The sequence below is a fragment of the Panthera leo genome, chromosome C2 (genome assembly GCF_018350215.1).
Source record: "Panthera leo isolate Ple1 chromosome C2, P.leo_Ple1_pat1.1, whole genome shotgun sequence".
NCBI classification, from domain to species: domain Eukaryota; kingdom Metazoa; phylum Chordata; class Mammalia; order Carnivora; family Felidae; genus Panthera; species Panthera leo.
In genome coordinates, this window is record NC_056687.1 from 134,498,817 (window position 1) to 134,642,995 (window position 144,179).

The 144,179-nt window shown below is 39.3% G+C and overlaps 1 long non-coding RNA gene across 1 annotated transcript; it reads right to left on the bottom strand.

Annotated features, from left to right (window-relative positions):
* Positions 1-499: 499 nt before the first annotated feature.
* LOC122198730 lies at positions 500-7,141 on the bottom strand. Its single transcript, XR_006193124.1, has 4 exons — positions 7,084-7,141; positions 5,451-5,600; positions 1,841-1,882; positions 500-578 (listed from the first exon to the last, which is right to left on the bottom strand). It is a non-coding gene; the product is annotated as an uncharacterized LOC122198730 (long non-coding RNA).
* Positions 7,142-144,179: the final 137,038 nt, after the last annotated feature.

Genomic DNA, 144,179 nt, shown 5'->3' on the forward strand with positions numbered 1-144,179 from the left:
TCACTCCGCCTAATCTTGTTCTTGTTTGACTTTAATGGGGCTGTATCTGAAGCCGGAGTCAGGGAACCCTGTGAGGCAGTGTTTTCCCATGCCTTAAAATTGCATTTGGAAAAATCCCCTCTGGTCTTCATTTCCTTCAACTCTCAAACACGCCATTTCCAGAAGAGATCATCTTCTTCCTCTTGGGTTTCTCCCTTTGTATGAGAAGCAGCAAGTATTGGGCTTTTCATTTCCCATATATAATATCCTCATTACCTAGGGCATCCTCTTTTCCCATGGCCTTGGCCAAATGTGGAAGGATACTTGTCTTCACTATGGAAAACACTCTGAGACTTTATACAGAGTCAGCTTCTCTCTTGATAAGTTAAAAGGGGAGAGATAAGGGAACTTAGAAATTCCTATTCTGTTGACAAGGCCTAACTTTTAAGTCTAGCTGCATATTTAAAATTCTATTATCCAAGTTACTTATAGCTGAAAGCTATAGCTTTCTTTTTCTTTGCATTCCTGTTTAACAATCCTAATCCCCTCCAACGCAGATAGATGCCCCAGGCTGCCTCAAGAGCTGTCTTAAGCAGAAACTGTAGAGAAAAACACGTTTATGTTGTTATTAGAGCAGTACAGTTCTGACCCAATATTCTGACTTACAACTTAAAGGTTGGTAACACGTTTTAGGTTCCATCTAAACAGACACCAACTCAAATAGTCCTCTATTGATTTTTCCTGTGGCCTCAGACTCCAATATGGCTTTGCATGGTACTGCTACCAACCCAGTCTTTCTTTAATATTTCAGCATTTTGTTCATTATAGATATTTTTGCATTGATTTTGACTTTTAAAAATTATACATGAAACTATTAAATATCTTGATTGCTGAGTTTTTAGTACTTTGCACCTGGTCCCAGCTCTCTTGTTCTCAGATCCAACTCCACAAAACCTTATCTCTTGTCACTAAATACATTCAATATATTTTTTAAAATTTATATCTCACTTTTCTTTACCATTCTCATGACCTCACCATTAGAATAATCTATGTACAGGTCTTAGTATCCACTCTCTTTCCTTCAATTGTAAGCCACTTGAGGTTGGACTCTCCTGTGATTCACCTTTGCCTCCTTTTAACATCTACTAGAGTAACTTGTACAATAAAGGTTTAAGGAGTAAAGCACATTCTGTTTCATAAGGAAGGAAAATGTAAAATATGCTTTAGAAAAATTTATATCAGAGGGGCACCTGGGTGGCTAAGTTGGTTGAGCGACCAGCTTTGGCTCAGGTCATGATCTCGTGGTTTGTGAGTTCAACCCCCACGTCAGGCTCTGTGCTGACAGGTCAGAGCCTGGAACCTGCTTCAGATTGTGTGTCTCCCTTGCTTTACCCCTCCCCCACTCATGCTCTGTCTCTGTCTCCCTTTCTCACAGAACTGAATAAACATTAAAAAAATAAAAAGAAAAAAAGAAAAATTTATATCAGAATGGTTAAAGGTTTTTAATTTTTTTTAACATTTTTTTTTTTATTTTTGAGAGACAGAGCATGGCTGGGGGAGGGGTAGAGAGATAGAGGGAGACACAGAATCCAAAGTAGGCTCCAGGCTCTGAGCTGTCAGCACAGAGCCTAACGCGGGGCTTGAACTCATGAGCCAGGAGATCATGACCTGAGCTGAAGTCGGATGCTTAGCCAACCTAGCCACACAGGTGCCCCAGAATGGTTACAGGTTTTTAAAAAACAAGGGTACTTGGATAACTTTTAGGCTATCTTGGAAATTTACTTATATTGAACACCTTGTTCTTGTAGAATGCAATATAAGTGAATTATCATTATATTTCACTAAACTTCTGTCCCCTTACCTTGCTATGACTGATGGTATTCAGAAATGTGTAGAGAATACACTGAGGAGAAGAGGGATAAAAACCTGAAATTAAATGTTTGCCCTTGATAATCTACAAAAAAAGATAATCCACATGCAGACACCCAGGAGTTGATGGTACAATTTATCTTTAAGCAATTTGATACAATGTTGCCACAGGACATGACACAGTAATTTATTTCTAAAATGTTAGATTCTGTTAGTATTTTCAGATCAAACTTTGTTTTCTTCTCAACATAATTGATTACTGCTTTCATTGGGATTTATTTTAAAGTAATTCTGAACCGAAAAACTGCAAGGAAAGTAGAAACTGCACATTTCTCTATTAGGGCAGCTGTGTCTAGAACAGCACAGCAGAATTCTTTTTTTTGCTATTTGATTTCTCTATCTCTTTATTGCTCTATTCATTGTAGAAAGAACTGCAGGTCACACATCAGTCTTTTGAATGAAGATTACTTAGACACACAGACTGAAAACATCCCATCATCAGCAGTAGTGATTTCTTATATGAAACACAGAAATTTGAGGGTACTGTGAATGAATTATGCCTTTTTAGGATACTTTACTTCCACTACACAGCCAAGTCCTTTGTATGTTGCCTTTCCCCACATACATCAGTTAGCTATTGCTGTATAACAAACAACTTCAAATTTTAGTAGCTTAAAATGACAGTCCTGTGCTATTTCTTATGAGTTTATGGATTGACAGGGAAGTTCTGCTAATCTGGAACAGGCTTGGCTAGTTTTGAGTAACTCACTCATAGGTCTATGGTCAGTTGGTAGCTCAGCTAGGGGCCAGCTGGTCTAGGACTCACCAAGATGGGAGCTTATCTTTGCTCCACAGCTTATGTGATTCTTTAGCAGGCAGTTCTGGGCTTGTTACCATGGCAATAGTGTGGTTTCAAGACAGAACAAATACATGCAGTTACTCTTCAAGTTTAGGCTCCATATTCTCATACTGTTACTTTAGCTGCATTCTGTTGGCCAAAGCAAGACACGACAGTCTCAAAATCTCTGGGATGAGCTTCAGTGTCACATTGCATCAGGTATGGGTACAGGGAAGGGAACAATTGAGTTGGGCCATTTTTATTTTTCTCAACGTTTTTTTTTTTTTTTTTTTTTTTTTTTTATTTATTTTTGGGACAGAGAGAGACAGAGCATGAATGGGGGAGGGGCAGTGAGAGAGGGAGACAAAGAATCGGAAACAGGCTCCAGGCTCCGAGCCATCAGCCCAGAGCCCGACGCGGGGCTCGAACTCACGGACCGCGAGATCGTGACCTGGCTGAAGTCGGACGCTCAACCGACTGCGCCACCCAGGCGCCCCAAGTTGGGCCATTTTTAGAATCAATCGACCATACAATGTGAGATGTTCTCTTAAGATTCTATATAACTTGCTTCCCCCCAATTTTTAGATACATTTCAGAATAACATAGAGTTATGCAAAAAAAAAAAAATTCTTACATAATAAATAAAAATTTAAGATTAGATGTGGCTTGCCAAATTCTAAATGGCCCATCAGATTCTTGCCCCTTGGAGTACATTCCCATTATATTGAGTATGAGTAGGATCTGTGGCTATAATGGGATAGTTATTCCCTTGATTATGTTATTTTATATGGCAGAAGTGATAGCATAGCCATTTCCATGGTTATGGGACATTTTCTAAGACTGTCTTTGCAGACTGGGGAAGCTCTCTTTTGGCTTTTAAAGAAATAAGCGGCCATGGGGTAAGAGGGTCTGAGAGGACCATGTGGCAAGGAATTAAGAGGAACCTCCATGGAGCTGAGATGGCCCCTGATTGACAGCCAGCAATACAGTGGCAACCTCAGTCCTGCATCTGCACAAAACTAAATTCTGCCAACAACTATGTGATCTTGAGCTCCGTAAAGGAATACAGTCCAGTCATAACCTATCTTGCAGCTTTGTGAGACCCTGAACAGAACTAGCTAAGCTCTGCCCAACTCTTGACCTACAGAAGTAGAGATGATAAATATATGTTGTTTTAAGCTACTAAATTTGTGGTAATTTGGTATGCAGCAATAGAAAACTAACATATCAGGGAGAAAATCCAAATAAGACTTTAAGATCAAGACATAAATTGAAAGTAAGGACAAAGTTTTGTAGATACCACAGAAAGGGATTTTGGATGCCTATGGAGTTAAAACACAGATTTAATTTTGAAATTCTTGGTGGTCAAAATCAAAGGAAAAATATGAACTTTTATTTATTTTCGAATTTACTTTTCTGTGTAGCATATGATTCCTCTTGCAGACTTAAAAGACATGAGCATTGAGGGGTACATGACTGGCTCAGTGGGTAGAGCATGTGACTCTTAATCTCAGGGTTGTGAGTTCAAGCTCCACGTTGAGCATGGAGCCTAATTAATGTTTAACAACTGTAGTATCAATTGTTGTCAATCAATATCAATCTGGGGGTAGTGGTTTCAGAAAGTTGCAGCTGATGTGCAGGGCTTAGGGCTTAGAAGTGAGCGAGAGATCAAGACTAAAGGATGATTCAACATATGCAGTGTTCCACACTTGTTGCTGGGTTAGAAAGTCAGATGGGCTTGTTTAAAAGTCCTGGTATTCAAGCACAACTGTGGTGAGATTTTTCCAAGAGAGATATAGCAGTTCCCCAGTGGAAAAACCTCACACGTGTTCAAGGCAGAGCAGGGGGGAGGGAGGGTACCAGCTTTAACAACTCCTATCTCTTCTGCTAATCTTGACATCCATCAGGCCCAACTGATGAGGAGTCACTGATAGATTTTAAACTGGGCAATGACCTGATAAAAGAGAGAATACCCTGGCTATGGTCTAGAGAATAGATTTGGGCTGGAGAGTGAGGTGGGGCGGAGGAGGCCAGTAGAAGAATCACCTAGTGACCTTGGTTTGAGATGATGGTACTGGCCATGAGGATGGAAGTACGTGGAGAGACATTTAAGAGGTGTCTGATTAGTAGCAACACAGGGGGTGATCAGAGATGTAGAATGAAAACTGCAAGACATTAATGAATGAATTAATGAATGAAGACTGCAAGACAGTAATGTCACAGACATTTAGGAAGAAATAGTTTCAGAAGCGGTCAACCACAGCAGGTGCTGCCAGGAGGTGAATTACAATGACAGTTGAGATGTTTTCATCACATGTGTCAGTTCAGGGGCGATTTGAGACCTTTAGTAATGAAGGCAGGGGGTGGTGGGATCCAGAGTCCTGGTGAAAGATTAGCTGCAGATAGAAGGGACACATTTTCCTGGAAATGAGTGAGAGAAAGAAGCAAGGGAGACTTTTTCTTCTCTCTCTCTCTCTCTTTTTTTTAAGGCAGGGGAGGAGCATGGGAAAGGAATTTAATGACATTCCTCCGAGATTTTCCCCACTTCATCTGTCAAGCAGAAAAAGATGCACTGAGGGTGAGTGAGGACATTCCTTGGGCTGGCCACAGAAATGAGAGGCAAAGATGACCATCACAAGTAGGTCATCTGGTCAATGGTAAGGATCAGCTGTGGCTGCCAAACATGGTGTTTCTGTATCTCCTCACCCACCATTAGTTGAGAGTTGCTTCCAGAGTCATTAACTCTTTAGCACTTCTGACTTACCCTGTATACTCTGGCTGAGTCTCTCCATAGCCAGGAAAAAGTCTTCAGAGATGGAGGTGCAGGTATTCATTGTAGGCAATCTTTGGGGAGATACAGGTGAATGCTGAGGAGGGTGAGTGGGGCACCAATAGATGTGGAAAATGTCCAAGTCTGGGGACAAAAAAGGAAAGGTTACATGGCAGAAAAGGCGTTTATGTGATAGACTATGGGATCTAACCTGGGTAAAGAAGGGAATAAAATTAGGAAGGGGTTGATAGATTGGGAAGGAACAGGAGAGCTCCTTGGACCTGGATCTCTTAAGGAGGTCAGAGCAGGTCTAAGAGTAGAGAAATAACCAAGAGAGGAAAACTAGTCATTGTGGGAAAAAAAAAAGTTGTATATTAGAGTTAAACTTTTTACAGTTGGTCCGGATATAGGTGAAGACAAGATCACAGCATGATCACAGGAGTGGAGTTGCTGAAATAGAGAAGATGCAGATTATAGGGTCTGAAGAGGTTCAGGAGCTGTGAGGCAGGGGTATTGAATGATACTCCCCGTAGATATTTATTGGAAAATGTAAGATTTAGTCTGGAATAGTAGACAGTGCTCAGGTGCCAATGTTTTGATGATTGTGAAGGAAAGACTAGGGCATAAGTAGTCTGTAAGTTTCTTGAGGGCAAGAGATACCGTCTCTCATCTTGACCACTGGGGTAGTGCCTACCTCAGTGTCATGTTGCATAGTGAATTACCTCAATTAGTGGCTTAAAACACTAAACATGTGTCATAGAGATATTGCCTACCAAGGTAGTAGGGAAAGCCAGATGAATTGGGGGAAGAAGAACAGGGCCATAGAAGCATATAAGGGTATGAGAGAGAATTTCTGAGAGTGACAAAAGAGGAGAGAAATGGATGAAAGTATTCACAGGGTATAGAATTTGTGTTAACAGTTTTTCTGCATTGTCCCTTCTTAGAAAGTCAGGGTTGGCTTCCTATAGAGGTTGGCCCTGTAGTAGGCAGCTGTCCTGGGGTTTTTAGGACACAGGGCCGACCAAGCTAAAAAATACAAGAAATGGAAGACCATGATTGATTTTCAAAGTTTGGCACTGTTGGTGTTATCGCTGACAGGAGTGGGGTCTACCCCTTATCAGATTCTTTACCTGATCCCAGATGCCTGTACCTGGAGGCATGGACTTTGCATAAGAAGCCACAATAACACCTGAATCTAGGATCTGAATTCTTCCCCCCCTTGTCTTACTTCCATTATCTTGGTATCTCAGCACAGGTAAGCTCACTCTTGTTACCAGCTTGCTAAAATCCACCTTCTCAGGCCTTGTTTTGCCTTGGAAATCTTGCCCAGATGATTGGGGCCAAGACAGTCCCTTGAAGACTCTCAGTCTTTGATAGAATTACAACCATGATGGCTTGGAGGCCTGAACTATCTCCTAGTGAAACTATCAGCCAGATCCCTTAGAGCTAGACCTGGGTTGAGGTGCTGTGCATGAGATAAAGCCTGCAGAGATCAAGCATAAGAGGCAAATTCAGAGGACAGAGACTGGAGACAGACCAGGGTCCATGCATTTGCTTCTATAGATACAGGATCACAATGAGAACAGATTAGAAACAAGAATTAGTAATAACCATAATCAATGTTTACCGAGTGTTTACCATGTGCCAGAAGTTGTTCCAAGCTTCCCTGCATATCTAGGTTTGTTTTCACAGGGACATTATGAGGTAGTCCTGTTGTCATACTCACTGATAGATAAGCTTAGCAAGCTTCAGTAATGGCTCATGATTGCATAGCCAGCAAGTAGCAGGGCCAGATTTAAACCAGTGCATTCTCACCCAGAGCATACTTTTCCATCCATTATGCTACCTCCTGAGCTACAGTGGAGAATACTGTTGGTGTTTGGGGGTCTTCTTCACTATCTAGCAGCTTTGATGCAGATCTTGTCTAAAGCTCCAGGCATCTGTAAGAGGCTTCATGGCATCCATTCTATTTCCATGCCATGGTTTATGGATCCAAATAGAACTTCAGGGATAGTCTCTGTGAAAATCACCTTTGTATTTCAGGTGAGCGCTCCCTCTCTTTCTCTCCATCTCTCTCTTTATGACTCTTTCTCTCTCTCTATCTCTCTAGACAGATTCCCCCCACCCCCAGCCTCTTTAGTTGTATGATGAGAGGCATGATCTTAAACCCTCATAGTTCTGGAACTTTACATCAATTTCAAAGTATTGTCTCCAGACCAGGAACATTAGCCTCACCTGGGAACTCACTAAAACTCTGAAATTTCAGGCCCCTCTCCAGACCTACAGAATCAGAATCTGGGGTGGGGCCCAGCATTCTGGTTTACAGGATTCTATTGTATGCCAAATTTGAGAATCCCTGGTTTCTATCTCACTGCTTCAGCCATCTGGAGAAAGAATGCCCAATTTGCAATCCCAAGGTTAAAAATTTCAGCAAAGGCCTATGGGCACACCTGGTGTCAGGCCCTCCCCTGCCCTGATTAGCTGTGTCCTGAGAGCTGGGTCGTACTATAACCTTACTCATCCCGCTACAAAACAACTGGACAGAGGTGGAGTTGAGAGCAGTTTCGGGAAACAGATAGTTAGAAAATAAGTGGAGTGTAGGGGTAATGCTACATGGATAAAACAAAAGAAAAATGAGGGCCATATCTCCATACTATGAATCTGAGAGCCATTACTGTCTAGGTAAAACCTTGACGGGAGTAGTCAGGGAAGTTAATGAGACCCAGGGGCAGCCTGCAGAATCAAGGTCCCTAGTTTCCTAGGGACTGGCCTGGCTAGGGTCACGGTTTAGAGCATTAAACTTCACACTGACTCATTTCTTGTTGCTCTATGTCCCTTTTCCTGGAGCAACCCCCATCCAATCTATTGCCTGCTTTAGAGCCTGGAAGTTGTATTAGTTAGAACGATTCTCAAAGTCAGGTTCCTTTGTCCTCGTGGGCCCCAGACTCTTTCAGGCATTCCACAGGTTAGACTATTTTCATAATAACACTAAGATTTTATGTGGGCTTTTCACCGGCTTGTATTGACAATCCCACCGATGGTGCAAAAGCGAAGACAGGCAAAATTGCTGGCGTCTCAGCACAAATCAAAGCTGTGATACCAAAATATCAGCAGTGATGGTATTCTTCACGGCCATACACTTGCATCACATATATAAAAAAAGTTTCATTTGAGAATTTCCTTGATAAGGAAGTAGAAGTTTTATTAGATTTATTAACAACGTTAAATCAAATTTTATCAGATTTTGACCCATGGGTATGTTTTTGCAACACTCTGGGTGACGGAATGAGAAGTGTACATAAGGCACGGCTGCTGCGTGTGGTTGTCTCAAGGAAAAGGGCGTGTGTGGTTGTTTGAGCCGTGAGATGAATTAGCCCCTTTTTCGCAGAAAACCATTTTTACTTGAGAGAACGACTGATAGACAAGCTATGGTGTTTGGCAGACATTTCCTCAAAAATGAAGAAAGTAAGCCTGTCACTTCAAGGAAAACAACTGACAGTATGTGTTGCCAATGATGACATTTGAGCTTTCAAGTGAAAATTATAATTTTGGAAGACTTGTATCCACCACCACGAGCTCGACAGCTTCTCAATTCTTAAAAACTTTTTTTTTGATGAGATCCATGGTAATGTTAACCAATGTGATTTTTTGATATTGTATAATGAAACGTGTCAACATTTAGAAGAGCTGCAGAACTCAGCAAACCAATGTATTCAAAATGACCAATTCGTGATGTTACAAAATCTCTAAATTTGAAGTTTACTTATATTGAGAGAGACAGAGTGAGTGGGGGGTGGGGTGGGGAGAGAGAGAAGGAGACAGACCATCCCAAGCAGACTCCATGCTGCCAGTGCAGAGCCTGATGTGGGGCTTGAACTCACGAAACCGTGAGATCATTACCTGAGCCGAAACCAGGAGTCGGATGCTTAACCAGCTGAGCCACTCAGGTGCTCCCATGGTGTTACAAAATCTTGCGAGGGTAAGAGAGCCATATAAACTATAGACTAAAGGATTTTAATGTGACAGTGTAAAAGTTCAGTGATGTGGTTTCAGATTCCACGTTAGTGCAACAAACGTAAGCACTACTTGTCAAGTTTTTGAATAATATCAAAAAAGGAGACCCACAGTTATCTGAAATGGCTATTTAAAATACTCCCTTTTCCATATCTATGTGAGGATTGATTTTCTTCATTTACTTCAACCAAAGTAACAAAACAAAACATAGTGAATGCAGAAGAGGATATGAAAACCCAGATGTCTTCCATTAAGCCAAACACTAAAGAGATTTTCACAAATGTAAAACAATGCCTATTCTTTTCCCTAATTTTTGTTTGGGGGGGAAATACAATTAGTTTTCATAAAAGTGTTATTTATGTTAACACGTAATGGGTTTATTATTGTTATTTTTTAATGAATAAAAATAAAAAGTTCTCAGTTTTAATTTCTAATGTGGTAAATATTGATATATATAATCCATATAAAAGATGTTTGAGGTTGTCAATAATTTTCAAGATTGTAATGGGGTCTAAAGATTAAAAAGGTTGAGAACCGCTGAGTTGGAGTACAGCTTAACTATTGTAACTAGGAGACTTAGATAGGAAAGGCATGACAAAGTGGTTCAAACAATAGAGAAATTTCTCTCTTTTTGAGTAATAGTCCGGAGGTCAATAAGGAGGGAGTCTAGGGGAAACAGGTGGTTCTCAGATTTTTTCTATCTTGTTGCTCCAATATTCTCTATTCTGAGGACTATGGATGGGATTCAGGATGTTTATGAACTTGAGTAGGAAAACCTCTAATAGAAATGTAGCATATCTAACAATTATAGGCAATAAACCATAGTACTGTTAGCAGGCCTAGTGACTCTGTCACCAATAGAAGTCACAGGTATTTTCATATCACCTTATAGTTACTACAGTTCTCTCAAACTACCATTTATATTTACCACTTGGAAACTAGGTTAGTCATTAGACCCCTTGTTAAATATTTTTATGTAATATGTCAATAAAGAAGTACATAGAGTAATATATCATACATTTATTTAAAAATATTTTACAGGGGCGCCTGGGTGGCGCAGTCAGTTAAGCGTCCGACATCAGCCAGGTCACGATCTTGCGGTCCGTGAGTTCGAGCCCCGCGTCGGGCTCTGGGCTGATGGCTCGGAGCCTGGAGCCTGTTTCCGATTCTGTGTCTCCCTCTCTCTCTGCCCCTCCCCCGTTCATGCTCTGTCTCTCTCTGTCCCAAAAATAAATAAAAAACGTTGAAAAAAAAATTAAAAAAAAAATATTTTACAGGGGCACCTGGGTGGCTCAGTTGGTTGAGCGTCTGACTCTTGATTTCAGCTCAGGTCATGATCCCAGGGTTGTGGGATCGAGCCCTGCATCAGGCTCCGTGCTGATCATGGAGCCTGCTTAAGGTTCTCTCTCTCTCCCTCGGTCCCTCTCCCCCTCTTGCATGTGCTCTCTCTCCAAAATTAAAAAAAAATAACGAAACAGTAAAAATATTTTACAACTGTATTTCATTATGATTGGTTTCCTTTATAACCCTTTGTATCTTTATGCATTTAAAACATCATTCTATTAAGGTCTCAGGGGATTCACCAGCATGCCAAACTGGTCTGTGATACAAAATGAGCAGGAGGTCCTGTTCTAGGGTCATAGAAGGAGGAAAGAAGGCAAGAAATGTCTTAGATGATGTGCATCTAGCACCTTTCGGCTCACATGGCATTGTTGAGAACTTAGTCCCAGGGCCACATCTAGCTGGAAAATATAGTGTCAAGCTGGAAGACCACTAGTCTTCCTAAAACTTGAGCATGAGTGGAGATTAAATTACTACTGAATAAGGGGATATTGAAAAATGGGGTGCAAGACAATTTGTAGTCTCTCCTTAGGGTTTTCTAGGGCTTTATTTTTCTCCGTTAACCATTCTCACTTTGCCTCTCTACTCCTCATCCAGGCCCCTAGAGGCTGTTTTCCTTCTCAGTAATGAGTAGGTTGTGCTCTTATCATCCACCCAGCCTTCTTCTTCTCAACAGTCACATAAAAGAGTGACTCTGAAGTCAGTGTCATAAATGCCAAAATTAACAAGCAACCTATCATGTCGACATTAAAAAGCCTGGCAGGATGATCTCAAAACATTTCCCCCCAAATAAATATTTATTAATTGCATAGTGAAAAAATAGTAACTTTACAGTAGAGACACCTGATAGATAACACCTTAATGGAGTGATAAAGATTAATAACACTAATAATAAGACCTACGGACCACATGCATCCTCTGACACAATACACTGGGAAGGGCATATAACCCCTGTGGTGTTCTTCCTCCAAATCCATAACTTTAAGTTAATCATGACAAAACATCCAGCAAATCTAAATGGAGGGATATTCTATAGGATAACTGACAATATTCTTCAAAAATGTCAAGGTTATAAAAGACTAAGAAAGACTGATGGAGTGTCATAGGTTGAGAGAGACTAAGGAGAGAGAAAAACTAAATGCAAGGATCTGGGACAGGAAACATGGCACTGATGGGAAAGCTTCCAAAATTCAAATGAGGTCTGTAGCTTAATTAAGACTACCATAACAATATTAATTTCCTGATTTTATTATTTTATTTTATATTTATTTTGAGAGAGAGAGAGAGAGAGAGAGAGAGCATGTATGAGTTGGGGAGGAGTAGAGAGAGAGGGAGAGAGAGAATCCCAAGCAGGCTTTGCACTGTCAGTGCAAGAAATCAAGAGTTGGAGGCTCAACCAACTGAGCCACCCAGGTGCCCCAATTTCCTGACTTATTAATGGTACTTTGGTTATGTAAGATGTTAGCATTAGGGGAAATGGATAAAGGACATATAGGAATCCTCAGTACTGCTTTTGAAACTTTTTAATCAGTGTACAGTTATTACAAAATAAAAAGTTAAAAGAAAGACTGTCAGTTTCACAGATAGGGCTGCCCTGGATGGTGGTACCTTGTTAGGGTTTTTACTACTTAGTGAGGGTCAAGGACTAGCATATCTCCCTCCCTTTCAAAGCTGATAAAACAACTCCATCCAGGCAGTCTACAGCCTCTGGGTCACCACTGAAGCTGATGATCCAGGCAGAGTGTAGCTAGAAGGCTAGAAGGATAGGCTTTGGCATCAGGGAGATATGGTTTCAACTTGGCCTCCGCTCTTAACAACTGTATACCTTTCATAAGGTACTTACCGCTCTGAACCTCAATTTTCTCATCTTTAAAATGAGAGAATATAATACTTATCTTACAGGGTTATTGGGGTATATTTATTTATTTATTTATTTATTTTTTTAAATTTTTTTTTTCCAACGTTTTTTATTTATTTTTTTTGGGACAGAGAGAGACAGAGCATGAACGGGGGAGGGTCAGAGAGAGAGGGAGACACAGAATCGGAAACAGGCTCCAGGCTCCAAGCCATCAGCCCAGAGCCTGACGCGGGGCTCGAACTCACAGACGGCGAGATCGTGACCTGGCTGAAGTCGGACGCTTAACCGACTGCGCCACCCAGGCGCCCCTATTGGGGTATATTTAAAGAGATAATGTCTCTGAAGCATAACCATGTTCAATAAATAACTATTATTATTACACTATAAAGAGAAGTCTGAGAAGAGTCTTATTACCACTTAAGCTGAAGCAAAGCATCCACATAAGTATTTATAAAGTGGTTCAAATATACCACATACGCTCTAAGTCAAGTTGCCATTAGTGATGTTAAGGTCATTGTAGTGCTATGGGCTTTAACTAAACTTACAGCACTGTTGGGGAATCTAATTTAATTGAGACGCACTCTAATTTGGATTACATTTTTTTCTAATTGAATTCCTCATGCCTTATATTTTCACATAGTTGTTAGTGTATAAATTATTAATTTAGTCACTTTGTTTGATTATATTTTTTCTGGCATTGCTCATCAGCGCTAACATGTTTAAATATTGGCCTCAGTGGTTGCTTAAAGCAAAGTTGAGTAGGAGGGAAACACCCCCAACGACCCAAATCTAATAAAAATGCTACTTTGTTTAAATTGTTTCATGATACAAATGTGGACTTTGTGTCTGACCACTTCTGTCTGATAGTTTTAGTGCTCTCATTATTCAGTCTCTTCAGGGAGGTTAAACAAGAGGGGGTCTGTGATGCTCTTGGAGGTTATCAATTTTCCTGTGCTTCCATACCTCTTGCTATGCCCATCTGGACCAGGGCTACTTATAGCGTGGTCTGTGGACTTGTGCCAGTCTGCAAACTCCTACTGGTCTGTGGCAGAAACTGGGAGTAAACGTTTAGAAACTCTGATAGCAACTTGACAGAATTATTTTATGTTTGTTCAATATAATTAGAAAAAGGGCTTGCATTTTGTGTTCTTTGCTTTTTCATTTCATTTTCCTAGTAATTTCCCATTATCGTATTTGACAAAAGTGTCAGTCTGCAACAAATTGGAAAAAGAAAACACAAAACCTGGTCCTTTCCCACAGATAGTGAAGTGCTGATCTAAATCATAAAGCATATCTGGCAAAGGACTATCACAGGTAATGTGTAATTGAGAGTAATCAATAAAAAGGAAAGCATTCTCATCTAGCTCTACGCATTTCATAAATACAACTTGAGCTAACATTACTGCCTGGAAGCATCTATGTACAGATTAGGAGCATTTGTCTGTGTGAAATTTCCTGTTGCTTGTGAACCTGCCTAAGGGTTGGGGTGTGTGTGTGGGGGGGGGGGGGTGGTGATTTCTGGCTAGGAAGTTTGTCATAGTGTGTGTGCTAAACTGGCATTGTAATAACTACCACAATTGTCTCCTGACTGGCTCCCTATTTCCATTCTGGCCCATAATTTATCCTCCACACTGTTGCCAAAATAACAATCTTGGTAAAATGAAAAATTTTATCATATTACTGATGCTTAAAACCTTCAAGGGGGGGGGGGGATTTTCCATTATCTACAGGATGGAGTTCAAACTTTTTAGCCTCCTGTACCTGGTCCTTCATGATCTGGTCCTGGTTTATTTCTCTAGCCTATGCATCTCCTTGTCTATCTCCTTGCCCCTCATGTCTTTAAAGAGCCTTCTCAAGTGCTATTTTATCTATAAAACCTTTTCTAAACCTTCCTCCCTTGATCCTCTACCCAGGTAGAGTTGACTCTTCCCTCTTTCATGATGCCTACCAGTTTCTGGGACTGCATCAAGTGTCTTTAGCGAGTTTGGAAATCAAATTAAGCCAAAGCCCAATGAGAAAGAATGAAATCTGGCCATTTGTAGCAACATGGATGGAACTGGAGGGCATTTATGTGAAATAAGTCAGGCAGAGAAAGACAGATACCATATGTTTTCACTCATATGTGGATCCTGAAAAACTTAACAGAAGCCCAGGGAGGAGTGGAAGTGAGAAAAAAAGTTATAGAGAGGGAAGGAGGCAAACCATAAGAGACTTTTAAATACTGAGAACAAACTGAGGGTTGATGGGGTGTGGGAGAGAGGGGAAAGTGAGTAATGGGCATTGAGGAGGGCACCTGTTGGAAGGAGCACTAGGTGTTGTATGGAAACCAATTTGACAATAAATTATATTTAATATAAAAACAAAACAAAAAAAAAAAACCCAAATTAAGCCAAAGCCAAAGATTTGCTATTTGGTTTTCAAGCAGAGAGTTAGATGTTGAGTGATACTTTTTGAAGCTACTTGTAGGGAAGGCACAATGAATATTGAACTCTGATGAAGTTCTCAGAAGACCATGGAGAAGTGAGTTGGACAGGTCCTCAACCTTGGACTTTTCCAAGGGAGAAAGGGTGGAAAGGGCATACATTCCTGCTGCAGGAGCAACCTGGCCCAGGGCACTGCTTAAGGAAGGCAGAGTTACCCAACTGGGTAACTAGATTATGATTTTTAGTTCACTAAGCTAGGCATTTTGTTGTTTACTAAATGACGTTCTAACTGGCCCAAAAAATACCCAGTGGGGGAAGACTGGTATTTACTAAAAAAAAAATGTTTTTAATGTTTATTTGTGTGTGTGTGTGTGTGTGTGTGTGTGAGAGAGAGAGAGAGAGAGAGAGAGAGAGAGAGAGAGAGAGAGAGAGAGAGATTGATTGAGTGCGGGAGGGGCAGAGAGAGAGGGAGACAGAACCTGAAGCTGGTTCCAGGCTCTGAGCTGTCAGCACAGAGCCCAACATGGGGCTCAAACTCACTAGCCATGAGATCATGGCCTGAGCCAAAGTTGGATGCTTAACCAAGTGAGCCATCCAGGCACCCCTGGTATTTACTTTTATAACACATTTTTATTAATTTCATGTATTCTCTTTTTAGATAATTAGGTTAAGAAGTTGTGCAGGAAGTTTCACGTGATTTATTTAAATGTAATGTCATAGTTGTAAAGAGGTAAAGACCTATGTAGACTCTACTTATTTTATAGCAGTAAGTTAGGCCTTTGGTTAAATGCAGTCTGATATATGAAAAGAATAGCCTCCACCATAGGCAATTAAAACATTTTTTTAATGTTTATTTATTTTTGAGAGATAGAGACAGAGCACAAGTGGGGGAGGGGCAGAGAGAGAGGGAGACACAGAATCTAAGTTGTCAGCACAGAGCCTGATGCAGGGCTCGAACTCATGAACCACGAGATCATGACCTAAGCTGAAGTCAGACACTTAACCGACTGAGCCACCCAGTCACCCCATCATAGGAAATTTTTAGATTTAACAAACCATTACTTGTTCAAAATCCAGTCAATGGATGTATTTATTACAATAGCTTCATTTATCATTGATGCTAGAATATATTAAGTTAAAATATGTTCAAGTTGAATTAGCTTTATAGTGCCACTCAGATTGCAGAGTTTTTCACTTAGATCTTGATTGGATATAAATGACCATTTGGTTCAATCCCTTGATTTGTTTTTTAGGGAAGAATCTGAGAGCATAGAGGTAAAGAGGATTGTCTGAAGTTACACAGCTATTTATTGGCTGAGCTACACCCATAACCCAGGTGATAATCATATTTCCTGAATAAACCTCAGGATATATGGCTCGACAAAGGCAATTTTGTGATTTGTAAATTTATTGACAAGAGGAATCTTTCAGAGGTATCGTATTTTGTAACACATTAAACAAAGAACCTCCACTGATGAGAAGAAAATGAGACTGGATCTGTCCTGGAATATCTAGTTTATTTGGTTCTCATGGACTCAACAACCTAGAAGGAAGGTGTCCATTCATGATCTACTTGTCTTTTCAGCATTTGGTGTGATTTCCTGGTTCTGTTCAACTACCTTTTCCCAGCAGTTCTTCTCTGTCAGCACCCCAGTCTGACAAGCAGCAAGCTATGTTGCCAAACTGCCACTCTATGTTTGAGTGTTTTTCTTTGCATAGACAATAGAGACTGTGGAAAAAGGAAACACAAAGAATGGAAAGGCATGAACCTGTAGCAGGCAGGGAAAGCTGCCCGCAAAAATTTATGTGCTCCCTTTTCATTGTATAGAGTCATTACTGGAAAGTGACCATGTAGCCCTGAACTTTCCTAGTCCTAATTCCCTAACTTCCCCCCACCTTGCACCTTCCCTTGCTTTATATCTAGATGTGGTTACCTGACCAGTCTTCACCAATGGAATAGGAGTAAGAGTGAGACACAGGCCAATGCTTTATGCTCTCTTTCTTTTTTGCTAGCTGGATGCCCTAGGGGATGGCCAAGCCAAAGATGGAGGGAGTCCAGGTCCCTAAAGCTCTACGTAGAGATCTGCCTGCTAACTAGGAAAAACTCCCTCAGTCTCTTAGAGGAGCAAAAAATAAACTTCAAATGTGTTTTAGTTTTTACACATTTTGGGTTTTTTAGAGCAGCAAATACTCCCCTAAATAAAACAGAGCCTCTCATTCTAAAGGGTTTTGTTTTCACTTTAAAGGTAGACACTCATGGGGAGCCTGGGTAGTTCAGTTGGTTAAGCATCCAACTCTTGATTTTGGCTCAGGTCATGATCCCATGGTTTGTGAGACCAAGCCCTGAGTTGGGCTCCTGCTTGGGATTCTCTGTCCCTCCCTCTCTCTGCCTGTCCCCTGATCATTCTCCTCTCAAAATAAGTAAATAAACTTGAAAAAAAAAATAAAGGTAGACACTCACTTAAAAATTAGTTGTACGTATTTTTACAAAATATTTAATTGAGCACTCTATGTGTTGAGAGGTCTCAATTTTCCCCAAGAGATTAATAAAGCAAAATGGATTGAAACACTTGACAAACATCTAATAAACAAATTACTTACTTGTCTAAATTTTGCTGATATCATGCAGTTCACTTCCAAATAAGTTCACTTTTAATTTTAATATCCTTGTATGGAGGTGAAAGATGTTGTTCTTTGGATGTAGACTATAATTTTTATATGTTATGCTCATTTTACATTTATATTTATTTATACTTCACCTCTTTCCAAGAGTTTGCAATAAAAAATGACTTAGCAACAAGGCTAATAAAATAGAAAAGCAGGATATAGAAAAAAGGACAAGGGAAATATGGTAACTATAACTTAGCTGTGGTTGCTGTGATTGAGTTTCAACCCTTATACCTAAGCTTCTTGGCAGGCTGAGAAGAGGGAGGCATGATAAATTACAAATCAGCCACTAGAAAGGAAGAGGTGTACTCATCTCTCAGGGGAGGCAAAGCTTTGTCTGGTACCAAAGTCTCAAAAAAAAAAAAATCAACATTTTCATCTTAGGGGAGTAGGACCTACCAGGAGTAAAATCATAATAGAATTTTTAAAACTCTCCAGCTTAGTTTTGTGAAATTAATTCTTGACAATATTGAAAAGGAAAGAAGCTGTTAGGCCAAATAATTACTGAAAACCTTTTGGTTTTTTTTTTTTTATTTTTAACATGTCTTAACCCTTAAAGAATTTAGGTGTAGCTGGCAGATGACAACCTTTGATATGTTCACTTATAAAAAATAAATTTCCTTGGTTCCGGATGGGTAAGCTCTGAATTACTGGTCTGATTGTAACAGCATTTTGAACAAATTATGCCATCAGTCAAGGTGAATTGATATTGGTAGGTGATTGTTTTACCTTCCTTGGAAGGGAACTTGGTTTTCTCAATGTATGAGCTTGGAGTTCTCATGGATTGAGCATTCTTAGGTGGAGATTTCTAAGGAAGTACCTCTACATTGTAGCAACCCTACTTAGACATTTGCAGATGCAGGTCTTTTCTCAACTTGGATATCATGTGCTCAAAGAATGTTGCAGCTGGAGATCGTCTCATTAGCTATCACTTTAAAAAAAATGTTTCTAATGTTTATTTTTGAGAGAGAGAGAGAGAGTGAGCATGAGTGGCCAAGGGGCAGAGAGAGAGGGGGACAGAGGATCTGAGGTGGACTCTGTGATGAGAACAGAGAGCCAGATGCAGGGCTTGAACTCACGCACTGTGAGATCATGACCTGAGCTGAAGTCTGACGCTTAACCAACAGAGCCACCCAGGAGCCCCAATTAGCTATCACGTTTTGAGGACAAGACTCAGAAGACCCAGACTGGGTGCATGATCAGCTAGTTGGTCACAGGTATTGAAAAGAAAGCTGAAATAAGAACCCTAATCTCCTGATGCTTAGCTTGTTTCTACTGTGTAACAGATGCTTCTTGTGAGTATTAGTTCTATGCTCTTCAGTGTAATGCAATAAGCACTTATTAAATGCCAGTGACAGAAAGCACCACCCCCAAATATTTCTCAGCCCCCTAAGAATTTGTGCTTATTTCTCTATTATCTTAAACGCTAGCTGTCTCCATGAAATGTAGGTAGGCAATGCAAAAGAGATCAAAGTGAAAATATCGAAACAAAGTGAAGAATTGAAATATTAATCTCTACTAAGATGATGTTATGTTCCAGATGGGTGATATGGTATATTGTCCTTTCCACTCTCTGAAGATTTCAAAGCACTTAACAGTACCTTAAAACTCATTAAGCCGTGTGCTGAATCAGATATTGGATGTTATAGCTTTATCCTTATTATTTATTTAATACCATCAAGGGGGTTGGTTCTCAGTGGGAATTGATAGCTCTAAAAGGATAAAGCCTTCCTTGCAATGTTCTGAAAGGACAAGTACCACCAGCCAATACTTCTCTTCCAAAGATAATCAATGACAATATAGGAAAATGTTAGCAAGTCATTTATCCAAATCTTCCCAAATGAGTCAATGAATCATACAACTTCAAAAAGTCTTTGTAAGTTTATATTGGTTTGATCTGGTATGTGATGCCTTGTAGGAATGAAGGAGTTTATGGAATTTTATTAGTTAAGGAAGGAAAGAAGATAAAAATCACTTATTCTTCCTTAGCAATTAACAATTTACAATTTCTTCCTCTTAAAAGTTACAACGTATTGAAAATTCTTTCTTGCTGTTTTGAATATAGAAATACTCTACTTAAAAAAAAGTGAATGATGACTTTATGTTGGCAACTGCCTTTTGAAATGTGTTCTATTATTATGAAATTTCTGTAGTTGTTTTTGACTTTTTTAAAACATTGAAGTCAGTAAGACTTCTCTTGTTGTGTCAAAAAATGCTTATCTGTTTTCTTGGACTTGTTTTCCTTGATAGAAAGTTGGCCAGAATTTGGCTAATTTAATTAAAAACATTAATCCATTAGAACATAAGAGTGATACATGGATCATATATTTGGCCCTGGCTCCCTTTCAATGTGAATGATTGGTTGTTAATTGTAGGCCTGTGTATGCAATCTAAAGTTTTTCATATTCAAAATTAAACTTTCAGCCACCTCCAAAACCACAGAAGCAAACGACAGTGCAGTTTTAAGAGATGATAGTCTGCATTGATAAAGGCTACCACGAGCTCTTTAGATGTGTGAGACAGACTCACATTCATGTTTTTGATCACTTGCTTTAAATGTGAACATGTCATCATTTTGGATATGTTACCTAACGTTCTAGTGTAAAAAGCAGAACACTAGTAGGTTCATGAAAGCAGATGTAGATCTCTGGGCAGGGGATTTCAAACTCATTTCTTTATTATGCAAATTACAGAGGCTGTGCTGGGGTGAGGGGGTTAATGATTATTAACTGATAATATCAGGTTCCAGCCTTTCCTTTTTTTTTTTTTAATGTTTATTAATTTTTGAGAGAGCATGAGTGGGGGAGGGGCAGAGAGAGAGGGAGACAGAATCCAAAGAAGCAGGCTCCAGGCTCTGAGCTGTCAGCACAGAGCCCCATGCGGCTCGAACCCAGGAACCATGAGATCATGACCTGAGCTGAAGTCGGACACTTAACCAACTGAGCCACCCAGGCGCCCTGTTCCAGCCTTTTCTATCATTTATTCAGTTAGTGGGGGAGCAAGTAGAAAGACAGAGAGGTCAGTGAAGAAATAACTTTGGATTTATAATTTGGGTTTATCTCACAGGCAGGATTTTAGAAACAAGAATAAACAGATGAAAATAAAAAGCCATCTGAAATTATATCATCTAAAGATAACACTATTAACATTTTGCTCTATATAACATTTTAACCTATCAACATATGCTGTATGCAATACAGGTTAAAATTTTTTCTTCTAAAAGTTGTATCATGTTATATATGCCATTTAAAATATGTTATTCATTTAACCTCATGAGTTTCCTCCATGTCAGTTATTAATGGCATCATATTCCATCATTCACTGCTGTACCATCATTTATTTAACAAAATCTTCAGTTTTTGGACATTTAAGTTGTTTAAAAATTTTTTTGGTATAATAAAAAATGCTGTGATAAGCATGTCTCTCTCTATCTTTGTCCAGTTAATTCTTAAGATAAATTGCTAGAAGTAAAGTTGTTACGTGAAAAGGAACACAACTCTTTAAGGTTTTTGGTACATTTTGAAAACTTCTTTGCATATACCAATGTATATACCCTGCAGACATATGACATTCCCTTTCCCTCCAAGTCTTGACAATGCTGTAATTTTCCCAATCCTTACCAACTTGAAAGAACATACAGATCTCATTTTTAATTGCTGTTTTTTGATTACCAAAGATCAAATAAATTGAATATTTTCTTAATGTGTTTATTGGTATTTTCTATTTATTTTTTTAATTGCATATTTATGTCAATTTCATATTCTAATGTATATATCTTTTTCTTAGTGATTTTAAAGCATCCTTTGAAATTGAGGACAGGAACTCTTCATCTATCATATAATGGTGCAATTTTTTCCCCCAAGTTTTCTATTTGACTTTTAATTTTTTTATGGTGATTTTTGGTATGTATATATCTTTGTTTTTAATGTAGTTATCTCCTTCTATCTTTTTCTTTTTTTCCTCTTTTTTGCCTTCTACTTTAGATGTCATGCTTGGAAAGATTTTTACCCATCCTAACATTTAAAAATACTTGCCTATGATTGATTTAATGGTTTTAATTTTTTATATTTAAACTTTAAACTATTCTGAAATATTTTACACATACAAACTGGCATAAAGAATAATATAAGAGAGGCGGTGTAGGCAGTGGTTGAGAGCACAAATTTCTGAGCTTGATTTCATGAGTGTGTTGGTTTTAAAATAAGTCCACAAATTCTTTGACACTTCTCATCATAAACTGGAGCCTAATTCCCCTTCCCTTGGGTATGGGCTAAACTTAGTCACCTGCTTCTAATGAGTAGATATTGTGGAAATGATGGAGTGTGTCTTCTGATACCAGGTCATAAAAGACATTGAAGCTTTTTTCTCTCTCTCCTTCTCTTGGATTTCCCCCTTTGTGGGAAGCTAACTGCCATGCCATGAGTACACTCAATCAACTCCATGTGATGAGGAACTGAGGCCTTTTCCCAGCAGCCAGTGGGGAAGCCAATGGAGGCTTTAATTAAGCCAACAGCCACATGAGTCAGGTTGGAAGTGGATCATCCAGCCCCATCAAGCCGTCAGATGTCCGCAGCCCCAGCTGACATGTTGGTGCAATATCATGACAGACCATGAGACAGAACCAGCCACCTAAGCTGCTTCTGGATTCCTGACTCAGAATCTGTGTGAGATAAGAATTGTTTGTTGGTTAGGACTGCTAAGTTTGGGGGTAGTTTGCTCTGTAGCGATAGATGACTAATACAATGGCCGTGAATCTTCAAGCTGTGAGATTGTCTTAGTTTCCGTATTTTAAAATGAGGGAAAATAACAGAACTCTCGTTTTAAGATAGTTTTGAAGTTTAAGTAAATTAATGTAGGTGTAGTGCTTATAACAATGCCTGATGTGTGGTGAGCTGAAGTCTTTGGTATTGTATAAGGTATATCCGTGTATCCCAACCCAGCTTAAGGAATAAAATTGCTACTAATAGAATTGAAGATCAATTTATAACCCTCCTCGAATGTATATATTTAACTAGTTAAACATCTGGGACTTATTTGGGTCATGGAGTGAGGTAAAGATCCTATATATATATGTATATATACACTCTTTCTTGTTCTCTAACTTATTTTGAAGCTAGCTGTCTTGTTGTAATCTGCTTTTTGGAGAGGGCCATGAAACCAGGAACTGAGGGAAGTCTCCTGACAACAGCCAGTGAGGAATTTAGGCCCTCATTGTAACAGCTCAGGAGGAAATGAATCCTGCCAACAAACACGTGTGAGCTTCCAAGTGGATCCCACCTCCGTTGATCCTTCTATGAGATCACAGCCCCAGCTAATACCTTGATTTCAGCCTTGTGAGAGAACTTCAGCCAGAGGCATCTAGCTAAACCAAGCTTGGATTTCTGGTTCATAGAAGTTGAAATAATAAAAATTTTGGGGGCACCTGGGTGGCTCAGTCAAGCAGTTTAAGTGTCTGACTCTTGATTTTGGCTCAGGTCATGGTTCGTGAGATTGAGCCCCGTGTCATGCTTTGTGCTGACAGCACGGAGCCTGCTTGAGATTCCCTCTCTTTCTCTTTCTCTCTTTCCCTCCCTCTGCCTCTCCCCTGTTTGTGCTCTCTCTCTCTCTCTCTCAAAATAAATAATAAATAAACTTTAAAAGAAAAAAAAGAAATAAAGAATAAAAAGTCTGTTTTAAGCTGCTAAATTTTGAGGTGATTTTTTAATGCAACAATAACTAACACAACTATTCTTTAATTTTGCGGGGTGGGGGGGGCGGTATTCTTCTCCATTTATCCTTTCACGACTTATTCCAAAAACTTTTAGAAGGTTTTAATTGGTATTGCCTCATATTTCTAAATCATTTTGGGACCAATTGATAACTTTTCTTTTTCTTTTAAATGTATGTTTCTTTTCGCGCACGCGCGCGCCCGCGAGAGAGAGAGAGAGAGAGAGAGAACGCAAAGGAGGGGCAGAGAGAGAGCAGACAGAAGATCCTAAGCAGACTCTGCTAACAGAAGTGAGCCCAATGTGGGGCTCGAACTCACGAACTGTGAGATCGTGACCCAAGCCGAGGTCTGATACTCAACTGACTGATCCACCCAGGTGCCTCTTATTTGAGCTTTTCTGATATAAGATCATTATATTCCATTTAAATTACACGAGACTTTTATGTGCCTCAAAAATTTAGAGTTTTCTTTATACCTATTTTTTATTAGGTTTATTATAATCTATCTTATACTTTTTATTAGTATTGTAAGTGGGAATAATTTCTACTTGGTTATTTTTTACTTATTATTTGTGTATAGGAATTTATTGATTTTTGTACATTTCTCCAGTAATGTACCACTTAAGTGGGTTCTATTATTAGTTTTCATCATTGTTTTCCATTTTATCTTTTGGGGTTTCTATATACATACACAATGATTTGCTTTCCTTTTTAAAGTGAACTTAATGATACTGAACAGAGAAACAAAAATGTGTGTGTGTGTGTGTGCGTGTGTGTGTGCGTGCATGCATCATGTTCATTATGCTAGGATGCCAAGAATTTGAAAAGAAATAAAAAGCAAGTGGCTATGTTTTATTCATTTCATTCTGCATCCCTTAGTATGGCTATCAGGACATGGAAGTTGCTGTGTAGATGGTAACTGAATGAATGAATGATCTGCCCTCCTCCTAGTTTGGTTTCCTCAGTCCTGCCTTAATGTCCCTCTCTGAACCAGCTCATCACAGGGTCTCACCATGTCCTGAGCACAGTCCATGTTGGATATGACATCTGATAAGTCCTCAGCATGCTACTACTAACATGACCTAAATAAGTAAGTATATTACTTACCCTCAAAGACCTAATGATATATAGGGACAGACAATGTAAGTACAGGTACAATCATTAGAGAATAGTTTAATGTTAGAATGTGGTATTTCCCTGGGCCCACCATGGCTGGTATGAACAACAGGTGTACTTCCCATCTGAGTGATGCTTATGTAGAAGATTCTGGGCCTACCCTGAACCAGAGAGGGTATGTGGTGTTTGAGGGGGAGTTAAGATCTTACATGAATAAGTGTATTGGGTGCCGAATCTAAAGGACAAAGAGAGGTACAAAAACAGGAAACAAATCTGAAAACTAGATCTACAGAAAGTCTCATCAAGAACATGTTGGAACAAATGTCTTAGAACCAAAGTGATGGTAACATAGGGATTCAGCATTCACCTAGTGCTTGGTGCATGACTGGGGGTGGGAGTGCTTGCAGAGCACTTGAAGGAACCTCATGGGGTTCCTGAACTGACGGCAAGAGAATATGATATTCAGAGGAAAGAAACAAAAGTCATGGGCTCTGTAGGCCAAGGCAAGGAATGAGATTTTTCTCAAGATGCAGGGGCAACCAGCGGCTTTTCAACTTAGGGGTGACATGACCTGAATTACATTTTTAACAAAAATATTCTGTTTACAGTATGGAACCTGAGTGGGGTTGGGAACAAGTATGGGATTTGAGGGAGTTACTAGGAGAACTTCGCAGTGAGCTGGAGAGGTGGTTCTGGGCTGGGGCTGGTGGATGGTGGTAGAGAAGGAGTGATAATCATTGAAGCCTATTTGGAGGTAAACACACAAGAAACATTCTCCAAGTCAGGACTTTGAGGTCTGTTATCCCGACTCACCTAGACTTCTTTGTCAGTCCAGTGAGAATTAAAGAGCTCAAACTGGAGGTGAAAACATTCAGCAATCTGGGTGAATGGGCAGTCTGAGTGGAATTTTGTGGGTGCATTAAAGGTAGTTCAAGCATTGGGAAGGGGAGTTTATGGCTCTTTGGCTAAAGTTCTCAGTGCTAACAAGTTTTGTTTTCTCAATCTTTAAAGTATACTTTATTTATTGTAACATAAAATAAATGTATTATAATAAAAATAACTATTTCTGATAGTTCCAAGATAACTCCATGCAAAAACTTAAGGTGGACTTCATATAATTCATTTTATCTGCTTAACAAACATTATAGGAAAATGTCTTTTAAATAAATGCATAACCATGCTTAGAAATTTAGAAGTTTTATGACCTGTTTTTAAAATATTTTTCATCTTAATTTTTTCCTTTTAATTCTAGTATGTTCTGTAAAAAACTATTACTGCTTTCCTGCCTGTAGTTTAACCTATTATAAATCTGGTTAAATTAATGCAAAGTTAATGGCTATATTTTAGAGTAACCTCTTGAAATGTAATAGCTTTATTGGAACAAAACTATTTTTTTGCCAAAATTATGTGGAACTAATGAAAAATTAATTGCTTTATAAAACGCTGGCTTTTATCTAAAACTAATAATTCCTGTACATCTCTTAATCCTCGTGCAAACAGTTGGCAGGAAATAAAATCTAAGTTTACCAGTTCAAATTCCCTAAGATCCTCAGAGTCATTTTTATTTTTGCATGATCCAACCTTTTAACTTTTTCACAACTTTAATCTTAAAAAAGCAGATTTCTAATTAAATTCAGGCATATCATTCCCCTAAAGGGGAGTTAGAGACACTAAGTCTAACTCAGACTTGGGACCTATGAGCTAGTACTTTTCCATTCTTTCCAGTTCCCATTGGCATTTTTATATATCTCCCTCTAATAAAATATAGTGATTTTTATCTTTTAAGTTGATGCCTGGGACTATGCCTTTTATCTGCTGTTTACTGTGTTTCAACCCTTAAATAAATCATGCGACAAAATAAATTACTTAATCCTGTGTTTTATTTGGAAACATATTAAGGGATAGATACAGAAGGAAAAATCACTTTATGCCTCTGAATTGCTCACACTTTTATCATTTTGCATAGCATTCAAACACTATCAAGTTGTCCTATCAATAACAATTGTACACAGGAGCCACATTTGGGGACTTTTAAAAGTTTTCACTACTTTTTGATTAGGATATGTTCAAATGCCTCCCCCTCCCCCCCCCCCCCCCCCGCAGCCAACCTGTCCTTTGTCATCAGCACTTGCTGTGATTCTGCTGTTTTAATAATAATTCATTCTAGTGTATAACTCTTTAGCAGGGAGATTATTAATCCCCAGCTACTTTTAAAAATGAGGCAACATGTGATTATTTTATCCCTTGTTTTATGCTTAACAGTTCTTCCTGTCTTCGTTTAGTAACAGAAGCTTTCTTAACACTCTGAAAGAGAAAAATAAAACATTACCCAACCTAATTTGTTTATTAAGCTCTTTTAGCATGAAAGGGAAAAAGTCCAAATTTCAAAACAGGCTTGGAGAATGCGATACGTGTGTTATCGAGAAGCATTCTCCTCCACAGACTTCTCCCCTTGAAAATGTTTTTTTCATACAGAGAATGGACCCTCGTTTCTTAGGTTAATTGCTGGAATATGATGAGGTTTGGTTGCATTTTTAGTAATTTCCGGATTCTATTCCAGGACATTTGGGATAGAGCCCAAGAGCTTAGCATGTTTTCCTTTTTTCATGGTAAAATTGTGCAAATATGCATTAGAGTGTGAAAACAAACAGTCTAATACATTTTTGCAAAGCTCTTTATGTTTACTGTTTATTGCAGATACCAGATCCTAATTAAAATGCGCCAACAAAAGCCAAGATACAAAGAACAAAGATATAACGAAACTTCATCTTTATAAAATATTTGTGATTAATCCTGGGGGATGTATGGCCTCACAGCACTGCAGTGGAATTCTAAAAGCCTTCTTCAGCCACACCAAGAAGGTGATAGAATTCAGTATTTTCTGGTAGTTCTAGAAAGACAAACCAGGCCATTGTTATTTTGGGGTGCTATATACTTCTTAGAGAGATTCTAATAGGGGCACCTGGGTAGCTCAGTTGGTTGAGCATCTGACTCTTGATTTCAGCTCAGGTCATGATCCCAAGGTTGTAGAATCGAGCCCCATATCGGGTTCCTTGCTGGGCATGGAGTCTGCTTGGGATTCTATCTTTTTCTGCCCCTTTCTCCCACATGCTCTCTCTCTCTCTCTCAAATAAAAATAAAACAAAGAGAAACTTTATAATAATTCTATAATTTAAGATTTTGATTTTTTTCACTACATATTTGAAATGAATAGCAACCAATTTCAAAGAAGTAATCCAAGGAAACATCAAAAGCATATATTTTTTTAATATGAAATTTATTGTCAAATTGGTTTCTATACAACACCCAGTGCTCATCCCAAAAGGTGCCCTCCTCAATACCCATCACCCACCCCCCCCCTCCACCCCCGCATCAACCCTCAGTTTGTTCTCAGTTTTTAAGAGTCTCTTATGCTTTGGCTTGCTCCCTCTCTAACCTTTTTTTTTTTTCTTCAACGTGGATGGAACTGGAGAGTGTTATGCTAAGTGAAATAAGTCAAAAGCATATTTTGCAGGGAGAGATGATTTAGATTTGTGTTTTTTCAGTTGACATTTTCTATGAGTGTGGGAGAAATTACTTTCTGCTTTTTTGTGCATTTAGGAGAATTAAAAAGGCCAATGGAAATATGAAGGACAGTGCCAAATTAATGGAAAGGATAAGGAGTTTGGAGTCATACCAACCCGAATTTGAGTCAGTACTCAATTGATTTGTGATCTTGGATCTTGTGATCTTTAACTTCTCAGTTTCTTCACCTCCAATATGAGGATAATAATAGGGCTCTCATGGAGTTGTTGCGAGAATTAAGAAGATAAGCTAGGTAACACTCTCATCTTTGTTAGATGCAAATACTTGTGTTTCTTCAAAAGGAGGTGCACCACAACTGATGCAGTGAGATTGAAGGAAAGAGAGGAGAGTCTAGTGGATGAGGAATGTGAAACACCACTTTACCCTTGCTCTATTTTGTTTGCATTTAAAAATTGTCTCTTGGACAGCTTTTCTCTCTTATTTATTTATATATTATGGAAGGGCATATTGCAGAAGGGGACTATGTACTTTTTTAAATGGAGAAATCTTGTGAAAATCCTTTATGGACTGCAGTAATTCTCATAGGGTGACCCTTGACCAGTTTATCAGCACCACCTGGAAACTTGTTAGAAATGCAAATTCTTGGGTCTTACCCCTCACACCTACTGAATCTGGTAATGGAATCCTGTAATCTGTATCTCAACAATCTCTGTAGGTGATTGTAATGTACATTAAATTTTGAGAACCACTGGCGTATCAAATTTTTGTCTTCCTTTCTCTATAATATCAGCCTTAATAAAGCACAAATCCCTACACTCACGGAGGTCTCCCTGTATATAACTACCTTAAGAACGTGGGGCCTAGATCAGACTATCTGGATTTATATCTCAGATCATTACTTATTAGTTCTGTGTTTTGGGGCAAGATACCTAATGTCTCTGTGCCTCAGTTTCTTCCTGTAGAATGGAGACAATAATAGTATTTAGCTCATGGGAAATTTGTGAGAATGGAATACACTTAGGACAGTGCCAGCCAAACAGAAAACTTTGAAGAAATATGAGTTATTATTTTGTCATCTAATAAACATAGAGGACATTGCAAAATGTAGACAATTAGCAAACCAACCAGCCCATGAAGTGTGGAATCTCAGATTGTGGCATATATTTTCTGTAATCATTCATTATTTTTTCAACAAAGAAAAAATACAGCTCAGTACAAGCCAGGCATTGTGAATGGTGGTAGAGATATGGTAGAGAATAAGAAAGATTTGATCTCTGCTTGTATGATGCTTACAAGGAGAGAGAAGTATTGAAATAATTTCACAAGTAATTAATTAACCACAATTGTGAAGAGTGCTATGAAGGAAGAGAATAGCATGCTATGATAGTGTTTAACTGGTAAGCTTGAAGCACTGTGTGGTGAGTGACAGTGGAGGTTCAGTGAAACTTCCCATAGACAGTCTGAAGCTGAGCCCTGAAGGATGAGTGGGAATTTTCTAGGCAAAGAAGGGTGTGAGGGCCAGCATTCCAGGGAGAGAGAAGAGCATGTATGAAGACTCTGAGGTGGAGAGGAGCTGAAGAAGGCCAGTGTGGCTGAGGTATGGGGCAAAACAAGGTTTAATTATCCCAATGGTGATGGATAGCTATTAAGGGATTTAAACAAGGAAGTGACATTTGTTTTTAGAACCTTCTAGCAAAGTGGGAAAAGTGGGAGGCCTCCTGTGATGTTACAAGGAAACTGGCAGCTATAGTTGTAATCCAGGAGAGAGGGGATAGTGACTTGTTGGAAGAAATGAAGAAAGGCTACTTGAATTCGGGAATTGTGGACTTGGTGAGATATGGAATGGGAGACAGAGGGAGATGTCAAGTATGTGTCCTCAAGGCTATTGACATTCAATTTCTGCAATAAGAAGCACAAAGAAGAAACAGGTTTTCTGGAAGATCATAAGTTCAGGGGAGTATGAGGAGCCTGTAGAGCATCAAAGAAAGAACATATAGTAGGCAGTTGGTTATATGACATCAGAGAGTTGGAGACGTGTCCAGTAAAGGGTGTGGTTGGTACATGTAGAGTAAGTGAATCGATGGGAATGGATAAACTTATCCAGGCAGACTTTAGGATGTTCTAGGATGGATTGCAGCAAAACACTGGTATTTACAGGTGAAGCAGAGGAGGACCAGACCTTAAAGGAGGCCAGACAGGGAGAAAAGCAGGCTGGGATGTCACAGAAGCTAAGGGAAGAGAAGGCTTCACAATGGAGGAGGAAGTCAACTGGGCCAAGTATGATGGGAACTGAAAAGTATCCATGGGAGTAAGCTAAACAAAGGTCCTTGGCAACCTTAGTAAGAGCATTTTTTGAGGAAAAATGTCTTATGGGATGAATGGGAAATGAGGAAATGGAAATCACAAAGTTAGACATATTTGGCTGAGCAAGAGCAAATAGAAATAAGATGACAATTTCAGGGTGACATGTAGCCAAAGGAGGATGGTTATATATAGAGGAGAGGGTTGAATACATTTTAAAAATGGCAGGAAGAAAATCAGGGTGTGTAAGAAGTTGAAGATACGTGAAGTGGGCATGTTGATGGTGGGGGTTTTGAGGAAGCAGGAAGGAAAAAACTGCAGTAGAGATGGAGCGATTGGCTTTATGCAGCCTTAGAAAGTACAGGCGTCTCCTCTATTGTAACAGAAGGTCAGGGGGATGTAGTGAGTGTACATGCTGGTGGGTTTGTAGGTTTGGTGGTGGGAAGTTGAGAGGTTTCTGTTTGGTGGCTTCTATTTTCTCTGTGAAGGAGTAGGCAAGGCCATCTGTTGAGTGTGATAGAGAAGGTGTGAAGGTTAGGGATTTGAGGAAAGTGAAGACTGTTTGAAATAATCATTGAGAACGGAAGAGGGAGGTGATCAAAGAAATGTGGCATGATTATTGTGAGACTCCAGATGAGACTGATGACCGAGGATTTATAATGGTGTGACTGTTTGTGATCTTCTGCTCCCACAAGCCTGATAGATTAGTTGGGACACAAACATGCAAACAGTTATCTACAACATAATGTGGAAAGTGCAGTGCAGGGCATTATGGGAGTTCACGGGAGGGAGGCTTCTAACTTGGGATCTAAGGTAAGGAAGCATTAGCCAGGTGAAGAGAAGGAACAAGAGTGGGCAAATGTGAATAAGCTAAGAGGTGTGGGAGAACATGGCTCCCTTGTGAGACTGAAGGAAGTTCCCAGGCAGAGCATAGTGTGAGGATGTGGGGGATGCAGGTGGGACTGAGTAGTTAGAAGAGAAGCTGGACTGGGGGTAGGTGGGCAGTTCAAGCACTGTCTAAGCCAGTGCTTCACCAGATGTGGTCCCTGGGCCAACAGAATCCAACAGTATCAGCATCACTTGGGACCTTGACAGAAAAGCAAATTCTTGGGCTCTGCTCCCAAACTAATCTATCAGAAATTCCAGAAGTGGGTCCAGTGATCTGTGTTTTACCAATTCCTCCAAGTGATGCTGATTCACACTAAAGCCTAAGAACCAGTGCTCGAAGCAATGGGGAGCCATTGGTGAAAGTGACTGTTTAGCAAGAGGATGACATGATTTATGAGGGTCTCTGGCCACCTTTTGGGGAATGGAGGTCCTATTTGTGGATCCCAGACAAGGATATCAGCAGGGCTAAATCCTTCAGCTGAGTTACACCCCCTTGGGCAATGTCTCCCAGCCAGTGTTCCCATGATGACCAGAACCAGCTGCCCCCTTGGAAGCTCCCTGAGTGTACCTTTCTAGCAGCTCTCTGCTGCCCCCCTCTGTTCACAGGCCACATTCATGGTTCCCAGGCCCACGCTTCCCAGACCTTGATAAATCCAGTTTCGGCATCTCCCTGAGTCTCTCTGTACCCTCAGGTTTGCCAGACGGTTGACTAATGTCAATATAGTGTATTAATTAGACACTATTATTTGACATTCTTTGAATGGAAGACTTTAGAAAGTCAGGAAAGACTACCAATTAAGCAGTTAATTATCTCTGGGACATATCTCTGGGACAAGGCTGTACCTTATATCCTCTTGCATTTCCAGGAAACATTTTTTAAAATATAGCATGCTGATATCTCTTCATAAAAGCTCTTTCAGGGGCAGAAGACACCTTGTGTCTGAAATAAAGAACCTATTTGAAGGCTTTTTTCCATGGGTACTAAGGATGTGACATCAGAAGACCTGGTGTGGGATAAACTGATTCCATCAAATTCCACCATCTCTCCCTCTCTATAATGAAATTTTCTTAGTGAGTTGGCTAGTCTGCTCTTTCATTTAGAGACATAGAGAAGGATGGCTTTCCTACAGACACAGATTGGATAGGTAATACTGTTTAAAGATAATGGAATCATTTCAGGAAGAATGATACAAGTTGCCTTTCATCCAGTGATAACTAAGCAAAATAATATGATGCCTCTTAAACATGCATGAGGCCAGTTGTGGTGTCCAAAAGGGAGTTGCATGTGATTTGGAATCAGCCATGCTGGTGTTAGAATCTTGGTCTTGCCAGTCACCAGAAGTAATTTACTGCTGGCAAATTACTTAATATGTTTGGGCTTTCATTTTCTCTTTTGTAAAATGGGTTGTTATGATAATTAGAGAGGATAATGTAATCTAGGGTAGCTAGTAGGTGATCACTAATTATTAGTGAATAATTGGTAGTATGTGAATGAAATTTTAGCCTTCTTACATTTCCCTAATCAATTACCACTTCAATTTATCAAAAATATTTCCCATTTTCTCATGTTCTTATTTTATTTTTTAAGAGTTTATTTATTTATTTTGAGAGAGACAGAGGCAGCACAAGTGACGGCGGGGGTAGCACAGAGAAGGAGAGAATCCCAAGCAGGCTCTGCACAGATAGCATGGAGCTCAAACATGGGGCTCAAACCCACGAACCGTGAGATCATGACCTGAGCTAAAATCAGGATGCTCAACTGACTGAGCCACCCAGGTGCTCCTCAAGTTCTTATTTCATTCTCCGATTATCACCTTTAGGTCGTCAGCACCTTTTTTGTATGCCATAACTCTACCCACACACATGTCTGTATGCATGACTATTCATATATCCTTGAGTCTCAAAGAGTCATGAGGGATCTCGCTTGCTCCTCCCCTTTCATAAACTTCAAAAGAAGCACTCTTTTTACTACATTATTCATTAAGGTAAGAAATAATGTCTGAAGAGCTCTAAGAATTTCATGCTTATGAATATAAGCTGCAATACTTTCTTCGAACTAATAATGATGAATTACTAAAGACAGGATGATAAGCAATACAATCCCAGGAAAGTTGATAGGACAGCTCTAGAATATACCTTGACTGTGGTCAAGGTTGATGGTAGAATCTACTCTTCCCAAACTATACATCTCAACTTGGATCTTTAATCTTAACTTGTTTAATACTTCCATTAATATGCATATTTTATTATTTTCTCCTGGAATTGCAAACTAACAGAAGTCTATGATGTGTCACACTAGAGGTTCAGTGAATCAGAAGGAGGGGTGGTTCAAGAATCAGGAGGAGAAAGAGGCGATCTAGACCCAGGCTAATCAAACTAGGTTAATATGTTACTTTACCAGCTATGTCCAAGGGACTCCACAATAAGTTTTAAAGCTTCCAGAAGGAGATAGGGCTTTAGCTGAGTCACAAAATTTGGGGGTGGATTCTGATAGAAAGGGGAGAATATTCTAACCAGGGGAAACAGTATAAACAAAGCCATGGAAAAGGAGATCGACTGGCCGTGATCTAAAGACAATGAGTATACCTGTTTGGCTGGAGTGTAGTAGGAAGTATTTCTGGTAAGGTACTTTGGGTTAGACTGAGAGAAATCTTGAATAGTAGAAGAGGAATTATCAAGGCTTTAGTGGGAAGGATCCACTTCCTAGCTCACTCATGTAGTTGTTGGCAGAATTCAGTTCCTCATGGGCTGTTGTATTGAGGCCTCAGCTCCTCAAAAGCTGTTAGCCGGATGCCTCTCTTGGTTTTTTGCCATATGGGCCTCTCCATAGGGCATCTCGCAATGTGGCTGAATGCTATATCAGAGTGAGCAAGTGAGAGAGCAAGAGAGAGCACCAGCAAGAGAAAGAGAGCAGCAAGATGGAAGCACAGTCTTTTGTATCTTACCATGGAAGTGATATGCCATCACTTTTGTTGTATTCTATTTGTTAGAATGTGTTAGAACTCTTTTGTCACTAGACTTGGCCTACATTCAAGGGGATCATTACACAACAGCATTAATACCAGGAGGTGAGGATCGTTGGGGACCATGTCAGAAGCTGCCTACCACAGCTACAGTTATTTATTACAATTTTTGTTGTCTTCCCAAAAGGCTTTAGGCTCCTGGAGGGGGCTAGTGCTTTCCACATAAGTACTTAATAAATTATTTATTGAATAAATGAGATGATGTTTGCAAAGACTTTTAGAGGTCTCTATTTTTTTTTTAAGTTTATTTATTTTGAGAGAAAGAGAGAATACGAGTAGGGGAGGGGCAAAGAGAGAGGGAGAGAGAGAATCCAACGCAGGCTCTGCACTCTCAGCACACTGCATGATGTGGGGCTTGAACCCACAAACCGTGTAATCATGACCTGAGCTGAAATCAAGAGTCAGACACTTAATAGACTGAGCCACCTAGGTGCCCCTAGAGGTCTCTAAACTAGTTTTTGACTTAGATGTTTGGGTATTGATGGTCTCTTCAATTGGTCAACTGTGTACTGGAGATATAATGAGCCCCTTTGACAAAAATTTGACCCTAAGTACAAGGACCTAGTTCACTTTGTTGGATGTAAGAACTCAGGGTTGAGCTGTATGTTTGTGCCATGTCAAAAAATGCCTGCTGAGGGGATGAGTGGGTGCCTAAATCTAGTCCATATTCCACAAACCAAGCTGTGTGCCCTGGCATGAAGCTGTCAGTCCAGAGGGTAATGAAATTAATCCAAACAGAGGGGATATTTTTTTGTAAGTAGCACAAGGGCTGCAATTGTGGTTCTCTAGGAAAGCATCAGCCTTGACCTCCCCACTCCTATTTACTTTCACCTGTTTTCCCTGAACTAGGCCCTCTAAAATGGGCTTGAGGGAGTGAGGGTGAACAAAGTCCCATGCCACACCTGACTTCTGGGAGGATTATATTTTGTTTTGGGAGGAATTTAAGAGCCCAGGAGAGAAGGTGCCATGCAAATGCAGGCAAATTCCATCATCCTTATTAAACTGCCAAGAAAATTCTGTGCACATAGTGATACCACCCTCTTCCTGAGTGCTTGGTTTGACCTGACAATAGCAAACAAACAGCAAGCTGTGATCTGTTTTTAATTCCAAATGAAAATCCACCCCAAATAGAGGCAAGAAGGAAAAAATCAGCTCAGCAACAATGTGTGCTTTGGCTGAGGACCCCAGGAAGGCTTGCTTCTGTTAACCTCAGCCCATTTCCCTCCCCTACTTACCCGTTATTCCTGAAAAACTCAGCTCACACCGCTGTAATGGTTGTGTGTTGAGGATAAGGATGTTGACAATAGGGTTTAAGCTGCATAAATATCTGAAATTGCTGTTAGTCCCCACCAATTGCCAGCAAAAAAAGCGGAAGGAGATGATATATGGAGCATAAGTTATCAGGAGGGGGGCCAGGAAGTAAGTAACGTGGAATCTGGCAACCAGCTCTGGGTGTAAAAGACACTCTGACAAGGTGATCACGGGCCACCCACAATTGTTATGCAGCTAGAAGAAGTTATTTTGACAGGACATGTGGCACACTTCAAATAGAGGAATCAAACCCCCAAATGATTAGTGGTATGTTACAGAAACGTTCTGGATTAAAGAACAGGCTATTATAGTAAATGAGGGATAGTATATATGTAGGCTCCAAATACTCCTTTTGTATCTTCCATTTATTTAGTTCTGTGGATGGTGATGTGTGGAGAGAGAAAGGAAAGAAGACAGAAAAATGGTTTATAAGAAAAAGGATAAATGCCAGTTATGACTGCCATTTTTATGCTCCCCAGACCTCTGGCTTTCTCTTGGCATCGATGGCAATGGGTTCTTCAAGATTTTTTCTCAAAGAACTCTTCCTGTTGTATTCCACAGAATGCAGCAAAAGTGAGAAAGATTAGACCAGTCTCATGTGTGCCCTGTTAGGTCAAATGTTTGTGTACAGGTCATCATTCCACCCCAGCTCTTTGCTTTCTGTCCTCTCCAACATGACCCTGGGCCTGCATTCCAGTTTCTCACTCATACTACTGAGTCATTGGCTTGAGACCATGTGGTCTCCCTCTTTCTCAAAGTCTTCTTTGAATCTCACCAACTCCAAAAAAACCACTTTTATTAAATTGTAGTAGGAGAGTTTTGGGTGAAAGAAAAAATTAATTCGGGGTGCTTGGGTGGCTCATTCGGTTAAGTGTCTGACTTCAGTTCAGGGCATGATCTCACAGTTTGTGAGTTTGAGCCCCACATCAGGCTCTGGGCTGACAGCTCAGAGCCTGGAGCCTGCTTCAGATCCTGTGTCTCCCTCCTTCCCCTCCCCCCCCACCTTTCTCAAATATAAATATTTAAAAAATTAATGCATTGGATGAAGTGTTTTATTGAATAAAAGTTAGGGAATTCTAGACCCTGGTGTATCCCTATTGATTTGTGTGCCCAGTACGCTCCTCACTCCCTGCCACAACCTTTTTCTGAGAATCATTTCCCCCTTCTTTTCCAAAAATGTAGTATGTGCAGGAGATGTAGTTGTCTGTCACAGTCATGTTTTCTGGTCACAAATTACTGATGTGGGAGTGGTCATATAAATAAAACTGGGTGTATCCGTTAGCTTATGCTGTCAAACAAATTACACCAAAGTTTGATGGCTTAAAAGAATATTCATTCTTGTTCATGAGTCTGAGGGTCAGCTGGGGTGGCTCTGCTTCATACTACAGGCCTGCAGATTCCTGGGTCAGCTCTGTTCACTGTATATTCATTCTGGAGCCCGGGCTGAAGGAGCAGCAGCTACCTGGGGAAATGTCTTCTTACAGCAATGACAGATGTGTAAAATGTCAAGTAGAAATATACAACAATTTACCCTTTTAAACTCCTGCTGTTCTCTGGTCTTGCTTGGGCCATCTGGTTTCCCATTTCTCTACAACTTCCTTTCTCTGTGAGGCTAGTTAGAAGAACTAGAGAGTAAGGTGGGAGGTCCCACTCAGACATTGTCAAAGGAATGCTCAGAGATCAAAGTATTTAGAAAAGGAAAGAAAAAATTCACTTGTACAGTGCAAGGAAGTCAGACTTCAGAAAGACTGGCTAGGGACACCTGGGTGGCTCAGTTGGTTGGGCGTCCGACTTCAGCCCAGGTCATGATCTCACGGTTTGTGGGTTCGAGCCCTGTGTTGGGCTCTGTGCTGACAGCTCAGAGCCTGGAGCCTGCCTTGAATTCTGTGTCTCCCTCTTTCTCTGCCCCTTCCCTACTCACGCTCTGTCTCTTTCTGTCTCTCAAAAATAAACATTGAAAAACAAATTAAAAAAAAAAAAGAAAGACTGGCTAACCTGTTAAGAACATAACCAGTATTTAAGGAAAAACTGCAAAATTATCAGTTGTCAAGAATATATTAATCTATTCATGGTGAAAACAGCAACTTGCTTACGTGATTATCATATCCACAAAAGTCATGATGTATTTTCAGATACCAGCTTAGCAAAAGTTGGGGATAAAATTGTTTTTTGTTAGAGAATTTCAGGTTTACAGGAAATATTAAAGGATTTTTAAAAAAATATATTGACTGTCAAGTTGACTAACATACAGTGTATACAGCATGCTCTTGGTTTTGGGGGTAGATTCCCATGATTCATTGCTTACATACAACACCCAGTGCTCATCCCAACAAGTGCCCTCCTCAATGCCCATCACCATTTTCCCCCCTCCCCTGCCCCCAGCCCCATCAACCGTCAGAGAACCCTTGTTCTCTGTATTTAAGAGTCTCTTATGGTTTGCCTCCCTCCCTCTCTGTTTGTAACTGTTTGTTTCCCCTTCCCTTCCCCCATGGTCTTCTGTTAAGTTTCTCAAGTTCCACATGTGAGTGAAACATATGATATCTGTCATTCTCTGACTGACTTATTTCACTCAGCATAGTACCTTCCAGTTCCATCCACGTTGCTGCAAATGGCCAGATTTCATTCTTTCTTATTGCCAAGTAGTATTCCATTGTATATTTAAACCACATCTTCTTTATCCATTCAGAAGTTGATGGACATCTTTTCATAATTTGGCTATTGTTGAAAGCGCTGCTATAAACATTGGGGTACTATAAACATATGCCTCTATGAATCAGCACTCCTGTATCCTTTGGATAGATTCTTAGTAGGGCTATTGCTGGGTCATAGGGTAGTTCTATTTTTAATTTTTTTGAGTAACCTCCAAACTGTTTTCCGGAGCGGCTGCACCAGTTTGCATTCCCACCAACAGTGCAAGAGGGTTCCCGTTTCTCCACATCCTTGCCCGCATCAGTTATTTCCTGAGTTGTTAATTTTAGCCACTCTGAATGGTGTGAGGTAGTATCTCAGTGTGGTTTTGATTTGGGGGACTAGAAGCATATAAGATGATCATGGTCATTTTAAAATATGTCTACAAATTCTTTGAAACTATCCCTTCAAGTGGTGGATCCTAATTCCTCTTTACTTGATGGTGGACCAGACTTCATGAATTGCTTCTAAATAACGTAATGTGGTAGAAGAGATGGTGTGTGGCTTTTGAGTTTAGGTCATTAAAGGCATTGCAGTCTCCACCTTGCTTGTTCTTGGATCACTTTCTCCAGGGGAAACCAGCTGTCATGTCACAGGGACACTCAAGCAGCCCTATGGGAAGGCCCATGTGGTGAGAAACTGAGACCTCCTACCAACAACCAGCACTACCTTGTCAGGCATGTGAGTGAGTCCCTTGATAACAGATCTTTCAGCCTTTTGATAATTGCAGCCCTGACTGACATTTTAACTGCAACCTCATGAAAGACCCTGACCCAAAACTACTCACCTAAACTACTTCTGGATTTCTGACCTAAGAAACTATGTGAGATAATAAATGTTCATTGTCTTAAGCTGCTAAGTTTTGGGGTAATTTGTTATGCAGCAATGGATAACTAATACAATGGGCCTATTGTTTTTGGTTTATCACAGGTTGTAATTTTTGATTATGGTGTTTGTGGTGGTGGATATTTTTGATTAGTATTATTTGATTATATATTATTATAAAATGCTTAGATATATTGGAAGTAAGACACAGTGCCAATATCTGGCCTAGTATGAGCAGTCTAACTCACATTTATAGGTTCTGCATTAAGGTATAATGCACCAATAAGGTGCTAATAATATACTGATTCTTTGTGTAGCTGATGCAAGTTTATTGCAGAATAGTAGGAACACCTGGCATGGAAGGACTCAGGCTATTAGATTCTAAGATTCTTGAAGGCAGGGACCATGTTTGTTTTGGTAACCCCAGTGTAACTCAGTACCAAGTACAGTATCTGCACATACTATGTGAACTCAGTGAATGTTTACTGAATGAATGAATTCCTGGGTGGAAGTGATAATATCACCAAAATACTGTCAAAACCTCACCTAGGTGCTTAAAGAGATACCTAGATATTTTCTCTACAAACTGTGCTTTTGGCTTCTTGGTGGTTATATTCTCTCTGTAATAATATCATTTTTCAGTGCAGGAACAGATGCTTCCTGATTGGAATATAAACTGAATACAAATCCTTTCCATTTGAAAAGCACGGTGATACTTTTGTAACATCATCAAATGTCCCTTGGGAAGTGGTAAATTTGGACATTCCATTTAATCACCTCCTGCCAAATATTGCTTGGACTTTTACCGGTTTCTTGCTGGTAGACTCAGTCTCTTTTCCTCCCAGACTGTTGGGGTTCAAAGTCCTTTGGCTTCAGCCCTTCTTTGTTTGAGACATGTGGAAAGTACGGATCCCCCTACTTGTCTGCCATGTTGGCTGAGTTCCATAGCGCTTGGACTTTTATTAGGACCCATGAGCCAGTAGAACAGTAGGGTCTTAACTTTTGACAATCTCCACCATCATATCTTCTAAATGTCATAATAATGACATTGGACTACATAATAATTGAAATAAAAAACATTAATTTTATAAAAACTGTCCTGATTAAATTCCACTTGTATTACATTATCAAACTCACTAAAGGTTTGACCTAAACCTCTACCTTTGCATGACTTACATCTAAATATCATGCCCAGTGGTTGTACCCTGACCATAAATTTTCCAACTCATCGCTTATCAGTAAGGAACCCCTGTGGTTTGTATACATACATATTAGATCCCAGGTTTCAAAAATACCTATTAGGGTGCTTGGCACAGAGTAGGTGCTGTGAATATTTGATGGATGATGAATGAATTGAATGAATAAGTTAAAACAATGCACCATCATGTCTACTAGCAATTTCTTTACCCAATGACCCTCCTAGGCAGCAAACTGACCTGGCATATGATAAGGCATTATGGTAAAATGAGATGAAGATCGGCACTTACTGGCACTTACTGGGGCCAATTTAATCATTGGTAGTCATAGGTGAGTGTTCATGGACTATGAGCATTTCAAAGATCTATAAAAATGTTTGAGAAGTGAAATAAATAATTTATTTACCTAGCCCTTTATTGATGGACATTTATTTTGTTTCCAATCTCTTGTTAGAATTGAGGCTGAAGTGAGTTACTTTGTACATATGTCATTTTCCTGGATGCCAGTATATCTGTAGGATAAATACCTAGATGAAAATATGCTGGGTCAATAGTTCTATGAATGTGTAATTTAGATGACTATTTCCAACTGACACCAAAAGTAAAAGCAACAGCAACAACAAAATAAATAAGTGGTACTACATCATACTAAATAGCTTCTTCACAGCAAAGGAAGTCATCAACACAATAAAAAGGTCACCTATGGAATAGGAGAAAATATTTGCAAATTATATATCTTATAATGGGCTATCTAAACTACATAAAGAACTCATACAACTCAATAGCAAAAAAACAAATAATCCAGTTCAAAAATGGGCAGAAAATCTGAATAGACATTTTTCTGAAGAAGATATACAGATGACCATGAAGTACCTGAAAAGATACTCAACATCTTCAGCCATGAGGGAAATACAAATCAAAACCACAATGAGATATCACCTTATACCTCTTAGAATAGCTGTTATCAAAAACACAAGAAATAACACATGTTAGCAAGGATGTGAAGGAAAGGGAACCATGTGTACTGTTGGTGGGAATGTCGATTGGTTTAGGCACTATGAAAGCCGGTATGGAGATTCCTCAAAAAACTAAAAAAAGAACTAACATATGATCCAGTAATTCTACTTTGGAATATTTATCAGAAGAAAACAAAAACACTAACTTGAAAAGATATATGTACCCCACATTCATTGCAGCATTATTTACAATAGCCTAGATACGAAAACAACTCAAATGTCTACAATAGATGAATAGATAAAGAAGATGTAGTAAATATATACCATAAATACACACACAAACACACACACACACACACACACACACACACACACACAATGGAATGTTATTCAGCCATAAAAAAAATAAAACCTTGCCACTTGTGACAACATGGATGGACCTCGAGGGCATTGTACTATGTGAAATAAGTCAGATACAGAAAGAAAAATACTGTATGATCTCTTTTATATGTGGAATCTAAACAACAACCGCAACAACAATAAAAATACAACTGACTTCATAGATAATAGAGAACAGATTGGTGGTCGCCAGAGGTGGGGAGTTGGGGAATGTGTGAAATGGATGAAGAGGATCAAAAGGTTAAAAAAATAATATCAGAAAGAAGGTTTGATATGGTAAACAAACAAATAGGTAGAAAATGTAGGTAAATCTAATGTGGTAGGCTTTTGAATGGGACAAAATAATGATGCTGGGTTTGTTTTACAACACCTAACATAAAAACAGATATAGTGCCTGGAACGGCGAAGAAAACACTCAAGCAACATCCTCAACAAAGCTAACTTACAAGTTACCCCCAAAATTCCCAAAACACAACAGCAAGATGCTCGCAGACCCCTCTTGGGTTTAACAACTGTGCAAAAGTAGATGAGAGGAGAAAAAGGAAGTTCTAATAGTTCTAGAAGTCTCATAATCCAGAAAATGTCAGCAAATATTCCTGCCACATGTTGAGGAAATTGAGAGAAACAAGGAAATAAAATTACAAGCTTTTATTTGTGACTGAGAGCTTAAAAACATTCACAAAGTCCCACTAACTTCCAGCATGATCAGAGGGTCCTGGGGTGGTTAATCTCTGAAGAGCTGTGCCTTCAGAACAGGTAACCACTAGCCACTAAAACGGCTATTAAGGTAGTCTGGATTGTAATTTACTGAAAGTATTAGCCATACACCAGTTTTGGGAAACTTAGTGTCAAAATGAAAAACTATATCTCAATGGCTTTTTATTTCAATTATAAATGGAAATGATATTATTTATGATAGACTGGGTCACATAAAATTTATTGTTAAAAATTAATTTCACCTAATTTCTTTTTAGCTTTTATAATGTGTCAAGTGGACTCACATATGCCTACTAGATGGTGCTACTCTAGAGGCTCAGACATAACTCAAGAATCTTCCTTACAAACTGCCAGAGGCAGTTTTTAATTTTTTCCATTTTTTCCATTAAAAAAATACTGAGAGTTGGGGCACCTGGGTGGCTCAGTCAGTTAAGTGACTGACTCTTGTTTTCCCCTCAGGTCATGATCTCACAGTTTGTGAATTCTAGCCCCGCATTGGGCTCTGCAGCTGACGGTGCTGAGCCTCCTTAGGATTCTCTCTCCCTCTCTCTCTCTGCCCCTTGGGCTCTCTCTCTCTCTCTCTCTCTCTCTCTGAATAAATAAACGAACTTAAAAAAAAATAAAACCTTTAAAAAAATTCTGGGAGTAGAATTGAAATTGAGTAGAAAAGAAATACTAGAGTAAGTGAACAAATTCAGGTACTGAACTAAAAGGGTTCTATAAGAAGCAGTTAAATCCAGAATGTGGGAATTCCTATAGGAAAAAATGACTCAGTTTCTCTGACAAATCAAAGGTATGAAAAAGGAAGGGGATATTTAAAAGATTAAAATAAATTTTAAAAAAAGGGCAGGGAATTTTAGTCCTATAATGTGCCCAAAAGAGGAAGAAAAATAATATTTGTGAAGAGCCTGTAACCTGGCAATATCAATAGTTAGCCATTATAGAACACTAAATGTCAGACATTTTTCTAAGTACATTACCTCATTGACCCACAGTAACCCTATAAAGTTGGATGACAGACTCCCCTTGGCCAGTAAAATCCATTTTCCCTTTCTTCTAAAAAAATGGAGCTGAATACATGGGCTTCCAGCTAGACACTGTATTTCCCAGCTTTCTTTGAAGCAGGTGAATATGTATGGGTCAATATGTGAGTGGAAAAAAGTGCAACTTATGGGTCATCTCCAAAGAAGATAATCTTTTTGCCCCAGATCATGGTTCTGTTTCCGTTCCTGTAAGCTGGTTCTCAGGTATGCCCCGGAACCAACTTTGACAAAGCAAATGACAACAATTACCTAGGAGAAAGTAGGGTAACAAGATGAGGGGAAGTGGGGTCTGTGAATGAACGAATAGAGCAGAAATGCTCAACTCACTGGATCACAAACTGGGAGCTGCTACATGAGAGGAAGAAACTGCTATAACCTTTAAGCCACTATATTTTTTGTGACACTTTATTTACCCCAATTAATTTTAGGTAGGTATATTATTCTTCTCATTTTACAAACGAGAGACTGAGGCACGGGCAGTTAAGTAACTTGCCTATGATTGCGTAGCTAATGAATAAGAGATACCTTGTTTTGCATTCAGGCAACATGATTCCAGAGGCCACAGTTTAAAATATTACATTATCTTTTGTGACCTCTCAACTCATTGGGATATTTAGGAGTGGCTATGATGAGAGCATCTTATATTCTCAGTTACTTATTCTGTATTTCCATTCTATGGACTATCATATGTAGGAAACGGAATGGACATGAAATGACTGTTGGTGACTAAGTTGCCTTTTACCACATTACCTTGTCTCTCCATTCAGGGAGAGGTATAGATTAAGCATTATATCTTGTCTCTTTGTCTACCTTTTATGGAACTTTCAAGCCTTTGAAAGCCTAAGGGGATGGACACCCTCCTTCTCTGCTCTTCCCCAAGCCCATTTATCCTGAAGAAATTTCTTCAGAACAAACTGTGCTCAAATTATATGTAACCCTTAGGCCTCATTTAGGAATACCAGTCTGAGGCCAACCTTCCAATCTAGCAATTAAAGGAAGGCTCTGAATGCTGTGGTTGACCACTACATTTAACTGCCCTAGAAAAGACATCAGAAAGATTTTTATGTCTATTAGGGCTGTCAAAATTGGTATAAGAATATAGATTTTCCTGTCTTGTTAAATCTGGCTAATCTCAGTCAACAACAATGTGGACAATATAATGAATAGACATTTTATACAAAGGAATAACTGCCAAACAGTTAGGTATAGTGAAGCCATGATCATTACCTCTTTGAAAATTCTACCATGACCACAATATACTTTTTTATTAGCTTTATACACACTGAGTGACTTTCAGAAGATTCCATAATCAATATTTTCTCCTTCAGCACCCTGAGAAAATAGAGATATTCAAATGATGGTGCCATAAATATCTGTGGAGAATAATCACAATGTCTAAGATTTTTCCTGGGGAAAAAGCATCCTCATGATTCTGTAGGAACAGAAACACTATGTTTCTGGAAGTTAATAGTACATATATAAATATGGCCACTCACATGTTTAATATCCACACTGTTAGAGATTGCCTATACAAATATATCTTTTTAAAATTTTTAAAATTTATTTATGTATTTACTTCTTTATTTATTAATGAGAGAGTGCAATTGCAAGTAGGGGAGGGGCAAAGGGAGAGGGAGAGAGAGAATCTTAAGGAAGCTCCATGCCCTGTATGGAGCCAGACTTGGGGCTAGAACTCATGACCCTGAGCCTAGAGCCAAGAGTCAGATGCTTAGCCAACTGAGTCACCAAGGCACCCCCAAATCTGTCTTCCAGAAGAAATAATAACCAGTACTTTTCTTTCAATAATACCATCATTGATAGTCATATAGGAATCATGGGGGATTTCTTGTAGAAACTGGGTGTTTTTATCCTTTATGAGAGTAGGATTATGATTTCCTCCTCCATACAATAAAAATGAGCTGCTCTGTGCTAATTAAGTTATTATCTCTAAGCTCCAAACTCACCCTTTGCTTTGTGATCCTGGACCTGGGATTCTGCAAACCACATTACCGCTTTACAAGCTGATTCCATGTAGTGCCAGTAGGGGGCACTAGAGGGAAACTGCATGATTGGAGGAGGAAAGAGGGACCTGCTCCTTCCTGTTCTAGTTTTGCTTCCTGTTTCTGTGGCTATAAGCCCAGCCATGATTTCTCACCCAGGTAGGGGCAGTTCCTCTCTATGGTAGCATCAGAGTCTGGTTTGCAGTTCCTCCAGCACTTGTAGAGCTTTCACTGCTCCCCTTTCAGATGCCAGCACCAGTTAGGTGTTAGGTGAATCCCCTCCTCAGAAGTCCTGTGGCCAGGACCCTCCTATGAACTCAGGGACACCAACACTAGGTGAGCAGTGCCCCCCCACTCAGACGTCTAGGTTTCAATTACAATTACAATTACAATTACAATTACAATTACAATTAGAAAAGAAGTCCCTTTTCTAAGCAAGTTTTAATAATTCCAGCCTATTTATTCTCTCAGACCTGGGGGTGGTGGCTGTTTGCTGAAGTTGTTACCTCCAAGATGCCTTAGGGTTCTCTTTTTATCCTTTTATTTGCCCAACTAATTTTTATATTGAAATTTCTCTGTTAACACAGAATTAGAACAAACAATTCTAAAATTTGTGTAGAACCAGAAAAGACCCTGAATAGCCAAAGTAATGTTGAAAAAGAAAATCAAAGCCGAAGGCATCACAATTCCAGATTTCAAGCTGTATTATAAACCTGTAATCATCAAGACAGTATGGTACTGGCACAAAAATAGACACATAGGTCAATGGAACAGAATAGAGAACACAGAAGTGGACCCACAAATGTATGGCCAACTAATCTTTGACAAAGCAGGAAAGAATATCCAATGGAAAAAAGATAATCTCTTCAGTAAATGGTGCTGGGAAAACTGGAAAGAGACATGCAGAAGAAAGAAACTGAACCACTTTCTTACACCATACACAAAAATAAATTCAAAATGGATGAAAGACCCAAATGTGAGACGGGAAACCATCAAAGTTCTAAAGGAGAAAATAGGCGGCAACCTCTTTGACCTCAGCCACAGCACCTTCTTACTAGACATGTCTCTAGAGGCAAGGGAAACAAAAGCAAACATGAACTATTGGGACCTCACCAAGATAAAAAGCAAAAGATTTTGAGAGAAGGAAACACTCAACAAAATTAAAAGGCAACCAACAGAATGGAAAAAGAAATTTGCCAATGACATATTGGATAAAGGGTTATTATCCAAAATCTATAAAAAAAACTTATCAAACTCAATACCCAAAAAACAAATAATCCAGTGAAGAAATGGGCAGAAGATATGGACAGACACTTTTCCAAAGAAGACATCCAGATGGTTAACAGACACATGAAAAGATGCTCAACATCACTTATCATCAGGGAAATACAAATCAAAACCACAATGAGGCACCACATTGCGCCTGTCAGAATGACTAACATGAAGAACTCAGGAAACAACAGATGTTGGTGAAGATGTGGAGAAAGGGGAACACTTTTACACTGTTGGTGGGAATGTAATCTGGTGTAGCCACTCCAGAAAACAGTATGAAGGATCCTGAAAATATTAAAAATAGTACTACCCTATGACCCAGCAATTTTAGTACTAGGTATTTATCCAAAGGATACAAAGATGCTGATTTGAAGGAGCACTTGCACCCCAATGTTTTATAGCAGCATGATCAACAATAGCTAAGTATGGAAAGAGCCCAAAAGTCCATAGACTGATGGATGGATAAAGAAGATGTCGTATATATATATATACAATGGAGTATTACTTAGTGATCAAAAAGAATGAAATCTTGCCATTTGCAACAACATGAATGGAACTAGAATGTTTTCTGCTACGTGAAATAAGTCTGTCGGAAAAAGACAAATGTCATGATATTACTCATATGTGGAATTTAAGAAACAAAACAGATGAACATAGAGGAAGGGAAGGAAAAATAAGATAAAAACAGAGAGGGAGGCAAACCATAAAGACTCTTAAATACAGAAAACAACTTGAGGGTTGCTGGAGGGGTGTTGGATAGAGGGATGGACTAAATGGGTGATGGGCATTAAGGAGGGCACTTGTTGGGAAGAGCACTGGGTGTTATATATAAAGTGATGAATCACTAAATTATACTCCAGAAACCATTATTACACTATGTATTGACTAACTTGGATTTAAATAAAAATAAATAAATAAAAAATTGGGGCACCTGGGTGGCTCAGTGGGTTAAGCGTCCAACTTTAGCTCAAGTCATGATCTCAAGGTCCGTGGGTTTGAGCCCCACATTGGGCTCTGTGCTGACAGCTCAGAGCCTGGAGCCTGCTTCGGATTCTGTGTCCCCCTCTCTTTCTGCCCCTCCCCTGCTTGCACTCTGTCTCTCTCTTAAACCTTAAAAAATTTTTTTTAAAATAAATAAATAAATAAAAATAATTTCTCTGTTAAGACAACTGGTGTCAGTTTTTGCATTTTGAGTGGATTCTGATGCATGTTCTGTATTCCCATGTCAGAGAAGTGGCTTAACAGCAAGTAAAGATCAAACGTGGAGGCTGAGAAGTAATTCTTTTGAGTTTGCAAAATCCAGTCACATACTGACAAGGTAAAGTTTGGATTGGTAACAAGATTGACAAAATCCTTCAAGAAGTCTGTAAGGGCTCCAAAGTTCAGGTCTGGGAACACTGGGGAGAATACAAAAAAAACTCAAGACAGGATAGCTTGAGCACTGTCACTTCTTCAGGAATTTCCTCCCTGCTCAATCGTCACTGCTACGAGAGTGGTCAATCACCTTGCTGTATGAAGAGGAGCCCATGAATCAGAAGAACGGAGAAGTGGATACTGGATAAGTTACCAGTAGGTGTCCACTGCTTACCCAGAACCCATACATACCCTTCTTTCCACTCATCCTCTTAGAAACATGTTTCCTCACCAGAGACAACTGAAAGACTAGTGCTTTAGCTCCAAGTTTTGATTCTCTGGATCATGTGGGGGTCTTGTCTATCATGTCTGAGTGAAACTCCTCACAGTCTGGGGATTTTTGGTAATATGTTTTCCACCTATAACATAACCCATATAAAATAATGAAGAAAGAGCAAAATAACTGCAATAAGAAATTACCATTTGGAAAAGGGAAGAATGGGAAACAACACATAATAGTCCTTAGTCCATGCCATTATCATTCCTGCTGGGCAGAGATGGTGAGGACTACATTCCAGTAGGGAATTCTTCATATAGTCATGCTGGCTGTCGAAGGTCTTCTCTTTGGGAGTCTATCATTTGTTCACTATTTTCCTTGGCAGTATGTTATTTAAGAGCAAAAGCTGTGCAGTAAGAGTGTCTGCATTCCAATAACTGTCTTTTCTACTTTCTAATTGTTAAGAATGTGGGCAAATTTCTTAAACTCTTTGTGCATCAGTCTCCTCAGATGTATGGGGATATTAATAGTACTTCCTCTTAGGATCAGTAAGCGTGTAAAGAGGGAATGGGTATCTGCAAAATGCTTAGAATGTTAGTTAACATGTATCAAGTGCTCAGGAAGTGTTACGGTTATTTCAGGTGGGCATTGGGGAGCATGATCTTTCTGAGGGTTTCTTTGACAACTTCCTTCTGGCTTAATTACTAGTGATTAGTTCCATTGTCAGATATATGGCCATAGTTAGAGATCAGATTCATAGTCCTTGAGTTTGAAAAGCAGAGTTTTTGAGCCTCGGTGTCAGGCTGTGTGGAACTAGGCATAATTTTCTAACCAACTTGTGCAGAGACAAAAGTATCTGAAATCATCTCACTAATGTATATGACCAGGTAGATCCTTTTTATTTGTCTTTTCTTGAACCAAACCTTTCAGTTAGGAATACCCACTGTGGATATTTGCCAAACAGTGTATCAGCCTTCAGGTAAAATCAGAAGGCTAAATCCTCAGGCACCCAGTGCTCAACCACTTTGCCCTACAGAGGTTGGTGATGTCATAGCTGACTGTACAATTGTGGACCTTATATCACCTTTATCTCTTCTTATCCAGGTGGATAGAAATAGGTCACAGACAGAAGAATGTTCCATGACAACATATCAACCACTGAGAAAATGGACACCTGCCCTACTTATGGCATTATACTGGACACTATCTCCTTCCATTGCCCTAACTCCAATGCCAGCTGAAGTTTGAGCTGCTCAATAACTCTTCTTTTACAAAGATCTATGGGGAGAAAATATGAAGACAGGCCCAAACATTTACAGAAAGGCTTTATTTTGTACCCATTTTCACACATCACTCAGACAAACCATGAATTCTACTTTCCCCCATTTTCATATAAAACTACATACACCGCACTGTACATGTAAAACAAATTTGGAAAGGAGCCTCAAGCTGGCCTCTGAAATTGTGTAAGCAATTATCACATTTTTGTGCGCAAATGCAGTAATTATATGTGTAATTTGGCAGCTGGGTTTGAAAATTTGGCCTTAAATGGAACATAGACAGGAAAAATAAATGTTGGAAAATGCCAATATTTTATAAAGATTTTGAATCAAATAATGGTGGAATTATTGCAAGCCATCTTAATTTTTAATTATAATGATCATTACACAATATACAATCATTTTTTGAGGAAGAAAAGAACTATAGATCAATTGCTCATCGTTTTTGTCAAAAAAAATGCTTCAATTCTTGAGGAGGATAATTGTATTTTTTTAGAGGTTATGGTACATATTTCAAAAGCTTTTTTTCCTTCTGAAGAAAAGATAGTGATTGCCTACTAGTTCAAGTTCTATGACACATTTTACTATGGGAAGAATAGAACTCTTTGTACTGATTATTTTAGAGAAAAGTAGTATTAACTCTGTGCTTATATTTGAGCTAGTGATCTTAAATTAGATAAAGCTTTCTTATAGGCATTTAAGCTTTGGAATATGAGATTATAACCCAAATGACAAGTAATTTAGATTTCTTTGATCTAGATTTAAATTGAACTTACATAGTAAAATCATAGTTTTTGTATTGTCATCAAGATTGATTCTAATGCCTGTGGCTTTTTCATGCGGTTATAAGGGCTAGTGACTTGGATATAATGTTAAGGATGAACCTAGAGTAATGTTATATTTTGTTGTTAGCACGGTAATGTAGAGGTTAATTGTGCCGACTCTGGAGCCAGACAGCCTGGATTCCAATTCTGACTCTACCATGCTATTAGCCCTGTGACCTTAAGCTGGTTACTCTATGTTTTAGATGCTTACTTTAAAAACGTCTTGTTAATTGTGATTGATTCATATTATCATCAGCTATTACAATTCTATATATGCATATAATCATCATTAACCAATATGTTGAGATAAAATATACACATAGGATGAGTTTCGTTGTTAATGAAAGTAAATGTAAGTCCATATTTTAAATAGTCTTCTGGATAATTTTGAATTTTTAAAGCCTATTTTTTGTAACTGATTTTATCTTACAACGTGTTAGACAACGAATTTGTACTAGGAGTAGAAATGTTACCACTGCCATTTTCTTGTTCACCTGGGCTTACAAAAATGGTGTTTTCTTCTATTCATGGTTTCTTTGGGGGAATCTAAGCCAGGTACCCATTTTGTGAGGGTTAGTTTAGTTAAAGCTCAGTTATATACTTTGTAACTACACTTTTACCTGCGTATACCTAAGCTGTAGTGTGCTGACTGCACAAAAGAGGTGAAGGGGTCCTGCTCATCTCCTCCGTTTGGATATCTCGGGTATCTCATATACTCTTGGCATTCTTACGTATAGACCAGGGAAAGATACCAGCATGGATTCATATATGAAACACAATTAAGCATATACAATTTCTTATTTTTTAGATAACAATAAATAAATGTATATATAATTTCTAATATTTTTTTCTGCACACACAAAAAATCATCTTGCTCATTCCCTGGACATGTGCACCCCTACTCTGGAGACCACTGCTCTGGTGCTGGAAGTACAGACAGGCCAGAGAGGTGAGAGACAGAAGGCTTGAATCAAGTTAAAAGATAAATATGGTATTCCAGGAACACCCAAGAAGTAAAAGGCATGTCTGATCTCAAGGAGCTTTAAATTACATAAAAAGACAGAACATATTTTCATGATGCAATTCTAGGACAGTTATAAAGTAGTGAATCAATGATTTGAACGGGGCTGTAAATTGAGGGGCATGAGGAAGGAAGGAGCCTATCTTTCGCCATGGAATCTCTTGCTCCTTGATGCACGAAATGGTAACAGAATGATTTATTTCTTTTGATTATGTCAGCTTTATCCAGGCAAATAACTCTGAGGTGAGTATAGGAAGTCCCAAACACTTTAGTATGAGTGAATGTCAAGGTGTTTTCACACTTTTCAGGGTTGTTGTGGTGACTTAATGTCCACCACAATGCCTGGCACATCATATGTGCTCAGCGATGAATAGTTATCGTTAATGACAAGATCAGCATGAGGTAGTTGGTTGTGGGGAGGGAACATCCTTATGTATATCTATGAGGAGATGTGTGGTGCATGAAGGGTGAAAGAAGTGCTCAATCTATTAGGATAGTATGCAGTTCTGGAAGGATGGATAAAATGCATAAAGTATACTCTATGCATGCTATCAAAGGGGATTGAATAAAATGATCCACATGGTGATGGAAGTGGTTATGTCAGTCATGAGCTTACTTTGGGGAAAGGAAGTTTTGGGAGTTGAATTTGGAATTGAAAGGTGGCCAAACTAAGGAGAGGGGAAAGGACAGAAAAAATTCCCGGTGGGAGAATTGACATTAAAAGGCAGGTCATGCATAAAAACCTGAACTTCTCCAGTTTCTGTTTTTGGAATATAAAATGGTGCTTAATTCTACACTTGCAAACAAACTTCTCACTTAGTTATTGTCTAAACACATTTATTTAATGCTTATATGTGCTAGGCATTGCTCTATCTTTTGGGACTACATCATTGAACAAAAGAAGCAATCAGCGCTCTCATGGAGTTTACATTTCACAAGGGGAGACGGACATAAAGATAAGTGATGACAAGCAATGAAGAGAAATAAGGCAGGATCAGAGTTTGGAGTATAGTTGTGTGTGTGCGCGTGTGTGTATGTATGTATCTGAGTTAGATACCTTAGAACACCAAGCCTGAGACAAAGCTTGCATCCTAATACTTTTAGGAGGTACAATCTCAGGGCAGTAAAAGAGAGGGAATATGAAATGTGAAGCAGAGAAATCGGGGGGGTGGGGAAGGTATGCATTTTTGAACTGGCTGCAGCATCAGAAGAAACAGCTGGTTGCTGGATTATTCAGGACATTCCCAGAGAGACCATATGGAGCTTTATATTTGGGGGGAGAAAGAGAGAACAATTTATGTTGATTTCTTTCCATCCCTTGTCTCTCACTGATCAAAGTCCACCTAACAGGGTGTTCCACTTCTGGTTGTTTTATCTAGCCTTTCAGGGAAGCTCTTGGAAAGCCTGAACCCTTCATGAGTCCAGTTGGGTTGGACCTGGGTTCAAGTGCCCCCCAATGGGAAAGCTAAGTCAGCCAGCAAAGGTAAGAGGTGAGCAGATGATGGTGATAACCAGGACGTTGATCACATGCATTGAGTTTGCTGGGGCTACTCCATCTGGGAAGTAGGGCAAATGGATGATGCCTGGAGACAGGTGGAACAGAATGAATCTAAAGAAGCACATAAAGTCAATCTTGTACATGAGCTCTTTTGTATATGGTGGCCAGACCTCCCTGATAAGGTACTATTTGAACAGAGTTCTGAAGCAAGTGTGGGAGCCAACCTGGATATCTTGCAGAAATTCATTTTAGGCAGAGAGTACAAGTGCAAAGATCTTCTTGAGACAGAAGGTGGGAGCATAGTGTCTTTGAGAGCAGAAAGGAAGCCAGTGTGGCTAGACTGGAATAATTGAGGGCAAGGGTAGTAAGAGATGAGACAGAAAGGCAGTAGAGGCTAAGCCATGAAGGGCTTTTTAAACCACCATGGTAGGTCTTTGGCTTTTACCCAAAGTGAGATGGACATCATTGGAGTTTGAAGCAAAGGAGTGACACGATGTGATTTACATTTTTAAAGGATTGTTCCACGTTCTCTTGGAGAATGGATGATAGTGGAGTAAAGAAGGAAGCTGGGAAACCATCTTGGAGACTTTTGGGTCAGGCGGTGGTTGTGGAGGTGGTGAGATGCTAGATATTGGTTATGTTAAATTCGAGTTGTTAGTGTTTGGTAATGGTTGGATGTGGGCTGTGAAAGTAAGAGAAATCAAAAATGATTCTCAGAGTTTTGGTCTGAGCAACTGGAAAAGAGAAAGGAGTCTCACTAAAGCCAAGTTCATTTCTCTTGGTAGGACTGGTTTGTGTAAATACATAGGACTATTTTGATAAAATATCCTACAGGATATTTTGGTAGAAACTGAGCAGGATCCTCCATTGCAAAGAATTTCAAGTTGAGTTCACTCAATGCATAATGTGTTCAACTAATTTATATCTTTTAGATCCATTTGGTATGAGTAGATTTAAATTTAAATTTTCCGTTACGCATTATGTTTGGTTATGGTATCTCTATTGAAGAGAAAGGCTTAGTTAACCCTAGAAGTAATAACTTGCCTAAGTGGTGTGTGTGTGTGTGTGTGTGTGTGTGTGTGTGTGTGTGTGTGTTTGTAGGGATGGTGAAATGTACTTGTTTTTAGTAGACCTCCAATGGAAGCAGGCTGGAACTCACTGCACGATATTTTCAGACTGCTTAAGATGTTGTCATGTTGGTTTTCATTGTTATTGATGCTAAACACTCTAAGAATATCTCTGACTTATGCAAAAGGTCCTGAAATATTTCAATGATTTATGAAACAAAAAGGCTTCCTCGATGTCTGCGAATCAACCATGATGGCTTCAACGAATGCAGTAGTAAGCATTTATTACAGCACATGGAACTACGTTACCTGGCTGCTTTCTGTTCCATTAACACATTGTGAAAAAGTCTTGATGGAGCTTTTAGCCATAAAACATCCTAGAGTGTAATCTGTTTTTAGAAGATTAATTTCATCTGAAATAGTGGAGCAAATGATAAACAGCTTAAACCAGACCAGAGAAATAGATCATGTTACAGTTGAGGGCAATAATATTGTTCCACACTTAAGAAAACTTTGCAGGAGAAAAAAAAACCTGATAAGAAAAATGGGTTGAACCATGTTTATTGGATGAAATCGGTTAGGATATTACTGTCACGGTGTGTTAAAGGGGAGGGAATATATAGGACCTTTGGTGGGGGGGGGGCGGACCTTTTCTAGTTAAAAGAAAATTTTATTTATTTATTTATTTATTTATTTATTTATTTAAAAAATGTTTTTGAACATTTATTCATTTTTGGGAAACAGAGAGACATAGTGTGAGCAGGGGAGGTGCAGACAGAGAGGGAGACACAGAATCTGAAGCAGGTTCCAGGCTCTGAGCTGTCAGCACAGAGCCTGATGTGGGGCTTGAACTCACAGACCATGAAATCATGACCTGAGCTGAAGTCAGAAACTTAACTGACTGAGCCACCCAGGTGCCCCTACAAAATTTTATTTAAAAAATATTTTTGGCTCATATGATTATTTGAAAACTCCGCCCCCCCCCCACCAAATGTTCCAAATTTTTTATCTATCTATCTATCTATCTATCTATCATCTATCTATCTATCTATCTATCATCTATTTTCAGCCTGAGGCTTCTGAACAAAGTGAGCTTAAATCCAAATGTGTCCTGGGGCCTAGCTGAGAAGGACACAAATGAGATCTAGTTGGCAGAAGTTCTACTTATGGCAAAGATTTTTTTTTAATTACCTTAAAAAAGTTTTTTTTTTTTTAATTTTTTTTAACGTTTTTATTTATTTTTGAGACAGAGAGAGACAGAGCATGAAGGGGGGGAGGGGCAGAGAGAGAAGGAGATACAGAATAGGAAGCAGGCTCCAGGCCCTGAGCCATCAGCCCAGAGCCCGACGCGGGGCTCGAACTCATGGACAGCGAGATCGTGACCTGAGCTGACGTCGGACGCTTAACCGACTGCGCCACCCAGGCGCCCCAAAAAAAGTTTTTTTTAATGTTTATTTTTGAGAGAGAGAAAGACAGATTGCAAGTGGGGGAGGGGCAGAGAGAGGAGACACAGAAGCTGAAGCAGGACAGACCACAGAACCATCAGCACAGAGCCTGATGCTGGGCTCAAACTCACGAGCTGTGAGATCGTGTCCTGAACCGACGTCAGACACTTAACCCACTGAGCCACCCAGACACCACAGGACAAAGATTTTAATTAAGAACAGGGAAAAAATTTAGTGTGATCTCTGACTTTGGATGGAATATGGTTAGATTGTAAGATTTTGCTTGTTATGTCTTAAATTCTTAATAATTGAGGCCAACACACATTATTAGTGGCAATGTCAGCAAGAAAAAAATACCACCTCTGTAACTCACCAGAGCTGAGTAGGAGAAACTGGTCCAGGTTTTGGTGCAGCTTAAGACACACTCTGAATGATTAGCAAACACTGAGTACCCAGTTTATGCCCTGTGGAGAGACACTCCTGATGACAAATAACACTCCTTAGAGTTTTAGACAGACAGACACAGGGAAAGGATATGCTACTTACCCAGGGGGTAGTAGCATATGACATTTACTACCCCAAGGAGATGTTGCAGATGGAAAATATTGTCAATTCCAGAGGAGTTTTTAGACATATTTACAGATGATACACCCATGAAAGTTTGAGTGCTTCTGGACATTCCAGATTCTTTGGACTTTGATATCATTCACTAAGCATCCTTTGATGATGAGCCTGATTTGTCGTCTTTAACCCTTCATAATATCTTTTATATTCCAATTGCAGGGAAACCTGATATAGTGATGCAGTCATGTACTGATTCATTCATTTAGTTAGTCAATATTTATTCAGCACCTATTTGTAGACTGAATACGTGACAAACAAGAGACATTTTTCTTATAAACTTTGCCATTATCTGATAAATAATAACAGTAATTATTATTATGCTGCCCCAAGCTATACAAATCCTGGTGGACATGGGATGGTGTTACAGTAACTGTGCATACTGTTGATGTGATACTGTGATACTGTTACAGTAACAGTGCATACTTCTCTGGTTCTCCTCTCAGCTATAATTGCAGGACTTCTACTTCCGGAAAAGGGTCTGGCAGTTAGTGCCAGGGGTCCCACAGGGTGTCTGATGGGTACCACATATGGCCCCCATTTTCTTAGTCCGCTGCTCTGGCTTCCTTCTGCTTGGCCTCCAGTGTTCAGCACTTCACTGGCTCAGGGGCCCATGACTGAGCTGCTCTCAGTGGCTTCCACCTCTTCTACCATGTATCATTGCTGCTGACATGTGGGACCCCTTAGTTGGCAACTGTGCATCACACATTCTGGAATCCTCAGGATGCCATAGCCACACCATATTCTTGGAAGAAGTAGATAAAATATTTGGGGTCACATGATGAAGCAGGACTGTTTGTGTTGTCTTATGGAGCTTCTTCCTGTGTTTATTCTTAGCCTTCCTCCCTGATTCTTCTTCCATTCTCTCTTCTCAGGACCTATCACCACAAATTTATTTATTTTTTAATTTTTATATATATTTTTTTATTTTAGAGAGAGAGAGAGAGAGCAAGAGCATGAGCAGGAGAGAGGGACAGAAGGAAGAGATAGAATCTTAAGCAAGTTCCAGGCTCAGTATGGAGCCCAACGCAGGGCTCCATCCCATGACCCTGGGATCATGACCTGAGCTAAAATCAAAACTCAGCTGTTCAACTGACTGAACCACCCAGAGGACCCTTAACACAAATTAAAAAAAAAAAAAAGTTCATTGGGATTGGGGGTGGAGGGCAGTGAGAGTAGGTGGACAAATCCAAGCCACCTCTTAACTCAGAATTATGCCCTCCTTGAGTAACCACTTTTATTAGATTGGCTAATATATCTGATTCCCTTTCCTCACAGGATAAAATCCTCTTAGTTCTTGTTGCAAACAGACTTGTAGTTAGCCCACTTTCTCAGACCTGAAGGCAAGCTCAAACATGATAGGCTGAAGTAGACTTCAGCCTACTAATAACACACACGTGAATCTCATCACAGAGCATTTTCATAGACAGCATTTCATTTTTCTCATAAGAACCCAGAGACTTTTTTAAAAATCCATTTTATACATGAAGTCATTGAAGTTCAGAGAGGATAATTCATCAGGGTCATACAGCTTAGACTTTCCATGCAGATTCCATAATGTGGCATTCAGGTCTCTTTACTCTCTGACCTCCACATATCTGTTCATTTCCTCTCTCTCCACCTCTCCATCTCTTTGTATGAGTCCAATGCCATAGTCACAGAGAGAGAACTGTGTGCAATTTTCTGAGTGTTCCATGCTCCCTTTGACCTTTGTGATGTTACACATGTGTCTTAGATTGGGTTCCCTGGAAACAGATTCTGAGATGGATAATTGCATGGGAAGTGCTCTTGGGAGATTCACTCACAACGAAGTGAGGAAGGAAACATTGTAAGGAATTGAGGAAAGTGAGATTGTAAGGAAGTGAGAAAGGCAGTATTGGGCTTCAGGAAAAGCTGATGCCCAATGTGGTTGCAACTAAGGCCTCAAATAATCCTATTAGGTACATAACCTTGGCAAGACATTTCCCGAGGCTGAGGGCAATTCCCTCAATGAAGAATGAAGATGCGATCAGTCAGCATCTATTACCAGAGGCTGGGGGACTGGTGAATTAGCTCTGAAGAAGGCATATGAAAGTATCCACTACACATATTTTCCCTCCCACTTTAATGTGCTTACCCAGCTTATTTCTCAAATAAAATATTGTCATATTTCAGTTTCTTTTATATTTGAATCATTATTTTCGTCTTATGCAAGTAATTTTTCTTGGAGTTTCTAATTGACATTCTTCCCCCCCCCCCACCATGACAAAATAAACATATGTTTTAATCTAATTGCAAAGCTCAACTTAAAAATGAAGGGAATGGAACATACTTTCTTCTTAGAAATGTTTTTCTTGGATCCCCCTGACCTCCCATTCTATTTTGGAACAGCTGTTTTCTAGCTCCAATACGCAGCTCTCCTCCTGGGATATGTTTTCACTGAACTCCTGCCCTGGCAATAATATTTCTTAGATTCCATGCCTTCTTTCTTGTGTTTCTGTTTAGAGCCTCAAGTTACTTTTTACAAAGGACTAGTGGAGATAAACTTCTCATCTAAAAATGAATTTTTTTGCCATGGAATATAAATCTAGTTTCAAAATAATTTCTACTCACTACTTTAAAGAATTACTTTATTGTCTACAGCAAATGTTGCTGATGAGAAGTCTGGTGCCTCTACGATTCTCCTTCCATTGTAGGTCTTTTTTTGGTGGTCCTTTTTGGGATTTTCATATCATCTTCTGTGGCTTGAAATCTCATGATCACTGAGCATGAGTCTTTTTTTTTTTTTTCCTTTCAGGAGTAGAACTTAGTGATTCGTCACTTACATATAACACCCAATGTTCATCCAAACAAGTGAGCACTTTTTTTAAGATTTTTATTTCTTCAAGAAATCTCTGTATCCAACATGGGGCTCAAACTCACAACCCCGAGGTCAAGAGTCACATGCTCTACTGACTGAGCCAGCCAGGTACCCTGAGTATGAGTCTTCTTAAGGTTACCATGTTAGGCACTTTGTGGCTGCCTTTAATCTTATGGCTTCTGTTTTTTCTCAGCTCAGGAAATTTGTCTCCAATTATTTTCTTTTCTTCATTTTCTTAGTTTCTTCTTGTATTTTGTTATGAAACTTCTTAATTGATTCCTTATGCATTTTCCTTTTCTTTCTAATTCTCCTCAGTATTTTGGAAGACTTACTCTTCTTTTTTTCTCACCCTTTCTGTCAAATTGGTTATGGCAATCATATTTTTAACTGCCAAAATCTTTTATCTTTGCCGGCTCCTTTTTATGACAATCAATTCTTGTTTACAAATGCAGCTTTTCCCCAGCCTGCTGTGCTGAGGGAGCTAGGCTTTCATACCTTTGAGCCTCTTAGACATTAGAATGCACAAAACTGTGTTCTGGTGGCTTGAAAGCAGTTCTCAAAAAAAAAAAAAAAAAAAGGAAGAAAAAGAAAGATACTGAAATATCTGTGGCAATCTGGATGGAGCACTGAAGGTATAACCTACGAATACAATTTTGACTGTGACATGACACTCTTTTATTGACCCCTATTAAAATGATTAGAATGATTTGCATCTTATATTATGTTTGTTAAAATCCTATCTTGGAATTTCTTGGGGTTCATCATGACTTTTCAGGAATTCTCTGGACCTCACTTATTGGCAAGATGTGATTAAACCAGACAGGGCAGCAAAAAGGTCAAGGTTAATTGGATTTATTGAAAATGAGGAAATGTTAAGAGCTGCTATTCCACATAGACTAGGGAGCCTATAGAGAGAAGGAGAGTTATGGTAGGTCAGGTGGTTTTTACGAGAAGTCCACAGAATGTGGTCACTTGTCCAAGGCTTTTTTTGGTAAAGAATAAGGAGAGGCTCCAGTTTAAGGTATGTATTCTCCCTTATCCATGATCTTCATTGCTGAAGTGATTCCAAACAAGTAAGTATTTATTGGAAATAAAGGATAAGAGACTGAGAAATAATTTCTGGTGCCAGAAGATAACAGTGCTGATGAATCACTTCCCTCCTAAGAGCTGTAGACAGTTGAGGTTTCAGAACTCAGTTTCATGTAATATGTTATTGGTATTTTTACATTATAAAATATGTTATTTGTGAGTGTTGCCTAGGTTATAATAATTGGGGTTGAATTATTCCTGAAGGCTTTTTTTTTGGCAAAATCTTTACTGTATTTTTTTTAAGGCATGAGAAAGGAGAAGTAGTAACTTCTAGCCCTGGCAAAAACTTCCACATTTCTCCCTAACACCTCCAATAAGAGTTTATTTACTTATTTATTTATTTAGAAAAAGCACCAGGTCAAGAATTTATTGCCCGTGGAAAAATCTGCAAAAGGGCTTTCCATTGATAGACGGACTGTTCTTTGCCTCTGAGGGTTATAAAATATTATCGTTAATATTATACGATGGCATTGCTCAGAGATATACTCTCCACCTATTGAATAATTTGTTTTTATTAATGTGACTGGATTAATGAATGGAGTACTAATTCCAATCAACACCTTCTTTGGTGTTTCTGCAGATGAGGTAGGACAGGGTTTTGTGCACAGTTGGGATGGATGAGGTAAAGGCTATTGACCTATTGATTTTCTCTGAGACTTTGTTGGCAACCCTTGGTAATATCTAATATTAGTATAGATTTTATAGTTTACTGAGAAACATGCTCTCGGAATACTCAGCTTCAGAATTTTGAGAAAGGGAAATAGCAGTAATACGGGCATGGAGATGAGGGTATTTGTTAAATTTAAACATTAAGTGTAAAGCCAAATGAGCGTTGATCTTTAATCTTACAAGTTATAAAATAAAATAAACCAAGTCCGGTAGCTTCAAGGTAACACAAAAGATAGGTTTCCCTCACTCCCCTCTCTTAGGATTCATCACATTAATACACATTAATACACATTAATAATACATAATAAATACACATTAATACACATTAATACATTAAAACTAAAACCAACATTGCTATGCATTTTTTCTATTTCACCACTATCCCTTTTTTAGCATTAGTCCATTTATTGGATTTTGAAATATAGAAGCATGGATAACAAATTTGAAATAAACACTCAAAGACACACACACGCACACACACACACACACACACACACACACACACACACACACCAGTAAGTATGAACACATTTCCCATGGTTAAAGAGCTCTTGACGTTTATCACTCAACAATTTCTCTGGCTACCTTTAAAAAGGCTTTCAGGTTAACTATTGCAAATCCAAACATTATAGTCTGGTACCATCCATCTTCAGAATCCAGGAAACAGATCAATATTTGAGCTACAGGCAGTTGAATCTATAAGCAAACCTTCCAAAGGAGCTTAATACAAGCAAGTGCGATTCCCTAATTAATCACATTACATTTTAGAAACCCACTTTGTTATAAGTACTCACTATATAAAATTTTTTGGGTTTTGTTAATGGTCTGTGATAGGGTAAGTGTACAAATTTATGCCTAACCGAGAAAAGTCCAACTGAACATGTTTTGTTTAAATTAATAAAGAACTGTGGAGGGAATTGGGGGTTGAAGGATTAGGTAATGAATAAGAGAAACAGATGCAGATAAAATATGACTTCCTTCGTGTGGTGTATTTCAGGGAATCTTTAATTTACCTGAATATGGCCATGAGTTATGCTTAGAGTATTGTATTAGAATTCCTAGTAGAAAGGGATTTAGATATACACGTAAAGTTAAATATGGTTAGACAGTAAAATATTGATTGCTTACCACAAACAATGCAGCAGGGTATCTAACACTTGTTTTCCTTGTGGAACATAATAAGGTAATTAATTTATCTCTAGCTGAGTTTTATTTGCAAAAAAAATTTTTTTTTGGTGGAATCGATTTGAATGTATTTTGTGTGTATCTCAAACAGCTATTTGTGCTGTAATAACCATGTACAGTTTGTGGCAGCACTTCGATAACCATCACCTTGGAAATGGGGATACTTCCTTCTTCTAAATAGTAAAATACAAGGCTCAGTAGTAAAACAGCACTCTGGTTATAAAAGCTAATGACTAATAGGAGAGTTCTGACCCTCTGAATTGCGTTTACTGTTCACCAATGATTATGTCATTAGGAATGAATTAGATAGTCAATGAGGTGAATCTTCAAATCAAAGCTGCCACTTTGAAATTTTCAATGATTTGTTCACTTGTAGGATTAGGCTACTATTTAACAGCCATTACTGTTCTATTGCTGGGGTTATGCGGCCGTGAAAAGCAGTTTTCTTATGGTATCGTTTTCTCACTCTCATTTTTTTTTTTTTGAACAAATGTATTTTTTAAAGCTAGAGTTCTCTGATTATTTGCTCCTGATAGAAACAGCAACCTAGAGCCATAATCTACTATTTGCTATCTGGAACTCACAGAAGAACACAGAGTGGTAGGGTGAGAAGAAGTCAGGGACTCTCTTGAACAGTGGACATGCCAGTAATGTTGAGGGATGATGATTCTTGCTCCTGCCTCTATTTTTTTCTGCCTATTGTTTTTACTTTCTAAATTATGTGAAAAAACATAATGGCTATCATTCTTTTTTTTTTTTTTGTCTACTAGGAGAATTCACTTGTGACTTTAGTTTTGCATACTCTTTCTTTCTTTTGTAAGTGTATTTATTTATTTCGAGAGAGAGAGCATGCATGTGCATGTGGGGGAGGGGCAGAGAGAGGGAGAGAGAGGATCCCAAGCAGACTCTGCACTGTCAGCAGGGAGATGGGCGCAGGGCTCGAACTCATGCATGAACCGTGACATCATGACCTGAGCTGAGATCAAGAGTCCAGTGCTTAACCGACTGAGCCACTCAGGTGCCTCTGCGTCCTCTTTTTTATTGAAAAAGCATTACTTTAGTTCGTTTGTGGATACTCAACTACTTGTATAAGTTGGAATAATAACTACAATAGCTGCCACTTCTTGCATGTTTGCTATGTCTAGATGCCAGGCTAGGGCATCACCCCATGTAGTTCTTCCTACACCTTCTGATGTTGCAGGGTGGGAGTAAAAGGGAACTGGCTAAGGTGCAGATAGTAATATACATCTTCATTGGTTGCACAGAATCACATTGCTGGTTGCAAACCTCCTTCCCCGCTCAAAATTACTGATTTAAAGGACAAACCTTCAGTAGTCACTAAGAACACAGAGGAAAAGATATGGTCAAACTGACTAGGAGAGAAGAGCTGGTGGAAAGAAAGCAGACGAACAATAATTAAAGTAACAGGGAACAATGTAAGAAGAAAACTTACATTAAAACCACAACAGAACAACTTCGGGCCAGTGAATTGGAAGAGTTTGCTATGATTCAGGCAACATTTTTAAACTGGGAATTATGAAAATAGTAATTATTGACAAACCAGTCTGGTGAATTTTCTAAAGTCCAAGGATAAGGAAAAATTTCCTTTGAGACCCCCTCTTCAACCCAGGGAATATTTAGAAGCGTGTTCTTTAATTTCTAGTTTCTTGATATTTTCCTGTTGCCTTAAACAAGGTTCCTCTGGTGATGGTCCACGTGATGCTGGGCACCAAGTGACTGAATCGGAATTTGCTAAATGTGTTTGGTGGAATATTAAAGTAGGATTTCTAAATAGCATGAGGACAAAGTCAAATGTGTTTGGGAAGTACCTGGTTGAGCAAAGTCAAACAGATTTATTTCCTGCAAATATTAGTTCCTTTAAACTAAGAGAAATTAAGAATTTCTAAGAAGGGAGTAAAGTGTGTAAGGTTTCCCAAGCGTTTAGTCACTAAGCTCCCTTACCTGGTTTTTTCTCGATGAATTAAAAAAAAATTTTTTTTTATGTTTACTTATTTTTGAGAGACAGAGACAGAGCGTTAGTGGGGGAGGAGCAGAGAGAGAGGCAGACACAGAATCCGAAGCAGGCTCTAGGCTCCGAGCCGTCAGCCATAGAGCCCCACGCGGGACCCGAACCCACAAACAGCGAGATCATGACCTGAGCCAAAGTCGGCCACTCAACCAACTGAGCCACTCAGGTGCCCCGAATATTTCTTTTTTTTTGATTTGACTCTGGAGAATAAATTTGGGGAAATATTTTGAGTAATGATTGCTGAGGAAATTTTTAATGATGTTCTCCAGAAAGGGTCACAGCACCCATGTTTCAGAGCAATGGTTGTTGGTGGTTTCTTTCTCCAAGCTGGATGTAGATTTATACCAAAGAGAGCTTAAAAACACCTCTCCTGTTGTCCCATGGTTGGGTAGCCTGCTGCTTTTACACCCCCAAGAAAATGCAGAGTCACTGAGCCCTCAGGTGAGATGGGAGGGGTGGGGGAAGGAGAGAGGAAGGGAGGGAGAGAGAAAGAGGAGGGAGAATCTGAGGCTGGTATCTGGTTCATTATGAGTGTGTTAAGTCATCTATAGTTCTTTCTACAGAAACAAAACTCAGTTATTTGGAACACATTCCTTTGTGGATATTGCAAATACTAATTTCAAGCATCTCTTGTGTTCTGTCATATAGTACATAGAAATCCAGACTCAATGGGTTTCAATAATGTGATTATGAGTTAAGATTCTAGTGATTAGCTTCCTATGACCTGGTCATTTTAATGGAATTTTGGCTTATTAAGGCTTATCTCTGTTTAGTTGCGCTACATGTTATGAAAGGGCTATAATATGCTACAGATGAAGAAACTGCGGCTCAGAGACTGAGAGATTTGTTAAGGTCACACACTCAGTGAATGGTGGAGCTGGTAATTTTTCTAATGGTCAGGGTTACTCCCCTTGGCCATACTTCTCAGGATCGGTTGTAGTCTTGTACAATGGGGCCATGAAATATTTCCCCAAACATTTCACAGTGGAGAATTTGTAGGAATATGATGACTATAATGTTACCATGTAGTTGTCACTTATGAAACAGAAAAAAATTGTGTGAGAGATTTCCTTCCCTAAGTAAGAATACCATTTTCTGCCAAGATTAAAACTTTTATTCAGTCCATAACCTTTGAAAATGAAAAAAATGAATTATTAAAAAAATTTTTTTTTAACGTTTATTTATTTTTGAGACAGAAAGAGACAGAGCATGAATGGGGGAGGGTCAGAGAGAGAGGGAGGCACAGAATCTGAAACAGGCTCCAGGCTCTGAGCTGTCAACACAGAGCCCGACGCGGGGGTCGAACTCACGGAGCGCGAAATCATGACCTGAGCTGAAGTCGGCCGCTTAACCGACTGAGCCACCCAGGTGCCCCCAAAAATGAATTATTTTAATGGTATTTGAGATTGGTTTTATATTTTTTCAAAATATATGCTCAAATAACTTATTCCTGAATATGCCTCTTGAGAAAATAACCAGTCCAAAAAAAAAAAAATCTGATTTTTAAAATTATCTCCCTTTGGAACAATTTTTTTTTACCACAATAAGATACATCCAGTTAATATTTGTTGGAGCAAAAGACATTCAAATAAGTTCATATTTCAAAGTTAACCTCTTTGAACGACAGAGTTCACATTTAAAAAATGTCCTTGATTCTAGTCTCCATACTTTATTCACTGCTAATCAAGCCCAATTTTGGGGAGAAAAAAAAATACCTGGTTTAGAATGGAATTGTGTGAGAACAGGTTGAATTTGAATTTTACTTGATTGAAACAGTTGATCTACTTTCATTATTAAATGGCATTCAAAGTTGAACCAGGTAGACCCCAAATGTACAGAGAACATGCTGTAATTTTTGACCTCTTAGAATTCATTGATTTTTGAAGTTATTTGGAGCATTTGGTTGTTTTTTAAAAATGTCTGCCATCTGACACATCCTTTGCTGGGTATTTAGAAACATGCTTACTTGCTCTTTGTTTTGTGTTAGAAAGTGGATTCTTTCCTCTTAGCCTGGCTTATCTGCATCTGCAGTAATTAGTTGGGTGGTGAATTAAATAAGTTACACCTGAGTTAGTTGAGAGCTTTAATCTGCCTGCATGAGTAAGAAAATTCTAAGCTTCCACTGAACTGAAAACCCAACTCACTGGCAGGATAGAGGGTGACAATGGTCACAGCTAATGAGGTTCTGTTGGAAGGGATTGAATAATCATTTAAAAATCCATTCATTGGCTGATCCGGCTGTCAGGACACGGCATTGTCACTCATCTGGCTTGGCTGCCTGGGCCTCTGTATGCTGGGGTTAGTATAACCTTTCAGGAGAGTCCACTCCCAAGGCATCAACAACCACATTTTAACAATAGGAGCAAATGTATGATGGACTTGTGTTTCTTAATCAAACTGAAATTCTGCATTTGGCTAACAGTATCCTGTATTGAGGGAAAAAAATGGCTGTTACATCTTCTGTTTGTTTCTAAGAGCCAGCAACAAGCTCTTGGCATCAATATTCACAGTGGGTTTTCAAACACTTTGCAAAAAACATCAATAGCATCTGCTCACACCCCATCACCCTACCCCACATTCATTTGGTGGATAGCTCTAGTTAGCTGGATGTTAGATTCTGCACCTCTATGAATTTAAGCTCAGGATTTATACTGTGGACTAACTCCAACATAGTTAGAAAGTTGCTTCAAAACAGTTGCATTTTGACTCCAGGCATATCCATGAGGCCCAGACCACTGGACCAAACAGCAGACCCAAAGACTGTGGGCTCTAGTCCTAGCCTATCCCTGAACTTACTGAAGGACCATGACAATCACTGTGTAGAGTCAAAAGGCCAAGATTTAAATCATGACTCTGTATTGGCTAGCTTTGAGATTTTGATCAAATACTTTAATTTTTTTTTTTTTTTGAGAGAGAGAGAGAGAGAACATGAGGAGGGGAGGAACAGAGGGAGAGAGAGAGGGAATCTCAAGCAGGCTCCATGCCTGGCATGGAGCCTGAGCCGGGGCTCGGTCTCATGACCATGAGATCACAGCATGAGCTGAAATCATGAGTTGGATGCTTAACCAACTGAGCCACCCAGGTGTTGCTCAAATACTTTAGTTTTAGCCTTAATTTCCTTCATCTATATTATGGGGTCAAATTATAATCCCCATGTACTCTGCAAGGTAACTGGTTACAGTCAAAAGGAGTTTTAATTGTTATATCTAATATTAAATTTAATAAGTATATACTGTCTACTTTCTGGTCATAGGTTTATTCTCTGGACAATGTTTACTACCATTCCATATAACATATTTGTGATCAGCTATCTTGCAGTTGTGAAGCCATTGTATTTTCATTGTAAGAGCCCCCCCCGGCCTTCCCCCCCCCCCCATCCGTACCACCTCCCCACCTCCACTACAATCATGGCATAGTTTTCCAAATCTTCATCTTTCTGCCCATACTCCCTTAAAAAGCTACAGGGTTTTTTCAATGTACTTGTTAAGATGTGGCACCCAAAACTTGAACAGAGAACTCAAATTTGGGGCCTGATATATGCTTAATATATTCTTACTTTGCAGAACTCAGAATAAAGTCTCAAGATTGCTTTGGTGGTTTTTAGCACCTAGATCTGCTGACCTTACTGAGATTTTAGCCTGTAAAATCCATAGGTCTTTTCACATCAACTTCACATGCATCTGCCTCTCCTTTGTATGCCTAATAATAGTAAGTGACAGCTAACTTTTGTCAAGTGCTTTCACTGTACAAGGTTATATGGCTTGCATATATTAATTGTTTAATTCTCACAACAAACTTATAGGCAAATTCTATTGTTTTCCCAATTTACAGATGAGGAAGCTACGACTTAGGGAGAAAAAATGCAATAGATTTTTATATGTTAATCTTGTAGTGCAGTCCTGCTAAGTTCATTAATTCTAGAAACTTATCTTTCCTTCTTCCTCCCTCCCTGCCTCCCTCCCTCCTTTCTTCCCTCCCTCCCTTGCCCTCTTTCTTAATAGGTTCCTTGGAATCTTTTACATACACAATCATGTTGTTAGTGAATGGGTCAGTTTTATCTCCCCTTTTCCAATCTATATGTCTTTTCTTTCTTTTTCTGACCCTTATTACACTGGCTATGACTTCTGGGACAATGTTGAGTAGGAGTGGTGAGAACTGACATCCTTGTCTTGTCTCTGATTATAGGTAGAAAACATGCAGTTTTGCATTATTGTTTGATGTTAGCTGAAGATTTTTTTGTGTGTGTATGTCCTTTATAATAATTTTGAGGAACTTCCCTTATTCCTAGTTTACTGGGAGATTTTAAGATATCATGAACATATATTATATTTTGTGAAAAATTTTTTCTGAATCTATTGTATGACCACATGTGGGTTTTTTTTTGTTGTTGTTGTTGTTGTTTGTTTTTTTTTTTAGGCTGTGAATATAGTGAATTATACTGATTTGTGAATACTAGATCAGTCGTACTTTCCCAGGATAAATCCCCTTGGTTGTGTTGTATTATTCTTTTTGTAAAGTGTTGGATTTCCTAATATTTTGTTAAGGAATTTTATGCCTATTTTCATGAGAGGTACTGGGGTGTGATTTTATTTTTTGAAATATCTTCACCTGGTTTTGGTATAAGAGTAATTCTGGGCTTGTAAAATTAGTTGGGGCAGGTTCTCTCCATTTCTATTTTCTGGAAGAGAATGGGTAGGATTGGTGTCATTTCTCCTTTGTGGAATTTGCCAGTGAAACCATGTAGGCCTGGAGATTTCTTTTCTTTTCTACAAATTCAATCTCTTTAATACTTTTAGGGCTCTTTGGATTATCTATTTTGTTTTGCATGAGTTTTGGTAGTTTACAATTTTCAAAGAGTGGTTAATTTCATCTTAGTTTGTTTCATCCATTTTCTCTATTGTTTTTCTGCTTTCAATTTTGTTGATTTCTGCTCTTATCTTTGTTATTTCATTTTTTTAACTTAAATGAGGCTTATTGTGCTCTTTTCTAGTTTCTTGGAGACTTGAGAATCTTTTCTTTTTTTTTTTTTTTTTTTTTAGAGAGGGCACAAGTGAGCGAGGGGTAGAGAGAGAGAGAGAGAGAGAGAGAGAGAATCCCATCAGGGGCAGAGAGAGAGAGAAAGGGAGAGAGAAAGAGATAGAAGTGTAGCTCACCCAGGGCTCGTGCTCACATGAAGCGGGGCTCGAGCTCACGGATGTGGGACTGGAAGTCACGAAGTGTGAGAGCATGACCTGAACTGAATTCAGATGCCTAACGACTGAGTCACACAGGCACCCCTAAGAATGCTCCTTTTTTTTTGACACAAGAATTTAATACTATGAATTTCTCTCTGAAAATCTTATTACATTTAAAATATTTTATAATTGGGAATTTCTTTTCCTTTTCCCCTTGGATTAGAAGTATGTGTTCATTTTCTAAGTGTTTGGAAATTTTCCTATTATTCTTCTGTTATTAATTTGTAGTTTAATTCTATGACGGTCAGAGAATATATTTTGCATGATTTAAATTCTTTTTTTAAATTAAAAAAATTTATTTTTTTATTTATATCCAGGTTAGTTAGCATATAGTGCAATAACAATTTCAGGAGTAGAATTCAGTGATTCATCCCCTATGTATAACACACAGTATTCATCCAAACAAGTGTCTTCCTTAATGCCTCTTGCCCTTTTAGCCCATCCCCCCATGCACAACCCCAATAGCAACACTTAGTTTGTTCTCTGTATTTAAGAGTCTCTTATGTTTTGTCCCCCTCCCGGTTTTTATATAATTTTTGCTTCCCTTTCCCTATGTTCATCTATTTTGTATCTTAAATTTCACATATGAGTGAAGTCATATGATATTTGTCTTTCTCTGACTAATTTCACTTAATACCCTCTAGTTCTATTCACATTGTTGCAAATGGCAAGATTTCATTCTTTTTGATTGCCGAGTAGTACCCCATTGTATATATATACCACATCTTCTTTTTCCATTCATCTGTTGATGGACTCTTGGGCTCTTTCCATAGTTTGGCTATTGTTGATAGTGCTGCTGTAAACATTGGGGTGCATGTGCTCCTTTGAAACAGCACACCTATATCCCTAGATCCCTTGAATATATACGTAGTAGTACAATTGATGGGTTGTGGAGTAGTTTTATTTTTAATTTTTTGAGGAATCTGCATACTGTTTTCCAGAGTAGCTGCACCAGTTTGCATTCCCACCAGCAGTGCAAAAGCATTCCCCTTTCTCCGCATCCTTGCCAACATCTGTTGTTGCTTGAATTGTTAATTTTAGCCAAGATGATAGAAGCCATATAAGAGAGACCCACCGCTAATATCATCCTCAATGGGGAAAAACTGAGAGCTTTCCCCCTAAGGTCAGGAATAAGACAGGGATGTCCACTCTCAGCACTGTTATTCAACATAGTATTGGAAGTCTTAGCCTCTGCAATCAGACAACACAAAGAAATAAAAGGCATCCAAATCGGCCAGGAGGAGGTCAAACTTTCACTCTTTGCAGATGACATGATACTCTATATGGAAAACCCAAAGGATTCCACCAAAAAACTGCTAGAATTGATTCATGAATTCAGCAAAGTTGCAAGATAAAAAAATCAATGCACAGAAATTGGTTGCATTTCTATACACCAATAATGAAGCAACATAAAGAGAAATCAAGGAATCGATCCCATTTACAATTGCACCAAAACCCATAAAATAGCTAGGAATAAATCTAACCAAAGAGGTGAAAAATCTGTACACTGAAAACCATAGGAAGCTAATGAACGAAATTGAAGAAGACACAGAAAAATGATTTAAATTCTTTTAAGTTAGGAGCGCCTGGGTGACTCAGTAGCGTCCTACTTCGGCTTAGGTCATGATTTTGCGGTTTGTGAGTTCAGGATCTGAGTCAGAGCTTACTTGGGAGTTTCTCTCTCTCTCTCTCTCTCTCTCTCTCTCTCTCTCTCTCTCTCACTCTTTTTCTCTGCCCCTCTCCTACTTGTTCATGCTCTCTCTTTCTGGAAATGAATGAACTTCAAAAAATTCTTTTAAGTTAGTTGAAGTTTGATTTGTGACCCAAGATGTGGTTCCTAGCGATAAGAAAGTCCGTCTTTGTACCTTTCCAGAGTCAAATCTCATGGTGAAGGGTGAGATGGTTGGTCACTTGCAAAATAGTCCTTTTTTTATGGGTTTAATGTATGGGTGGTATGTTTTGTTTTACAGCAATGACAGGAAAAACGGACCAAACTATTCTGAGAAATCAGAGATAAAATCCACATTAGCAACCTAAGAAATTTAATGGGTCCGGGAGTAGAGGTGCAAATTGTGAGGTAACTAAATTTACATTTTATTATATAAGATACTACTTGTTTGTAATCATATTCAAAGTCCTATATATACTGTGGTAATTAAAATTATTTTTTAGAAAATAGAATAATAACCTCAGTGTTTGCAAATAGATTTTTACATAGTACCGTAACATAAAAAAATTAGGCGAGAGCAGAGGGGCTGGCTTCTCCCTTCGTGCCTTTTCTACTGGCCCTCATCTGTAATTGCTGTCATAACAGTCCAGATTACTAGGATTCTACCAAATATAGTTCAAAAACTAGTTCTGTGGGTAAACAATAACATCCTACGTTCAGAATTTCCAGACTTTTTAGTCAATCGGTCAGTCAATTCAACAAATATTTATTGTATTTTCCATATTCTAGAGACTCTAGTAGGTGCTAAAAATAAAGTGATGAATGAGAGTAGACAGGTCTCTGTTATCAGGGTTCTAAAGACTGGGGGTAGGGAGTGGGGATATTATTAAACGTGTCCTGTTTGACAACCTGCTGATATTTCATATTTGTTTTAATTGTTCATTTTCTTTGGTTTTTGGAGTAGCAATAAAATCATCTGCAAATAATGATCATTTCATTTCTTCCATGTATTTGTATGATTTCATTTTTCTCTTGTATAAGATTGGCAAACACTGTCAAAACAATGACAATCATTGGGAATGTATTTTTCTTGTTCTTTAATGGACTGCTTCTAGTATTTCATCAATAGGAATTGCTTATAGTTGCTTATAGTTTATTTTTGATAGCTACTTGTTGTAGTATTAAAGAAATAGCCTTTTATTTCTGATTTAGTAAGAGATTTTTCTTTAAAAAAATCAGGACTTTATTTTGAGTTTTATCAGACATCTTATTGGTGTTTATCAAGATCATCTTTTCTTTTTTTTTTTTATCCCCCCCCCCCCCCCGGTCATCTTTTCTTTTTAACCTGTTAATGCAATGAATCACATTAATAAGCTTTTCTGCAAATACTGTAGTAATTTTAAGTTGGTCGAGATGTGTGTGTTTTTTGTGCTCACGTTGTTGGGTTTTGGGACCAAGGCTAGGCTAATCTTAAAAAAAAAGAATTTGGAAGCTTTCAAAATTTTTCAGTAATCTAGAACTATACTGTCCAATATGGTAGCCACTAGCCACATGTGTCTACTTACATTTATAATTAAATTAATTAAAATAGAAAATTCAGTTTCTAATCCCCATAAAATTATCAGTAGTTTCTAAAAAGGGAGTTTAGAAGCTGCTTCCAGAACCAGAATGCCTCTCACACTTTCAGTCTGGTCTTTGTATTGCTGCCTCACTTACCTTTCTTTAAATCCTTTCGCTCACAGTTGTCACCATGGTGGGGAGGAGGTGTTGTAGGACAGGAGATGGGGAAGGGCACTAAACAAAGGTGACATTCTTTGACTTCTTTTTGGGTCTCCTTGTCTAACCACTGATAGATAGTTGCTTATTGGACAGCTGGCTCTTGCTTTCATACTGTGTCCTTTAATGTTGTTTCAAAAGATGGTACTACTTTTGGAGGATATGCTCAATTGAGTTGTTGTTCTCTGTTTCTCCTATCCTCTTGCCCTTTCCACACTCCAGGATTTTTACTCTAATGTTGCATTGCAAGAAGTCTAAACATTTTTGTGCCCGGTTTTCAAGATTTTCTAAAACCACACTGCACTCGATCTAGTTAATCTTGTTTCCACCACCCGGAACACCCTGTCCTTTGTTCAGGTAGTCAGCTAAGTGGTCCTTAAGTGGGTCACTCTCATGGTGGCTGCTCTGCCTCAGGAGAGGATTGATTTACACAAGATCTTTCCCATTATCCAGTTTCTTCAAGATTCACCAGAAGCTGTACTTCCTCTAGGGAACCTCCCCCTCACTGCTCTGACGCAGTGGTTCTAAGAATCACCTGGAGCGCTTGTGTAAACACGGATGGTTGGGTTCCACCCTCAGAACTTCTGATTCAGGAGACCTGGGGTGGGAGCTGAGGGTGTGCATTTCTAATGAGTTCCCAGGGGATGCTGACGCTGCCGGTCCACCCTGAGAACCACTGCTCTGATGCATCACAGCAACTGGCATCGGTGTCACATAATTCAATGCTCAATGGTCTTGCTGTTCTCTAATTATGTCACAAGCTTTAGATGCATCTCCCTAACCAAAAACTGAAACACCAGGAGTGAAGGAAACTCAGAAGTTTTCCTCTGGTCTTCCAGGAGGAGGGTGACCCTATCTGTCTTTGTCGTTGGCTGAGCCTTCTCCTTTGCAGGCCCCAGGTTGTGGTCTGCTGAACCTCCAAGGGGGTGTGGTTAGCCAGCAACTGCCGTATCTGTCTGTTGCAGCTGTGGCTTATTGCAAATTAACCCTTGGCCACTGGATGCCACTCTTCTGTCAGAGTTTTGGGCCCACCTCTAGCTGTGAAACTTCTACCAGTGAATTATTATTTCTGGTTTTACCTAAAGGTTACAGTGTGGAGTTTGATGAAATTGTGTAACTGATCGTAACGTCCATCTCTCCAGGGCACTGATGCCTGGGCTTAGGCAAACCACAGAGAGTTTCAGTTCCCATTGTTGCTTGTGTCCTGGTTTAATCTGAATCATCAAAAGCCTCTTCCACTTCCCAAGTTTCCCCCCTTGTGATGGGCTTGCTGAAGCCAGAGCTTGGCATTTTCATGCCTGTCCCGCACCTTGTCTCAGCTAGGAGACATTGACATCTAATTACATGCTCTTGGCGGTCATTGTTGTACCTCCTCTCTGTCTCCCTCAGCTGAGTGATACGTCCCTTCCACCATACTTTCCCAGCATCTTAGATGTATTTCTGTTGGAGATTTACAGGGCATTGTATTTATTCACTTATGTTGGGAGGCTGGCAGGATGGAGGAAAGTGTGCAGGCTTTGAGGTCAGACTCAGGCTCTGGTAGATTACCTGAATGGCCCCAATTCTTCACCCTTTCGCCATATTACTTGGCAGTTCACTCAAAGCTAGAGTATATTCCTCTGACTTCCCTGTGTTTGTCCATATAGCTTTCTTTGGCCAGTGGAGTCTAGCATAGATGATTCAACCAAGTTTGAAAGGTGCTTGCACACCCGGAGTTGCCCTTCTGGGTATATGCCATGCTCATAAGAACAATATACCCAAGGTAGCCTGATGTTCCCAGAAAGATGACAGATACTGGGAGCAGAGGCACTCTGAATCAAGCCCAACCTGGACCAAATGGCCCGAAGCTGACCTACAGATCACTCACTGAGAATAAATGAATGTAAATTTAAGCTACTGATATTTGGGGTGGTTTGTTGGCAACATTTTTGTGGCAATACATAGATAGACAGGGGTTCAAATCTGATCTCTAAAACTCATAAGCTGTGGTTTTGAGATATAACCAGCCTTTCTGATGGTCTCACATTTAAATGGAGTTAGTAGTAGTTAATCTTTAGGGTCACCATTAAGTATTTAAAATGCCAAGCATGGGGCCTTAAAATCTCCTCTATGGCTACTGACCCATAGTACATATCCAGGAAATGTGTGATGGGTGTATGAATGGAGACTTAAAGAGTGATTAATGGTGAGACATGTCACATCGTGGGATTCAAGGGCTTGTTTACAATATTGCAACCATAGAATGAACCTATAGAAGTTTTCTAGGGATGTCAACCTCTCTTAATTTCTGGGGGATGAGAAGACTTCACTATACTTTGAGCATAGTATGAGAAAGTAGTTCTGTGTCATCTTGAGGCCTCTTTCACCTCTGTCATCTGCTGATCCTAGGATCCTCATTTTCTGAGAATTTGTTTCTTTCCACATGTGTGTGTCTGTCTGATCCTGCTCCTTGTTATGATATCTATGGCATGACTCCTCCCCTATTATATGGCCTTGCAGTTATTGAATACTTACTGCGTGTCAGACACTGTCTACAGCACTGAATTGTTATTCTCTCATTCAGTCCTCACGATCTCATCCAAAGATTTCCCATAGTATAGAGGAGGAAATTGAGGCTTGGAGAGGAGTAGGTCACACAGCCAGTAAATAGTAGAGGCAATATTCTACCCAACATCTGACTCCTAAACCCTTGCTTTTACTTTTACTTCATGCTATACTATAGATGAGTAGCTTTTCTAAAAAAATAAATAGTTACCAGAAACTCCAGAGTTACCCTATAGGAATTATCAAGTGAGTCTGAGTGGAGATGTTGTCTGCAGAGGACAGGGGGTGTGACATTACACAAGAGCCCTGACTACAAGTTTGCTGGGGGTTCTGTTTGCAATTCAGATGCATATGACTTTTTTTTTAATGTCTGAAAGTGGTTTGTGAGTTACCCACTAGTTTGTTGAGCTTCAATGTCATTTGCCATTGAATCTCAGGAAAGGTGCTAGGTGGCCTGCCTGTTCGTCCTCTGGGCTAATTGTAATGGGCCGTTGTGATTCCAGACCCGCTATCATCTCAGGAAGGTCACAGGTTTTTCCTAATTAATGTTTATAACTCTCCCTGGTACCCTGAAAAGGAAGCAGAAAGACTTGCCAATTGCACTGTGATTTTCTTCCCACTGATTGATAATGGACTCTTGGGATCATCTAAACCCCATCCTTGGCCTGAATGTGTGGTTGACCCTCATGTGTGGTGGGTTAACTTGGGCACCGGATACAATTGCAGGTTTGATGACTTCTTCACAGTTGTCACGGATGGCCCCGGCCCCCCGCCTAGGATTTGGTCTTGTTCTTTTGCCCTCGCATGAAGAGATCTAGGATGCAAAGTTAGACTGTCTTCTTCCTACCCATTGTTTATTACTATTATTTTTTAATCTTTATTTATTTTGAGAGAGAGAGACAGAGTGCGAGTGGGGGAGGAACAGATAGAGAGGGTGACACAGGATCCAAAGCAGGCTCCAGGCTCTGAGCTGTCAGCACAGAGCCTGATGCAGGCATCGAACTCACGAACCATAAGATCATGTTCTGAGCCAAAGTTGGACGCTTAACTGACTGAGTCACCCAGGCACCCCTGTTTATTGTTTTATTTTTACCACATTGAACTGATTGGGAACACCATCAGTGAACCTGATGTCACTGAATTCCTGCTTTCCCAAAGGTGAGACTTTTTCTGAACAAGTCAAGTAACTTGGAAACAATACTATTGATTACCTCAAATAAGCCCCCCTACTGTTTTGCTAACAGAACTCCAACTTTGTTCATATAATTGCCTTTCAGGTGACATTATCCCCACCTTGGGGGGTAATCCTGATTATTCTAAGCCATGTGTGGTCTTCTCTTTGCCCTAGACAGTTAATGGTGTGCAGTGGGCAGGTGACCCAGTTTTGTCTACTGATATCTGAGGAGAAGTCTTTTGGTGCAGAGACATTTGGGAAAATGTTTCCTCACTCTGAAAAAGGAAACATCAGGAAGAAATGGCCTTTTCTGGCTGGTTATTGTCCAGTGTGCAAGCAGAACCCAAATTGTGGTAGCTTTCTTATGACCAACTTTCTTGTGGAAGCCCATTGAGGAAAAGAAATAAGCTAAGGGTGGTAGGGCAGAAAAAAGTTGGTCCTTGATAGTTTCACTGAGTCTCTGAATGGACCATCACCGGAGCCATCTTCCTTTGGCACTTGTGTTATGTGAAATAGTAAAATGTCTTCGTTGCTTAAACCACTTAAAGCTGAGTGTTTTGTTAAGTGGAGCTAAAAACATCGTCATGATAAAAAAAAAGTTCTTTGTGACAATATGAAAATTCCAAGTAGATTTTAGGATGCACTGGCTGCCTTAGCTGTTCTATAGCTGTTCTCTCCTTGTTTCATTGCTCTTTGACTCTGGTTCATTTAGAGGCTTCTGAGTGAGTTTCTCTTGCATTCCATTCAACACTGGTCCACTCTGCAGCCTAAGCTCCCAAGCATGGTGCTTACTGGTATGATGCAGCAGGGATGTATAACCCACATGGAGACATAATAGACAACTTTCTAAAAATCCTCTGTCCACTCTGAGCACTTATGAGCAGTGGCAGGGCATATAATGGGATAATCCAGGGAAGCGGATTTGCTTTATTTCCACTCAGCCACTTACTAGTGATGTGACCTTTGATTATGTTATATAAATTCTGAGCCATGGTTTTCTCATGTATAAAATGGAATCTTATTTTTTTTCAATATATGAAATTTATTGTCAGATTGGTTTCCATACAACACCCAGTGCTCATCCCAAAAGGTGCCCTCCTCAATACCCATCACCCACCCTCCCTCCCCCATCAACCCTCAGCTTGTTCTCAGTTTTTAAGAGTCTCTTATGCTTTGGCTCTCTCCCACTCTAACCTCTTTTTTTTTTTTCCTTCCCCTCCCCCATGGGTTTCTGTTAAGTTTCTCAGGATCCACATAAGAGTGAGAACATATGGTATCTGTCTCTCTCTGTATGGCTTATTTCACTTAGCATCACACTCTCCAGTTCTTAAACACCCTCCATGTAAGGTGGTTATAAAGGTTAGATCTTATAAATGCCTGGCCTTTGTCTGCCCCTCCAGTCTACTTCTGTTCCAGCCACTCTAACCCCTTCCCAAGTCTTCCAAAGTGCTTTGCCTTCTCTCACCACAGGACCCTTGCACATGCTGTTTTCTCTGTGAGGGATGCTCTTTCCTCACTCTCTCATCCCTCACCTTCTGGTGAACTCCTATTCACCAGAATGCTCTCATTCTGAGAGCATTCTGAGCATGCTGAGTCATGCTCTCAGCTCAGGTGTCCCTTTCTTTGCTGAGTCTCCTCCATAGATCATCTTTCTTTGTTGTTCTCATGAAACCAAATTCCTTTCAGAGCTTTTATCACAGGTCCCAGTCATTTTTTATTATTTATTTCTTACTATCTTATTACTGTGATGTTTGGTGTATGTTGGTTTTCCCCAGTAGCTTGAAGTTCCAAGAAATCAGGGATCACGTCTCATGTTGCTATCTGTTGTATCCCCGAGTGGCTGGATCAGTGCTATTCCTAGAATAGTATTCAACAAAATTTGTTGAATGAATGCATGAATATGCAAATTTCTGATATTTAGCAGGGGCTCAGTAAATCGTAACTGCCATTGTTAGCGTGTTCTCTTATCAGACTTTCCAGCCATTTCATATTTCCTTATGTTCTTTTGAATGGAATCCAGAGTATTTCATCACTAAGTTGCCCTTTACATATGGTACAAAGGAGCAGATGGTAGAGTATCGTCAGAAATCCCAAAGGACTTTACTTTTCTGAGCCTCAGTTTCTTCATTTATGCACGAGTTAGAGCCTTACTTTTCTGGCATTCTTAACACTTTCAGTTGTAGGGCAAGTCACAGGGGGACTATGGTCATCTTCCTGGTTCATTGATTTTACCTGAATATTTGGGGAAAGCGAAGCCTATATGATTAATTAATAAAACAAAAAGGCTTCCTTGAATCAAATTGCAAAATGTGCACACATTTTAAGGTAAAGGAATCTACCCCCAGATTCCTTGGTGATATGCATTCGTGTGTCAGAATCACCCAGGCTCTGTCCCCAGGGATTTGGTTTTAACTGGCCAGAGTGGAGCATCTAAATATATATATATATATATATATATATATATATATATATATATTTATATATATATATATTTATATATATATATATATATATAAATATATATATATATATATATATATATATATATATATATATATGCGCATGTATATATTTAAAAGCTCTCTGTGGGTCCCTATGGGCAGGCAGGACAAAGACTACTGCTCCAGTGTACTTTGGTGAAAAAATGGGACTTGGTGCCCTGGATGAGTTCAAGGGTCCTTTGTAGTTCTTACCTTTTCTCTTCAGGTCTTTTCAAATGATCTTGCGGTTCCAAAATTCCAGTTCTTGGTCTTTCAGGAGCTACTTTTGGCTTTTCCCCATGGGAGGGTGTTCACCAGCAACCCAGGCAATAAACTCATGGGGATTTTCAAGGGTGTTTGAAAACCATCCTGTGGCCCCTGTTGATAAGCCTGCCTCTATGTTTTCAGAGAAGAAAAATGCATGAGTTACCCAATTGTCTCCCAACTGGCTAGTGACTGGATTTCATTGAACAGGAGTCTGACCCATTGCCTGGGTCTTTGTTACCTTGTGGGCTGCACAGCAAAGAATCTGAAGGCTTCTCTCTCAATAAAGCATCTCCGTGCACTGCCTTTTCAGCAGGCACATCTAGAGATCTTAACGCTTAGCATACAGGGGTGCTATGAAAATCAAATGTGTTTTATTTATAAGTCCCTGCGCTCCCCCTTCCAACCTCCCAAAGAAAAAAAAATTGCAAGCAGCAAATGCAAATAATTTTTCAAATCGATCGTTTTATGAAAATGCCTGTTTTTATTCTATCTTTTTTAAGGACTAGAGAATCACATAAATGACAATTCCAGAAACCGTAGATTTATGACTTTTTTACTTTCCAAATATGTTGGCACGGAGTAAAAAAAAAATAAAATTTTGTAATTTCGGGAAGAGAATAATGTACTTTTTTATTAAAATGGAAATGACACACTACTGCATATCTAAGTTGATTTAGTGTTTTTATTAGTTATATAACTGTTTTAATACCTCACTAACTATTGCATTCTCCCTTAAGGTTTCCATTGTTCACATACCCTAGAAACAAATTGATAATTCTGAAAAAATAAAGTATTTCTTGGTTGTTTGCTAACAGCAGAATAGCAATCAGTCACCACAGGGTTACTACAATGGGCATCATTATATCTGGATCCTTATCAATTTCACTATACGGGTAAGTATTATTGCTGTATACCGGAACTCCTTTGGTGTTATTGCTTAATTTTAATTGTGATTGTAAAATGTGAACAATGTGGATCTTTAAACCACAATTAAACACCTGCTATACTTGTTGTCTGTTGGCATTTAAAGATATATTGAGTATTTAAAAACTGCTGATTCAGATATTACATTGAGCATAAAAATAGATTTAATTTGAGAACAAATGTTTGCTTAAGGAGGAAGTTCCAGGAAAGTTTTCGGAAGTCAGATAGGTGAATCCAAATCTTAGTTTGATAGGAAAACAGAGACCCGATAGCAAGTGTAATCGTGGAGCAGGATGTTCTATGGCCTCCGCCTGCCGGTCTCCTGCCAATTTCCTTCAGCAATAGGGATCTGACTCTCTGTCCCATTGACAACTTGTTAATGAAGAACCTCCGTACAGGAAGCACCTGCCCGATGTTGATGAGATATTAATAGAAGAAATAACAGAGTTACAGAGGCGCAAGGGAGGGTGGTGAGGAGAAGGGGGAAGGATATCTGCTTTCAGCCCCAGGTCCCTGCCCAAATCAAATGTGAAAAATAGATGCTTCTGGCTGTGGGGGCTTAAATCCTGCAGATGGAGGGCGATTTGAAGTTTCCTGAAATCCACGTTCAGAGCGAGGATTGGTCCCCGAGCTGGGTCTGCGGTCTGCAAACTGAAGTTTTTCTTTCCTTTCTTTTTTTCCGATAGGTCAGTGGATAGCTCCTTCACCTCCATCATCATAATTAACCATTTCCATGGTGCCTGCACAACACTGTACTCAGTTCTGAGTTTCCGATATCATTGAAAACAACATCATTTGCCTAAGCTCAGACATGCTTCAGTGTCTTTGGAAAAGAGCATTTCTTGTTTTAATTTCCCAGCAGTGTTTTTATAGACAGCAAAAAAGGGAGTAGTCTGGGTGGGACGGTGGGGACCATAAACGAATCTTCCCTTGGAGAAATAGGACCACAGGTTGGATGTGAGGAGCAGGAAAGAATAAAATATACTGGGTTATACTCATCTAAGCTTAATTCTTTACTTACAAAAAATCAAATCAAAATAGATTTGCAAATCCCAACTTTCCATTTCAAGTAAACAAATTCTGATGGTGCGTGAGGGAGCTGCTCAGCTATGTGGGAAGGTTCATATGGAAAGATTAAACTTTTTGCAAAGACCGCAGAGCCTGTAGCTGAGAGGCGGATGCATGATGAGACATGACGAGGGGGAAGTGCGCCTCTCTGGGAATTGAATCTGGAGTGAGGTGCCCAGGTAAATTCCATACAAGTCTATAAGTTAGAATGTCTTACTCACATATGTTGTAAAACTCTTCTCTCCAAAGCTCTGTCTCATTGCTGTGACACACTGATGAGAAGCAAGCCAGCCTTAACAAATAATCCTGGTGTTCAGTGAGAATCACTTGAGCACCCAGAAGAGGGGATCACCTAAAAAAGAAACTAAATCTCTCTTTTCACAAGGGCAAGTCATTCTCCCTCCCTGTGTCTCTCTGCTCTCACCAGCACAAAGGAAGCAATATCCTCCCAGGCAGAAGTCCTTGTGAAACTCTAGATCTGAACTGAGGGCGAGCAAGGAAATGTCCCCAGGAAATTTTTGTTTTCTTTCTCCAAAATCGTACAGCTTGAGTCCTGCTTCTGCTTTGGTACACAGGAATACAGGGGTGAAGCTGGGGGATGGGTAGAAAGGGGAGAAGAATGTGGACATTAAAGTGTCCACAGGTATATTCTGCTTTATAATGATAGCTTGAAACCTAGTCACTTTAAAACCGAATTTGAAATAAGAATTGTTCCTCTTGGGTCTCATTTTAAGGGACCCTTAGAAATGATACTTGTGCCCAATGAAGACACATAGTAGATGCTCAGTAAATAATTTTGAATGGGTGAATAGATACAGAGCAGGACCATAGAATGGATCATGACAGGAGTTGATATATAAAGACATTCTAATTCACCAACCAACCTTGCACACTAATGGAGAAAAATAGTTAATATCTTTGATTATGAGGGCATATTAATGAAGGTAACATCAGCTGCTCTAATATACAAACTCCCAAATCTCAATGGCATACCCCCATGTTGGATTTCGCTCTCACTTAGTGTCTAGAGTGAGTGTCCCTGATTGGGGAGAGTCTCCTCCAAGCTCTGGTTCAGGGACCCCAGCTCCTCCAGTCCGTGGCTCCTAGAGCTTCAGCACGTGGCTTCCAAGGTTGCTGGAGGAGGAAGAGAGTACAAAGGACCAGGCATAGGAGGTTTCTGGGGGGCAGGCCAGGAGGTGCGACCTTCATCTCTTCTATCCACCGTCATCCAGAACTCAGTCCCGTGGCCACACCTAACTGCAAGGAGGAATGAAACTCACCCAAGAAGAGAAAACAGTTTGGTAAACAGAGGAGAATTGTTCCGATGGGTTAGGAAGCATGCCCAGGCTCTTCCTCCTGCTGAAGGAAAATAAAATATGCAGAACAGTGTGGATAATCTTTGGTATGGATGGGAACATGCTACCTACCTGCTTGTGGTAGGAACCTTGAAATGGCCAGAGTGTCTCAGACTCTAAGCAGGAGGGGAAATGGAGGATGACTTCTGTTTGGATGGATGGATGCTTTTGTTTTGGGAATCTCTGTGGATCTAAGTGTGTGCCACTGTTAGATAGGTTCACACTCTCTCTAGTGTGCTAGGGTGCTAGTGTTAGTATTGTGATCTGAATTAACTGTTAATATGTCCCTGGAGACCTAATCACCTGTATCCCAAGGACTGGCCTTTCCTTGACAATGCGGTGATAAATATAGGTCAGTGAAAACTGACTTGATATGCAAGCTGGGTTCATGTCATAAAACCCATGTGATTTATTGATATGTTCTTATCCACCCCCCTAAAAAATTGTTAGGAATTTTGTGTTTCTTGTATGTATGACTTTTTCTCAAGCACAGTACCCAGAATGAAAAGGAAAGAGAGTTTGTCTGGTGTCCTAAGGGGCTTTCCAGCACACTTTTTAGACCCTTGCTCTTTAGTGTTGTTACCTGACTGGTGCCAGTTCTTGAATGTTACGGGTATATGACAAGTTCAGATTTTGACAGAAAATATGCAGAAGCTTTTAAAGGAATTTGAGCATTTTTTTTGGTATGTTGAATATAATAATAAAAAGTGCGGCCTTATATTTCGTGCATCCTGAGTATAAAAATGAGACGAAGAAACAATTCATTATTTTACAAAAGGATGGGTCTGGACTGGATTGGAAACAGAAAAATAAAGTGTTTCATTGCTAGGGACGGTCTGAGAAACACCGCTTTAGATCGCTGTCTTGGGTTCTATGAGGTGGGTTACTGTGAGTGTCAAAAGCTGCATAGACGAAACTATTGCTCTACAAATGGACTGCATTTTCCTCATTGATGTGTTGATTAAGCTGATACAGTCCCAGAAAGACCCTGCCTTTTCTGCCCCTCTGGAATGTTTGAGAAAAAGCGAGAGCAGGATAGACAGCACAACAGAGTGTGTTTTTCAAAACCACTGTTTACTCTCCCGAAGGGCTGGCCTGTGTTCTGACGGATCTGTGATACAGAGGCTTACTGGATGTTTAATCAGGGCACAGACACAACGGGGGTTGGTCCTTGAGGGACGTCCTCATTGCCTTCCAGTCCTCAACTCACTTGTAGAGTTTGCATTTCATCCCCAACATGGAATGTCTTGAGCAAAGGAGCAGAAAAGTAATATTTTCAGAAAATCAGACTTGTGCACATGTAGAGCATGGGTTCGACTAGGAAAAGCATAGTAGGCCCCTGGGACAATGACTTTGATTGTCTGACGTATCATTTTTTGAAATGGATCACTGGAATAACCTTGATCTTGGTATTACCATGGTGGCCTGCATGAGAACCCCGGTGTGGTAGGCCCCCATTCCCCATTCCACTGAATAGGGTGCTGGTGCTAGACTACTGTAGGAGCATCCATTGGGCTCCCATGTACAGTTAAAGAAAAACTCTTTTTATCACACTCCTAGAACAGCAAAGGATTTCTTGACAAGAATGAAACCCCTATTAATGAATAAACTACATGCAGGTTTTGAACAGTAACTTACATATATTACTAAAAGTATGGATAAAAGTATCATTGCATAACTGTGGTGAGTTCTGAATTGTAAGAGATGTATTAGATACACCGACACAGGTAGAAAGGAGACGCTTCTCCTGCCCGAATCTGACGGGAGTCCTTTCTTCGAGGCCATCTTTGCTACTTCGTGGCCCTCTGGCTGCTCTCCATTATTAATGCTGTTTGTCACGTATTTATTGAGCTCCTATTAGTGCTAGGCATCATGTGGGGCACGGAAAACACAAAGATTAGTCAGATGTATCTCTGCCCTTTTAACATTTATATCTAAGTCTTGAATTGGCCGCCACATGGCTTTGGTCAAAGTGCAGTTCAAATAATTGATATCTGAAAACCAAAATATTTTCTAGCTTTATTTATGCAGATTTTCTAAGTTATAGCTCTATATCTCATTAGGTCAGCCAAATGCTACATATCTGGATATATTGCCTATATATGATACCATAATGTGGACTTAGCTTTTTAGTAAGCAGTAACACTAAAAACCTAGAAACACAAAGAACATAAATAAAACTTTGGTAAAACTTGTGTTGAAGGCTTGACTACACTATCTAGTGTCCCTATACAAGAGTCTCTAAAATAAATTCTTCATATAACTCAGTGCTAGTGAAAAATTTTTCTCTTCTGGTATTTTTGCCTATTAGAAAATAGGATTTAAGCAAGTTGTAAACTTTGCTTTCTTGCTTTGGCTACCAGGATGCTCAGGACTAGGTTTTCTGGTACAGGTACCTATCTTCTTTTCTTTATGACACTTTTCCACCCAGAAAATACTTTTGTCTGTATCTTTTAGTGAAGCCACTTCAAATTCTTAAATAAAACATAGGAAAAATATAACAAACACATAAATCTATTATAATTTGTCTTATTTATAGTTATTGGGAAATTTCTCTAATGACAGAACTATTCTCCCACCCACCCTAAACCAGGAGGATCATTTCTCCAATGCAGTACTGTTTCAAGATCCATTCTTTTTTTTTTTTTTTTTTTTAACTTTATTTATTTATTTTGAGAGACAGAGAGAGTGAGCAGGCTAGGGGCAGAAAGAGAGGGAGAGAGGGTCTTAAGCAGGCTTCTCACTGTCAGTGCAGAGACAAATGTGGGGCTCCAACTCATGAACCGTGAGATCATGACCTGAGCCAAAACCAAGAGTCAGACGCTTAACTGACTGAGCCACCCAGGCACCCCTCAAGACCCGTTCTTAAGTGTGGTGGTTGGGATTTTACAGACCTTAATTATTTTAGGTAGAAGAAAAGAGTGTCTCCTGGGCTAAATGCTGATTGGAACAATCTTTGCCCTAACCCAAAGCCCTTTCCTTGTAGGCTGATTTCTACTTGTCCTGAAAGAACAGGTGTCTTCCTGCAGCTCTGAGGCTCAGCCTGCTGGACTGTACCTTTGTTGTGTAAAACTCCTTCATGGTCTGGACCTGTGTATTAAACTGTTATATAACTTTGCAACTTTTTCCTGATTAAGGGTAATGATTTTTTTGTTTTAATTACATTCATTCATTTATCTAGGCATCATTACTGAGCGTGTTCCCAGTATGTATCAGGCATTATGAGACAGCAGAAATGAATTAGCTAAGGGGCGCCTGGGTGGCTCAGTTGGTCAAGCATGCAACTTCGGCTCAGGTCATGATCTTGCCATCCATGAGTTTGAGTCCTGCATTGGGTTCTGTGCTGACAGCTCAGAGTCTGGAGCCTGCTTCCGATTCTGTGTCTCCCTCTCTCTGCCCCTCCCCCACTCATGCTCTGTTTCTCTCTCTCTCAAAAATAAATAAACTTAAAAAAATAGAAATGTATTAGCTGAGGCCATGCTGACATTTTTGAACTGACCAGGTATTAGCTGTAAAGTGTCTGCAGTCTGAAGAATGAGACAAACGTGAAGTACAATGATCCTTTCCAGTCATGAGGTTGACGTTCCTCCTAAACAAACAAAAACTCAGCAAATACAAAAACTTCTCTGTTATAGTATGTTCTATCATAACACATTATAGGAACAATAGAGTTGGGGATCCAGATAGAATCTACAAAAACCATGGATATTAATGGAATCTATGGAAATGAAACTCATGAAAATAAAAAAGCACACAAAGTAAAAAGAATGTTGTTACGAAAAATTCTTCAGGGGTGTCTGGGTGGCTCAGTTGGTTAAGGGTCCGATTTTTGGTTTCTGCTCAGGTCATGATCTCACGGTTCATGAGTTCAAGCCCCCAATCTGGCTCTGCGCTGACAGTGTGGAGCCTGCTTGGGATTCTCTTTCTCCCCCTCTCTCTCTCCCTCCCACTCTCTCTGTCTCCCAAAATAAATAAATGAACTTAAAAAACATTCTTCAAAGCTTGGAAATCAGGCATGTCTTTCGGTGACATATAGGAGCACTGTCTAACAAGGCTACTTACAGATGATTAGTTTTCTTGGGGATGTGCCTTTGCTTGACTTTGTTATTTACTGTTAATTAAGGCTCAGACTCTGTGAAGTTACATGTTAGCTAGTGGATCTCATGTGGCAGAGGTGCAAATAATTTCTGTCCAGTAGCAACGATAACCCTAAATGTTATGGTTTTTACTGTCCTGTGAATCATTAATCCATTTTGTATCTAACCTTGCAATCTCATTCTAACATTTCTTTTTCAATGCCTATAAATACCACATTCCTCAAAATGCTCTCTGGACTGGATTTACCTTCTTACCGCCTCCCTCATTAATGAGTTAATAAATCTTTGACAGGTGTTCATTTTATATTTGTATGAGAGTCTTATTTTCAACTATGAAACATTATACTTAACACTATGTATAGCATTTTGCACATCTGACATTATCATTAGTGCAAAGTCAATTTCCATTCACCATCCTTGCTTAAGAGAAATCTTTCAGAATCTCTCTTCCTCTGCAGTTTCAATGAGACATATGGAAAGTTGTTTGCTTTGTTATAAGTGGATTGAGGGGCCCAATCATCCTGTGTCTGATCTTCCATCTGACGGTTCAACAAGTTTGCCTTTTTATATTTTTAACTTCTGATTCCATCATGAGGTACCGCCATGGTCTGTCCGCTGTGCAAGGATGCTTGATGTGGAGACACTACTGGGGAGTCTTCATTGAATCCACTCAGTTCATTATAGCAGGGACTTTCTCTTCCATTCTTCCCAGTGTCTCTATCCATAATAATGCCATGCCAGGGCTTGTAAGGAGATAGCAGGACACTATCATCAAGGGCTTCTATGTCTCATGTTTGATATAGCTCTGTGTCTGTCCTTCCAACTGTAATAATTAGTGAACTAATTCAACAAACATTTATTGTGAGCCTGAAAAAATTTTTTCACAACTGTAGAACAATAGCAATGTTGGGCCTGGGTGGCTCAGTCAGTTAAGCCTCTGACTCTTGATTTTGGCTCAGGTCATGATCTCATGGTCTGTGAGTTTGAGCCCCATGTCAGGCTCCATGCTGACAGCATGGAACCTGCTTGGAATGTTCTCTTTCCCTCTCTTTCTGCCCTGCTTGCGTGCTCTCTCTCTCAAAAGAAATAAATAAACTTAAAAAAAAGTTGTTTTAAAAAAAAGAACAACAGAAGTAAACATTTGTTGAATGCCTACTATGTGCCAGGCAAGGTTCTATGGACTTTAAGTTATTAACTACGATAAATGAGGTCCCAATACATGAAACCATATACAGCTATACAGCTTAATAGGGCTAAGAACTAAGACTACATTAGGATGACTTTACTATCCAGAAAATTTGTCTAGAAAGATGAATTTATGAATACAGTAGTCCTCTATTATTCATGGTTTCACTTTCTGTTGTTTCAATTCAGAAACAGATGATCTTCTTTCTAACTTATATTTGGAAAGTTAATGGTAGCTTTACGCTAAAGTCACGATGCCTGTGTCATGCACCTCAGTTCATCTCATGTAGGCATTTTATCATTTCCTGTCATCACAGGAAGGAGACAAGGGCGGATACAGTATGATAAGGTATTTTGAGAGAGAGACCACATTCACAGAACTTTTATTACAGTAGATTGTTATAATTGTTCTGTGTTATTATCAGTTACTATTGTCAATGTCTTACTGTGCCTAATTTATAAATTAAACTTCGTCACAGGTATGCATGTAGAGGGAAAACATAGTATATATAGGGTTCAGTACTATCCACAGTTTCAGGCATCCACATGGGGTCTTGGAATGTATCCCCTGTGTATAAGGGGAAACTCCTATACCTTTATTATTTCAGGAACTTGTAGGAATCCATTTTTACCATCCATCCCCTGAATAATAGGCTAGTAAACTAGGTCTCATCAGGGTAATAATACCTTTATAGAATAGTACTTGACTAGTTTATCAAATACTGTCTACGTTTTAAAGCTCTTTTCAAAACCTTTGTCCACTGAGCCCACCAATCCTAAACTCTTCTATCAAACTTTACTCATGCCAATCAGGATACCTGCATTAAAATACTTGTCTTAAAGGGAACTCCCAAATTTTAAAAACCCTTCTGAGATGCTAGTAAGGCTTGTCAAGGCATTGGACTCCTTTGGTGCAGTGAGCAAGAAACTTGGCTTTGTTTGATCAACAGCTCATTTGAAGTCATGGTCTTTTCGGGGAGTCAGTGATTAACACCTGCGTTTCTGGAAGTTACATTCTAGTGATGGAGGCAGACTTTAAACAAGCACATAATATAATTTAAGGTAGAGGTAGGTGCAATGCACAAAAGTGAAACAGCGGAAGGGAATAGAGAAAGTTAGGAGGCAAGGGCTACTTTAAGAGGGCTTCTTTGAGGACATGAAATTTGAGCAGAGACCTAAGAAAAGTGAGAAGATCTGGGGAAAGAATGTTTTAGCTGAAAGGAACAGAAGGTAGAAAAGTCCTGAGGTAGGAATGACTGTGGTATGTTCAACAGCAAGATGGTGGGGGGCGGGGGGGGGGGCGGGGAAGGGAGGCGGCACCTAGGTGCCTCAGTCCGTTACATGTCTGACTCCTGACTTCAGCTCAGGTCATGATCTCATGGTCATGGGATCAAGCTCTGTGTCGGGCTCTGTGCTGAGCATGGAGCCTGCTTGGACTTTTTCTCTCCCATTGCCCCTCTCCCTGCTTGCTCTCTCTCTCTAAAATAATAATAATAAAAAAATAGCAAGATGGCAGGAGCCTGATGAGGTGAAGAACTGAGGAAGCATTAGTTTGGAGACATAAAAGAGAATCATGGTAAGGTGGTTGGATTTTTTCCTAAATATGAAGAGGAAGACTTGAGAGGCATGTAAGTAAGGAGTGACATGATCTGATTCAGATTTTTAATTCATTACTCTGGCAGTTCTATGGAGTCTGAACTGTGGGGGAATGAGTGGATTTGGGGTGAAGATTAGGAGGCTATCTTGGAAGTCCAGGTGAACAATGATGTAGTCTAATTTGAGCGCTCTCAGTGGAAATGCTGGTTGGATTTGGGATATATTTTGAACTCAAAACTTAGTTTGGAGAATGGTCTTTTGGCTTGAACACTCTGGTCAATGATGGTGCCATAATAAGACCAGAACGAGAAGGAAGAGGAAGGAAAACCAAGAACTCTGATTTGGATTAAACTCATGATGAGAGGGATAGACATAGGGAGTGACTTAAGGCCAGAATGGCATTATATAAGTTCACTCCCTTTATCTTTGGTGGCTTGATGGCAAAAACCTGCTTTTAGGTTCTACCTCCTTCCTTCCTTCCATCCCCCAATATTCTCTTTTTCTAATCATTCCTAGTAGGAATGACTTAGAATTTACATATGCTCAAGTCAAAATGAATACACAAGTTAATCTACATATTCTAGAGTTTCACCTAAGGGAAATTTATAGTGGGGAGAAGGATTATTTAATTAGCAATATATTGTGAAAAGGGCTATAGTACAATTTTTTTAAACAGTTACAATTTTGGATCCACTAGTGGGTTGTGAAATCAGCTTAGTAGGAGGTGAAATCAATTTAGTGGGTCACAAACAGCATTTGAAAAAATGAAATAGAATAGAGAATAAAAGAGTGCATCACACTTAATAAGGGTGAGTATTATGTGAAATTTTTGTTTCATACACACAATATGTATATACTGGGCCACAGTGTAAAATGAATTTTTTTACAGTGAATTGTAAAAGACTGAAAGTCACGTCTGTAGGAGAGGTGTGTTGCAATTAGTTTTCAGATGGATAGCAGCAATTTCAAAGTCTAATGTTATATTACAGTTAGGGCCAAGCCACATAAGTGTGGTGCTTTAATTTTTCTTATTTATAAAATAAGGATAATATTTTCTCCCTATATATTAATCTGGATCCCACTAGTGGCAAGTAAGAGAAACTCAGGTCAAAATAGCTTACATAAAAGAAAACTGGCTTTATTGGAAGAATTCTGGGTCAGGTCATGGAGTGTGAAGCAAGAGCCTGAGGAAGAAATGGGCAGCTTTGGAGCCTGGGACTGGACCAGGGGACTCAGTTCTGTTAGGACCCTCTCTCTGTCTCTGTGCAGCTTGTCTTTGCTTGGTTTCATTCTTTCCTGTGGCAGACAGCTGTCTTCACATGGCAAGAAATTATAATTATCATTAGCCTTGGGTTTATATTCTTCTAGTTCCAAGGTCTAAGAGACAAGAGGCCTCCTTTGTTAGCATCAATTAGATAATCTCAAGGAAAGGCTCTGATTGGTCTATTTCTGGTCACATGCTCATCCCTGAACAATCATCCCGAGGAGGGGTATGGCTTAGATCGGCCAGGCTGGGTTTTGTGTATAAATGGTGTGTGTGTGTGTGTGTGTGTGCCCACACATGAGTGCTTATGCACACACACATGCACATGCTTTTAGAATTTGAGGAAATGTATGTTAGGAAGACAAGAATTACTACATTTTTTATATGCCACCAGAATGTTCTGAGAATTAGTAAAATATAGTTCATGAGAGGTTCTGAACTTGTAATTTACCTTGAGGAATAACTTAAATGTCTTCACAGTAAACTAGCATCTGTGGAACAAATTCTCGGGCTCATAAAAAGAGCAAGACGTGATTAATTCTACAGGAGGTGCCTTACAGGCCACCCCACCCTCTGCTAGATGTGCAGAATACCTTCCTAAGGTCCTCTGTGCATCAATCCTAGCTCAGTTGGGTCTGTGCAGAGTTTTGTGATTTATTAAGCAAGTTGGTTAGGGCCAAATCTACATAGGAAAGATGCAGAAACACTCTGGAACCCTAAAATTCTTCAAAAGATCATGAAATCTAAACTTTGCTCTTTCTAAGATTCCAAATACCTCATGTTTAAAATAAGCTTCATACTTAGGAAATGATAATATCTGGTAATGGTGAGGAAAAATATTTGCTAATGAAAATCTAAATGAGGGATGATGAAGCTAAACACCATTAGATTTGATTAGTTTCTCTACATGATTGGTTGAGGGCTATCCTATCTGCAGAAAAAAAGTTTCTTTGTGCCAGCCATTCTTTTCTTAGAAATATCACCTCACTGCGAATAAATCATTTAAATATCTTATGCTGCTCCAGAGAATGTCCTGGCTACCCAAACATTTTCTTGTCAATCTTCTGTAATAGGTTCTGTCACACTGGGTCCTCCTGGGAATGAAACAGGTTTACTTTAAAATTTTATGAGATCAACTCCTTTATATCCAATGGCTGGTCATAGAATGGGATTATTAATACAGAATAAGTAACAGGCAACTGAATTAGAGGACTGTAATTCTATTGAGAGGCTCTAGATTTTTAAATTAATTTAATGCTTATGAAAGCTATAAGACTGACAGGCCAGGAGAATGAAGTGGGTTTTTTTCCCCACTGATGAGTAGGTACAGCTGTATCACAGACTATGACTGAAACTTTTGGCAAGCCATGTTGAGGTGGTCTTTGTGGGGACAGCTACATCTGTCTTTGTCTGACCTCTTTTTTCAGAATGAGAGATGGTGGCAGGGCTTCGTGGTCAAAGAAATCTGAGTAGGATTCCCAGCTCTTTCTCTTGCTTGCAGTGTGATTTAGGTAGGGTTGCCAGATAAAATACAGGATATCAATTAAATTTCAATTTAAGATAAATTCTCGGATTTTTTACTAAAAGTTATTCCTAAATATTACACGGGACATCCTTATATTAAAAAACCTTATTTGTTGTGTTTCTGATATTCAAATTTAGTTGGGCATCCTATATTTTTATTTGCTACATCTGGCAAATTTACATTTAGGGAAAGTCACTTAAACTTTCTTTGTCTTAGTTTCCTCATCTCTAAAGTGGAACTAATAACACTTGTCTTGCAGGGATGCTGAAGGCTTAGATGATATAACGTATTTGACAAATGTTTATTGGCTGCCTGCTCTGTGTGGTGAACAAAGCCAATAAGAATCTGTGCTCATGAGGTTTATATGCTATCGTGGGGGGAGAGACAATAAAGAACATACCTGTTGTGTCAAAGGTTGCTATGTGCCATGGAGAAAAAAACAGCAGGGAAGGGGTAGAGATTGGTGGTGGGGAGTTGGAATTTTAAGTAGGTTGGTTAGGGAAGGCTTCACAGAGAAGGGAATATTTGACTAAAGGCTGGAAGGAAGTAAGGAAGGGAGCCAACCCTGAGGGTGGCTTGGAGGAAGCTCATCCCAGGCAGAGAGACCAACAAGGATAACAGTCCTGAGGCAGGAGGTGTCTGGAATGTTGGAGAAACAGTGGGAAAGCCAGTGGGGGGGAAGAGGAATGAGCCAGGAAGAGAGGAGAAGGATATTATGTGTAAAATGTCTGACATGTGCTTGGTGCTCCTTATTCCTTCTATAGACTGGTATGGACTCTGATGAACGCTAGTCAATGACCAAAGAGTCTTCTGGAGGGCCATAGTCTTCCAAAGCCTGCTGGTCTTAGGGCCTCAGTTGCCTCTGTCACAAAGTGGGGATGAAAATAATATGATGGCTTCCCTTACAAAGTTGTTAAAGGGATCATCAGAGTTAAGACATACAAAAATTTTTGTGAACCATAGAGTGTCACACACAGGTAGTATTATGTTTCAAAATAGCACAAAAGCCTGTTAGCTCTTTCTAGTTTCCTTTCCACTAGAGAGGAGGCAGAATTTGGTAATTTATATGAATAAATATAAAGAAATTAATATAACATGTAAATATGTTTTTCTGCCTTCAGCTGGTTAGTTCAAAGCTCTCAACTGATGAATCTAAGGCTATGGGTTTTGGCTGCAGTTGATAGCCGATTAGCTTTACTCTGTTCCAAATGGTAAGGTATAGAGTAAGCCCCACTTTCCAGAAACTTAGATGTGTTAGCCCATATGTCACAAAGGGGCCTTGCTATGAGCTTCAGAGACATATTAGGAGCATGGAGATAAGGCTGGGGGTGGGCGGGTAAGACATAGCGGAAAAGGCCCTGGGAGCCGGTGGGCTTGGTAGAATCCTAGGTCAGCAATAATTAGGTGAGAACAGAAACTCTGGGACCAGAGTTCTTGGTCAAGTCTTGAAGGAGCAGTTTGGTACTGAAGAGAATTTGTGACAAGGAGCTCAGGAGCTCAGGCAAGGACAGGAGGCAATAGGGTGGAAAGCCTGCATCTCAGATGCAGGGTACCGCTTGCTAAAAATATGGGTGTAGTAATGGGATGGAGTTGTTTGTTTGTTTGTTTGTTTGTTTCTATGTATGGTTGGAAACCACCTCTGTTGAAATCGTTTGTATAGTTAAAATGCGATTGCTAGGCTCCTCTGAGTCGCAGACTAGGGGGTGGGGCTTCAGAATCTTAAAATAGAAATGACCCTGGTGATTCCTATGGAGAGAGGGTCTGAGACCTCTCAGTGGAGGTAAGTATGTTCACCTGCTTTGGTTAGGTTTGAAGGAGAGAGGGTTGTTTTTATTTCTGTTCTTAAAGATTTTATTTTTTAAAATGTAATCTCTACCCACAATGTGGGGCTTCAACTCACAACATGGAGATCAAGAGCCCCATGCTCCAACGACTGAGCCAGGCAGGCACCCCAAGAGGATTGTTTTTAACACTAAACTGAGCTATCCCTATTGAATTTCGTGTTTTTATGCCAATTACTGTCTTATGTCTCTGTGTAGTTCTTTCTTTTTTTTTTCTCCATGGGTGTTAATCTTGACTTGTGTAACTAAATTAAAGTTATCTAATGATCAGGAACCATGTCTTTCACTTCTTTGTGGCCTGAGTAGTACCCAATTTAGTGCTGGGCATGTAGAATTTCAATAACTACCTTCTGACTTTAAGAATTAATTAAACGGCCATCCTTGCTTCCACCTTACCTGTGAACAACATTTTTGCAAGTGTGCTGATGGTCTTAGAGAACTAGTGTGATAAGATGTGGATGCATCTGCATAAAACTTTTCTCATTATTTGTAAAATGGCTCATTGCAATGGTTCCTTAGCTTGGATGCAAAATAGTGTGTTTAAAAATCCTGATCCCAGGCCATAACCAAGACCAATTAATTAAGAATCTCTGGGCGTGGGACTCAGCCATTACTAGAGAGGGAAGAGGAAGCGTTACCAGAAGCTGGGGGTCTGGAGGAGGAAATTCATAGGGCAAGTGATTAAGTCTTAGAAGGGAGTTTTGAGGGCCTGGTGCTCAGACCTCTGTGGGAGGCATGGCTGGATGGTCTCTGAGCTCTGGTGGGGGCGCAGCCAACCATGCAGGTGGGAAGGCTTGGTTGGTACTCAGGCAGACAAAAGAGCAAGACCAGCTGGTACGCATTATGAGGGTGGGAGGGGGACCTCGAGGCTACTGGTGTTGCCGAGAGGTTGTCATGCGGCTGATGCCATGAGTGCTGAAGAATTAGGTTGGAGCCATAGCTGTCTTCCGCTCTGGAGTGATGCAGGCAGCAGCTGGAAGCACGAGGGTTAAGTCTCCCTTCCTCTTTTCTTACAGTCTGTAAATTGGTAGGCCACTTGGCAAGGGAGTTTGGAAATGCAGTGTGTAGGCTACTAGACCAATTTCATGGTGCGCCATAGGGAAGGATGAGAAATAGATTCGCTGCTGACAGAAAAATAAGTGATAAAGCTAGGACTGGACCCCAGATAGTCTTGCTTCAGAGTCCATGCGAACCACCACACTTTGCTGAAGAGGCTGGCTCATCTTTCCTCCCCTGTAGGCAGGTGCTGGCCTGGTCCTCTTTTCAGAAGCTGAGAAGGAGAGTGGGGGAGGGAGGGAAACTAGTACCTCGTTCCTTCGCTGGGTGTCTGCTGAACCTCTGGGCCTGCTGATCCGCCCCAGTGCCAGCTAAATAGGGGAAAAGCACAGAGGAGAGTTAGTATAGTTGCTCTGGCAAGAAGAAAGGGGAACAAGTTGCCTCCCTGATTTCCCCATTCCTTAGTGATACCGAAGATGGACCATCATGCCTCAAAGCTCTAGAATTGAAAAGGTGGAGGATGGATGAGATTAGGGACTGCTGGATTTTTGGAGACCTCTCCAGTGTGGGGCAAATGCACTCACACATTAGACAGCAGCTGCTGGGACTCAGTGATGTCTATGGCTGCATTTCTCAAGGAACCACCAAAGCAGGGGGAGTGGTAAGGATGGATTCTCCCCTTGTGGGGCCAGTGGAGACCTCTAACTGCCTCATGAGGGATACGGACTATGAGATGGATCAGGCACCTAAATCAGGAACAGCCCCAGGAAAGGGGGGTGTTCATGTAAGGGCGCAGTGCTTTTGCTCAACAAAAAAGGCAGCCACTTTGCCAGGTCAGTCGCATTAGGAAACAACCCTTTTCTCTTCCTCCTTCCTGTGGAACACAAAACAATAAGCACAGGGAAGAAGGAGGGATGAGAAAGAGAGAGCAGATAATATCCCCTACACACACCACAGAGACACAGTGCTATTGCCCAGGGCATGGGGGGACCTGGATTGAATACAGGCTCTTAAATGCTAAGGATTACCTCTTGTAACCCATACAGGATCATTTTCTAACTGAAAGTGGCTGAAAAGTTATGGAATCAGGCTGAGGTATCACACAGGATGATCACTCATCTGCAGAAAAATTGGGTGGGTTGGCAGAACAAAGTTGGTAGCAGCTAGTAGAAAAGCAAAATAACTCCAGGTTTATACCTTGACAAGTTGAAACTCCTCAGTCCAACCAGCTAGAGTTTATAATCCTTGTACAACCAGTGTCCCATATGGCTCAGTCTGGAAGCTGCATCTTGTTCAAAAATCATATTTTCAAAGCCAAAAGTAATTAAAAAGGAATTCTCTTCTCTGTTTGGATTTTGGAAATCTGTGATAGGATTGAAATACAAACCTTACAGCAACTCCTTTCCCTTCAATCAACTCTCAACGTTGCAATCACTCCAGTGCCTCTCTTGTCAACTTCCTTAAAAATTCCTCTATGTCCAACATGTGCTAGAGCTTCTCTCCTGTTGTTTCCTGTCTCCCTTGTCCTCAGCACTTTCATATCTAAATTGTCTTTAGCCATTTTTCTCCCTCCCCCTTCTCTTTTATTTTCTTCTTGCTCTTCTTGTCTTCTCCCCATCCTCTTAATTCTGCCTCAGAAAAGCCCAAATTACCAGTTAGGGGAAGATGGCTTTCTGGAGGGCGTTGCAGAGATGCTGGGGCAGAACACAAGGAGGGAATAACAGAAGTGGGGGGATGTTGTCTGTCTGGAAGGGGGTGCTCTTGGCATGAGGGCAGGGAAAGCCACAAATCCTCAGGCATTGCTAATTCTTGTTGAGTGCACTTGAAAATAATCTAAGATTTTATGGCACTTACAGCTCCCAAAATATTTTTACAAATCTTATCTCAGTTGGTCTTCAAAGCCCTGAGAATGAGTATTATGCCCATTCTACGGGTGAGGAAACTAGGCTCAGGAAGGCTAATGGCCTTGAACAAATTAGTAGGACAGGACCTCAGGATTCGACCCATGACTCCTGGCTTTGTCCAGTGCTGCTTCTCTTCTGCCACCTGTCTCTCCAACGTGTACTTTATTCTCTCCATCTGCTGTTCCCTCAGATGATGTTCTTCCCTCTTATCTTACCCTTATCTCTCTCCCCTACTACTTTGGGCCCACTGGCAATTTCCTTGAAACCACATGGTTCTTATTGACCAAGAAGCAACAAAGACTGAGAAGTTTCAGTGTTGTTGTCGTTTTTGTTATTGTTGTTGTTTTGTTTTTTGTTTTGTCTTTAATGACAGAAGGAGAAGACTTCATCATATACATTCCTCCTCAAAATGGCATGGATGTATGGCTTGGATGTTTACATCATGACTCTCATAAAACATGTGGCTGAAACAAGACTGTTTCAGCAAATAGCAGCAAAAGCATCCAAATGCTGAGAGTGCTGTCATTGTCCAGAAAGATCTGAATGTTTGTTTTAAAATGTTTCTAGGATGTATTTTATAACCACATAACACAATCCATTTAATTTTTTCTTTTTTTTTTTTTTTAACTTATGCCCCCTTTGGCCCCAGACAGAGTTACTTGGCTTAATCCATTGCCTTGTTCACAAGTCTTTTGTCTGCTTCAAGGAGTAAAGTCTACTCCCAGAGGACAAATATTTGGTATGATCGAATATAAAATCTTTCTGTCTGTCCATCATGTCTATCTCTGTTAAAATAATGAAAAGCATACTAGGGTGACTAGATGTGCAGATTTAGGGATGTGACTTTGTAGTCATCTGACATTCAGCATTACTAACACAGGCCCAAGCTGAAAGATGTTCTATGATATGGGGCAGGTGACTAGTTACTGACTCTTAGGTGGGTGGGAGGTGAGGGTCAGGGGAGCAGTTGTTGTAAACTCCCAGAAGCTTCCAGCTTTAACATGTGAGGTGAAACAGCTCCATCATGGGAAGGGTAGTCCTGGAGACAGTGACAGTTATAACTGGCAACCTGGGAGAGAGAATTCAGAAGCTGGGGATGGGCACACAGACGCCATGAAGGGGGCCTGAGGGGATATGGGCCAAGCACTGACATGATCAAATTGGTCATACATTGATAACATTGGCCACTAAGGCAGGTGACAAAACTGGTTTGACCATTTTCACTGAAAAGACGTTACCTGACATTGCTGAGTACTGATTGGGCAATGCCATTTTATGGGCAAGTAAACATTCTCGAAGAGATTATTATTTAACCAACTTAAAATGAAGTAGAATTGAAATTTAATTCCTTTTCCTTCTGAGTACTGCTCTCATGTGATTATTCTGAACGCTCAAAAGAGGCAGAAGAAAAAAAATTCATTTGTAGGAATCAGTTCAGGACTTTGTTGGGCCAACCTTTCCTCAGCTTGGCTGCTTTGATTTGGTTACCGGGTTAATTCCCGGGTTTGACCAACTGTGCTTGTTCCCTTCTTTGTTGTGAAACCAGGTCTGGTATTTCGTTCTGTTCTCTTTCAGGAAGGATAAGATAAGAGGATGGGGGAGAGAAGAGGGTGTGCTTCTGAGGTGACCCAGACTTTCTGAAGACTGCATTAACTCTGGTGCAGTAGACCTAGGAGTCAGGGAAACCCTCAAGAAAACTGAGGCCCCCACTGACTTTTTGCCAGTTTTGTTAGGATTAAATTTTTTTTTAAGTTTATTTATGTATTTTGAGAGAGAGAGAGAGAGAGAGAGAGAGAGAGAGAGAGAGAACACAAATGGGGGAGGAACAGAGAGAGAGGGAGAGAGAGAGAATCCCAAGCAGGCTCTGCACTGTCAGCACAGAGCCCAACTCAGGCTCGAACTCATGAACCATGAGATCATGACCTGAGCTGAAATCAAGTCAGATGCTTAACCTACTGAGCTACCCCGAGGCCCCCGGTTTTGTTAGGTTTAAATCAAATATTTTATTTTTTGTGAAACCTGCTTAAAAATCCTCCCAATTTTATATTGTCTCAGACTAAGCGTGTATCAATAATACATATAATCTCAGTGAAGGCACAGTGGGTGTGTTAGTAGTTTTCTGTGGCTGCTCTAGCAAATTACCACCAATTTGGTGGCCTAAGATAAAAGAAATATATTCTTTCACCGTTCTGTAGACCAGAAGATTGAAATCAAGGTGTTAGCTGGCCTGCACTCTCTCCTAAGGCTCTCGTGGAGAATCCTTCCTGCCACTTCCAGCTTCTAGAGGCTCCTGGTGTTACCCTGGCTTGTGGCTGAGTGACTCCAATCTCTGCCTCTCTTCATATGGCCTTCTCCTCTTCCTCTCTGTGTGTCTCCTCTCTGTATGTCTCTTATAAGGACACCTGTCATTGTATTCAGGGCTCATCCAAATAATCCAAATGGTCTCGTCTCAAAGTCTTTAACTTAATTGCATCTGCAAGGATCTTTTTTTTTTTTTTTTTTTTTTTTTACAAATAAGGTCACCTTCACAGGTTCTGGGGATCAGGATGTGGATGCATCATTTTGGAGGCTATCTTTCAGTCCACTCCAATGGGTTTGTTGACCTTACTATACTTTGTAAAATAGCTGAACGTTGGCATCTAAGATTTGTTGTAATTATGAGCTGAGCTTTATTGAGCATCTTTTCTATGCCTACATGATACACAGTCTTTGAGTTTATTGTTTTGTAATAATCCATTATGACAACTCTATGAGGTAACTCCTATTGTTATTTCCATTGCACAGATCAGAGGCTGAGGTTTGGAGAGATTAACTTCTCCAGGGCCACAAAACTTCTGTGATAGAGAGGGGTGGGGCCAGGATTAAGTCTAAGTCAACCTGCTTTGAGTTTGTGCCCTTAACCATTATGTTGTAAAAGAAATAAATAAATACACCTCAAGTGTCTTAAAAGTTTTGATTCAAAAACAAATATATATATATATATATATATGTATATGCATATATATATATGTATATATATATAATTTTTTTCCTCCTCAAATTCTTAAAAATTGCTGGTAAGCAAGTAATGTTAACACACATGCATTTCCTAATTATCCATGTGCGTATCTCCATCTCAAATCCAAGGCATATAGCAAAATCTGGTAAATGAGTTTATTCGAAAGTGAAACAAATATTATGCCTTTGGGAAATAACCAGTGGTAAGGTATCTTTCTAAAATAATTCTAAAATTTGGGGAAAGGCAAAAAGCTAAGTTTTGCTAAGCAACCTTGAATTTCCCGGAATTCCCTCCATCTAAGGCACTATTTCAGAGTCTGTGTGGTAGGAACACAGAACACGGCACACCTTCAATTGAGCAGTTCCTTGAAATCCTCAGTTGTGATTCTTTTGGCTTTCTTTACTTACAACAAGATCCAAGGATTTTGAATTAACTTTGGCAAATGAATTAACTACAGGCAAGAAGAAAAATGCCCTCCGTGGCCTGTTATTGTGGAAATCATAGTTGATCATGACTCTCGAGAACAGTTTCCAGTCTGACTTGAGTCAAACTAGCTGGTGTAACTTTTTGAAAGTTACTTCATTTCTCTGAGCCTCAGTTTTCTTACTTAAAATGGGCCAGGATCATACTATTTCTTTTGTCTTTGATGGTTTGATAAAAGCTATGAACTCTCTTCTCAGAAAAATGCCCGTATGCAATTCTATACACAAAGATTCACATGCTTCCTGCAGCTTATTTATGAACCTCTAGTTGTCTGTGGACCTGAGTTATGAACTCTGTTGCAGACCATCTCTGAAGTCCCATCTAGCTCCAATGTGCTAGGATCCTTTTAATGACCATATTATCGTAATCTGTTAGAGAGGGAACTGTGTGTGACTTTATGAAACACAAATCCTTCAATAAACAGAGTGAGGGTAAGGCTGTGTGAGAGCTGACAGAAATGCACCTATTTTACTACAGAGAAAAAGGTACACATTAAAAAAATTAACGTTTATTCATTTTGAGAGAAAGAGAGAGGGAGAGAGAGAGAGAGAGAGAGAGAGAGAGCGCATGTGCACAGGAGGGGCAGAGAGAGAAGGAGACAGTGGATCCTAAGTGGGCCCTGCGCTAACAGCATAGAGAGCCCTACGTGGGGCTTGAACTCATGAACCATGAGATCATGACTTGAGCTGAAGTCAGATGTTTAACCTACTGAGCCACCCAGGTACCCCCTAAAAAGGTGCCGTTTTGAGTCTCCTCCTGGAATCTGAAGACCCTATGAAGGTCTTTCAATAGTCTGGCATGTATTGAAGGGTTTTGACTTTCAAAAGATTTTGACTTTTGAGTTTTCATAAAATTACATTTTCCATCTGATGCCAGGGAGGCAGTACTGCTTCTGTCACAGCCAGTATCCAAGTGAAATGGCTGCTGGCAGTTCTGAGGAGTCAGAAAAAGTTCATGTGGCAGAGGGATCATGCCCCGTGCACAAAGAAGCTGTGGTGTTCTTCCAGGGTGGGTTTGTGTGCGAGCTGGCACTCCGAGGATGCTCAGTTGGCACAAGGGGAGATGCCCAGAGACAAGATTTCCATCACAGACATGAGCCGATTGTGAGAGCTTGCGTGTTAAAAGAACCACGATTTTTTTTTCCGAATTGGTTCTCCTGTGCAAGTCCTATTGCTTTGCTGTTTACATTTCCCCACATCCAAGTTGTCACAAAATTATTTAGTTTTGCAGGCTTTCGATCAGCCGAGGTTTAGTTGTTGGCCCTCTGGCAGCCATGTAGCCCCTGTGCAGTGAGAATGTGATTCTGGAGGTGTTTGTCCTCGGTGTCCTGTTAGAGATGACTGACCACCAGCAGGTGCGGCCAGGTTAGCAGAGCGGGGCTCGTGGGCTGATGTATTCTTGGGGCCTCATGAAGCTTGCTTGGCTTGTCAGCCTTGTTCGAGCGCCTGTGTGTGTGCTTGTATGTGTGTGTCCACACGCACAGGTATGGATGATATTCAGGACGAGAAAGACAAGGGAGAACCAAAAAGGACCAGGTCCCTTGGCTACAACCATGAGAACTGAGTGTCAAACTCTATCTTCCAATGGCCAAATCTAATCTTGCTGCATTGTTCCAAAACCCTGTCCGCTAGAACTTTCTGCAGTGATGGCAGCGATCTTTATCTACACTGTCCAATAAGGTAGCCACTGGCCATATGTGGCTATGAAGTGACTTCATGTGTGGCTTGAAATGTGGCTATATGATGGAAGACTGAAAAATTTAAAGTAAATTAATTTAATTTAAATGTAAATAGCCACATAGGACCGGAGGCTGCTGTACAGGACAGCACAACTCTGGATGGTCCCTCCTGATTTCATCTTTAAGGAATATGAGACACTGTGTCTTAAATCACTGTCATCCTTTTGATAGGCAAACCCAATGAACAGCTTAGAGCAAAAAAGAAAAAGAGCGTTATTAGCTCGTCTGTATAAATAAAGATGTGCTCCATTACTGCCTGCTCAGTAGCTTGGATTCTTAGTAATATTTGCACCTACCTATGTGCACATGTGTCTCACACACATCAGAGCCGTCTCCGAATGGGTGGCCCCTGTTTCTTACACATCCCTGCAATTTCTGCCTAGGTGGTACCTGGCAAACCCTCCTTTTCCTACCCTTAGAGTTTTTTGTTCTTATTCCATTCACTTCAAAATATCATTACCATTGCAAACAAGGAAATGTGTTTATCAGAAACTGCAAACTCCTTTAGGGCCTCATAGGATTAATCACGGTTATAAAGTTTTATTAAACACAATTTTTGTTTAATGACAAGCTCCACCAGTCCTTCCCATTCCAAACCAATCCTGTCCTAAGGGTGAATTGCGCTTAGCAGATTGTTTTCAACAGACTCTTCAAGACAATCCCTATTACTTTGTCATGCACAGAGATATTTTTCTTCCTGGATAATTTGAACTTCCTTAAAAATCACATCTGTTTCATACTTTATTTATTTGTAATTTAAATCCTTAAATTGAATCTTTCATTACTAACATCTGGGCTTGAAATGCAGCCCACTTGAAAAAATACAAATTTTATTTTATTTGTAGTTACCCCCCTTCACTCGGTAGCACTGGTACAAACATTCTCTGGCCAGAGGCAAAACAGCCGGGTATCTTAAAGCTGTGATGCTGTACCACGTGTAATGTGGCTCACTTGATTGTCCCTGAAGTGACTGGCAATTTGCCCAGAATTAGACTGAATGCACGTAATAAGCTGTAGAATTTCCACAATATTGACAATTAGATATCTCTATACAGCAGCAGCTGTGTATTGTTGTCATGGTATGGTCCCCTCAAAGCACCTCCTAAAAAGAAAAAAAAAACCTGGCAGAAGGTTGCAGGCAGCAGAAAGGTAATATACATTGTATGAAATATCTCAAATTCAGATTAATCGGGATGTTTCTATTAGTACAGTTTTCTGCAATGGAAATCATGGCTGAAACAGAATGCTTTGGAATAAGAGTTTATAACAGCACATCTGTATCGGGTAATTGCTATATTTTTAGCATGTTTCGGAAGAAGATACCTTTCCTCATTTCCATGCATTGTGAAAGGGAGGGAATTGTTATCTCTAGCACTCCTGGAGCATTTCAAGTCTTTGAGAGCGAGCGGTTCTGACCCCGTGGACATGTTGATATGCTTTTACCCTTCTGAAAAGGCTTTGGTCATTTAAAAATAACTTTCACTGTCCCCTGAATGGAAATTAGCCCCAAGAAATCATCTCGTTTATGGATAGTTTTGAGGAAAAAGAGCTCGGCTTCTAATTTGTCATTTTTGCACTGGTAATACGCAGGGAGCCATTTGATAAAACATGGACACATCTCTCCGTGTTTAACCATTTTTCGTAATATTTCCTCACCAGCCCATGTGTTCCATGATTATAGAAAAGAAAGGAGAACATGAAGGAATTGAACTGATAGTTTCTCACTATCTAGAAGCCACTGTCCACAGTCCTAGGATTTGAATATTATTTTAAACCACGCGTTTGAAGTTTGCATTCTGAATGGCTAATCTTTGATATTTTGCCCAGTGGATGTGGGGCAGGCTGTGGTCTGGAGCCAGACTCGGCAAACTTTGGGTTTTGTTGTTTGTCTCCTTGCAATAGAAATGAATGTTTTAAAAGAAAGCTGCTGTTTTTAGAAAAATACCATAAAACCTCAGGAACAATACGATGTCGTGTTTTCTATTGCAGATCTTAATTTATCAAGCTAATTACCAACAAAATGTAGCTAAATTGCTGATAGTCTTGAGACTGATTAATTCAGGAACAAGACATTGCTGAGCTCTTCAAAGGTTAGCAGTAGTGTTTGGGTAGCACAGTAGTGTAGGATTCTTTCTCACCTCAAAGTATATTGTATCCTTCTTTTAGAAAGCTCCACATTATTAAGAATGCATTCAATTTTGGTTCAACACATACATTTATTTCCCCATCAATGCTAATTAGAGGAGAAAAGAGAAACCAAATTTCTTATTAGTGAAGGGAACTTACTTTGAAACTTGTAATTTCTCTCTTGCAATCCAGTTTAAAATTGCTGTGCAGTCTCTCTCTTTTAGAATTTATTTATATTTATACTTCTATTCCTCTCCCTTCCCTGGGTCCAGTCTTTGATGACCCCTCAATAATGATTGCCTTTTATATTTAAAAAGCATCACGAGATAGGTGGGAGCCCCCTTCCAGGAATCAGGAATTCTGAATTCTCTTGTTTGGGTTCTGCTCCTAACAAGCTTCAGACTAGTTGTTTCTGCCTCTTGGGGCCTCAGTTCCCCCACATGTGAACAAAACATCAGCAGAACTCAATGATCTAGAAGATAACAGTTGATCATGACAACCAAGTAACAGGTGCCATGGGCCCTGGAGTCGGCTGGACTCAGGGGAAGGAGATTTCCTTCATCAGGCGTGGGAAAGGTGCTTTCTCGGCAGCCGTGCTCACCCACCTCCCGTCCAGGGCGCTTGCGCTGGACCGCAGCTGAATCAGTGCCTAATGAGGTCAGATCAGGATGTGGATCCCTGTGAACTGAACACAGGGCTGAGACGGCATGAAATGGCATCGCATGGGTCTTTCTGTTGCCAGTAGCATTACATCGAGTCCCTTTGGTGCCTAATGTACTCTAATAAAGGAGGTTAAAGAGCCAGTACATTAATTGACTCCAGTCCTAAGTCCCTTTTATAACCTGTGTTATCAGCATAAGTACAAGTGTGGTGTAGTAAGGAATATCATTATGAAACAAATTTCCTGAGAGAGGAATTAGCTGGCTCTGGTGGGCATCCCTCCTGTAATGAACACACTTCCCTGTTTATGAATACAGTTATAGATGTACTCTTAACAATTCTATCGGGGGAAGAAAAGCTTCACTGGATGTCTCATGCCTAATGAAGCATTTTCTCCACTTGGTTCTGGAAGGGTTAATTTGCAGTTTACTATTGAATAACATAAAATGAGCTGTAAATAATGTAATGATATGTATTGTTAAGCTACATATACTATACCAGGTGCTAGTACACCCACTCCTCACTTAGATATAATCTGGGGCAGTCAACAAACACAGATGTATTTTAACAAAGGGAGAGAGAGGGAGATAAAGACAGAAAGAACAAGAAAAAAAAATTAAAACATATGTAAGGTAATTTAACCAAGATAGAGATCCAGGTAAAACTTGGCCTATTTTTTTCCCCCCTCAGAGTAGCTTCCCTGTACTGGGTGAAATACAACAGCGTTTTGGCTTGTTTTTGGAACACACATGAGCCAAACACGTGGGAAACACCTTGACAGGCCTTTTGTATAACTACAAGGAAACTGATAATCCTAAATAAATTACACGGGAAAAATATGAATCTTTGAATACTAGTAATTATAATGGTTATTTTTCACTTTTGTAGCACCTGCAAATGATGTATATATAACAAAGCTTCAAAAAGGCTCTAATTAACTTTTTATTTTTTTCCATTTACTGGCTTTAACCAGTTTGCATTAATTGGCAATTTATATCTATATATTTTTACCAAATATTTCTATTACTTTTGAGTGGCTGGAAATCACATATTATTGAATTTATTTTCACTGAGCTTGTTTTTAATTTTTGTCAGCCACTTGCTCTAAACTTCTCTTTGCCTGCCCTGCTCTATTAAGAGAGTGTGAAGGGAAGTGGAAATTTCCAGGTTGGTCTTGTGGGCAGAAGAGACCCACACTCGCTTCTATGGTGGAGTGACATGACTTCTGACTAATAGTGCCAGTCAGAATTCCTAACTGCTTCTACCAAATGTGCAAGGGCTCCGTTTGGAAGACCTCCAGGCTCAGCTCTGCGACAGATTACTCTGGGCTGTTCATGGCACCAGATTAGTCCGACCGCCATGAAGATGATGCTTTGTTCTGCTTTTGGGCTTAGGGCAAGTCAGACCCAGATGAAGCAGAGCTCTGAGGGGGCCTTAAAATGGACACCAAATTAAAAACCTCCCAATTTGCAATCCTGATTATTCTGAAATTACCCAAATCCTGCCATTTTGGGTGGCAATGCCAGGGACAGAGAGAGTCTGAGATGGTCTGGGGGCTAAACCTGTGACCTGGGAAGGAGAAAATAGGCACTATTTACTTCAGGAAATCTGGAGGAAGGAAGAAACAACCCATACTTTTTAGTTTGCTCCTTCTTTTCTTTCTTTCTTTCTTTCTTTCTTTCTTTCTTTCTTTCTTTCCTTCTGTTTTAAAGGAACATCTGGGTAGGTGCGTATATCATCTACATAGACATAGACATGAGTGGGAGGTTTTGATAAGTATTAAAAAATCAGTTAGCAGGTGAAAAGAAAGGCTACTGTCTAGGGGTTAGACTAGTTGTCTGGGAAGAGATAATACTCAGGAAATCTGAAGTAGGAAGAAATCAGATCGGGGTGCCTATGTGTGTGTATTATACTTTTTTTTTTTAAGGAACAAATATTTTTTAGCTGCTATCCACTTAGAAGTAGAAGCTTGTGGAAGGTCTTGGCTAGTGTCAAGTGCATTTCAGACCAGTGATCTGTCTCTCTGGCTGAGCACAAGCCTAGGCCAGAGTGAATGCTGCCTGAAAGTAAGACGAGGGCCTCTCAGGAAGCAAATGCAAGATGGCTGCCGCGGCCATCTGCAGGACATCAAAGGCTGCTGCCTGATGGTGCTTGGGCTGCCAAAGCTTCTAAAGGGTTTGGCGCCTGACTGGAAATCGGATGCAAACTGTCCATCTGCCGCATGGCACCGGCGACAGCTGATTCTTTTGCAGTCTGCAAGATGGACCCGGCCTAAGCCAATCGGCCCCGTCCCTGATTGCACAAGGTTTGTCTGACCCGTTTCATTAGCCAGACACACAAGATACAGTATGTGGTTTTTCATTTTGCTCGGTACGTGACGCTATAAACACCAGGGCTGGGGACGAACTGAGAAACCAAAGGGGACACACTGCTGCTTCTGCGGAGAAAGCATATTGGCAATGTTCAAAGCATATTGGGGCATAACAGTAGCCTAAAAACCCCAATATGGATTAGGACAGCTGACCAGATGTCTTGACTGACATTTTTTAACAAGTTTCAAGGGTATCCCTATAGGACACAAATGCTTACTCTACATCTGTGTACTTCTTTTCTGTCCACCCCGTCCCAGCTTCAACAAAGTGTGTGATGCATGGGAACTCAGAATGTAGCTAACAGCTCCAGTGACAAAGAAAAGCTTTGACATGCTCAGAGTGTGGACTACCTACCCAGGAAATGCCTGAACTCCGTTGGGAGGGAATGACCACTGGCAGCTGAGGGAATAAATGAAAGCATGGCCCCAAAGTGGATGTGGACAGCTCTTCAGCAAGACGCCCCTCTGAGGGCAGAGGAATATTTTTTGGAATTGGAGATGGTTTCCTTCACTATCCTCCGCAACAAGCTTTTATGGGCACACCAGCAATTCACTGTCACACGGTGAATTCAGTTTTGCTCCCAGCTAATCTGGTTGGGACTGCTGCAGTCGGAAAGTCAGGCAATATGCAATCATTCCATGGTGAGATGGAGGGTGGGCATAAAGAGAGAGAGTTTAGAATTTTAGGAAAGAGGAGCACATTTATAATGCTAATTTTCTAAATTACAGGCTTGTGGGCATGGTGGGGGGATTAAATTGGATTTTAAAAGTTTGAAAATCCAAAGGAAAAGCTGTACTTTTAATATTTGGGTTCTCAAGTGTTATGGTTAAATTCTGGACTCTGTGGTAATGGCATATTTAGCCAGAAAAGATTCTTACTTAAGATTTCATTTGTTCCAAGAGATTATGTTTTGTTTTGTTTTGTTTTGTTTTTGCTTTTTTGGATTTAAAATTGGCTAGAGGTTAATCCCAACCCACATTTTGAGCTCTCGGAGGCTATTGTGTGGATTAAATGCAGCACCTCCTTTTCTTTAAGAGCAAATTAAGCATATAACTTGCCACTGAGTGTCTTTGTCAGACTTCGTCTGAATATCTGGTTAGCTTTCTACCTGCATTCATTTGATCAGAGCAGAATGTAATATTGAAATGGCAAATTTACCATGGCTGATGGTCAGGACGTGCAGGTTTCCTTGCTCAAAGTTTTCTTCTCCTTAATAATCAGCATTTAAGTGCATTGGAAATAAATTTTTCACATCCAACTAAAATGTGTGTGATAGCAAAGCTAGGCTCCTCTTAGAGCATCACGGCCTCATGGTAGAGTTGGAATGGAAATTTGAGACTATCTTGGCCATGATTCATTTTATATCTACGAGGAAGTTTGATGAAGGAAGAGATGAAGTGATGTGTTCAATGAAACACAGTCTGAGTCCTATGTGTATGTGTTTCCCTCTATTCTTGAACTAGGTTAACCCAATAACTAGACTTGCTCTGCTCTTCTTAGCAGAGTAAGACATAACTACATACCTGGATCATGTTTTCTTTGGTTAGAAAAAGAAGAAGGGAAGGATAATGCTTTTAAATGTTAATTTATTTATTTTGAGCACATGTGTGCCCAAGAGCATGAGCACACGAGTAGGGGAGGGGCAGAGAAAGAGAGGGAGAGAGAGAGAAGCCCAAGTAGGCTCCACATTGTCAGCCCAGAGCCCACTGTGGGGCTCCAACCCATGAACTGTGAGATCATGGTCTGAGTTGAGATCAAGAGTCTGATGCTTAACCAACTGAGCCACCCAGGTGCCCCAGGATAATGCTTGTAGATGAAGTTAGAGACTTTATAATTACAAACTCCAAAACCTTGCTTTGATGAGGAGGAACTATGGAATGAATGAAAAGATTTCCTCAATTCAAAACCATCCATCTGCTGTTTGCAAGGCTATTTCAGAGACCATTTTGCCTGGAGATGGGGGAGCACTGAGATTTGCCCACTGCAGTTGTGAGCTGGCACAGCTATAGAAGGCTCAACCAGAGCTCCCGGTCATGATCCTCTGCAGGCAGAAGCCAGGAGGCAGACCAGCCCCATAAAGAATGCAAGCCTGTCTCCCCTGTACCAGAGTCCTTTGGTCAGGACCCATGTTGCTGACGGCAGCCCGGGGTTCCCACATAGACGATAAAGGTTTAAGTGGTGGATGCATAACTGCACTATTTCATCGTCAGAGTTGGCACAGGCAATTCTGTTCCACAGATAGTTAAAAATAATGCCAGGTGCGGCATAAATAAAAGTTCCTAACAGACACTGTGCCATTAGACTTGCTTTTGTAAATGAAAGTCTTCCTTTGTTCCCGACTTCTTGCTGAAACAACTTTTATGTGGGCCGATGAAAGGAGAAAGCTCCCAGACTCAAGCCTTCCGAGAGAACATGTTGTGTGAATGTGGAGTCTTGTTTCCAGGGCCCGACTCTTTATATCCCTTCTTTCCAGTTTGAAATCCACTGTGCTTTTTTGTTGTTTTTCAAAGATGGATGGATGTTGCAGAAAATCTTTCTGTTACCAGATGACGCCAAATTATATGACAGTTTTGACTCCATCCCATGTGGTAGGTTCGTAAAAGTCATTCCATTAGGCACATTCGCCGCATTTATTTAGTCTGCTCGGGCGATCTGAAAAAAAAAGAAAAATCACAAGTGTGCTGAAGTTGTGATTTGAAAAATCACGAATTAAAATTTGAAAATGAAAACTGAGGACAAAACGCTTCAGCACAGTTTATGAGGGTTTATTCAAATACTGCAGTTCCTGCGGATAACTTGTGGACAAACTTCTACTTTTTTACAGGAAAGAATGAGCAGAAATTATTTTAAACTCCTCCCTTATGGCCTCATTATTCTCCCATCTGTGCAGCTGGTCTCTCCATGGAGTCAAGACTTCCTTAGATGCCATACAAGTGAACATCAAACACCGATATTTCTTTAGCAAGATTCCGTCTTGAATTCTGGCTTGATTTGTGCACGAGATCCAGCTGGAAACAACTGTTTTGTTGATAGGTTTGTTGGGGAAGACCTGGCTTCTACCTCTAGAATATCTGGGTTGTAGAGTGTGGCCAATTACTTGCCTTAGGAAGGAACATGAAGATAGATTGAGAAGTTACTAGGTGGAGACGCAGTGGTTTCGGTGTGGATGTTACTTCCTTCCATGTGCACCTGGGCACTTTTCCTCACAAACAAGCCCAGGCCCGGCATTTGGCTGTTTTCTGGATTTCTTTGGATGTACATGATGATAAATAGCTGGAAAGAAAGTAAAGAATTACGCTAACCATCCAGGTGTTTTGACGGGCTGTTCCAGGCGTTCCAACAAACATTTTTTGAGGGGTCTTACAAATAAGGCTGAGTGCTGAAGGTACTGGGAGACACTGAGGTGGATAAGATAAATTTTTGATCCTTCAGAAGTTCAGAACAGAGTCAGGCTTTGTGCACAAGGCAACAGAGCTTAGCCGCACCCTGGGAGGTGTTAGTGAGTCCAGTGCGTGCAAGTGGAGGAAAGTTATGGTTTGACAGGACATGTGCCTACGGGTCATGTCGATGAGCCAGACAGGGGAGCTTGTTCAGCCTGTTTCTTAAAAAAAAAAAAAATGTGCCCATTGCACGGGGAAAGAGGTTTGTAAATTCTAGCAGGTGTTTGTAACTTCACAGACTGCCACATTTCTCGTGCTGGGTCAGGACTAGAATTTGTTCTAATGCAGCAGTTTTGTGGTATATATCATAGATTGCATTCTGATTAGGAACCTGTGTCATTGGTCATCCCTAAACCACGGCCTTTTGGAAAGTGTGAATGGAAACTGTTAATAATTTTGCTGGGATAACAGGAGTAAACTGGGATGGCCTGAGTAAATGGGACGTGTGGTGGCTCTAGTTAGAGCCAAGACAACGGAGAATGCTTTCTCAGAATACCTGTGGGAGGGGTGGGCGAGGGTTCCTCATATGCCATCTCCAGACCCAAGGATGCCAGATTGAAATGATGAGCAAATGCAACTTTAATGGTCACGTCCTCAGCATTTATTTTGTCATACCTTGCTTGGAACATGACCCTTCTTAGCTACCTTCGCGCTAACCCAAACGGCCGATTCTGCTTGGAAGCAGACACCTAGTTGAGAATTAAGCCTGACTGTGATTTGGATCATCTACTTTCCAGTAATCTCGGGTTACCAGATTAGTCGCATCTTGAAAGGGAAATGCAGTGGGTCACATGTTCTATTTATTACAAAAGAACACACCTGGGATAAGATTTGGAACTATTTCCAGTGATAACCTAAAAAGATAGCTAAGGTAGTATCTCTTTAATTTTCCTTGGATTTTAAAAATCGGATTTAAAATATTTTATTAACAGTATCTTATCCGTTTCACTTGGTTTGCAAGTTTTGTGATGAAGATTCTTCAGGAATCGGCGTGATTTCTTTCTTGAAGCATTTTATTTCTCTCATGAATTATACCGAACTTAGCAAAAACACGTTGTTTGGCACATAGCAAGAACTCAATAAACGGTAAATAAACGAATAAATAAGTGAGTTTGGTTCAAACAAGTAAAAATCGATTGTCTCGTTTCCTTTCCAACTTCTTTATGGACTGTCAAAATTCTTTAAGAGATGATCCCCCAGCAGAAATATCAATTTGTGTTCGTGCATCATTCTTAAGTCAATGGCCTGTGTTCCTAAGCTTTGTGTACGTTTGTATGTGGGTACGAGTGTATGTGGGTGCATGTGTAATTAACTGTCTGCTGAAGCCTAAAGCAAAAGATGCTACCGGAGCATAGCATTTACAATTCAACACCTTTCTCCGTTCCTGGGAGGAATTCTACCCGATGCTTCTGTTTCATCATCTGCATGTTCTGTGTGGGTGAATCCATCTCACTGTTACCCCCTTGTTTTAGCGTGGTCCACAGTTCCAACCATACTGTGCCTAGTACAGTATCAGACAGAATTCAACTACGAAGTGATTCGTGGAAAATAATGAGGAGGAGGAAGTAGAATCTTCGTTTGTGTGTACTTTGTAAGTAGAAGCTCAAAAGGAAAGGGACCAGAATTTTGGACTATATTTTTATCTAAGTCATTAAAAGCAGTGTCAAATGCAGATTGCTTAGTCCATGAAAACTCTTATGTTAATTTGATGTTTGCTAGGAACTCTGCCTTAATAAACCCATCTATCTTTTCTCTTAAGATAAAAAGCAGAGATACTTAGCAAAATCTCAGTCACATGAGAAAAAAATTCATGGACGGTATTTGGAAAGACTGTGGAAAGTAACAGGCAAATCGTGGATTCTGTACACTAACATTTTGTGCTTTAACCCAAACAAAATTAATAGTTCACTTGGGCTTTGGAAAGATTGCTCCTGGACCGGCAGTGTATTTCTGAATGACATAAATATGAGAAAATTAGAAATTAACTTTAAATGGGTTTAGGCTTCTTACATGAATGAGAGCCACCCTTACACAAATTACTAAATCTATTCAGAGTAATTTATCAAGCAGTTATATGTTGTTTTGCTGTGTTGAAATTCCAGAAAATTTAATAACAGTATACTTTCTGGAAATTGCATTAGCATAGACCATTAATAAGTTAGACCTATGGAGCTCGTGTGGGGGTACAATGTTGCCATTAGCAATGTATAGTTAAGTGGAAGCTGGTTATCATTTACACATATCTATGGTAATACCGAAAGACAAGGTTTTCCAGGAGCTTTCAATATCATCTGAAATAAGCACTTAGAAAATTGTTCTATGGCATTTAGCAGTTAACATGAGCCAACAGTGGTGAGATAAATGGTCCCAAATGAAAAGGATGTATGGGGAGCCAGTCGTAGAATTTTTACAGCCAGAAGAGCTCTTATCAGTTAACCACTCCAAACCTCAGATAAAACAGGTTCAGAGAGGTCAAGTGACTTGCTCAAAGTCACACAGCTAGTTTGGGGTGGAGCCAGGATTGAACAGTGGGTCCCCTGAGTCTCAGCACAATGCTCTGCTCACCATACCGCACGGAAATTGGAAGATGCTGGGTTAACACTGCTTACAAATAAGCAGGGGTCTGGCAGCTGATGGATAAATTTGGCTGGTGCAAACAATTAAGCGGAATAACTACAAAACTGGAAAAAGTGTGAAAATTAATTTTATCTATGATTTGGGTTTTTGGAAAAGAGGCTTCTAGCTGGTCACATTCAAATAATGGCCAACTCTTTGTGAAAGGTTGCTCTCCTTTCAGAGAACTGTAAAATAATGACTCTGAAATGTGATTCATGCTTAAAACCTGTTGTCAACATCCAATAATCGTGGCAAAAGTATTTGTTGCTGCCCTCTTACTCAGGTCCCCTTGAAATAAAGAGGAAGCCAAATAAGTAATTTTGTGCAAGGAGAGAGGTCATTTGGGCCACAGCTCAAGCCATTTTTATCTTACTTGGGGATTTTCCGATTGTCTTAGACACATCAAACTCGGAAAACAAAGACAGCGTATCATTAAAAATTAAACCTAAGTGCATTCGTAAGCCACCTCTCTGGTTGGTGAAGGGAAGGAGGTGTGAGTGGAGACTTGAGCTGTGTTCCAAGTTTAATGAGGGGTTTTCACCCTCTTTGCCCTTTGTCCTTTGCCCTTGTGGGCGCCCCTGCCGCTCTCCTTTGTGTGGCCGTCCTAGAAATACAGTCCTTTTTGCGTGGCTCTGCTGCTTTTTGCAATTACAATGGTCTCCCAGAGCATTAAGAAGTCTAGGTTATCAGATAACCACAAGCTCAAGGTCTCAACTGCAGCTCTTCACAGTTTTGCTGGAAACCCAAGTCTCATTTCAGTGGTGGGGAGGCCCTCCAACGAGGCAGCCATAGCGGCAAGAAATTAAAAAGATAAATAACTTGGTTTGGAGTGTTCTGACAATGGCAGGTGTGAGAATAGATTCTTCCTTCCCTTCCCACAGCTCCCCGTGTCACTTTCTACCCTCATTCTTTTGTTATTATCGGACATATTTCAGCATTATTATATCTGCCGCATTTCGTGACACTGCAAAAACACGGTTCAGAAAAGCTGAACTTATAATTGTGGTGAGAAAGAAGTTAGCTTAATTATTCTCGGGTAGTAGAAAAGATGGGTTTTGTCTCTCTCCCTAAGTCCCTTCCTTCCTAATCGCAATTCAACACCCCTTTCCCCAGCATTGCTATGTATGAACTTCATGCTGCTAGACAAATAAATTCTTTGGAAAAATGCACATTTTTATTTGGAAATAATGCCATCTCTTTGTTAGATTTGCAGCAATCCTATTTTGCCTCTACTGTTTTTAAGTCGAAAATGAAAAATTATATAGAAGATGTTTGTGCATCATATTGTGCTGAATGGTATGTAGGTCAGCACGCTGCAGCACCGAAGATAAGGGCCAGGGAACAAGTGTTCTATGTACTTACAAGCAAATATCAGTCATAATAGAGGAAGACAGATCTACAAGAGCGTTTTGGCTTCGGAAATGTTTCTTGTCATTAGCATTTAAAAAAAGCTATGAGACTCGGGCCTATCAGCACCGATTCACAGCAAACCCTGGCTTGCACAGGTTGTTATCTGTTTCGCACAGAGGTACAGCTGGTTAGCAAATGGATTTGCAGATTTTTTTTTTTTTTTTTTTTTTTGCAGGGATGAGTAAAAAGGCAAAGAATCAGGTACTTACAACCCATTCAGAATGTAACAATTTTGTTTGTGTTATAAACCAAACCTTCTGTTTTTGCAAACTGCATTATTTTTAGAAACAGAACCAAGAAAAAAAAACCCAGCTGATTTAAAAAAAAAATCTTTATTCATATTCCAATATCCCTAAGGGTTCTAATATCCATGAAGTCATACCAGCAAAGAAAGCAATAAGAACAGCAGACTCCGTTGATTCGGTTTACAATGCGGCTTTATTGTGTTAGCAGTCAAGTCAAAAGGCAATATCTAATATTTTTAATTTTTTATTTCTCTCTCTACTCTCGATGGAAAGGGGGAGAAGGTGCTGGGTAAAGGTGTGTGTGCATGTGTGAGGGAGACAGAGTGAGAGAGAACGAGAGCAAGAGAATATTATTGAGTCCTCATTTGGGAGGAAGGGTGAGGGTAATGCATTTTAATATTTATGTGAACTGATATCAATTATCAGAAAGGATATCATAATGCAAGAAATACAATAGTTTTTTTTTTTTCTGAAACTATATTGTATGATAGATGGAGCTGATTGAGTTCTTTGGAAAAAAAAGGCAATTACTGAGAAAACAGACAGCAAGGTGTTTCTGTCTCCTGGGTCTGGAGGTATTTTAATCCTTGGCTTTTTTTAAAGGGGTGCTGGGGGAGTTTCCCAAATGAAGACATCGTGCAGGGACCACATTTCATGTGGGTTCATATAGATACCTGTCGAATATTTTCTGTAAAGACACCGAGTTGTGATGAGTGTCAGATGTCGCATGTCAAAAAGCATTGCCCCCCAAATCAAGCCCAGTGGATGAATTACCACAAATGATTAGGCGTGCAATCAAGCAATCTACGAGGCTCCCGATGTCACAGTTACTGTTCACGTAGAGAATACTTATATTACATCCCAGTGCTATTTGCTTCATTAATAGGGAGGTGATGGAATCCTGAGCAGTGAGGCAGGGTAAGCCAAATCCTTTGTCAACATCTAAGACTTAGATCAAAGATTGGAATAAAGCAGGGGTGGGTGGGGGGAGATGATGAAAGAGTAAACAGAAATTAAGAAATGGATTGGATGTTCTGGAAACATTTGATAAATGAAACACTCTGTTGAAGTACAACACTGAGCATTTTTGATTACAGTGCTTTATTAGGAAATAGACAATCAGCCACTCCACTTTTAAATCAAGTTTTCTTGAGTTAGTTTGTTTCTCTGTCTGGCAAGGCAAATACATTTGTCTCTAGTTAAATCACTATACCCTAGCCAATTACCTTTTGTAGAATCATCCAGGAGTAGAACGGTCCTTGCTTTCCCATTTGGTTTTATTATCCTAGCCTGTCCTCTCAGGAAGGTCCATGATTAGAATACATCTCAGTGTAATTGGTTTCTTTGCAATCCTATATATTTCTATTTTATGCATTTAAGAACATTATTCTGATAAAGGGTCCATAGGCTTCCTTAGGAGTCCCTGGTCCAAGAAAGGTTAAAGAGGTAGACTTGAAATAGACCACTGGGGAAAGAACTCCAACACTGAAAAACACAAACCGTGAGAGGTACTTGTACAAAACACACCTCAGGTCAATTGGCAGGTATGAAATTCTCTCTTCCTTTCTCACTGCCTCTGAAGGATGCCTTAAAATGTTGAGGGCTCAGCAAAGCTGAGGGACTCTGAAGGAAAGTATCAAGTGGGGTGTGCTTTGCGATTAAAGAAGTAAAACCCTCATCATTCACGTCTGTACATCTCCTTTTCTCACAGAGCTTGCCTTTCTCTCTCTCCCCTGCCTATTACTCCTTCCCTTCATTCTTTCCTTTGAATAATCCTGACTTCTTGTACTAGAATTCCCACAAACTATTCATATTCCTTTAAGAAAACAGAGACTGTTTTTTGCTCTTCATGGGATCTGGTCCAAATAAACATTTGTTGAATGAATGAGTGAATGCATGAATGAATGAATGCATGAATGAATCAGTTTATATAAAGGGAAATGATACTCTATATTGGAGACTTCCTGTGTGGACAAGCAAAGGCTGAAAAGAACCAACATGATGTCAATCAAAGCTGGAGATGAAGTCTTTTTTTTTTTTAAGTTTATTTATTTTTGAGAAAGTGAGAGAGAAAGAGAGTGGGGGAGGGGCAGAGAGAGAGAGGGAGAGAGAGAATCCCAGACAGGCTCTGCACTATCAATGCAGAGCCCGATGTGGGGCTTGAACTCACAAACCATGAGATCATGATCAGAGTCGAAATCAAGAGTGGGACGTTCAACTGACTGAGCTACCAGGTGCCCCTGGAGATGAAGTCTTATAGAAAAAAATTACTTCTACCAGATTACAAACTCTGGGCCTCAGATGTGAGCACTGACTAGCATAGAGCTGATTTGATTGTATGGACAGTGTCGTCGTCGTCTTCTTCTTCTTCTTTTCTTTCTTTTTTTTTTTTTTTTTTTTTTTTTTTTTTGTCTCTCCCAACATAGAGTCCTCAGGCAGAAAGGACAGCCTCTCTGGACAGGAGGACTGCATGACATTTCCCAGTCATGTCATCTGGGTCATAAGGGGGACTCTCTATGGAGGGCTGGTCAGTATCTTTGTGGCCACTATTGCCCTCTTTAAAAATACTAAAAAAGATTTCATGCACAAAATAACATAAGACTAGTAAAATAAACATCCAATGTCAGCAGTACATTTGCAAATATCATTGGAATTCCCTTCCACCTGTTCTAAGTCCATGCTTCAGCCTCTCAGTGAGAGGAATGTAACCAATGTTTAGATTGTGGTTTATCCTTCTTTGCCTTTTGTTATGGTTCTATCACAGAGATGTTTATCAGTGAGGTATTGTTTGGCTTTGTATTTTTTTTTTTTTTTGTACAAGTGGTATCATATTGTCTTGTGTAGTTTTATGTGATTTGATATTTTTTCCACTAAAATTGTATATCAAATTCATCCACGTTAATACCTGTAGCAATAGTTCACCAGTTTTTCACAGTTGCATAGTATTCTATTACGTGAGTAACCTCCAATTGTTGGTATACTTGCCTGCTGATAGCACCTTCATTTACTTCTGTTTTTTTTAGTGCTACAATACATGGTGCTATAAGCACTCTCATCCAGTCTCCTGGGGCAGAACATGAAGAAAATAAAGAAATATATTTCAATTTGTTAAAGATGTATTTTTGTTGCAGAGAAGTATGATAGAGTGATCAATAAAATAAACAGATAACTAAATTAGGAATGATGTAAAATGTCTGACTTTGAAGACTAACTTGTACCTGTACTTTTAAATGGATGTTGGAAATTATCACGGTTTATCAAACTATTACGGTTTTCAGATACCTTTGGATACATTTATAATGTAAGCTTTTCAGTACTTATAACATGCCAGAAACTATACCTTCTGTGACTGTCCAAACTGGTGATAAAATTTTTTAGAAGGACCCACCTAAAAACATTATTTTGAGGTTAGGAGAGAAAATAGTTTTGAAGACCACTTAGGAATGGTATTTCTGAGTCACAGTTTACATGCATGCTCAATTTTTCAAGATAAGACCAAATTGTTTACCAAAATGGTTGTTCTGATTTGCATTTCCACCAGCAAATGATGGTCTGCTATTACAGTCTTGTCAAAAACGCTTGGTATAGTCAGACTTTAAAACTTTAGCCAGTGTGGTGTGGGTAAGATACCCGTGGTATCTGTCACGGGTTTTATTCTGTGTTTCCCTTATGACATTGGAGCACTTCCTCATGCGTTTCTTTGGCCATTTGCATTCCCCCTTCTATGAAATGTCTGTTTATGTCCATCCCGGAGGAATTTCTGCTCTTACCTAGTCCCACCCAGCACCCCTTCCCTCCCCCCTCTCTTGATTTCTCATCCTCCTTCCTATTAGGTGGGATCATGTGAATGGTTCTGGCCACTGGGCCATGAGAGGAACTAGAACATTTAAGGGTTCATGCGTAACTCCTGAGCTCTATCTTCTCCTGACAAAATGACCATGGAGGCTTATGTGGAGATGTTGGAGCCATAAGATTGAAACAGCTTGCATCACTGAATCACTTCATAAAGGTCAGCTGCCCAGAAGAGTTGCTTCACCTGCAACAGACGATCTGTGGACAAGAAATAGACCAAAATCTTTAGGTTTATTTGTTGCTCTAGTGCATTTCAACCTATTCTGACTTATATGGTGTTTTGGTTCACTTTTAAAATTTTTACTTTTTAGTGATAAATAAGGATTCTTTATTATTTATTTATTCTTTACTGATCCTTTTCTGTTTTTCATATGATACAAATATCTCCTTCCAATTTGTGGATTATATTTTTATTCTCCTTATGGTATCATTTGATGAACAGAAGTTCTTCACTTTAATGGAGTCAAATTTGTTAATCTTTTACTTTATGATTTGTGATTTTTATATTTTTAAAAAGAAATCCTACCCAACTCCAAGGTCATTTAGATAGCATTTTTTTTTCCTAAAAGCGTTAATGTTTTGTTTTTTACTTTTAAGTTTTCATTCATCTTAGAATTGCTATTTTGTCTACAGCAAAAGTAATGATCCCAGTTTATTTTGCTTTCCTCTATGGATACCTATGGTCTATTATTTCCTCTTTAATACACAGTGCCATCTCTCTCAGAAACTGTTTCCATATATGTTTGAGTCTGTTTGGTCTAACTGTTCATTTGGTCTACATGTCTACTTCTATGCCAAAATTATGTTAATTACTATGGTTTTAATATGTGACTTCTAGTAGGGCAATTTCCTCCATCTCGTTGTTTCTTGTAAGTGGCTATTCATGATGCCTTGCTCTTCAGTACGCGCTTTTTAAATGGCAGATCAAGTTCCTTGAAAACCTCTGTTTGGGTTTTGACTAGAACTGCATTAACTCTGGGGTGCCTGGGTGGCTCGGTCGGTTGAGCGTCTGGCTTTGGCTCAGGTTATGATCTGGCAGTTCGTGGGTTCAAGCCCTGCATTGGGCTCTGTGCTGACAGCTTAGAGCCTGGAGCCTGCTTTGAATTCTGTGTCTCCCTCTCTCTCTGCTCCTCCCCTGCTCATGCTCTGTCTTGCTCTCTCCTTCAAAAATAAATAAAACCATTAAAAAAATTTAAAAAAAGAACTGCATTGACTTTTTAGATACATTTGGGCAGAGCTGATCTCTTTATTATACTGATACTGTCTACCCTTTTATTAATTATCCATTCTATTTATTTAGTCTTTTAATGTCTTTACAGATTTGCTGATTTTTTTTCCGAAAAGCTCTTTTAAATCTATTGACAAATTTGTTTTAAAGAACTTTATATATTTTTCTCACCTTTGTGTGTGGTATCTTTTAAGTTTTTATTATACAATGATATCAACTATGCTAATCTTGTTTCATTTATCCTCTTTTTTTCCCCCTAAAATATTTGAAAGAAAATCTCAGGCATTTTGTTATTTCACCCTATACATACTTCAGTATTTATGTCTAGATAATAAGGGCTTTTAAAAATCCGTAACAGCCATGTTATTGTCATACTTAATAAAATTAGTAGTTCCTTCAGATCATCTAATACCAAGTTCATGATGAAATTTCCAAGATGGCTAGTTTGTTTGAATGAGGATCCAAAATCTACATGTTGCATTTGGTTGTTTGTCCTCACATCTCTTATGCATCCTCTCTACCATTTTTAATTGATTCATTAAATACCCAGGTCATTTGCCCTGTGGAAGTTCCTATGGTTTGGATTTGGCTGCTTGCTTTCTTGTGCCATCTAAATTGTTCCTCTATCACTCACGTTTCCTGGGATCTGGGAGTTAGATCTGCAGATGCATTTACAATGCATTCAGGTCGTTTATATATACACCTTAGGGGATTGCTATAGCTTCTCAGTGGGAAGGGGTAGTGGGAAAGAATGTCATTACCAAGTTAAAGCTGGATGTAGAGGATGGGTCACCTGAAGGGTGCTGTGATCAAAGGGAAGAACAGCCTTTGTTGGCAATGGGGCCTGAGCTGGAGCAGAAGGAATAATAGGAACCTACCTCTGCTCCCACCTCCATCCCTGCCAGTGCTTTCCCCTGGCTGAACCCAACTGAGAATCTATGTGAAACAGTTCATCAGGGTCAGATTCCTGGGTCACAGGACAGTGCAGTGGAGAACAGAGAATGGAGCTGAGGGACCAATAGAGAATTGTCATCACAGAACTTGATTCTTTTGCTCTATTAATTAATGTTGAGTAATTAGTAGATGTCTTAACTCAATGGTGACTTATAAGCTTTTGTCAATATCATTAAGAACTATGGATTTTTATATGTTTGATATTTTTCAACTATTGAGGTCATTATTCTTTTTAATGCTCAAAGTGTCCCATATTAGCCCTGTTGGAGCCCTTTCAAGTTGGCTCCTGTGTCCTTTTTGGGATGATTCCTTTAGTCTTATACAGTTTTGGCACAAGAGATGTCCTAAGCGTTTCTTGTATATTTGCTGTTTTAGAGTTAAAAGCAGTAACTTAAAAAGCCCTGCTTCCCTTTGTAGCAATTGGTATGTAGAAGCCTTAATTCTGGGTGCTAAGGGTGCCCATTACTTTTGGGTTGCTGTGGCCTCCAGGTCTTTAAAGTGGACAGAAGGAAATATGTACAATTTTATAAAAGAATATTATGAAGATTTTCCAATTCAAACTTTAGTTTATAGAGTTTTAACTTAACTTTGATCATATACTTTTTCTCTTACACAGGAAATTTAGGTTTATAAGGGCACAGTTATTTACTTTATCTTATATTAAAATATCAATGGTTTCAAAATAGCAATACTATTTCTACCAGCAATAAGACTATTGAATGAAACTTTAGATTTCTTTGTGACTCTTTCTGTTTTTAGAATACATCCTGCCAGGGAGGTACACATAAGATAGAGTGTTTTAGCATCAACTGAAGTGACGTTTTTCTATGAGTAGTTATGCCATCCACTTGATATTTAGTTACATCCATTTTTTTCATTCTGGTTTCAATTCTGAAGCATTGATTATTCCTTTTTCAATTTAATTTAATTTTTAATTTATATGGTTCAAAAGTCAAAACTATGTAACAAGACACACTTGCAGAAGTCTGCCTCCTATCCCTGTCCTCTCTATCCTGATCCTGATCTCCATCATAGGTAACCACTTCTAAAAAAACTTTTTAATTTTCCCTTTTATTGTTTCTTTTAAAAAATATAAATGAATTGCTGTATTAAAATCCTATTTACCTTTCCCTCTTTTGTACAATAGTATGTTTACAGTTAGCATACAATAGCAATGAAAGTTTAAAAAAACATAACAATAAATAAATATTTTTTGCATGTTGCTTTTATTGTTTAGCAATATATATTTGGAGATTATTCTATATCAATATTTAGAGAGGTTTTTGTTTTTGTTTTTTTTTTATCAGCGTATTCCTTTTTGCAGCTGCATTATATATCACAGTATGTGGATGTACCATAGTTTATCCTGCCGGTCTACAATAATGGACTTTTGGGTAATGTCTTGTCTTTTGATATTGAAAATAACATCACAGTGAACGGCTTTGTACCTCTATTATTTGCATTTTACCAGTGCATCTTTGGAATAGAATCCTAGAAGTGGTAATTCTTCTATCAAATATGTACCTGAAATTTTGCTAAATAATGGTAAATTTTTCTCCATGAAGTTGTACCATTTTTGCATTCTGGCCACTACTATAGAAGACTGCTCATTTCCCATAGATTTGCTGGCCAATCATGTTGTTATAATCTGGCTTTTTTTCTAATTTGATAAGTGAGAACTGGATCTTCAGTGTAATTTTAATTTGTTTTTCTCTTTTTATGAGCAAGACTGAGTATCTTTCCATCTCTGTGAATTGCCTATATATATATATATTTTTTCTTTTTTCTTTTTCTTTTCTTTTTTTTTTTTTTAACCTATTTTCCTGTTGGATTTTTGGTCTTCTCAACTTTTCTGTTGGAGTTTTGGTTTTCCATGTTAGGGATCTTGCCCTTTGTGTTGTGTTACAGATTCTCTTTTTTTCCAGTTTGAGACTTGTGTTTTGACTTTACTTATGCTATTTTTTGTTGTTTTTGCCATGAAAATTTTTTGTTTGATGTGGGCAAATAAGAAAGTTTTTCTGCTCCAGGTTAAAAGAAATTAACTTATGTTTTCTTCTAGTACTTCTGTCACTAGATAGTACCTTAAATTTTTTTTATTATGGAAATTTTTGAACATACCAATATATGGAGAATAATATAATGAATTCATTTTATTCACCAATTAGCTTCAACAGCTGTCATTACATGTCCTTTCTTGTTTCATACCTCCATCCGTTCTCCTATTTGATATTGTTTTAAGCAAATCTTAGATATTATATTATTTCATCTATAAATATTTCAGCATGTAAGTGGTCTTTTTAAAATTCACATTGTAGGGGCACCTGGGTGGCGCAGTCGGTTAAGCGTCCGACTTCAGCCAGGTCACGATCTCGCGGTCCGTGAGTTCGAGCCCCGCGTCAGGCTCTGGGCTGATGGCTTGGAGCCTGGAGCCTGTTTCCGATTCTGTGTCTCCCTCTCTCTCTGCCCCTCCCCCCTTCATGCTCTGTCTCTCTCTGTCCCAAAAATAAATAAATTAAAAAAAAAAAAAAAAAAGTTGAAAAAAAAATAAAATTCACATTGTATATTTGCTGCTGACTGATGTAATTAATTTTATTTTACTAATTCTTACTTATTAATTTTTACTTAATTTTATGAATATAATTAATTTTTGTATGTTAAGCAAATGTCTTGTTTAAAACTTTCTTTAAAATAATTTGTTGGTAGAGGTGCCTGAGTAGCTCAGTTGGTTAAGTGTCCAATTTTGGCTCAGGTCATAATCTAATGGTTTGTGAGTTTGAGCCCTGTGTCAAGCTCTGTGTGGACAGTTCAGAGCCTGGAGTATCCTTTGGATTCTATGTCTCTCTTTCTCTCTCTCTGCGCTACTCCACTTGCTCTCTGTCTCAAAAATAAATAAACATGAAAAAAATTAAAACAAAATAAAGTAATTTGTTTGTAGATGAATTTTCTATGTAAAACACCCTATCATATGTTAATTACTATAGTCTCTCTTCTTGCTTTCTAAACTTGTATCCTTTATGAAATTTAAAAAAAATACTGTTTTCATATTTTGGTGACTAGGATTACTTTTATAGTAATTTCTACATTAAAGGATTTCTTTTTATAATTTTAAAGACAATGATTCCATTATTTTATTTTATGTTTTGTGTACTGTAGGCTTTTGTAGAAACCCTTTTTCTGCTTAACAAAGTTACCTTCATTTTCTATTTTGCTATGAATTTTATCATGAATTGATGTTAACTTAACAAATTTTTTTTCAATGTTTGTTCATTTTTGAGAGACAGAAAGAGACAGAGCTTGAGCGGGGTAGGGGCAGAGAGAGAGAGAGAGAGAGAGAGAGAGAGTGAGAGCGGGGGAGACACAGAATCTCCCCCGGGGGAGATTATTTATTATTATTAAATATATAAATTATTATTTAGAGAGTGAGAGCGGGGGAGAAGCAGACTCCAGGCTCTGAGTTGTCAGCACAGAACCAGATGCAAGGCTTGAACTCACAAACCAAACTGTGAGATCATAACCTGAGCTGAAGTGGACACTTAACTGACCGAGCCACCCAGGCACCCCGTGTTAACTTCTTAAAATGGTTTTTTGCATTGAGATGATCACATTTTTTCCCTCTCTCTCTCTCCTTTTCTAAATTGTGATGAATTATAAGATTTTCTATAATTAAACCAGATTTGTATTCATGGAATAAACCCAACTTGGTCAAGATGCACTATATTTTAAAAAACTAAAAAGCTGGAATTAATTTGTTAATATTTTGTTCAGAATTTTGCATCCAGATTCATGAGTGTGATTGATCTGTATTTTTCTTTTCTATTGGGATTTTTTTATGATTTCAATATGAGGATTATACTAGCTTCATAAAATTAATTGGGAACTATTTTCTCTTTTTTGTGTTCTCTGTGTAAGTTAAAAATTTTTGTTCTTGGAATTTCAACAGAATTCACTTGTAAAACCATCGGAGCCTGGTGGTGGTGGGGAGATTTTCAAACTATGTTTAAAAGGTTTAAAGGATTATTGATATTTTCTATTTCTTCTTGTGGGCAATTTTGTTAAGTTGTATATTTTTAGTGGAGTTTGTCTATTTCACTTAAGTTTTAAATTATTAACCTAATGTTGTTTATGGTATTCTGATTATCTTTTGTTGTCCATGTCTTAATTTCTGTAACTTGACTTTCATTTATAATATTATTTATTTGTGCTCTTTTTTCTTGGCCAATATATTTGTTCAGCATTGTTGTTTATTATTATATCCCATTTTAATTAATTAATTAATGATAACGATTAATTTATATTATTTAATTTTTTTCTTCCTTTTACTTTACTGATACTTATTTTCTTTTTATTTCTTAACTTTTACTTTGGATACTTTTTAAATTTCAGTCTTTTTGCTTTTTTATTACAAACTTTAAAAAATGGCTATGCATCTCATTTATTTTGGCTTGTTGTATTTTAAATTTTTCTTTGATCTGTGAGTAAATTTTAAGTACATTTTAAGTGTCATAAATTAAATTTTAAAAGGTTATCCTCTTGTTATATTTTAGTGAGGGAGTATGAAATATAGGATGATATTTTTTGAAATTCGTTGATATTTTGTGCCCTGATAGTTGATCAATTTTTATAAATGCTCCATATGTGTTTGAGGCAATGTCACTTTCTTATTATTTAGAACAGGGCTCTTTATATGGCATTAAATCAAGTCTGTTAATTTTGTTATCCAGATCTATATTCTTACTAATTTTGAGCTTTTAATTCCCAAGGTAAATTTGTTAATGCTCCCACTAGAATGTGAATTTATTCACTTCTTATAATTTTATGTGTTGCAAAGCTATTTTATTTGATGCAATAAATTTTAGAATTGTTTGTCCTTTCTGTTCTGAGATATATCTATATATCTATATATCTACATCTGTATCTGAATCTATATCTATGTATCTATATCTTTCCATTTCAATTGTGCAGCTAATATAAATTTCACTTATAGACACATTTGAAGGGAGTTTGTTATAAAATTTAGAGAGACTATTATTTCTACTGTAACTATTCTTGGAGTCAATATTGGATCAGACAGGTTTTCCTGATGACTCCCTTTGGGGTAGGCAAATGGACTTTTTCTCATTCATTCTTTCATTGAATGTGGACTATTTGAAGTTCCCATTTTTATGTAGGGGTCTGATTTCAGCCCCTCTACATGCATAGACCTGAGGCCTTGTCTGTCATTCTGTGAGTAACTGTTAGTTCCCACATCTCTAGGTTCATGTGCTTTTACCCTCAGGATTGTCCTGACTTCCAAATTTTCTTACCACTCTGGTTTTGATTTACTGCCAATTTTTTTTTTCTTTAGTGGGTTTCCTTTAGTTTCTTGTAAGCTCAACAATGTATATAAAAGCATGTTTATTATAATATATCCAGCAGAAGTTATTTTGTGATGGAACATTTTTATCCCAGAATATCTAATGCACCATATTGTCAGAAGTATAAACCTCTCATCTTGCAATAGACTTAGCTGATTTCCTTCCTCAATACATTCTCCACAAAGTAACCAGAATAACATTTTTACAATATTGATCAGCTTATGCTGCACATAGACTAAAATTCTGGCTTACATGGTATACAAAGCCTATATAATCTGGCCTTTGCCTACTTTTCAAAGTAATCTTCTACCTATCTACTCTACAGATTTATATCAATCATGTTACCTTTCTTTCTATTCCCTGATAGGCAATGTTATCCTCACCTTAGATCTTTTATTGATCTGTCACCTCTTCCTAAAAAGTTCTTTCCCAAGACCTTTGTGGTCTGATTCCCTCTTATTATTCAGATTTCCACCTAAGTGTCATTCCTTTAGAGAAAACTTCTTTGATCATTTCATCTAAAGTTGCTTCTCCATAACTCTCACAGCATTTATTGTCATCTGAAATTAACTTGTTTATTAGTTCACATGTTAATTTTATCTCTTCCCTCGCTAGGATATAAGCTCCATGAGGACAGGGACATGAATCATTAACATTTGCCCAATGCTTGGGAGAGTTTAGGTATTCAGTCTACATTTGTCAAATGAAATTCATTAAAAAAATATTTTTGAATACTTTCTATGAGCCAGACACTGTAGTAGGTGCTTGGAACACATAAGTGAAATGAACAAATAAAGATCCCTGCATTGTATAGCTTATATTCTAAATGGGTAGATAGACATGAAACAACAAATACACCACATATGTAAATTACATAGCATATTAGAAGGTCATATGTGCAATGGAATAGTGAAAAAGAAAGTAGAATAGTGTGGAGGGGAAGTTTGCAATTTTAAATAGAAGAGGGTAGGCTTTATTGAGAAAGTGATATGAGAGCAGGAAAAAAATGAAATGAGAGACTTGGTATAGTGGATATCTGGGGAAGAAGAACATTCCTAGCAAGTGCTAGGGTCCAAAGGAGTTAGAGGGGTGGGAGTGGAGTGGGAGTATGGAGGCAGATGAAGTTAGGGAGGTAACTGGAGGCCAGATTAATGGGTCTTATAGACTATTATAAGAATTTTGGCTTTTCCTCTGAGTGAGATGGAAACCACTGGAGGATTCTGAGCTGAGGAGGGGCACAATCTGACTGACTTTGTAGAAGTATCACTCTGACTACAGTGTTGAGAACAGACATAACAGCAAGGCTAGAAGCAGAGAGATCTAGGAAGAGACAATTATTGTCATCCAGGCAAGAGACGATGGTGGCTTGATCTACATGGAAGCAGCAGAGGTGGTAAGCAGTAGTTATATTCTAGAAATACTTTGAAGGTTCAGTCAACAGGATTTGCTAACAGAGTAGGATGATATCAACAATGGAAGGATGGAGTTGTCACCATGTGATAGGAAGACCATGAGTGAAGTAGGTTTTGGGAGACAAGAACAGGAGTTTTGAATGTGTTGAATTCAGACAACAAGTGATAATATGAAGAAGGCATTTTGTACTAACAAAACATCCATTCAGAGGAGAAATCTCCAACAATTTCCGACACCAGATAATGTGTAAGTTGAGATTTTGTAGGACTGAAATGTGAATCTTTAAACCTGGCTTTGTGTTGTTTTAAGTCTCCCTGGAGAGAGAGTTAATTGTCTTTTTTTCCCCAATGTTGGGGCTCCCATTGCTATGGGGCTCGTAGTGACTTCAGGCTTCCATCTTCCCCATCTGAGGTCTCTTTGTTGTTTCCGTTGCAACAAAAAGGATTTCCGAGAGAAAGAACATACAGAAAGTTGATGGAATGGCCATCTTCTCATTGGTTACTTGGCCTGGGCTTGCACTTTGATGGATTTCAAAATAGTTTCTAGTTGCCGGATAGTTTTTGTGTATGAAACTGGGCTAGGTCCCGTATTTCTAGGTTCTCAGTTGAATTTTATCAAACCGACTATGTCGCTTTTGCATCTTCTTCCCACCAACCCTCTTCTCTTCCTCTATCCCCCTGCCCCTCTGCCCCTGCCAAAAAATAAAACCCTTAAAAAACCTGGCATATTGTAGGTTTTCAGTAAATGCTTGTCCATTTGGGTTGGAAGATTCAGCCTCTAACATGGCAGACACAGTGCTTTCAAAACTACGGAAGATTTTATTTTAAAAATTATCAGCTTCTGGGAGTGAGCTGTGACTTTAAAACTACACATACGTATATGTATTCTAGTAAGCATAATGGTTTAGGCACACCTAAATGACAAATTACCACCTCAAAAAATTTAGAGTAGTTTATAACTGTTGGTTTTCCTTTCCCACTAAAGTCATCATCTGTTCACAGAGCACCATTAGCAGCTGAAAAGACATGGCAGGGGATTGAAAAAATTGAACATTCATCGCAGACAGATTTTCTCCTTCTGTGTGTGTGGATTGGACATGACTGTGAACAGTTGGAGGTCAGACCATCACTAATATGTATGAAACTTTTGGTGTTAATTTACCATTAAAAAATATATTAATTTTTGGCAGAGGTGTGAGTATCCTTGTCTTGCCTAAAGCTTTATTTCCCTTGATACATAGCAAGCTAAAATCCACGCTGGGCCAATTTGAAAAGCAAGCAAACTTTTTCTTTATGAAAGCCCTGTTTTGTTTCTTGGTGAAAGTATGTGCATGAGTTTCATTTTCATTCACTAAAAAGGCCCTTGCAAAAGACTGGGATGATCAGTGAGGAAAAGAAAGATCCTACAAACAGGATAGGAGCATCCTGTGCTGGCTGAATTTGATAGGTTCCCCTGAACTGATCCTTTCAGTTGCCATTTTGGCTGGGCCTAACTCCACTTCCAGCAAATGTCGTGTCAGGGAACAGAAGATTGTGTAAAATTCTGAGCGGCTATGCCTGAGCATGTTAGGAGACTACACTTTTTAAAGAGCACCTTTTCTTCAACTGTTGTAAAACAGGTGCCTCTACTATGAAGCGGTGGTCAGGGTTAGGTGGCAGCTGGAGTAAGGAAAGAAGAAAGAGAAATGCCCAGTTAGGACTCTCTTCACAGCCTAGCAACAGCTACGTTTTCCCATGGACAGTTAAAAGCTGAAAGGCCTCTAACATCTTTTGTACCACCAGGTACCCAAATTATACCAGGAGAGTGAATGTTGTTTCTGAGCAGAAAGACACAGTTGGGAAGTGCTTGCTTTATGTGGCATGTGCATTTATGAAGAAAGAAAATAAAAGAAGGGATTTTATTTTATTATTGCAAAAAAACACAATTATTTTTGACACGTTGACATCTGACATAAAGTGACATTGATACTCACATCTTCTCTGAATAAATCTCCTTTCTGTTGATATTGCTGAAAGTGCTTAAAACAATTTTCATTGGCTCCTCTTTGTTCTCTTTGTTCTAGTCGGTAGCCATTAGTTATGCAGACTGGTGTTGGCTTTTAATGCGATGCTATTATTAAAATAAAATAAAAGCTCCTTAAACATTTAAGAGGAACAGTCCTCAGACAATGCAGGCATTAAATTAGCATTTACTATTGATTTTCTTGATTTCTTTTTTTCCCCTTAATAGTAAAGTAAAACTTTCAGGTGAACTATGGCTCTGGGAATGCCTCATGAGAAAAAAAATTAAAAAAAAAATTTTTAATGTTTATTATTGAGAGACAGAGAGAGAGAGAGACAGAGCATGAGCATGGGAGGGGCAGAGACAGGAGAAGACACAGAATCTGAAGCAGGCTCCAGGCTCTGAGTGGTCAGCACAGAGCCCAACACGGGGCTCGAACTCATGAACTGCAAGATCATGACCTGGGCTGAAGTTGGACACTTAACTGACAGCCACCCAGGCACCCCATCATTTTGAGAAAAATCTTGAGGCACTTTCCTTCAAAGATGCTGTTTAGAGGAATTTTGTGCCATTAAACAAAGAGAAATCCTATTTAAGTGGACTATGGAATAATACTTGGCAAGATTCTAGAGACTGTGCTGATAGCTAACCCAGGTGCTTGTATCCTTGTTTCATATTAAGTAGGCGGGGCCAAGTCATAAGCAGTTGTAATTGTGATCCTGGCCTCTAAATGTAAGCTCCTTTGAATGCAGGTTACTCTAATTTGAACCCCAGCTTTCTGTATACATAGTCAGCACCCCATACAAGATATTAATTCCCAATAAATTATTAATTTGTGGCAGAGTTGTAAAGCTTCTCTTGTCAAAAGCTTTATTTTTCATGATCCCTGTAGAGAAAGAAATCCATCTAGAGATAAAGTTAAATTTGAAAAGCAAGTAATCGTTCCTAAAATTTCAAGTTATCAAAATTTCCTTGTTATCAAGAGCCCAGCCCTGGGCCAGATGTTTTGGAAGATAAAAGGAAACTAGAAATCATGACCCCTTCCTCCCAGGAGACCACCATTGTATATGTAATCTTTACATGAGACTACTAAATTACAAGGCAATGTAATCAGATGCTGAGCTCTATGGTAGAGGCCATGAATGATGGAAGAACCAGAGGAAAAGAAAAAAAAGGTCTATGAAAGTTTCATAACTTACTTAAACTGAGCCTTGAACAGATGGTGGGTGGGGAAAGCCTGAGAAAGACAAATAATCTTTGCACTGTGCACAAGTACCATTGACGGGAAGGGAACGGTAAAAGGAGAGAACAGAGTGGTATGCCATTTGGTACATGGTAGGGAAGCTTTGTGTTTCTCAAGAATTTTGTAAGAGTTGCATTTTAGGATGTTGAGTGCTTGTCCCTATGTCTTATTTATCAATCATTCAGCTATTCCACCAAAGAAACATGAATATACAAGAGACCATGTAAGAATAGTTAAGAAGATTTAATGTTTGACCTTAGTATCTATTAAACTAGATTTTTAAAAAGGAAAATGAGAGCCTGGTAACATCCCCACCAGTAAATAAAATGTCCTTGATTTTCATATGAAAAGTCTTGCTTATTATACTCTCAAATTCACTCATCTTCTGTGAGGCCCGGAATGAAGTGACAAAATCAACATCTTCCCTATGATGACAAGAGATTTTGCATTTTCTTACCAAAAATATTCTGTGCTAGATAGAGTTTTTCAGGTTGACAAGTCTGAGCACTCATTTGGGTGGGACAGAAAGGGTCTCTGAATCCTCCACTGGCCTCTTTATTTTCTTCTTTTAATGAAAATGGACATCTAACATGGATGGACAAAGGGTGCCCCTCACCTTTTTCTGATTTCTAATGTTTCAAGAAATCATGGAGTCTAGGTGGCATATTTCACTTCTTTGGACATTTTACTGCTCCTGTTTCCTTATAATTTCCCAAGTTGAATAATCATAGAAAAACTTCCTTACAAAAAGATCACTGGATCTTTGAAAGCCTCCTACAAATCCCCAGGGTCAGAATGGCTCACTCGACTCATAACCAAGATGGTACCTCAGGCTACCCCAGTACGTTCTACATCCCCCACCCCATTCTATTGACAATTTCTTCTGGAAACTGGGTAAAGGCAAATAACAGGGAAATTGAACCTAGAAGTTTAGTAGCATGTGTGAAACACACTGTCGGCTTGGTTCTGATGTGCTATGGGATGTAGGAGAGAAGTAGAAAGGGACCTGGCCACATTAGCCTTGTGAAAAAAATGGACTGTGGACAGGAAGAGCATTTTTTTTTTTTGAAAAGGGAAAATGGGAGAAATGGTTCTGAGTATTGGATCTGGTCTTTTCTTTTTGCAGGAATTCTGTTGTCCCTTTAGAAAATGTAGAAGCCGTTCCAAGGCACATTGGCACCCGTGTGGCACTGCAGCCTTCTCTTGGCACTGCTTCATCCTGTTGCTGGCAGGACAGAGCATGGACCTCTTTAGCCTCATCCTCTGTTGTTTTCTGCACAGGAGCCAGACATTGTGGCTACTCGCGAGGCGAGGCTGGCAGCTGAAGAACCCAGATGCCAAGCTCTGGACTGGACTTCTGTTCGGTTTGTGGCTGGTCCCTTCCCTGGCATCTGCCCTGGCTTTGCAGCAGCCTGTGTCCCCGTCTGCAGCGCTGGGCTCAGGATTAGGCTTCTGTTGGCTCCCATGGATGTTCGGTCACTGTTTCCCTTTTGAATTATCCTTGATTATGAGGAATGTGCCTTTATGACACATTCCTCCCCAGGTGCCTGCTTAGACGATGTGCCTTCACCACTAAAAAGGGGGTTTTCTCTCAAATTGCTGGCCACTGTTAGCATGAAATCTCATGGAATGGGAACATTCTTCTTTGGTAGAAAGATGAAAAAGAAAATACATAAGCTTATATTTTAGACACAAACCTTTATTTTCTTCTTAATGATAGGAAAGGTTCTGAAACGATGTTAAAGAGAAAACAAAAACAACCCCTTAAAACTCAGGAACTTGAGAAATTCCTGAAGCCTCTTCATTCTTTTTCAGTTCCTTTGACTTTCTGTTCCTACACATGCCATTGTCCTTGACTGTCAGAGATGATTTCTTTCCCTTATCCAGGGACTTTGGACTTGACAAAAGGGAGGTGGGTTCTCCAGCTTACAGGAGGTAGTATAATTATGGCATTCATCAGCAAATAGACATTGAATTGGGTTCCCACTGGGTTAGGAACATTGGATCACATCTTGCTGGTGAGGGGGTGGCGGTAGGTGGATCAGTCAGTAAGTCTTACTTTACTTCATGGAGCTCGTGAATAGTGCCCTGAGAAGAGAAGATCTCAAGCTTACCTAAGAAATGTAAATCAACTTAAGAAGTTCACCAACTACAAGGGAAGCTAAATATACAAGGACACAATTCAGGAACACTCACCTCTAGAATATCTTTGTAGATCTGAGAGGCATCTGACATTTGTTCTAGACTCTTTAGGTATTTGCCCTGCTTCTGACTGACTCTTGTTCATGGGAATTATAGATACCATTCGAAAGGAAGGATGAATTACAGCTAAATAGAAGGCACCTTGCTTTTCACAGTACAGTATCTAAATGATCTTTTGGGTATTTGAGCAACCTTTGACTGAACACTGAAACCTGTAATCCTGTCGAGCTGAATGATTATTTACTGCTGGATTTCTGCAGCTGGAAAAGAAGCTGTCCCAATGGCTCTTTCCATCTTCATGAAATCTCAATGGAAGCTAGGTCTTTGGTGTCAGACAGACCTGAGTTCTAGTCTCAGTTCCATTCTTTATTAGCTTCATGACGTTGAGTAAATTCCTCAACCTCTTTTTTTTCCCCAATGTTTATTTATTTTATTTTGAGAGAGAGAGGAAGTATCTATGTGCAAGTGGGGGAGGGGAAGAGAGAGAGGAGAGAGAGAATCCCAAGCAGGCTCCTTGCTGTCAGCACAGAGCCCTACATAGGGCTCAATCTCATGAGCTGTGAGCTCATGACCTGAGCAGAAATCGGGACACTTAAACGACTGAGCCACCCAGGTGCCCCTCCTAAACCTCTTTAAACCTCAGTTTGTTCCTCTATAAAATGAGAAGATAACAGCACCTAGCTCGTGGCATTTTTGTGAATGTTAGATAGCAAATTCATGGTACTGTGTATGTCATGGAGTAAGACCAAAATAGATGTTGTTCAGTGTTAAGATTTTTGTAGGTTGGAGCAGGAAGAATACCACCCATCAATCTACAGATCTATGTCATTTTTATCTCATTGCTTGACCCTTGTATTCATTGACTTACCAGCTTTTTAAAAATTTATTTATTTATTTTTAATTATTTTTAAGACTTTTAATTTTTTTATTTTTGAGAGAGAGAGAGAGAGAGAGAGAGCATGAGTGGGGTAGGGGCAGAGAGAGAGGGAGGCACAGAATCTGAAACAGGCTCCAGGCTCTGAGCCGTCAGCACAAAGTCTGATGTGGGGCTCAGACTCACTAACCATGAGATCATGACCTGAGCCAAAGTCGGGCGAATAGCTGGCTGAGCCACCCAGGCCCCCCTTGACTTACCTGCTTTTAATGAGGCAGAACAATCTGTGTTCTTGAGAGCCTCAGAGCTACATATAACATGATGCCAGACAGAGCATGTGATGATAAGATATTTGTTAAATGAAGCAGTGGGCATGATAGACTTCAGGTTTATTCCCCTGAATGTATTATTTTAGAGAGTTAAGCCAAGATGTAGCCAGTTAATAAATTACTATCAAAATTGGCATCTCCTGAGGGGGCCAACAAAGGAAATTTGAAGGCTTAGCTGTATAGGTACTGAGGAAATAATTCTTTTAAAAGAACACTTTCCAAATTTGGAACAGTGGCCATGCTAACCTAGAAAACAAACTATTGTTATTATTATTATTATTATTATTATTATTATTATTATTAAAAGCTTATAATTTATTTTGATAAAGAGAGAGCAGGGGAGGGTCAGAGAGAGAGGGAGAGAGAGAATCCCAAGTAGGCTCTGTGTTGTCAGCACATAGCTTGATGCAGGGCTTGAACGTGTAAGATCATGACCTGAACTGAAGTTGGATGCTTAACCAACTGAACGACTCCAGCACCCCAGATTGAAGTAGGTGATCTTAGCAAATGTAAAGCGCGTTGGGAAGGAGTAATAGTCATTAAGTGAAGCTTACTATCATTTGTAGGCTTTAGAAATTGGAGCCCATCTCCAAATCTATAGTATAAGGGAGTGGGGATTGGTATACTTTCTCTGTAAAAGGCCATATAGTAAATATTTAGGCTTCACAGGTTATATGTGTGGTCTCTCAGAATTGTAGTGTAAAGCAGCCATAGAAAATATGCAAACAAATGAATGTAGCTGTATTCCAATCAAACTATTTGGTGGCAGGATTTGACCCATGCATGGGCCACAGTTTGTTGATTTCTGGTATAAGGGATTAAAAATATGATGAGTTAATATCCAGAATTTTATGGGGTGCCTGGGTGGCTCAGTTGGCTGAGGGTCTGACTACGGCTCAAGTCATGATCTCATGGCTCATGAGTTTGAGCCTCGTGTCAGGCTCTGTGCTGATGGCTCAGAGCCTGGAGCCTGCTTTGGGTTCTGTGTTTCCCTTGCTCTCTGTTCCTCCCGCACTGGCACTGTCTCTCTTTCTCTCTCTCAATAATAAATAAACATTACAAATTTTTTTGAAAAATTATCCAGAATTTTCTTTTTGTAATCAACTTTTTAAATTAAGTTTTTAATTTTAATTCTAGTATAGTTAATATACAGTGTTCCATTAGTTTCACGTGTACAGTATAGTGATTCAACAATTCTATACATCACCCAGTGCTCATCATGATAAGTGTACTCTTTTAAGTAAGTCACAGTCCTTAAATAAGGGATCTCTCATTTATTTCTGGTTAACAGTTATTTATAATATTTTTAAGGATTTCAAGTAATTTGGAGATAGGGATCAGAGGTATGAGTCTGCTGTCCAAACTCAAAGTCTAGACGTACGTGAGGAGCAGGCAGTAATAAGACAATCGGACTGGAGGGGTGGTTGGTTGCTAGAGAAAGAACACATACTCTGTTGCAGCTGACCATTGCCATAGGGAACTGGGGCCCAACGTTTTAGATATTCCAGTTTTTCAAAAGAGCCCAGACACCTCATCAAATCTCCTGATTTTTAAATATTGGCTTAAAAACAGTTCTAAAAATAGTTTTAAAAACATTGAGGTGGGGCACCTTGCTGGCTCAGTCGGTTAAACAGAAAACTCCATTTCGGTTCAGGTCATGATCTCATGGTTCGTGAGTTTGAGCCCCACATCGGTCTCTGTGCTCACAGTGTAGAGCCTGCTTGGGATTCTCTGTCTCCCTCTCTCTCTGCCTCTCCCCTGCTCATGCTCTCTCTCTCTCAGAATAAATAAACTTCAAACAAACAAACAAACAAACAAACACTCAGTGCCCCACTAAAACAAATTATGGTTAAAATGTCGCCTTAGGCTGGTAGTTTGTGATCTTTGCTCTCAGTCCACAGATCTTTACGTTGAAATACTCGTAGTTGCCATAAAATGGGGCTAGAGTTTTTTGCAAAGCCAGTCTGAATTTTACAAGGACTGATCACATTTATGCCTGTTTCCTTAAAGTCACCCCTCTATTGCAAAACTATTTACCCCAAGATGGCACCACGAGGCTTCACCCGACCGTAGGTTGAGGTATACCAAGCATACCCAGTGAAATTCTATGGATAGGATTTCATTAGAATTTGAACAGCCTGAAGGTAAAGGGGAAGGCTTGGCAGCTTGTTCATTAACAACGAAGATTTATGGACAACCAACCTGCCAAATTTAAAGAGAAATCAGTCCACGTTGGGTTTGAAATTGTCCAGCTCTGCTTGAATGGGTGAAACCCTCCCTTATCTTATCCCTGCTCTTCGTGATGGCAGATTCAGTTCTATGATTCAATAGAAACCATTCTCTTTTCCTAATATTAAAATCTCATTTTGTTCTAAACTCTAATAATTTGAGACTTGTTTTTTTCTGAGCTGGATATAAGCAAAAATTACCTTATCATGTGAAAGTTTAATTCCCTCATTTTAATGAGCTACTTTAAAATCAATAGGTTAGATAAAACTTGTATTGTTTTTATTTGACAATCTCAAACTGCATTATTGTGGAAATATTTGGGGGTGCAAGTTGTAATTTTAAACGTCCCTGTGCTTATTCCACGGGATTCATCTGTACCGAAGCCATCTGAAAATTCTTTTGTGGATGAAACTCACATGCTAGAAATCTTTGGAGGCTTTTAAACCCAAAGTCTTTTTTTTTTTCCTTTTTAGCAGCAATTCTCCCAGAAATAGTCTATTGTGCCTGACAAAATGTATCCAATCCCGAACTTGAAAAGGATCCACTCCTGTTTGTAACTCAGTGACCCCGAGGCCCAAATTGGTATTGAACTTTCTGAAAAAGCACTCTTGGTTCTTTAATAAGAACTTATTGGTAATTAGCACCCTAGCCTGGGCCTACATTTTGGGTTGTCAAAATAAAAATAAAAATTAAGTGGCATCTGTTGATCTGAAAAAAAAAAAAAAAAAAAAACCAAAAAAAAAACAACCAGTTATACACATTTAGCTCTGCATTTTAGAAATTCTTAAGTTAATCCCATTTTAGTGTTCTGGAGAAAGGTGCAATGGAATGAAATGATCCCATGAAATCCTTGTGTTCCATAAGGTGTCTTGAAGTTTGATTGGATATTAACTAAAAGATCATTTTGTTTCTCTTTTATAGCAGGAGATGCAATGTGTTCATTTTATAACATCTCCGCTGTTTGGAATAAATCACCAAGGACAGATGCTCATCACATTTCGGTTCAATAAAATTCTTTGCAGAGTCTGAACAGATACATGGCTAGTTGCTTTAGGTCTCTGTCCAGGCCATTATTTGTTTGGAAAATCAAATTCACAGAACAAAATAGAGTTACACTAAGGACATTGAAATTAATATTTTGCTTGCTGTCTGCGTGTTCGTTGTTACTCGTTGGAGGGAATGGAGACTGTAGAACTTTGCCTTCAGTTTCGCAAGTTCCACCTTTGTAAGTATCATCGACCACCTCTTCATCTTTTCTTCTAAAACAGCACAGTTAATCTGATTTCCTTCTGTTATATCTTCTAGTAATACCATTTTAAAGGTTCTCAGCAGAAAAATTTGCCAGTGCTCTTGAAGAAGTGCTAAAATTCCATATTCAGTCTTTTCTGTGGTGGCAAATGGGTTTTCAACAAGCAAAACCGAGGCGTTTATTTTAAAGTAATATGCGTGTGCTGCAAAACTGTTGGTGAGTTTTGGACATCTTTCATGTGCTGTATGGCACTTCTCTTGAATTTTTTAAAAAATCAAGAAGACGTAATCTACTGACTTGCCAATATTCATTTTTTTTAAAAAAGGAGGAGAGATTTGAGCTTAAAAAGTTGTGACTGTACATCTTCAGTTGATATTTTCTTGAAGAAGTTTCATATGGTTTTAAATTATTTATCCAAGACGGTATGTGATAAACAGTTGAAGCTTCCCATAATGATGTGCAAGGTAAAAATGTGCATTTTACCAAACATTCATAAATGCACGTTCCTGCATTTGACAAAGCTGCACTAGTCTCCTGAGAAAATATTAAGTGGTGTGTGTGTGTGTGTGTGTGTGTGTGAGAGAGAGAGAGAGAGAGAGAGAGAGAGAGAAAGTAAAGAAGCTGCTTATACATTGAGTAAATAGATCAACCCATGGCTAGAATGGTTGTGGGGATGATAATCAGTCCCAAAGGGCCACAGAAAATGCTTGCTAACCTGTCATGGTAATTTTCCTGGAAAACGAATCAAGGAAATCCAGGGTGTATAATAACCATTTGGTAGGGCTAATGTTCTGATGCCATCTGACGGGACCGGAAAAGTGGGAAGTTAGGCGGGTGGCTCTAACCACCGCCAGTGAATTTTGCTTGCTGTTTGTTTATTAACAACCGTGTCAGCTCTGGATTGACTTCTGAGCTTTCCTGCTTTCAAGAATGTGTTTCTCACCCTGGGATTCAAAGAGCATTTTTATTGGTGTATACTTTTGCTCTGACAAAGAATTCAGGGACTGTCAGGCCATTTTAGGGTGGGCCGTGCTTTTTCCCCACCCAGAATTAGGTTTCCCAGCTGCAGACAGAAACGCTCCCCATGTGCAGATCCTGAAGTTTATAGTGAGTCGACGACAGGAAATAAAAATTATGCCCTTTCTTTTATTTAAAGATCGCCTTCGTGTTGAACCGGCTTTTTACTGCCATTAAATATTTGCTTTCTGGGAGCATTTGTATATATTTTCTTAGCTCTTAACTACCATTTCTGCTCGGTTTTGTATCTGCTAGCCCCAGCATTTACAACCTACGAAAACCTCATAAATCTACTTCATTTTTCTAATAAGACATGAAAGTCCTTAATTGGCCTTAATGAAATGCACTTAAAGGGCAATAAACGTGTTTAAACCCTCTTTCAGGGTGAGCTTCAGTACTCTCTCTCTACTCTGTTTTAGCCTTTCTGGTAATTAATCATTTATTCATATGTGACGAATCAGTAACAAGATCAAGCAACTACCGCACAATTGCATGATAATAAGCTGCTCATATATGTGTCAAGATTTAGCAATCCTTTTTAAAGCCTAATTTAAAGTCATTTTACAACTAACCAGACTGCTTCTCTGAAGCATTTTTCCCCCAGTATCTTTTCTACATATTTTCATTTGGATGCCATCTTTTTATTTTGTTTATAGAGCCCAGTCCGCCTTAAATCCACTTATGGCACCAGCGTGAATTTCAGCAATGCAAACATTTACCATTGTTTTGCAGCAGGGTTGGAATTCTCTCTTTGATCCAAAGGGGGAGGGGGTGGAGGAGAAGCAAAAGGAAAAGAAGGACCGCATTTATAAATAGAAGACCCAAGAGTCCCTGCCATTTTTAGTATGTATTTAAATCTTAAATCTGCAGTGATTTATGGAGACGTGTTAATCATTTGTCTGCACCTCAGCACTCTGAGAATTCAGCAGTTTCCCATGCCACAGATACGCCAGCGGAGGGGTTTCTCTTTCTGCAGAGGAATTCTTACCTTTTTTAAAAAAATTGAGATATAATGGCCATATCCCTCACCATGAGAGGAATTCGAACTTTGAATGCAAGCTGATGGATCAAATATCTGAATGCCTGCTTGTGTATACACAAACTGGGGACTGGATTTTCCTGGCTGTGTGTGTAAACCATGTGCTCACCAGTCAGCCTTGATTGAGGGTATGTGAGGAACGATTTGGACCTGCCACAAGGTATATCTCGAGTTGACCCTAATGTATAATTGAACCGTTGGCCTCAGCTGTGGTCAAGGCAAGTTTGTTCAGTCCAAGGAAACCAAAGTAATTAAAGAGAAGAATCAAAAGTCCTTCTTCAGCATATATTAACATAAGTATATCACTTGAGGCTTAATCATTTAAACGTCTTTAATATTTGCCCAAAAATAGCGGGTGACCAGACCAGACACACGCATACACACACATGTATGTTTAAATAAGAAGAGACCCTGATAAACTCAGTAGCGATAGCACCTATAAGTAAAAGCTTGCCATCCGCATTGGTTTGCTCTCTGGATTTTTACCTTCTTCTAGTATATCTGTTAGAATTAGAATTAAATATGTGAGTTGACCCCCCACTCCTGACTCTCCCCCACCCCAGGCCGAGATACACTTGAACCTTATTCATTCAAATGTCAGGTGAAAAGGGCTGAGTATGAATTGGTGACGAAGTTGAGGAGTATAATTTTTGAAAAGAAATGTCATTTTATTACTTTAAAGTGTACTGAATGGCTACTCCAGGGTAATGAGGCAGAGGGAGCTCTGGCCAGGTCCGCTTTTATGTCTGGAAATGTGACCACCTGTGACAGCACGTTAATTGCCAGTTGGTAGTAAATGCTCCGGAAGCATTTCAAAATTGCTTTCTTATATACCTTAAAAATCCCCCTGCAACTCAACTGTAGGTGGCCTTCTCTAATGCAGAATTTTTTTTTCTTTGTTGCCAATAATACCCATGGTAATGGACTTAATACATATCTGTCAATTTACCTTGACTCAGCAACAATTTTTTTTATTTTAGCTCCTAAAAATGGCCAATTATTACTTCCTTGAAATTACACATTCCTGAATAGAAAGCCCCAAATTACTGAGATTTAATCAAGACCGCATTTTCATTGCAGTCTGTGTGAATGGCTCCCCCAGGAGTTGTGCAGTGCACAATCCGTGCATCCATACGTTGCAGCTCTGTTTTTCTGTCTGTATACACCTGGCCTTGATAAAGAAGTATCTCTGATTTTGGCTGAAACATCATTTTTCTTTCATTTTCAGATGGTATGTATTCTGTTTTATCAGGTACCCTTAAAGATCCTTAAATGTAGCAAAAGTGTTTTCATGTGTTAATTTTTATATTGCAAACCTGATTGCTCTAATATTTTCTGCAATTCCTCACATGCATTATGTCTATTTATCTATCTCTAAATCACTCTATGGGTACACTGTGAATCGTATCTTCATTCTATTTTGTCTTTCATTTTGTTTGTGACAAAATAATATTACTTCAATTGATGACAAATTTCCTTAGTCCAAATAACTTTACAAAAAAGTCAAGTTATGAGCGTGGAGTTAAAACAGAAAAAAAAAAGGGGGGGGGCTGTCTACTTAAGTTACACTAATAAGCTGATTTCAATAACTTTAGGGAGAAAAGATACAACTATAGAATTTGAAAGCTGAACTCTTTACTGGACTTGAGATTTGAGATTTGAAGATGGAATGCAGTAGCCTAAGCCCCCTGACTGGCATGACCCTGAATTTTGCAGAAATAATCACAATGTATAAAAATGATCACAATGTGTAAAAATAATTGCAATAAGGTGATAATTTAGCAGTAAAAGGAAAATCCCAGACTCAGTTTAATCAGTTAAAGTGTCTCTCTGGTTCTTCTGATTTGTTGTTCATTTACGCTGGGCAGCTGGACAATAGGATTTTGCACGGGCCACAAACAATGAAATAAAACAGCAAGATGTACTGTATTTTACTGAAACATACAATAAAGGGCAGCAGGGGACTAGTCAAAGCCCAATATTCAAAGACTGTAATTTTTTATCACTACTTTATTTCCTAAACCAAAATGTTTTTTGGGTATAAATATTGGATGAAAGCAGAAACTGCACCACATTTGCTCTCATGGAGGCAATACCTAAACCTACTTTTTATTAGAATTAAATTAATATTGTGTAAGTAGTTTTATAGTTTCAGCATTTTATTATTATTTATGTTCTAACTGCTCTGCATAAATAGAATTGTTCCTTGCTTCTTTTTGTTTTTACTACTAATAAAAAGTAATAGGTGTCATAATTCAGGGACTGTTTGCATTTCAAGGCATTTTCTGTTTGGTCTGGGTGGCCTGTGGAAGGAGACATACCCCAAACTGGAGCGCGAGAAGCTTTAATAACACACGCAGGAGGCACTTCTAAGGAGCATCAAATGTTTAGGCAAGAATGGCCAAAACAAAGATGGACAATTAAAAGATTTTAAAATTGTTAGTCGGAAAGCTGGCCCATCCAACAACTGCATGGTGCGAGCAGGAATATATCTGCGCTGCTTTCTATCTTCATTTGTGTATGTCTGGTATTTATTAATAAAGATCTGCCCTTTTTTTTTTTTTTTTTTTATTTTTTTATTTTTTTTTATTTTTTTTTTAAATTTTTTTTTTCAACGTTTTTTATTTATTTTTGGGACAGAGAGAGACAGAGCATGAAGGGGGGAGGGTCAGAGAGAGAGGGAAACACAGAATCGGAAACAGGCTCCAGGCTCCGAGCCATCAGCCCAGAGCCTGACGCGGGGCTCGAACTCACGGACCGCGAGATCGTGACCTGGCTGAAGTCGGACGCTTAACCGACTGCACCACCCAGGCGCCCCATTATAAAGATCTGCCCTTAATTACCTGCTGATTTCTCAGAACACTTACGAAAGAGAAGAAAATAGCCTTATTTGTGATGGGCAGGAAGGCAATTTTTAACCACAGCAACCATGCCTTCTTACACATTTCAAAAAAAGACTTTTCAGAAGTAGAAGTGATAAGAGATATGCAAGTGGAAATCAGAAAATGGAAATAATTCCTTTGTGAAAGTCACAGGCCTGTGACATTTTTGAGGCAATTATGCAAGAATTTACACTTGGAAATCTGGAAAACTGGACTAGTGACTAGCAGCACTACATTCCTCAAGTGGGCAGATGTAGAACCATATTTGGTAATGTTTTTATGCCTCAAAACTGTAGTACTATCATTGTTCTAAGCGTGCAGGCAGCACAAATCGCCCCTGCCATGCAGGTGATTCCCAGTGTCTTCGCTCCCAAAGAAAAGAATGGATCCTTTTTTGTCGTTATTCTAGAGAAATCTGTTTTACAGTTAAGCAAGTCCTACGAATATATAATGGAAGACTATACAACCATTCAAAGGAACGTTTGGAAAGGATTTTTAGCTACATAGAAAATACTGATTCTGGAATGAGAAGGGAAAAATACAGCATACAAAATTATATCCTCAGTGAGATCTCAGAGAGAGATAATGCATGGCAGAAAGACTAAATGAAATATCCTAAAATGTTAACACAACTTGCTCTGGGTGGCAGGATTATGGGTGACTTGTTTTTCTGTGTATGTTTCTCTAATTTTCAAAGTTTCTGTAATATGCATTCATGTTTGCAAAATGAAACTAATATAAACTATAAGAAAATAAATAAAATGATAAAAACAGACTTAAGGATGCATTTTTAATGAATTATACTATGTTAAATTTTTATATACATTGTCAGTAACGCTGAGAGAGCTTATCTGATTATTTTCCTATATTATAGATGAGGATACTAAAGCTTCAGGGAGATAAGGTAAGTGTCCAAGGCCACTCCGCTAGAGAAGTAGAGAATTACAATTCAAATTGGGATAGATTTGTTCATTTTCAACCACCACATTGCCTTTCTAAGTCACTGGTCTTCATGCACATTTCACGTGTAAACAAAAAATTAGGGGTGGGGAGTGCCTGGGTGGCTCAGTGGATTGAGCGTCCTGCTTTGGCTCAGGTCATGATCTCGCGGTTTGTGGGTTTGACCCCTGTGTCGGGCTCTGTGCTGATGGCTCAGAGCCTGGAGCCTGCTTTGGATTCTGGGTCTCACTCTCTCTCTGCCCCTTCCTCACTCACGCTGTCTATCTCATAAATAAATAAACATAAAAAATTTAAAAAAAATCGGAAGGTGTCACTGATTCTTCTTTGCTGAAAGAGGCAGTGTGTGGCCACTTCTCCCACCGTGCTGGGTCCTGGAATCACGTCTTTTCTTTTCATAAGAGATGTCACTTTTGGTGATTCTGCTTTTCTCTCCAAATCAAGGG